This window comes from Archocentrus centrarchus, chromosome 24 (genome assembly GCF_007364275.1).
Source record: "Archocentrus centrarchus isolate MPI-CPG fArcCen1 chromosome 24, fArcCen1, whole genome shotgun sequence".
NCBI classification, from domain to species: Eukaryota; Metazoa; Chordata; class Actinopteri; order Cichliformes; family Cichlidae; genus Archocentrus; species Archocentrus centrarchus.
Genome location: NC_044369.1, coordinates 19,999,831 through 20,124,715, shown reverse-complemented (window position 1 = coordinate 20,124,715; position 124,885 = coordinate 19,999,831). Strand labels below are relative to the sequence as shown.

General features: G+C 40.5%; 2 protein-coding genes and 1 long non-coding RNA gene across 3 annotated transcripts; 2 read left to right on the top strand and 1 right to left on the bottom strand.

Annotated features, from left to right (window-relative positions):
* Positions 1–21,392: 21,392 nt before the first annotated feature.
* Positions 21,393–25,788, top strand: LOC115774248 (uncharacterized). The gene is made up of 3 exons (XR_004019178.1): positions 21,393–21,692; positions 23,552–23,733; positions 25,642–25,788. It is a non-coding gene; the product is annotated as an uncharacterized LOC115774248 (long non-coding RNA).
* Positions 25,789–27,100: 1,312 nt separating this feature from the next.
* epb41l2 (erythrocyte membrane protein band 4.1 like 2) lies at positions 27,101–80,822 on the bottom strand. The gene is given in 25 exon segments (XM_030721420.1): positions 27,101–29,456; positions 29,735–29,846; positions 32,185–32,265; positions 32,437–32,535; positions 32,805–32,933; positions 34,021–34,683; positions 35,053–35,121; positions 37,928–37,984; positions 37,987–38,097; positions 41,410–41,445; positions 41,614–41,664; positions 45,433–45,518; positions 46,331–46,503; positions 46,947–47,044; positions 47,155–47,307; positions 48,926–49,013; positions 50,278–50,402; positions 50,555–50,651; positions 51,776–51,851; positions 55,050–55,092; positions 55,234–55,338; positions 57,907–58,158; positions 59,355–59,540; positions 59,721–59,959; positions 80,589–80,822. Coding segments are annotated over 23 exon segments (3,105 nt in total). The 5' UTR covers positions 59,946–59,959; positions 80,589–80,822; the 3' UTR covers positions 27,101–29,456; positions 29,735–29,744.
* Positions 80,823–95,249: 14,427 nt separating this feature from the next.
* On the top strand, positions 95,250–124,075 carry itpkb (inositol-trisphosphate 3-kinase B). Its single transcript, XM_030722130.1, has 12 exons — positions 95,250–95,702; positions 99,646–99,838; positions 100,192–100,342; positions 100,724–101,008; positions 101,987–102,907; positions 115,689–115,788; positions 116,910–116,947; positions 117,104–117,279; positions 117,827–118,031; positions 120,250–120,351; positions 120,775–120,846; positions 121,498–124,075. Exons 2-12 carry the CDS (start codon positions 99,798–99,800, stop codon positions 121,699–121,701), a joined length of 2,295 nt encoding a protein of 764 aa, XP_030577990.1. The 5' UTR covers positions 95,250–95,702; positions 99,646–99,797; the 3' UTR covers positions 121,702–124,075.
* Positions 124,076–124,885: the final 810 nt, after the last annotated feature.

The window sequence follows — 124,885 nt, the reverse complement described above, 5'->3', positions numbered from 1 at the left end:
AAGCTGCTGCTCTCTCTCTCCCCTCTGTGTGTGTGTGTGTGTGTGTGTGTGTGTGTGTGTGTGTGTGTGTGTGTGTGTGTGTGTGTGTGTGTGTGTGTGTGTGTGTGTGTGTGTGTGTGTGAGACAGGAATAAACTGACACATACACACACAGCAGGATCAAGTCTTTGATTTTGAACACTGACGTGCAGAGTGTCAGCGTCCTATCAGCTCAGCCACTCCACGTTATGTTCTTGCAAGCACAAATCCAGGTTCAAATCACAGCATGTCTTAACATACAAAATATGACAGGGGGATAAAAATGCATGCAGGGTTTTGGCCAGGAAAAATTGCTCAAACTGGCAGATCCAAAAGCCTAAGTGTGCTATTTTCAATCAGCAAACTGTCATACCACCCTTTCTTTTAAATTTGAAAATACATTTGCACAGAGGTTTATTACAGATGTTCAAATAGAAAGCTGGATGCTAATAATACTCTGAGCTTGAAAGGAGATGCTATGTCCCCTAAGACACAGAAAATAATTGTAAAGAACAGGTCAGGTGGAGGTTAAGGACCACTCGACTTATCAGACGGAGGTAATAGACTCGACAAACATCTATAAGAGGGATAATCTATTATAAAGAAATAAGGATGAAAGTGAGGACCTGCAGCAAGCATGAAAGGGCATCAGGTTTTTGGTTGTTCAACTCATTTGCCAATGCATTAATAACTTAATATTTGTATATAGTTTTCTATTAAACCCTTTTAATGACTGTAGTCTCACTATGCCAGACATGTATTACTAGTTAAAACCTGTGCTTACACTTTTTAAGACAGCCAGGACTTTATCATTTGTGCTTACACATGTACATTTGTGCATTCATATGCACACTTAAAGCAGGACAGGACTTGCAATGTAGAAAATGAAGCTTTCAAATATGTTTAGTTTTTTTCCTAATACTAAATTAATACTTTTTGTTCCTAACCAGGGAGTGAAACCAAAAATGTGAAGTGTTTGCACAGAGAAAAATGTACATAAATCATTAGATTAAATGTCGTGACTGCTAACAGTAATTCTGTATTTTATTCATTTACTTACTTATTAATTTAAAAAAATCTAGAGTTTAGATATCTTTTAAAGCAATTTTAAAATATTTCATGAAGATATAAATGAACCCTTTCATTATTTGAAGAAAAAACAGACTGTATAATCCTCCCTTTACTTGACTATCTTATTCTGCTTCCTTTTCTGCCTCTACTGCCTTTGCAGTAAAAGTAATAACAAGAAAAATGAGTGAACATGTAATGTGCACGATCACTTGAAATGTACATAAGACAGTCATGAGCAAAACAATCTTAATAAAATTACATGTGAGTGCTTTGCACAAACAGAATGAGGTTACAGCAACACATTGATAGTAATAACCACCCTAAAGAAACAAAGTTACAGCAGCAACTTGAGGCAATGAAGACTGAAGGCAGTAAAAAAAAAAAAAACTGTAATATTCTGGACGGCACTGTGGAAGCAAGGCAATGGACAAATGACATTCCTGTTACACTTCTTTGAAATCTGCTGCTTGGGATGCTTGTACAGTTGGTGCAGTGCAACTGTGCAGAGGGACTGTCGGGACGAGTCCGCACAGTCCCAAAAATTAACAGGCATGTCCCCACAGACCCTCAGACCGCTCACTGTCTCATGACTTAGATGTCACTTGGACCCAAGTGAACACGAGCAGACCCTAGCAGACCACGGGCACAGAGAGTATAATGGCCCCTACATACAGCTGTGGTCAGAAGTTTACATACACTCATCATAGGCGTGAATGTCATTGTAATTTTGAGCTTTTAATGAATTCTTTGAACTGTTCTTTTTCCAGAGTGGAAAGATTGTACAGAGTACGTCTTTAATGACTTTAAAAAGGAAGGACCATAAAGACATGGATGAGCTTTGGTGTGGAAGAACTTGAATGGCCTGCACAGAGTCCTGACCTCAACCCAACAGAACTCCTTTGGGATGAATTAGAGCAGAGACTGTGAGCCAGCCCTTCTCGTCCAACATCAGTGTCTGACCTCACAAATCTGCTTCTGGATGAATGGTCAAAAATTCCGATAAACACACTCCTAAACCTTGTGGAAAGCCTTCCCAGAAGAGTTGAAGTTGTTACAGATGCAAAGGGTGGGCCAACATCATATTAAACCCTATGGATTGTCACTCACATTCATAAGCGTGTGAAGGCAGACGAGCAAATGCTTTTGGGCTGGTTGTTGTTGGAACAGGAAGGGGTCATCCTCAAGCTGTTCCCACAAAGTTGGGAGCATGAAATTGTCCAAAATGGTTTGGTATGCTGAAGCATTAAGAGTTCCTTTTACTGGAACTAAGCGGCCGAGCCCAACTCATGAAAAACAACTACACACCATAATCCCCTCCTCCACCAAACTTTACACTTGGCACAATGCAGTCAGACAAGTACCGTTCTCCTGGCAGCTGTCAAACCCAGACTCACGCTTTGGCCACGCTTCTCCATCAGCTTGCCAGATGGAGAAGCGTGACTCATCATTCCAGAGAACACATCTCCACTGAGTCCAGTGGCAGCGTGCTTTATACCACTGCATCTAACACTTTGCATTTTGCTTGGTGTGCTTGGAAACCCATTCAATGAAGCTCTCTACACACTGTTCTTGAGATAATCTGAAGGCCACATGAAGTTTGGAAGTCTGTAGCAATTGACCCTGCAGAAAGTGCTGACCTCTGTTTATTATGCACCTCAGCATCTGCTGACCCCACTCTGTGATTTTATGTGGCCTAACACTTCATGGCTGAGCTGCTGTCGTTCCCAATCGCTCCCACTTTGTTATAATACCACTAACAGCTGACTGTGGAATATTTAGTAGTGAGGAAACTTCACAACTGGATTTGTTGCACAGGCCTAGTAATTTGTAATACATTACTTTTTTGAGTAATTATTGGAACACTGTTTTTTGGCACGTGTAGCAAGGATGACAGGGGCAACTATAAACCAACCCCAAGCATGTACAGTACAGAGAAGGTACTGTAGCAAAATTGAATTTAACAAATCAACACATCAAAACAAAAGTAAACAATGTCCTCTGTTGGTCATTTTGTTCTCTTTTTCTCTATATTTTTACCCACAAATAGCAAAAAAGAAGGCAGTCTGTTTTTAAGTCCATTAACTGAAGGTAAATGATTTGAAGTATGAAGTATGTTCATCATTAAAATCTAATTTTGCTAACCATATGGCTCAATTGGAAAATCCAAGAGGAAGCATATGTGACTCAATAATCAGGACATTTTATATCAATCAAAAAGTAAAACAAACAAACAAAAAAAAGCATGGTTCATTTTGCTAAATAATCTTGTTGTTTCCTCAACATATCCCAATAATGCACAAAAGCCATTAATGGCCAAGCTTAAGGTTTAATCATTTCTGAAATATTTAAATGAAAGTAAATATAGAATTCATTAATTTGTTAATGTACAGACAAACGCTGTGCCAGAGGAGACATGAATGAAATACACATTTGAAAAAACATGTTTTTGAAAGTTATTGAGTCTATTCACCGGGGGGGTTTGAAGGTTTTCTGTAAGCGATTTGAAAATAAGAAGTTTGAGCCAAGTAATTTATTTTCTGAGGTTCAGATATCATCAGGTTGAATGAGTTATTCAGCATCCTTATGTAAGACTTCCTTCTCAAGAAACATACCCCAACATTTTTATTGCAGTTCAGCTAATGTTTTTAAAAGATTTATGACACAAAAAAAGCACTCTACCCAGTTAACAAGCATAACACATTTGACAGGAGTCATTAGAAGAAAAATCGAAACCTTTATTTAAGATAAATACATTTTATTGTCTCTCTGTGTTCAGATTTAGCATCTGGTGCTGCTTCTCAGGAAAACATTACAGTTGTTGATTTAAATGATTTAAATGAGCACTTTGCAGTTTCCCAACATTTTTTGTTATGGATGCTATGGATCATACCAAAATGAGCCATACTTCATGAAATCATTGCTTTTTTGATATCAGTATATTTGATATGAGTATATTGCTGAAGATAATACAGATTATGTGGGAAAGCAAATGCTCCTTTAATCAGGTAGTGACGTCTAGATAGAGTGTAATTGTTTATTCAGTATAATTACAGCTGTGGTTGATAAACACTCATTCTTGAACATCACATCTCTCTCTCTACCTTGTTAGCTATACATCGTCTTGGCCTTTCCTCCTCACAGATACACATTCAAAGAATACCTTTCTTCTCCACTTCTCAACCACTTCATCTTCCCATTCAATCTGCTTCTCTAGTCCCCGCATTCATAGTCGTCCTTCGCTCTCGCTCACATCTCTTTTATTCCTAAAAATCCTATAGCACTCCTCTGTAAATCCTCTCCCAAATTAGTAATAACTGAAACAGAGGATTAGAGACACTATGATCCTCTGTTTAATCCTCAGTTCATTCTTAAAGGGATACCTTCATTAGGGGGATATTTCCAAAGCTTGCTGTTTAAGGCTAAACTCAACAAAGTCATTTTCCCAAAAAAAAAAAAAAAGGACAGCAGTGGTGTGTGTGTTTTTAAGCTCGCACAATATGGTTTAAATTCAGAGTATTCCTTTCACTGGACGCTTTGTCATTTGTGTGTTCACTGTACAGCTGCCACATTTCATGCACTTTTCCAAAGAGAAGCCAGAGACAGCTACTTGGAAAACCACCTGGTTTCTACTGATTTAATGATACCAAAGGGATGTGAGCAATGAGGAGAGTAATAATGCGCACACACAAAAAGAGTGATTGTACACTTCCAAATAAGCTGTGATTCATTACAATAATATTTATGTATAAAGTGGCTGATATTTCACTTGTTGGCCTCCTCTCTTCATCACATCATGGACCTATGTCTCAAGATAGTATCAACAAACAGGATTTCATCCTAGTGTGATTAAAAGACATCATTACCAAAACAATAACAATATAAGTCATCTGTTTAACATCCAAATAAGGTTAAACAGGAATGCATTAACATCTGTTCATGCCCCTTACATGTGCAAAGGTTCATGATACAATACAAGACTCTCAAAACCCAGCCTTTTCTCTTTGCCAAGAGAGATTTACCCCCTTTTTCAGCTCTTTCTGTTGGGTTTTATTTAATTTATTTTTTGGTACGATATGAACATAAATTTTGCAGTGACTCAAAAATGAAATGATAAGGAGGAAGAAAGAAAAAGAAGCTGTCATAGGGAATACTGGATTTGTTGAAATAATCAACAAAGGGTTGCCATATCGCATAAAATAAATCCACATTTTCTCTCAGTGTGAATTTGATCTTTTCTGGCTGTGAGTGAGTCATTAAATCTTTCAGCAGGTTTCAGTGGGTCGGTGGAGTCTTCATGCCAGCAAAGACACAAATCAGACTAATATATACTGATTATTTGACTATTCTAGGGTGCCTGCTTTCATCCCAAATAATGCCAGGACTGGGTCTGGAATGATCTGCTTTGTTGGATTATTATTATTTCAACTTGCCCCTGAATATATGTTCAGACATTCATGTTTAGATGAGGATGCATCCTAATAATTTTAGTGATCCCTTTGCCTCTTTCTGTCAGTACAGTAAGGTGCTACCATTTCGGTTTTTGAGTAAAATGTTTTGAGAACCATTAAATATGGATGCTCCCCTGAGGATAAATCTTTACCAAATGTTGGTATGGGGATCAATTCTCATCTTGTGGCATCGGCACATCAGAGTTTATCCTACTCAAATATCTCAGAATCAACTGGATGAAATAGCAGGAAAATTTGATGGACTACACATACAGTGGTTTGTGTGGACTAGAGGAGATGGGTATAAAACTAACCTTCCAATTAGTAGATAACCCCTTTTGTAAAACAGAGGTTACATGTTCAGGAGTGAGTGAGTGGACTCCACTGTGTTGATGCCAGCATTATCCTTCTCTGCTGGTGCCAGTGAACCCTGGTTTTGCTGTACAGAACAATAAAGTCATTGGTTTAAAGCACTATCATCACTGTGATCATGTAAGCATACTGAGCTTAAAGTGGGCCATATTTTATTCTTCTTCAAGTATACTAGCTTTGAATAATTCATAGTTCAGAATAATCCATATTTATCGTCTCCTGGGTCTTGATCCGGTCCCTTTGTCGAGACATTTTAGCTCTCTTCCCCCCTCCCTTGAAGCCAACAATCTTCTGATTGGCTGCCTCTTGTAAGCAGGTTTGAACAGCAGATTGGTCGGGCTCCTGTGCTTCTTGCCATAGCTGTGTCCCTGAGACGACTAAATGAAAAATATCCTCACACCCTGATATCATACAATGCCAAGAGTAGAAAAACTGTCCAAAACCGAACATTCAGAGCAGTCTGTAGCCAGACAGGGATTAGTTGTACGTTCAGCACGTTTAAAACTTTGACCATGTTTAATATGAGCATACATCACTGCAACAGCATATACATGACAGAAAATAAGGAAAGTATTATAGCACCGCTGTAATGTTTAGCTAAAACCTTAACTGGCTATCCAACTTCTTGTCACTGCATCTACAGTGTATCTAAGCTGACACTGTATTAAAGCCACAGACATGCTGTACAAATTGCCAGTCCACCATGAGGTTTGAACCAAGAACTATCTTGCTGTGAGCTGACAGTACAGACCGCTGTACCATCGTGCCACCCCCCGGCTATTCATAAGTTACAGCCCTGCTCTCCTGTACACCTGAGTCTTGTTAAAATCATGGCAGGTGGAACTTTTACAGCTTCTATAAGAACTCATGCAGTGGGCATTACTTAAAATGAACTTCAAATGTGAACATAGTGTAAAACAGACAGGGGGTAAAAGGTCAAAGGGGACTCAAAACGTGGATAAGAAGAGATGGGAAAATAAATGAACGAGTGAAACTGAGACAGTGGAGCACTAATCCCATTTCCATTTTCCTCACCCTCTTTATCTCTGCTCTCTACCATTGTAACTTCCTCAGTTCAGTCGGGAAACTCTTCCTCCCTCTCCCATAATACCCCCTCACTCCCCCCTTTTGTCTGAGGTTCAACGACCCCACTCAGTACAAGAGCATCATCAGGGGGGATGAGATAACCTTTTAAGTCCATCCTTTTAATCTCTCTCACACATATCCTCTCTTTGTCTACATATTTCTGTTTCCATCCATCCTTCTCACTCTTCTCAGTCCCTGCTTGATTGTGTGTGCATAAATGTACAGCAGACTCAAATGTCAAAGTAACTAATACAACAGGATTCAATTACAAACCACCTCTGCTCTTTCCCTGTCTGAGGTGAATTAATGTTCGTGAATATTACATAAACCTTGTAAGTAAAAGCTTTTTCCTTCACTACCTCAATGCCACAAAGAGCCTTCTTGGCTTCTTGTCAGTCAGAGTGGCTGTGTCAGAAAAAATATCAGTTACTGGAGTCCTTATTGCAGCTTATTGTCTGCTTGTTTCTGGGAAGCAGCACAAGTCCTTTTGCTTTACACCTAAATGCTTGGTTCACCTTTCTGGTGCCTCACAAGTCTCTCCCTAGTGGACATATGTGTCTATTTATGCACCACTTTGTTCTCCTGCAATTACTCTCCACATGCTGCCACTTTATACATGAATGGAACAACACTCGACCGCTCGAAATTAAAGAAAGTTAAATGTCTGAAGCCACATCTGTGACCATGTGACCATGTGAGGATGTAATGTTCTCTAAACTTTAGAAAACAAAATTACTCGATAAACTGATGACTTCACAGTTCTTCAAGCCCTACCAGGGCCCTGTACTATGAAGCAAGTTGCAGAATACCTTTCTGGTATCTGGCATCATTTACCCACACAGTCAGGCAAAGTGGTCACAAAAAGTGGTTAAAATTTTAATAAATCAACCCAGAGTTTCCCAATCTAGCTGGAGTTGGCAGTAAATGACCAATCATAAACCTAGAGGCTGGGAGTACTGGCAGCAGAGTGGCTGATTTTACAAAGGATGATACTGTAAAAAGCATGAAGCTCAATTACTTAATGAAGGCTAAAGGCAACACAGCAGTGTGTATGTGACAGGAAAAGCTCTGTACAGTATTATAGCATTAGTAATAGTTACAGTTGCACTATGTTGCCAAAAGTATTCACTCACTCATCCAGATCATCGAATTCAGGTGTTCCAATCACTTCCATGGCCACAGGTGTATAAACCAAGCACCTAGGCATGCAGACTGCTTCTACAAACATTTGTGAAAGAATGGGTCGCTCTCAGGAGCTCAGTGAATTCCAATGTGGTACCGTGATAGGATGCCACTTGTGCACCAAGTCCAGTGGTGAAATTTCCTCACTACTAAATATTCCCCAGTCAACTGTTAGTGGTATTATACCAAAGTGGAAGCGACTGGGAATGACAGCAACTCAGCCAGGAAGTGGTAGGCCAAGTAAAATGACAGAGTGGGGTCAGCACATGCTGAGGCGCATAGTAAGCAGAGGTCACCAACTTTCTGCAGAGTCAGTCGCTACAGACCTCAAAACTTCATGTGGCCTTCAGATTATCTCAAGAACAGTGTGTAGAGAGCTTCATGGAATGGGTTTCCTTGGCCGAGCAGCTGAATCCAAGCCTTACATCACCAAGTGCAATGCAACGTGTTGGATGCAGTGGTGTAACGCACATCAACATTGGACTCTAGAGCAGTGGAAACATGTTCTCTGGAGTGATGATTCACGCTTCTCTAGCTGGCAATCTGATGGACGAGTCTGGGTTTGGCAGTTGCCAGGAGAACGGTACTTGTCTGACTGCATTGTGCCAAATATAAAGTTTGGTGGAGGGGGGATTATGGTGTGTGGTTGTTTTTCAGGACTTAGGCTCAGCTCCTTAGTTCCAGTGAAAGGAACTCTTAATGCTTCAGGATACCAAGACATTTTGGACAATTTCATGCTCCCAACTTTGTGGGAACAGTTTGAGGATGACCCCTTCCTGTTCCAATATGACTGTGCTCCAGTGCACAAAGCAGGTCCATAAAGACATGGATGAGCTCAATGTCTGACCTCACAAATGTGCTTCTGGAAGAATGGTCAAAAATTCCCATAAACACACTCCTAAGCCTCGAGAGGGCCGTTTAAGGTCCTTAACCCATCAGCAGGACCGGTATCTGCTTCTTTGTGCAAGGAGGAACAGTATGAGCACTGCCAGAGCCCTATGAAATGACCTCCAGCAGGCCACCGGTGTGAATGTCTCCAACCAAACAATCAGAAACAGATTTCATGAGGGTGCGCTGCGGGTCTGACGTCCTCTAGTGGGCCCTGTGTTCCCTGTCCAATGGAGCCCAATTGGCCTTTGTCATAGAATACCAGAATTGGCAGATCCACCACTGGCACCCTGTGGTTTTCACAGATGAGAACAGGTTCACCCTGAGCACGTGGCAGATGTGAAAGGGTCTGGAGAACCTGTTGTCAGACCCTGGGTTCCTCCTGGTGCACAATAATGCCTGAGTATGCAGGCAATTCCTGAAGGATGAAAGATTTGATACCTATGACTGGTCCCCACACTTGCTGCATCAGGTAAGCGTGGGGACCAGATCTCCTCCCAGAGCTGGTCCAGATCTAGAAGGAGATCCCCCAGGACACCATCCATTGTCTCATTAGGAGCATGCCCCAATGTTGCCAGGCACATGGGGGCCATAAAAACTACTTAGTACCATTTTGAGTTGCTGCAGTGAAATTTTGAGCCTGCCAAATCATTTTTGCATTTTGATTTTTGGGATGTCTTTGAAATCAGCCCTCTGTAGTTTGATTATTTTCATTTCCAAACAATGTGGCATCCTTTCATTCCTAACACATTACCCAGTCCATATCAGTATAAATATCCAGCATGATTTTTTTTTTCCATTAAGGTTTGATGTGTTTTCAAAGTGTTCCTTTAATTGTTTTTGAGCAGGCTTCTTCTTTTATAAATTTAGCTTGAGAAGGGACACAGAACAATGGATCAACAGCAGAATTGGACAGTTTCTCATATCAGCTCATGTTGATCCATTTAAGACACATGCATCTCCTCCACATCTCTCCCAAGGGCAATATTTCCAATGTTTCACATTTCCAGCTGGTATATTATATCTGTTTATCTCCATCACAACTGTAATTAATCACAGCGATTAGAGAGCAGCAGCTCTGTGTCTACAAAGTGAAGATTAAAGGATGAAACCGGCATTATGAAATTTTTAACTTCATCTCTGCTGTGAGGGGTTTTTGTGTGTGGTTATGAGCTGATAAGGAGCATCGTTGCATTCATGTTTGTGTATGTAAACATAATAAAGGATGCCACTAGTTACTTTTAAGCCAGTCCTGATGCTAAATTGTCAAACAGCATTGAGAATGAGCTGAAACAAAGGTTTTCTCTTTCTGCTTCTACCGTCTGTCAGCCTCTCTCGAGCCTTCCTTCTGTTTTATTACTCTCTGTCCTCACCTTTGTTCTCCCCTCACTTTTAATTCAATCTAAATGAGCTTCACTAAAATAAAAAATAAAAAAAAGCACTGAAGTACACTCTCAGCCTCTCCTCTTCCTCTTCAGTCTACTTTCCTGATTTCCAACTGCTTTCTCTCACCCCTACCTCCTCCATTTCTTATTCCCTTGGATCTCTTTCATCACATCTCTCCCGCATCCACCCACCAAGTCTCTCTAACACTCATATTCCGGGTCTTTCCTCGCTGTCTAGTCCAGCCTGTCCTCACTCCTCCTCCTGTCTCTACTCTGTCAATCACACCCTCTTCAAACAACAGCTTAATCAACAGATTAATTACTTCTAACAGTTTCAGTCTCTCTCACCACCACCCCCCCCACCCCACCAATCCCTGCATGTTTTTCTTTCAGCTTCTCTGCCTGACAAAGCAATAAATGAAATTAGCAGAAGATAAAATGCCAAATATTATCTGCATGTCTTCCATTTCATCTTCTTTCACTTCCATCATTTCTTCCTCTCCCTCTGTCTCACACTTCCACCCACCATCCCCTCTTGTTTTTTTTTTCTTTTTGCTTGCTATTAGTTTCTGCTGCAGCAGCTCTAATCTCTCTGAGCACACTTCCTCATTCCTGTTTCCCATTACCGGTCAATGCCAGATTAATATATAAGAAATCCTTTTCCAATTTTTCTTCCTTTCCCTATTTTGCATTACTCCTTCCCCCAGACCTACAGTATGTGTCCAACTGCAGGCTAATTGCTGATAAATTTACATTCATGCCACCATTACACTGAAGCATCAAAATGCAGATGTGAGTCAGGGAAACAAAAGGGCGAGCGGGCAGTAATGAACAGACCTGGACTGCAGGTGTGTGTGTGCACATTGGCAGGAATAGCTACCGTCTCTGTTATTTGTTTGAAAAACATCGCTCTCCATGACTTTGCTCTTACTATTTTTTATTTGTCTGACTGCTGCTGGCTCTCCTCAATTTTCTTTTACTCTTTTCAATTCCGAAAGCCGCTCGGCTCGCCTCTGCTCTTTTCTTCTTTTACACTCTGCAGAAAACAGGCATCAATAACCAGAGGCAAAACTAACTGTGTGTACTGTACAGAGCAAATTTTCAATAAAAACAGCAAATGTGCACTCCCCGGTGACTCCATTAAGTACATGCATACAATGCAATCAGATACAACAGTTCTGCTGCATTCCCTGCCTTTGTGAAGCTTACTGTTTGTAGGGTTTGGATGAGAGGTCTTACCAAGGTTGTAGTGAGCAGTGGTGGTGTGGTGCTGGACACGTATTAATCCTCCCCCAACATTTCAGTAAAAGCAAAGATTGCTGCTGTAAATACTGAATTAATGGCTGAGCTTGTATTTTGGATTGCATTACATTTTACCTGTTATAAATTATAAAGTACATCTTTTAAAGTGGCTGCTGAGCATCCAGGAGTCAAAGATGTAACAAGCTCTGACTACCTGCCTTCTACTCTATAGAGGTAGGAAGATGCCTGGGTGATCTGAGCGCTGTGATTCCATCTGTTTTCAGCAGTTAAAACATCAGTTGCTGGATGATCGACAAGTTCAGGATGGGAAAGATCAGTGCAAAGAAATAATAAAGCAGAGCTATGCTAGTCCAAACTGAAACAGATCAAAGAATGGCTCTGATGAACGGCTGTCTCCAAAGTGCTTGATGATGTAATGTGGGCCATTTTTCTTATCATGCAAGTTATAACAGTGGTTCTGAATGGAGCAATGCAACACACCAAAATCAGAGTACAGGTGACTGGGTTTAATGAGGTGTTTGGCCACTATGTGCCAGCTTAAATGTACCTTTGCCATCAATTCTCCAAATCTCTGGATGTCTGCTGGTGAGATGGAGCACCATTGTTCCAAAAGATATTCCCTCATTTGATGTTTAAGTGATTTTAATAGTGAGCACTAACTAATGGCGATCAGCTGGTGTCTCCAAAGGCATGATTTCATATCATGAAAGCAAAAATCCCACCCACAGCATGAGGGAGCCACCGGATCCTATTGCTAGAGGGGTCAGGGGTTCAGATTTTTCCTTTAATTTGCCTTTTTTGTGTGTGCATAAAAGTGCAGGACAGTTTTATGGTTGGCAACAAGAACACAGAACTCAGTTCATGTCCTTGCTTCACCTCTATAACACAGCATCTTTAACACACAACGCAGGAGCAATTTAATCTTCTGCAACTCCACAGGAACTCATGTTCACTGCCTCCAAACTGTGATCACAGTTTGGTGGTGATACCGAGACAACCAGCGGAGAAAAAAAAACACAAATACTGAGATTGGTCTGTGGAGGTGGCTCGTGTGCTCTCAAAAACATTAATAATGCCAGTGGAGATCCCATAAAGATATATTTAAGTTCATCTTGCACAAAATATGCAGCATGACACAGAAAAATATGCAGACAATGTGTTAAAATAACTGACAGGAAGGTCTTTTTAGCTGAGTCAGAAAGATGACAAACGGAGACACTGCATCATGTTCATGGAAAGAAATCCTGCTCATTGCAACAGTGCCCCCAACGATACAACCAAACAGAGAGCGTGGCAAAATCTCTGTGCTGGGAAGTCATTCGTGAACTCAGTAGTCTGAGGCTCAGTAATCTGCTGCTTACTTTGGCGGTGTGATTTTAAATTTAAATATTGTGGTAATATGACAGTCACCAAGTTAAATCCTGCGCCTCGCTGCGAATGAATTCCTGTGCTGGAGGTCTCCACACAAAGAGACCGCCATAACACCTTGATGCAGAAGCATAAATCCATCTTAAGCCCTTGAGGCATTTCCTGGCAGCTGCTCTGCTGTTGGTATTTGGAATCAGTGAGGTTGGCATTATTTCCTCCCTCCTTTATGTGCATCAACACCCATCAATATATTAGTGAACACTCACTCCAGAGGTAAATGTCACACATCTTACATAATGCCCGAAGCTTTGAATCTCATTAACAATGCCCCAGTAACTATGGCGATGAGCATCATCGGAGACCCCCGATGTAACTTATGCTAAAAAGGCCAAGAGGTTGCCATGACAACTGGAACAAAAACAAGGGTAAGAAAGTTGGCGCTGGTTTATTGAAACCTGGATACATTCAAATACACAAACACACACACACACACACACACACACACACACACACACACACACACACACACACACACACACACACACACACACACCAAAGGTCTTTGGGCACAACCAGAGTAACAGACACTAATATATCAATAATGTACGGAAAAAAAAACAAGGAGCCGTTAACATGTTAATCTTCTCCTTCCAGTTCCTTTTTATCATCATCACTCTGTGCTCCAGCCTCATCCCCCAGCATGTGAACACCCTCGCTCTCACACACACACAGGAGGTCTGTAATGACAGCCTGGCTGGAGCGTGTTAGAGCAAATTCACAGAAATGTTAAACAGCACTAATATTAGCACCAATATATCATATAAATGCTGTATTATATGAATATTAGATGTTTTATTCTGTTGTGAAAGAACCTGTTACTCAGTAAATGGACATTTTCAGAGTCTCTGGATCTTTATCAGTAACAACAACATTATGGCTCATGATGTTTTCTACTGCACTTAAATACAGATCCACCATAGACTGTATATGAAAGATGGGCATAGCCACTGTGAAGTCACTCATCAGTTTGAGGGCCTACACTTTGAAGCCTTGACTTCAACATCATGGCTGTTGCAGTCTTGTTTATCTGTTTGTTTTTGTTTGTTTGTTTGTTTGTTTGTTTGTTTGTTTGTTTGTTTGTTTGTTTGTTTGTTTGGGGGGGGGGTAATAATCTGACGTGACATACTTGATATGATATGGCTTACTAAATTACACCAAATGGACAAAACTACTGGGCTGCCTACACATTACACCTACAGGAACCCACCCATGAAGCTCCCAGCACACAGTTTTTGTGCTGATGTTAATGCCGAAGGAGGTTTGGAACTCTGCAGTTACTGAGGCAGCAGAGTGTTGGTGACTTATACACTCAGCGGTCCCGCTCTGTAACTTTACGTGGTTTGATACTTGTGTCTGAGTTGCTGTGGTTCCTAAACACTTCCGTTCTGCTATAATTCCATTTACAGTTGATCCGGGACTATCTCAGAGGGAAGAACTTTCACAAACTGACTGGTTGCAACCCTGTTATACTATCACAGTACCAAGCTGGAATTCAGTAAGCATTTTAGAATGACCCATTCTTTCACAAGTGCTGGTTTGAAAAGCACGTATCACCAAGCAGGTGCCCGCACTGTCGCTGCAGACTGTGAAAGAACATCTGACAAACCTTCTACCAACTGTGTGTGCTAATTAGGACATGAAGTAGTGAGAGAACTGTGTACTTTCATCTTTTAATTATAACTCCAATAGTATTATCTGTTAGAAGCAGACAAACTGTTGTAACACCTAAATGAAACCAGCTCCACTCCACAGTGGAATTGAACCTTAGTGGCTCAATTCAGATATGATGCTTCAACTGAAGAGCAAAGTGTTTGGAATTTTGCTCCCAGGAGCACATAATCCAGACAGAATAAAAATTTTCTCTTGTGAAAATACATTATATTTGGATATGTAAACTACAGTGGTGGGAGGAATTAAGTTAGAAAATGGACGGGTGGATGTAAATTACTCTAATGGGTTCATAGATAATAGAGGTCATTTAAAGTAAAATATCCTTACAATGTTGTACGTTATTAAATATTCAGCAACTTTCTCTTTCCCCTTTTTAAAAGCATTTATTTAACTGAATGGATACTTCCATGCATGATCAATGAATAATGGCCAGTAACTTATCATTAGTCATTATTACAGTCACTATTAGCCACTTCTGGGTGATGGAAGAGAGAGGACATGAGGAAGCATAAGGTAGCATAATAAAAAACATCCCTCCTGTTTTGGCTGTCCATTTATTTGCTTATGACAAGAGTTTCTTCTTTGTGTTCCTTTTATAATGTTCTTCACTTTATTTTTGATTTACTTTCACCAGATTTTAATGTACCTGCTTCCTGTGTTTTTGTGTATCCCCAGACTAAAGTAAGTTCACTTCCCGTGACCTGAATTTGGGTCCTCATTCTGTTCAATTCAAATCAAAGTAGTTGCTGATCCCTTGTATGTTGTAAAACTATTCTACTGCTGTCTCATGAAGAAATGGAGCAAAACAAAACGATTACACTATTTATGAAAACATAAGCCAGAGGTGCGAAAAAGCTGTTAAACACTTATTTGCTTTAAAGCTGAAACCTGAGCCCTGTGCCCTCTAACAGCTGGGATAGGCCCCATCCCAAATGTGTCCCTGAATTGGATGGATGGATGGATGGATGGATGGATGGATGGATGGATGGATGGATGGATGGACGGACGGACGGACGGATGGACGGACGGACGGACGGATGGAAGTAAATAGTAATTATAGGTGAATAATGTTTGGAAAATATAACATTTCTAAACAGATGGAGGAGTGGAGAGGAGTACGTGCATCTTGTCTATGAGCTGACTTGTGATGTCCCAGAGAATTCACAATATTTTTATCTGCTCCCTCTGAAACCTCCCCTCTCTTTTTGCACTTCAAGATGCACATTGTTTTGAAATTAATTAGGAACAGAGAAATTCTACCTTTATTTGTTTCCCTGTATCTTAAAAACAACTCCAAATTAGAAACACAATAATAATTCTTTTAAAAGAGCATTTTAAAGGGAGGAGGTAATGTCCTGTAGGACAGTAAACAACAGTCTATACATATTAATCAACAGATTATGTTTAGCATAGAGAATCTCAGTGGACATAGAGGATAAAAATATTTCAAATATTTCAATATTAAGCACACCAAATGCTAGTGCATGTGAACCAATACAATTCATTCCCTCAGTCAGTGTATATTTTTTGATCAACGGCAGCAGATAGCTTATGTATTAAGTTAGATTCAGCATGCACGGAGAAGCTTGGTTGGAGGTGGGTTGCAAAGCAGCTTGCAAATACACAGCAACTGTGGGCAGTACGGGGAATTTTACAGAAAGGCAAGCAGAGACAATGGCACACAGATTGTAACTGATCTCAGAGCAGTCAAAGTAGAGTCAGGGGCAGCTTGTCTAGTATGGTGGTCTCCTGCCAGTATCCTGTCAAAGACCACAGGTTTATCCACAATGCTCATGCGTAAACAAACACAGGGGGGAAAGCTGCTAACCTTTCAGCTTGCCCAGCTCAAGCCTTCATTAATAAGACACAGAAATGAAAATGACAGTAATTTATTGCATGGATGGAAAGAGGTGAGGGGAGATATTTTATGGGCAAAAAACACTCTTTGAAATGTACTAAGGAGTGAGATCACTTTCACTTCGGAAGGTTTTATGCCTACTTTTAGATTTCACTGGGCAAGTACTGCTCGCCTTGCTTTTCCTCGTGGAATCCCCTACACTGAGCCATCAGCTGATCTGCTGGGATTGTGACAGCATTTGACAACACTATTTAACAATGACAACCTGGCAATGTGGTACTTTTATGCACTTCTTTTTTAAATTAAAAAAAGAAAGAAACTTAGCTAAAATCAGCAATAAATAAGTAGCATTTTGAGCACTCAGTTCAACAAAAGAAGAACTTATTTCCCCTCATTCACTTACTGCTTTAAATCTTGCTTTAGTTTTTAACTCCAAGGGAAAACAAAAACTGTGGCCGGTATTTTTCTGCCTGAGATTGATTATGGTGATATATTGTATATGCAGGCCATCTTTATTCAGTGTGCCATGCATCTCTACTTTTTATTACAACAAAGTCTCTGACTCACCACTACACATTATCATCTAATGGGTATATTTTGTAATCTATAAATCAATACTGGATAAACTTGCAGTGTTCATCAGGAATCTTCTCTGTATCCACTTCAACAGTTACCAGCAACACTTGTCCAGACAGTTGCTTTTTAATGTGCCCAGGGTTTTGATAGATTTTCTTATAATGCACCTTAGACATGAAATATTTTGCAGAAAGATTGAACCTTTAATACACTTTTATATATTGGTGAATTTAAAAGAGTCATAAACATTTTAGGTATATTTTTATTGCATATCATGTTGTAGATCTTGCGTTTTAAGTTGAGTTTGTTGCATTTTTAATATGTTTTGAGTTTGTGTTGCTACTGCCTTGGCCAGGTTTCCCTTGAGAAAGTGACCTCTATTGGACTTCCTAGTTAAATAAAGGTAAACTAGTAAATACTGGCACTCCAGTAAGCTACAGGTCCATTAAAGAAATCTTTACACACAAGCAAGCATCTAACATAACACTCAGGTCAGTAAAATTGAGGAACAGATACCACAGATTTCAAATTGTAACAATTTTTACATCGTAATGAACTCAAAGGATTTTTTTCATGTGCTAGCAAGTGTTCTTATTGCTGTTTTCTTCCACTTGGCCTTAGCACAATGAGACACAGAGAGAGAGATCATTTGGTTTCATCTCACTGTACAATCAATGAAACACAGGATCCGTTCCCACAGTGCTGACGACACAAACACGATCCTCCGCCCACACAAACAGACACACACATCCAACTCCACTGATCAAAGAGGATGCTGCCTTATACCTACAGCAGCAATCAGACAAAGAGGTGAGGCAGAATTTCTCACTGTGAATGTTGGCAACAATAACACACTTAGCTGAAGGCTGACAACAAAGTAGGTAGGAATAAAAATCTGGGGAAACACCCCGAGTGTTGATATTAACACTGAGAACAAGATCTTCACTGCTTTAGAAACACTGCTGTCACAAAATCCCAACCCTTCGCCGACACACAAGCCTGGATCTGGCAGCTCCTGGCCGGTTTCTGTTGATCACATTTGTTAAAACAAGTTTGGTTTTGTTTCTTGCTTGCGTGCATTTTCTGTCATTTCAAAATAGGATCTATGCAGAACACAAGAGAACATAAGAGATAATGAGAAAGAAACAAGGCCGACTGAAGGGCTTGTTAGTTTGGCAGGAACAGCAGGGCTGAAAATATCCCAAAAAACAATCTTTTTCTTCTCTTCTGCTGTTTGTCTCAGACAAAAGGAAGTGGCAAAATGGCCCAAAATTCCTTGTGTGCGTCGAGGGAGGAAACGTTTAGCCGGTGTTACAGCTGCTCCGAGGAGATTTTTCAAGAGATTTTAAGCCACGCTTCCTCTTCTCACAAGAACCACTTTAATGTTTTATCTGGCATATCTAAATAATGAATGCTTCTTTTGTGTTCTTATTTTGTTTCTCTGTTTTGTTTTTTTTCTATTTGGCAAATTTAATTAAACATGGATGCACACATACACGCATAAAACATACAGAAAACTGCCAGAAAAACGTGAATGCTAAACTTGAACTTTAAAGATTCTTTTACAAGCCTGCACAAAAAGAACTTAATCTATGCAGGTGATGTGCGTGAATTTCTAAAACAATTTCACACACATACACACACTCCTCCTAAACTAAGCTCATAATCACCTGATCAACCAGAGGCAAAATAAATTAGTCAGTTATATTGATCTTGATACCAGCGTCACACATTTAAACCACGGCTGTGTTTCAATGTCTGCACAGAGGACAAAGATGCTCCTGCTTTGCTACTTTGTGAGCAAAGATATGTTGGCTTCAAATCTGAAACCACAGCATCTTTAAGTTCCTGTGGTGAAAATACAACACAGTGACTTCAAAGCAAACATGACCCACATTTGGTTAAATGCCAGCTTCTCTTGAAGTTTCTCTGTTAGGCTGGCTGAAGTTTTCCTGCTGGCCTATGGCAGCTCTTGGTAATATTTACATGCACTGGCTGCTGTTGCATTCAGAAAAGTTGCTAGTGCCTTAATTTTTTGTGGCATAAATTCAACAAAGCGCTGGAAACAGTCCCTAGAGATTTTGGTCTATGTTGCTACTGTACATCACACAGTTGCTGGAGAGTTGTCGGAGAATCCCTGATGTGAAACTCCATTCCAGTGGAGAAAAATGATCCACTTTTGGTGAGCCCGTCGGTTTCCTGTTCTTTGCTGAGGATTCAGTGTGGTCATCTGCTGCTGTAGTCCATCTGTTGCAGGATTTGATGTCTTATCCATGCTCTTCTGTATACCTTGAGTGGTTATTTAAGTTACTGTTGCTTTCCTATCAAAGCAGTCTGACCATTCTCCTCCAACATCAATAAGGCATTTTCACCCAGAGAACTGCTGCTGACTGGATATTTGCTCTTTTTCAGCCCATTCTCTGGAAACCCTGGAGATGGTTGTGTGGGGAAATGCCAGTAGATCAGAGGTTTCTGAAATACTCAGAGCAGCCCATCTGGCACCAACAACCATGCAACATTCTAAGTCACTTAAACAACATTGCTGAAAGCAGCAATAAAAGAAATTGTGTTTTGTGTGCTCAATTCAACAAAAGAAGAGTTTACCCCCCACCCAAATTCTCTTACTGCTTTAGTTTTTACTCCAAAGGAAAACAAAAACTGTGGGAGATATTTTTCTGCCTGTGACTGATTAAGGGGCTGTATTGTATGTGCATGCCATCTTTATTCATTGTGCCATAAATTTCTGCACTTTAATACAAACTCTCTGACTCAGTGCTGCACTCTTTATGGTGAGGTGTTCAGTGGTGGCTGGGCTATTAACTTGACAGCTGGTAAGGGGAGAAGTATAGGTTACTGAGAAATATATAATATGCATGAATCTGGTTGCTTATGTTTTACTAAGCCTCTGAGGATGCTGGTAAATATTTTGGAGATTCTGGCATAGTCAGAAGATTTCCATGAATGCAGATACATTTTAAAAATGGACTCTTGACAAATGTCTTGCATCGTTTGCTCTCCCCACAGACTGTTTATCTGTATCCAGCCAAAACTGGTTTATATATGACTGGTCAACAGGACTTGTACTACAAATCAGAAACGTTACAGCACCAAAAGCCATATCCCTGATAGGCAGATACCTGTTTATAGAGGACACACACACAAACATACACACATTTTTGCATACTGCAATCAAAGTTTAGTGCTGGTGGAGACTAAAACAGACCTAAAAGTGAGTGGCCATCAGCTTTTACAGTGACTGTTAGTGAGACACTTGACTCCTGAACAACTGCTGATGCTCTCTTTGACTGGTGGATGTTGAAATAAGTAGTGTTTCGTGTGTAATTTCACCATAATCATTAAAAAGTAACAACATGGCAGTGCAGTGATTACAGCTCATTTTGACTGCTGCCAGTGTAGCCCAAAAATTACAGATGTGATATAAAGTGTTGTGTTAAAATTCCAGATTTATCTCACTGCCCTGAAAAAGGTTCTCATCTGTCTTTAAAAACACATGTTCATTAAATTTTTTTCAGCAGAGAAGCTACCAGTGCAGCGTGGATTTATCTAATCACTGCTCGTGCTGCTGCAATACAGTCCAGATTGAGATCATCAGTTTTGTTTTAAACTAATCAATAATGCCATCAATCAACACTGTGTCAGTGTTTGTTGGTGCAGGCAAACAAGGCAGAGAGGGCCAAATGAGATAAGAGATGATAAAAACAAAATTTCAGCTGAAAAACTGTGTGTGTGTGTGTGTGTGTGTGTGTGTGTGTGTGTGTGCGTGTGTTTGCATGTTGAGTTTTTTTTATGACACAGTAGGCTCAAAGGTCTAAGGTTCATTTATAAAAACACTGCTGAAAGCCACAGTGCGCGCGCGCACACACACACACACACACACACACACACACACACACATACACACACACACACACACACACAAAAGCGCAGGATAATAAACAATATCTGAATCTATTTTCCCAGATTTAAATGGTTTTAGGACACCAAAGCTAACATAACGTGCACCAATCTGCCCACTAAACACACAAACACACACACACGCGTGCAATTCAGTAACACTAATCTTCTTACCAATCACACGGTTCGACTGTTGAACCAGAACAAAGTTCACATTGTAAACAGGGCTGCTGTTTCTTCCACTGAAGGTGAGCAGGGATCAGAGAAAGACGGGAGGCAGACACACTTAAAAGAAGAAACACAGAAATGGACTTCATATGATTTTTTTTTTCTTTCTAAATTTCAACAGTCCTCTGAGGGGACACGTCACGCAGGTTATGTGCCTGCCATTGTATCATTTTTCACCTCGATTTCAACTTTGGTAACTGAAGACAGTTTAATATCACAAAGTCATTAATAATATTCTGAGACCATCTGCAAGCCATTTCCACCTAAAGTCATTCAAATCTGCATTTCAGGGGGCCTAAAAACTGTAAGTAGTACTTTGATATTTTTCTATGGCATGTAAAGTGTTTGTCTGATAAGTGTGTTTTTATATTAGTAGTGAGTGCGATTCATGTCTACACTTTCATGTGGAAAAAAATGAATACATGGTTTCATCTCAAAAATGTGAAATGGTCATAAATATGCAGTCTATTTGTCCATGGACGTGGATGTGAATTGTCTGGGTTTTTTATATTTTTATCAACAAGGTTATGAAACATTGAAAAAGTACTTTAAGTTGAAGTTTTTATTGTGCTTGCATCAAGTACTTTTCAACAATCCTCTGAGCGGGGGGGACACGTCACCCAGGTAACCAAGAAAGCAGAGTTTTCAAAAAAAAAAAAGCTGAAACTGCTGTGACGTTTTTTCCTAATGCGATGTTCTTGGGAACGTTCCATTTATGTAGATGGACACAAATGAATTCATAAAAGTGCGTGTTCATGTAAATGGAGAAAAATTTGTGTCAAGGAACACGAAGAACAGATTACATTTTTGGAACAACTTGAAAGAGTTGAAAACTACGGTTCACGTCCCTGGAAGGTGGAATTCAGTTTCAGCTGAACCTGCAGGAAATGATTATCTAAAACAAATATTTTAAACATCAAAACCAGTGTTGAAACACAGCAAATATAAAGTAAAACATTGGAAGTGTCATGAGTCTTAATGGGTATCCATAATTCAGAGGCTACATAATACTAAGTATGGCAGAGATGTTGCTGCAGTCTGGAGAATATTAGAGTTTATATTTAATATAAGGTATGACCTTATATGAAAACAGCCGCAGGGTGGGGTGCTGCTGCAAAAATGGCACACGTACATGTTGGAGTACCTTATCCCAGTACCTCTGTCCAGTCAGGTTTTCAGATCAAAGATGGTGGGTGCTCTTGTGGGCATGCAGGGCTGCAGCAACAGCTCAGACATGCATGTCAGCATCCGGCACACAAATGCCCCAGCTTCAGTTCAGGGCAGGCTTGCAGTGATGACTGTGTTGTGTTGTGTTGCAGTAAAGGTGCACAAGTGAGTTTGTGTTGAACAAACAAATTACCAATCCCACCATTGACTCAAAAAGATCAGTCACCAGAACTGAAAAATACTCACAGGATATGCTGAATGTGTTTGGGTTTTCTAAAAGATCAAAATGATGTTCTGAGAAATGGTGCATATGCCATCCTTTAAGTGACTATAAAGGTCTTTACTTTTATTAAGTTTGGTGCTTCCACTGAAGGAAAATCACCCACACTGCGACCCTGAAAAGGATAAGCGGAAGATGGAGTTTAATTTACTCAAGCTAAAAAACATTTCCTGTTTATCAAATGCTAAAAATATACAGCTGTCAAATAGCTCAGCACAGACTAATTACCATAATTATGTGGGGAACAATTGTGCTTACGTGCAGTCACCCTCAATAGCCAATTTGAAGTCAGGAAAAACCCTGTTCTATATAGCTCACATTTGGGTGGCTGGGCCTCAGGAGGTAGAGCAGGTCATCTAGGATGGTGGTTCGATCCCTGGCTGCCCCAGTCTGCATGCCAAAGTATCCTTGAGGAAGAAAGCGAACCCAGAGTTGCTCCCGATGTGTTCATAGAAAGAAGTGCTTGTGTGACTGAGACATGTTGTATAAAGTGCCAGTCTATTTACACTTGTCATTGTGACATTTACCCATCACAGCAACAGTAATATCCACCCTACATGTTGTTTGTTATATATACACTTTTCCAACAAATTTTGCCCAGTCTTAACCTAAAACTTGCACATCTTTAGTCTTGCACAGCAAAAAATACTTACTGTCTCAGGTATCTTAATGCCGCAGCAGTCCTCATGTTCTCTCTTCTCTTTGTTGTTTCCCAGGACTATCATGGCTGTGCTGACTTGCCCCTGGGCTGATCTGGCTCTGTTTCTGCAGGGGAGCATCATAATGTCAAACAGTGATGCAGACAGCTTTCTTCCGGTGTTTGGACTGACGCTCTTCTCGTCTGTCTCTCTTCTGCTGTTAGCACTCATCTTGTTCCTCAGTTGGAAACTCAAAGAAGGTGGGCATTTTTTATTTGTTTGTTTCCACTTTTAAAATCTTTATGACACTATCAGTTATAGCTATGTTACAACTCATGTGACCCACAGGTAGCGACAAAACTGGCCAGAGAGCACAGACTAAACTACACCCTAAATAATGAACAGCAGCCTGTCAGGAAACACACACACACACACATATCAAAGAGTTGGCAAAGTAATCGCCAAGACAATTAATTACACTGGCCTGGTTTCTGCAGATGGATTCATGTGAGAGGGGGCTGCTGCAGGCTTTAGAGCACTCCGAGCATGAAAAACCTAGAAACACGCCTTTTCTTTTATCTATACATGTGCGCTCGGGTAACAGGTGCTGCTTTTTGCTGGGCGAACCCGACCCCTTTGTTCTTTGTGAAGACATAAAACATAGACATGCACGCAAATCCTGTTATGATCATCGCTGCACTTTCCCCATCTGCTCCTGTTCAAAGTGGGTATATAAATGAAAAGACTCATCAGGAGCTCCAGCTGCTTTGAGAGTCTTTTGTGACCTGTTTAGAACATTTTTTACATCCTTGTTGGGAATGACTGCTGGGCATGATTGGGCATCAAAGCAAGAAAGTGTGTAATTTTCAGTGATTTTACATTGTCTGCTGTTTATTCTGAGGGCAATTATAATCATTTACAGGTAATCAAACACATACTGTTTGTCAGTGGTACTCAAATTGCACAACCCTTCGGTTTATGTAGGTGAAAAACATCTATCTGGGTCTGTGCTCTACATGGAAAATGACAATAGAGAGAGATGTTCATATATGCAGACATTTTACTATTTCATGTTAGCAACAAGTCTCAAACAAGTTGGGACAGGTGCAACAAAAGGCTGGAAAAAGTAAGTGGTACTAAGCAGAAACAGCCGGAGGAACATTTTACAACTAATTACGTTAATTGCCAACAGGTTAGTAACAGGCGGCACTGAATTAAAAACAGGCACAACTCTGTCATGGAAATCACTGCATGGGCTCAGGAACACATCCAGGAATGTGAACACAGTTCAGCACGCCATCCAGAAATACAGGTCAAAGCTCTATGATGCAAAGAAGAAGCCATGATCCAGAAACATCACTGTCTTCTCTGGGCCAAAGGTCATTTAAAGTGGACTGAGGTACAGTGGAAAACTGTTCTGTGGTCAGATGAATTGGCTTGTTATCAGCATTCAAATCAAAAGCCTACATCTCTGATAGTATGGGGTGCATTAGTGTCTGTGGAACTGGCTGCTTACACGAGGCACCATCAGTGCTGAAATGTATATGCAGGTTTTAGACCAACATGTTCCCATCCGGATGATGTGTTTTTCCAGGGAAGGCCTTACAAAAAAAAAAAAAAAGAGAGAGTGAGCAGCAGTGCTCTGGGTGAAAATGCCTAGCTGATATCAGAGGAGAATGGCCAGACTGCTTCGAGCTGATCGTAAGGCAACAGTAACTCAAATACCCAGCAGTGACACAAGGTACGCAGCATAAACCTTGAAGCAGATGAGCTACAGCAGCAGAAGGCCACACGGGTCCACTCCTGTCAGCTAAGAGCAGGAAACTGAGGCTATAATTCACACGAGCTCACAAAAATTAGACAACAAAAGATTGAGGGGGGGGGGGGGTTGCCTGGTTTGATGAGTTACTTTTTGCTGTGGCATTTGGTAGGTAGGGTCAGAATTTGGCATGAACGCAAAAGTGTGGATCCATCCTGCCGTGTATGAGCAGTTCAGACTGCTGCTGGTGGTGGTGTAATGATGTGCAGCAGAGTTCTGTGCCACACTTTGGGTCCCCCACAGGTAGTTATAGCAGCGTTGAAAAGACTAGGATACACGTGGAGCTGTAAATATTCCACCCAATTTTCTTCTGTTTTACAAGTCTTGATCTCTATTCTTTCATCCACAGCTGACGCTGATCTGTTCAGGTTGGCACAGGACAGAAGCTCCATCAGCGCCCCCCACAGGCGTGTGTACAGAGGACAGCACAAAAGAAATGCTGGATCTCATTCCTGCACCTGACAGTCATGAACGGACACATTTTAACATAAATGTGGGGGGGGGGGGGGGGGGGGGCGCACTCTGCATATAATACAACACACTCTCCTGAGGGGCCATATCATGCTGGATATTGAAGAATGTAAAGAAAATCATCAGCTGATAATATGTGAACATCGTTTTCTGCTTAACCCGAGTGACATGAACCAAAAAGCATCTTTTATACATGTATTTATTTTTTACTCTCAGGTCTAATAAATATGGAAGGTAGTATTTTTCCCCTATACTGTACACATTTTCAATCATATTTCCAGTGAAATGAATGAAGAAATGGAGTATAACAATCCTTTATTTAAAACAGTGTTACACAGGGGGAGGAGTGGCTGTGTTGGGGGGGGGGGGGGGGGGGGGGGGTACAAGACATTTAAGCTGGTAGACAGAAAAAACTCTACTGGTGCTCACTGGTTAGCTGACAGAGCAACGTGGCAGCTGGTAGGTTTTCCAAAATGAGTTTCTTTCAGGTTCTCTTTGCATGTGTGAACTTTATTTTAGTAACTAAATACAAAAACTGGAGAAATGGGAAAACGGGAGAAATGGGAGATTTAGGTGAAAAAAAAAAGATGCTCCAATTTAATTTGCATGTCACCATGTGGATTTAACGTTCTCTGGTGTGGAATCACCCGTGATTTTCAACAGTCCAGCTCGACCTACACTTTTTTTTTTAAAAACTTTTACAAAGTTGGTGAGACATGAGTGATTGGAACATAACATGACACATTTAGGAAAATCTGACCTCGCAGCCCCAAAGCTCCAGTGATTGGTTAAGAAAGCCCAGAAGAACTCTGAAAAGCAGTTAAACCTGGGGCTAAAAGTACAAAAGGGAAAATGGTGGCAGAAGTTTCCACTTGTAGTGGTTTCAAAAAACACTGCAACAATATTACAAATATGCAAAGGGACAAATCCCACCTTCACACAACTAGATCACAGAAAAAAAAGACATGAAATTATGAAAAGAAAAAAGAAAAAAAAAATCTACAAATGTGGTCATTGTGATATTACCAAAAGGTGTTTGTTTTGTTTTTGGAAAAGCAAAAGCTTCCAAAGCTGCCTAGTGTTGCACTGTTTTTTTTTTTGTTTGTTTTTTTTAAATGTTTTTTCTGCTGCTTTGTCTCTTAACCAGAGGGCTCGAGGTTAAAGCTTTCCTCTCGTGGAATGTCATTTAACTGCATAGAAGAGGTCAGACCTGTTTTCAGATTAATATAAGCTTTACCTCAGTCTTATAGACATGCTTTAGCTACAAAAGTTTTAGAATAGGTCAAATTAGGCAGTGATTATTCATCAAGTTAAAAAGTTGATTAGTATTTGTTTTCTTTTTTGACTTGCGTGTCATTTTTTTTCTAAAAAAAAAATAAAAGATCATTTTTGCCTCCCATTTAAATATGTCAAAGATGGAGGTGTAGCTCAAACCAGATCAGTCTAGCTGGAATCTTTGTTATGCTAATCAGTGGCACTTATTCACTTACAGTCAGTTCAATTTCAGGAGAATATGACTTATGTCTTTTTTCGCTGCTCATGCTGAAACTCTGTCAAAGTAAACGCATTAGACCAAGCGCCTTGTCCTAACACATGTAATGCCCCTAATATTTACACAAAGCTGCATTTCAGTGGACTTTGTAAAAAGACAGAAAATGAATAAAACATAATGAGATTCCATTTAAGGGGGGGTTCAAGAGCACTTCAAACCCTCACACTTCCCTTTAAGCTGCATTTTGGCTGGTGGGTTTTAACTAAAGCCTCAGTTTGTAGTGTGGCGACAGATTCAGAGCGTTGTGTTTTGGTGCGGTAAACGAGGAAATCAGCGGAATGCAATAAAAAAAAAGAAATTCATACAGAGTCACTTTGATGCAGCAGAACGTTTGGCTGTAGTAAAACAGTTACAATGCAGCCGGAGTCGCGTCAGATCGTTTTAACTAGACACGCCGTATGAGCCGAGATGGTCCACACACTCTCAAACCAATCAACGCGGTAGCATCCCATCTAGACTCACTCAAGATACTCGTGTAGATTAAATTTTTGTGAAGACGTGCTGAATTTAATCCCATTTCGTATTATATCAGATATGGAAAGAAGCCTGGAATGAACTGAGCTTAACTATAATGGTAAACAGGCTCCTTGGTAGAGTTAGCAGACTGCATTAATTTGAGACTGAACTTGTTTCAAGCTGTTCTCATTTTGGTACCTGTGCTAGTTGGAGCACAAAGCTCATTCTGAATAATTTAAATAGCAGTATTAATTTTGCATTAAGCATTGCCTTTAGAATATTTAAAAAAAAAACTTCACTGTGTGATGCAAGAAAACATGCATTATTATTCAAAATCTTTTTGTATTCCCTGGTACTTATTGGGAACTCTCCCAATTATCCTTCACTTGACCGCTCTTCGCGCCCAATCAGAAGTCAGTTTACTTCTCCCTCACTCCCCTCAGGCCCAGCAGGAATGGTTAGTGTCGTACAGAGGACGAGCCCGGGGAGTGAAAAGCTGCTCCCATCAATAACCTTCATTTTTACTGTGCAGAGGAGTCATTTTCAGTTCAAATCCAGCTTCAGTTCAGTTTTCTTAAAGTAAGCATTTTAAAACTGTAAGATTTCTGGAATTTATTCCACCTACATCTGTGTGCTACTACTGAAGCCCACTGACCCCATTTAGATTTTAAAATCAGCATTTCTCCTTCGAGTTTAGTGAAAAATTGAATTGAACTGAAAATGGACTTTCTCAGCCACTAGTCACACACGAGGAATGGTTGATGAATAATAACTATACTTACAGGAAATGGAAAAAAAAAAATATCACAGAATCAAACACCTGGATGACTCTCCTACAAAAGTTTAAGTTACAGCTCCCGCTCTGCTCTAATGATTAGGAAGCAGAAGCGATAATGTGAGGCATAAGTTTCTACCATTCACCTATGAATATGTGGAAGTGAGTGTGTTACACTTTGTGTAAAAGGAAAAAATAGCAGACCAAGCTGTGACACCCCATTTCCTTCATGCTGTATAGAAATTATTATATTATTCTCCATTTACATCATTAGGAAGTAAGAGGGGGAGCTGTAATTTAACAAGTTACCTTTCTATAGGAATGCACCAAAGCCAGGTACAGGTGCAAAACCTAAGTATCACTTTCAGCTGATTTGCACAAAAATTGTTATGATAAAGGCTTTCTCTATCTGAGCATCTCAGCTTCCTGTTTTGCAAGAAACTGGCATCGACTTTTGCTGAACGTCATTGGTACTGATACAAAATAATCAAAAACAAGGATACAATTTAATCCAGATTATCAGTGCATCCCTCATTTTTTTCTTTGTGATACAGGACAGACACGCTATCATCTCTGTTTATAAAACAATTACCAAAAAAGCACAACTTAAAAAAAAGAAAAAAAAATAGCTACAATTGTTAAGCTAACAAAGTGGTTCTTTTTGTTCCCTCACAAACAGTGAGAGCATTTTTTTTTTTTTCCTTTTTCTTGGTTTTGCAGTGAGGGATTTAGGTCACACCACAGACAATAAGAAAGGAACAGAGTGGCAACTTCGGTCCATTTTGTCAAACACTTCTTTCCCTGTTCTTTAGCTCCTCTCCCTCTCCTCCCCTTCTTGTCAGTCAAGGTTGGTCGTCGTAGGGTGATGAAGGTCATTCAGAGAAAAATGGTCACGACGGGCCCTTCAACTCTGAGAAAAGAGGAGAAAGTAATCAGCCTGGGGCGCTGTGATGATGATGAAACGACACTGGTTTCCTAATCAAAACGCTCCCTTTGTGCTCCTTCCTAAAGCCAATACCCCTTTTCCTCCCTTCAACTGCTGCAGTATGTGTGATGGCAGCTGATTTCTTTAGCAGCAAGTGATTGAGTTTATATGCACTAATAAAACCTTTTGCCATTAAATATAATAAATAAATAACAACAACAACAACAACAATAACAAGCTACTATTATTATCATCATCATTACCTGAGTTCAGTCAATCCTCCTCCGCCAGCTCAGTTTCTTTATGAACCACCACTCTGGTAACAGACATGTCAGGATGTTGCTCTTTGGCCTCCTTAATGGCCTGGGCCAGTGCCTGCAGTACCAAGGGGCAGCCACACAGTGGCAGCACCGAGCACAGCAAGCAGTGGAGGGGGAAGGAGGGGGAAATGGTGCAGTTAAATCAAAAACAAAAGAAGCAAACAGAAAATGACAAATGTGCTGGATTTACAATCACTGTGCCATTTTACTTCTTCAGATTAAGTAAAATGTATTTAAAAGGAGAATAAAATAAATTACACATCCACCTCAGTGTTGTGTAAAGCTGTTGCTTTTGTGTAAATCCAGCTAATTAAACCAGACAGGCAACTTAAAACAAAAAGGAGTAGGAGCATGCAGACCCAGACCTGAGCATGAGACATTTATTGTCTCAGACATTTGTGGGCTACATGCAGTTTGATACAAATTTCCTGAGTTTACTGAAAGTTTGCTGCTTGGGCAAAAAGATTTACAAAGTATCCATTTTTATCTCTTTTTAAAATATCTGTTACATTCCAACAAATTCAGTTTTACAGATACATAGAACTAATTTGTACGCGGACAAGAGGTGCAACACTGGACAAAATTCAAGTTTTTACAAGAACCTTAAGTTTAAAGTCACATTTGGTGCGTTTTCAATAGAGAAATGCAATAGAGATGGTTTGAGGATTTCCTTCATTGTCAGCCAGCAATCAATTTGTCAGAGCTGAAGAGCAGAGTAAGAGCCCACCATGCTCGCCGTTCTTGTACTTGGACGGTGTCCAACAAAAGTGACATTCACTAAAACAAGCTATGAATTGTTACCGTTTTGGCCAGTCTAATTTTTGTAATCTTGTGCGTTTGCCGTTGCCAAAGGCAAGACTGCGTGAGCAAGTCCATCTGTAATGGACACAGATATGCAGGAGCACAGGGATCTCTAGATGGCACAAAACTAATGGAGGGAGATTTCTGCAACAGTGCTGGAGAAGACTGCAAATGGGCAAAAGCACCAAAATGGCAAGTACAAATGGATGTGGCTGTATGATGACGTCACGTTGGCACACAAAGTGACAAAGTGCAAGGCAGCATAAATGGGCCATATAAATAGTGACAGAACAGGCAAAGGCTACAACCACTGGGCATATGGCTGAAAAACCTGCTAGGTGTCCAAGATAAGTTTGATGTTGCAGTTAAAGTAAATTGGCATCCTGAGAAAAGTTTAGTATAAAAATGAAGGCAATGAATGTCGAGGAACATCGGTGTGCCTTTTTGGGGATAAATTGCAAAGTGCTTGAAAATGTGTTCATATTCAGTGTGAGCTCCACGTGGTGGCTGGCTGACTCACCAAACCATGACAAAAGAGTTGCAAATTCTGCCCGTACAGTCAGGCTGATTTAAACTCAAACTCATTGTCCATATTAAACAAAAATGCACAGACTGTCTGCCCAACTTAAAAAGCTCACTCTGCTAGTATGCTAAGACCCCAGTCACACAGGCTTAGAGACTGGTTGGGGACCTTCTGGCTATCACTGGTTGCAAAGGAAAAGTATACTGCAACCAGTGGTTGAGTGGCTGCAGTTGCTAGGTGAAACTGGTACCGTGCGATTGCTTTGGTCACTAGCAGGTGCTACAGGTGCAAGTAGTTTGAATGAAAACCATGACTTGCCTGCAAACACTTGCAAACTACCTGCCAGGCGGTACTGAAACTGTGGGGAGTGCTATACAAACCAGAAACAGACAGTTTGCGTTCAAAATAAAAGTTAAACCTTTGGAAGTATGATGGTTGCAGCAGCAAAGCCTTTACTCTGAAGGAGAGCTGTCTGTTTTCAGTTTGCGTCACACTTTTTCCAAGTTTCACTATCTCTCAGTAAGTGGGGAGTGTTTGCAGACAGGGCAGCATCTTCCATGCAAACTAATGGAGACTGTGGCAACCTGCTAGCAACCACTCAACAACTGGTTGGGAAATACACATTTTTCCCTGGTGATTCAGGTACTCTGAAAAGTTTTCCTCAGTGGCAATCAAAGAGAAAGACAGCATGTGAAATTAATCACGATAGGCCAAAGGGAGGGGGTGGGGTGCCAAAATTTTCTACATAAAAAGATATATTGAAGGAAACAGCAGCAGCAAATTCCAGCAATGAGTGGACTGTGTGAAACTAATGCCTTGAATGAAGTGACTTGGGAATAAGCGATTCCCAAAATAAAATTTAGCAATAAGACTGAGAGCAACATGATTGACATGTCACCAGAAATCCATTTTCCCCCTAAATTTCCTCATGGGAAATTTTCAGAACAAAAAAAGGTCCTAAATTTAAAAAATTAAATTTCACATCACCTGGGAATAAAGTGACCCCATCAGCCAAGTTGCTGGAACCCCAGGTAAAGCAGAAGGAAACACTGTGTTACTGAAAACTGACCTGATCGTGGTCAATGTCACAATCACCAGTAATGACAATGCGTTTTTCAATCCTTGTCTCCGATAGGCCACCTTTTAGCGTCTGCAACAAAAGATCACCACATTTCAAATTGGGCAGGGGTGTTTCTTAAGTTTGGAAATAACTGCTTTATGGTATTTAAATCAAGACATGGAACATTATGATTTATGTCACAATGACAAAGCCACAACAAGAACAGATGTGTGCATGTTTTAGGTGTGCATCAGTCTATACCTTGGTAATGTGTGTAGTTGTTGTAGTACACAAAGACTCAGAGGTGATTGTCTGAGCAGTCATCAACACTCCAGGCTCACCATCACCATTACCATCCAACTGAGAGAGACAGAGAGATCATTAGCTGTTGCTAGAACAAAAAAAAATAAAAAAACAAAAACAAACAAACAAACAAAAACTTCCTGCAGGAGCAGGAATGAAAGATGACGTCATGCACTGTAGCTAGAAAGGAAGCACTTTGGAACAGGAAGTAGACCGATGTAACAATGATCAATCTAAATGTTTCACACAAACACTATGAACCACGGATGCTGACACACGTGGGGAAGAAACTAAACACAAGCTCCCCGTTTTTCTTGAGTCTGCACCTGCGCGGCCTCGTATGTGATGGTCTTGGTTTCCGTATGTACGATGGGCACTTCTTTTGTGGCTATCTCGGTTTTCTGGGCTGCAAACGTGTCTGATATAGTCACCATTTCTGTCTTTACCACAGGTGGCTGAGGAGGGAGAAGAGAGAAGTGAGGGGGGAGGAAAGAGGATTAATATATTAAACCTGAGGCAGAAGGAGAAAAAAAAAAATTGTATCTATGTAATTGATTTGGGCTCAAATTTACATTCAAAGTCAGCTTTTATATAATTTAAAAAATATTTACATGTGGCAAACACTAGTACATGGACTACAGCAGCAGATGTAGATGGAACGCAACCATTTGCAGCAAAGTGCATGCATAAAAGCTAAAGCCCCAAAAGTCATGCAGGCAAAACCATGAAACACAAAAATAAGATGACATCTGCTCAGTGCAATATAATAAAAAAAGAGCTACAGCCGAAGGACAACTACAGAAATATCTTTGGTGTCCACATGCAACCTAACACTGCACAAACATGAAAAAAAAAAAAACAAGCCAATGAAACAAGCGGTACTCAAACGGCTACTGAAATGTAATCAAGATGCAAAGATGGCATTCTGATGAGTGGTTGGCAATGATGATTTCCACAACACCGTCACTGTGATGACCATGACATGACAATTCTACAGAAAGAACACCATCACTGCCAAACACATGGAGGACATGCGCATATCAAATACAGCATGCAAAGCAAAAACACACAACTAAAAGCATCATGCATTGCCCACTTAGGCCCCATTTACTTCACAACACTAAACTACAAGTAGCAACACACCACACTGCGTGGGTCATGATAATGGTGTCTGACAACAGCAGATATGTAAGAAAGTGAAATGTATGATTACAGCAAATCAAAATAAAGACTGAAATCAATTATGTATGTGATGGTAACTCAACATCAGCACCAAAACACCAAAACAATGGTGGTGAATTCTAACTTTAAAGCACTGCTCTCTTTGATTTAGAGAGTTTTAGCCATGCTGGTAAAAAGGTTTGATTTTCATAGGACAAAGATGAGTGTGAGGATGTACATGGGGCTTAAATATTCACACAAGCAGGAAGGAAACCGGCACGGTCATAAAGCAAGGAAGGAAAAAAGTGGGTGTTTCTACAGTTGGCAGGAGAGGGATCAAAGCCCAGGGAAGCTCCGCAGTCGGCCCAGTGAAGACTTTACCTCAGAGCAACAAATAACCTGTGGCCGCGGTTCCGCTTCAATCAGCGAGGCCTCTCCGTTCATTTTAGGCTCCTCCTCTTCCTCTGCAAGAGCATCCATTCCAGTCACACACTCCTCAGGCAGGGTGAGGCTGTTAGGAGCTTCATCGGGTGTCACCATTGGATCCTCAGTGCTCTCCTCTGTCTCACGCTCAACTTCTTTCTCTTCCTCAGCATTTGTCTTCTCTCCCTCTGCGTTGTCCTCTTTCCTGGACTCTTCTTCTTGACTGGTTTCCTCTGCAGGTTGGATGACTTCAGCTAGAAGAGAAGGCGCATCTGAATCCAACACTTCCTGCTCTGCCCTCTTATCATCCTCTTGCCTCTCCTGCTCTTCTTCCTCTTCCTTCTCCTCTGGTATTTGTGTATGAGAGATGGACACAGGGAGATATGGATGGTACTCTGCTTCTTCTTCACTCTCACTCTCAGATGAAATGCTCTCTTGCTTCCTCGGCTCTGCTTCCTCAACTACCCCAGCTTCCTCTTGAACTCTCACTTCCTGCTCCCTCGTTTCCTGCTCTGCAGGTGGAGCAGCGGGGGAACCGGCAGCAACTGTGACAAGTCCAGGTTTGGGAGCTCTGGAAATCTCTTGGACGACAACAGTTTCCTCGATTTCAACCTCGGTTGTCTACACACACACACACACACACACACACACACACACACACAAACACACACGCATGCACACGTGGTGCACAGACACACAAACACAATGAGGTGCAAGCACACACAACAAACGCATGGGGACAAAAAAAACAAAAGCATAATATGATCATTGAACATAAATGAAAAAAAGTTGAGATAACGTAATACCAAAGCAAAAGATGAAGAAAAACTGTCGACAAAAAGACAAGAACAGGAGGACAGATGATGAGGGGTGGAGTAGGAACAAAAAATTTAAGCTGCCAGTGGAAAATGAATGAGGGCATGAAGGAAGTGATGGATAAAAAGTGTCATGAATGGAAGGCTGGCTGAATTAAAAGAAGATCAGGACCACCTTTGCAAGTTCTTTGGTATCAGAGATCGTGTTATCAGCTGTGGCTGCTTCTGTTTGGGGCACACTGACCTGCGTGACAGAGAAGTTAGCATGACATTATTAATCACACACCATCAGTGTTAGCAGTATTAAGATGCCTGTTATCACAGCACGGGGAAGGGGCTGCCTTTGTTATTTGTGCCCAGTCTCCCTCTCTTTTATTATCTCCCATTCTGTGCCTGGTGGACTGTTTTTCATGCACCACCCATAAAGCATGAGGTTCACTGCAGCAGGGAAAAAGAGATGGGATAAAAGAACTGAAAATAAGATGTTAAAAAAAAAAAAATTGAAGATGGATTAAAGAGAATATCACATCAATAAATAAAAAAAGGTCATCTTCACTTACATAAAAAGGCAAAAGATGCATGGTATTGAAGTCAGCAGTGTCTTTGAGATAGCCACAAAAATATATCATAATGGCCTGAGGTCAAAGTCCACACTTGAAAACCTCGTTTTTTTGTGTGTAGTTTTAAAAGCTCCTGAAAAAAAAGCAGCAGCAGCCGCTAACTGAACACATAAGGTTGTCACTCCAGTTCTCTTAACATATGAAAGCTGCTGCTCAATACCTGCTGCTTTTACATATTTTTTTAAGCACAGATGATAGAATGGAGCAGATTAGTACATAACATAAAATCCACACACATTACAAGTGACCCAAAATTAAAAAATAAATAAATAAATAAATAATAAAACCCACCCCATTCACAGCTGTTAGTTGATTTAGATTAAATGCATCATGCCCATAGCGTGCCAGTTCTTTTGGGATAAATGGAGCCATCACAAACCAATTATCACTACCATTCATCCGGCATCCACAGCAGGCATTATGGGTATTTGAAACCCCTTTAGTGTGTAAACACAACTGGCAGGCAAAGTGTCAGTTTCCTCTCTTATAAAACAGAAAGACAAAGGCTACATGATTGGTTAAAGGGACAGAAAAAAATTCAAACATACAAGTTTTTCCTCTGGCCTGCACTGACATTTATACTGTAGATTGTTTTGGTGAGTTGCCCACACTAACTAATCACTGTGCAGAAGGAAGCATCCATCTATCAGTTTGGTAGAAAGAAAATAGTTCATAATTTAATAGTTCGCAACCAGGTGGGTAAATGTGGCATGACTGCAACAGAGTTCTAAGCCAAGTGCAATTTATTGCCTTATATTCAAGAGAAGGTAGACATCTTTAGAGCCATCATCACCAAAACAACCTAAACAGCACTGCAGCCTAGAAAAAACCACGTTCATTTGATTGTGGGGTCAACTGTGCCTTTTAAACAAACATCTGCCAGATCTTGTTTATGTTTTTGAATGATAGTAAACTGACTCCTAAATGTCTGGTAGTAGTAGAAGCACCTCAGTGGCACAAAGTGCGGTAGATGGGGTTTGTAGTAGTGCAGAAAAACTGCAGACAGCAGTGGAAGAAGTAGAAGTAGCAGCTGAACTTGTGGTTATAACAGCATCTAGTGTTGGTTCAGGAATAACGCAGACAGCCTTAGCAGTTGAATAAAGTCCAGTGTCAGTGTGTCTACTGAAAAGAACTGAAGCTATCTCCTCTTCGAGACTCTACAGCAACACACACAGTAAAAAAAGACAGAGAGAAGACAAACAGAAGCAGGAAAGATAAGACAATCTGAGACAAGCTAAAAGATAAGAAATCACTAAGGACGTGCAAAGAATATAGCATATATATAATATACAGGACAGCCTTATGATTGCATAGCAGGGGTTTAACAGCTCTAGAAGTCCACAAGTTCACTGTTCTTCTCTTCCAGTACCTATTATGATGCGTTTTTGGGAAATAGCTGTTGAGAAACAGCTTTGGGAAAGTGTGTCTAATTACCCAAGTGCTTATGTTTGTGCTATTCAGACTTTCAAGCAAAGAGTGAACTGGAAAAGCATCAGAACAGTAAAGTTCTTGTTAGTACAAGAGTCATGGCTGTGGCAAAGCAAATTCCCCTGTTTGTTTTTTTTCCTGTTTCACATCCATCTTCTGTAAGTTTTCTGTTATTTATGCACACTGTTATAGAAAGAGATACCATACTTCCTTTGTGATAACCAACTACATACTGCTTTATATGTTTGCACACTTCAATAAATCGCTGCACCTATTACCCATCTTCCTGTAAAACAATTAAATATAATCCTGGCATATTGTCTTTTCTATGATGAAAACAGAGGCTCATACAAGAAGTCACTAATCAAAGACCTGCACAACTGTTGACTGCTTTTACTAAGCACTGTTAAGCAGTGTTTAAAGTATGAACAAAACTGGATTTCAAGAATCGTTACACCCCCATTACACATACTAGTTTAGAGGTTAGAGACAGAAGTTAGAAAAGTGAAGACCAATAGAACCGAAATAAAAAAAATGCTGTAAAAACTCCAATCTAACATCAGTCCTGCTGAAAGGAATGAACAGTTGTTGATGTTTGGGTAACCCATAAGTGATCATCAAGTGATCAACGAGCTGTAATCAACACGCTGTGCAAACACCACCATGGCAAATGTAAAAGAGTACGATTAAAAAGAGCTTTAAAAAAGTGGCAGAAAGTTGAAACAATCCCCAAAACCCAATAAATGTCAGAGCTAAAAAGAAAGCAGTGGATTCAGTGATACAGACTGAGCCCCAAAGGAAAAAAAGAGCAAGACTTGCTGAATAAATCAGGTCAGACACAAATAATGACATTTGTCTTGCTGCAGGGGCTGCACTGTTGTGTTTTTACAGCAAAAACACACTGAAGTCCTCTGCATAACACTATCACCTGCACTATGTTATAGACTAAAATTTCTGCAATTCATGTGTCTTGCAGAGACAAAGGCATCCAGACAGACATACCACTTGTTGCTGTTGAAAACGTATCGTTGTAGCAGGAGAGGAGGTGAGACGTTTCTTCTCCACTGGTTGGGCTGAGGAGGAGAGGGAGGTGGAGCTTCCATAAAGGAGCGTTTTAGCTGGCTAATGCTAGCTTGGTGTTTCAGAACCTCTTCTTGGGTCTTATCATGGTCCTAATGGGGGATGGAGGGGGGAGGAAAGGATAAGAAACCGGGGAAGGTGGGGTAAAAGGCAGGTGGAAAGTAAATGAGATGAATGAGAGTGATAGGGATAAGAAGGTGGGGATAAAAACATGGATGTAAGAAGATGTGAGGAGGACAGGATGATAAGTTAGAAGATAGATAAGTGGGAAAGGAAAAAGAGAAAATGAAGGATGTGGGTAAAAAGAGGAAGTAAAAGCCAGAGTACAAGGGAAATTCAAAAGAGGGAGAGCAAGACCAAGACACAGAAGAATGTGATGGGAAAATTAAAGAAAAGAGGGAGGTGGAAAGTGAAGGAGAAATGGGGACGGATAAAAGGAGAAGGGGTCGGGGAGGGAAAAAATGTGATCACAGGAGCATTAGTCTGTCAATCTGAAAGGAAACAAGATAGATGCCTTGCCTCACCGGAGCCTCGTTTATAGTAAAAATCAAATCTTCCATATAGCTTATCACTAGGGATGCACCCATATATCGGCCAATAATGGCCTTGTTGACTGATAACAGACTCTCAGCAAATTGTGTTACATCAAATTTGCTTTGGCCATATGTTCTAAGAGTGTAATGAAAAGCTAAACACATTTAAAACAGTGAGTTTATCCTTTTATAACAAATGAACAACAACTAAACAAATGACATGAATTACTGGTTTAGCCATCAGCCAAAATTGCCATTTTATGGCATCATCATCACCAACCCAGAATTTGACAATTGGTGCATCCCTCCTTACTTAAGTGCATGTTTGCGCAGACTTTATTTTGATCTAAAGCAGGCTGCAGTGAAACAAGGCCCACCATCTTGGTAAGGAGTTTTCCCTTAAAACAGACCAGGAATGGCAGGGCAGGTTGCAGAGCATGGAGCTGGTAGTGATATTCTGTCTCTGTTTTAGCCTGCTTCATATGTGACTGCTTAGTTATTATTAGTTTTAGTCACTTCAACTTTAATTTATTTTTTTGGTGCCACATATAGGATACATTTCCACCATCTGTTCCTCATCCTATTCACACTCAAACATGGAGGGATTTCATTAAATTCAGATAAATTAGTTTGTCTCACTGTACTGAGAAAGCAGTGGGATCTAATCAGAAACTGACACACTTGGACACATTAAGGAGAAAAATACTTATTTTGTCCACTGTAACCTAACATTTCAGCTAACACTGGTTACTTTGTAGACGACTCCAGTGCAGTAGAGCACTATCAGCCCCATGCTGCACACAAAGTTGTTGTTGTTTTAGTATGTTATCAAACCACATATCACTTGACATTGGCAGCCAATCGCAAGAAAACAGGAAGAAAGCTCCTGATGTGTGTTAGGGAGGCTGGATTAGTCAGGTTAGACACAGTTGCCTGACAATAATCAAACTCTGACCAATCAAGAATTGAGAATACAACAAGTAAAAAAAAAATAAATAAATAAAAGTCACAAAAACAGCATTCACATGCACAAAGCATGCATTTAAGTCACCATCAGTCCTATTCACAGAGCAGCCATTGTGAACGCTCAGTCAGGGAAGTTTCTGGAAGAGTGAGTTTCTGCTGTGCTGTTGTGCAGATACAAATATTTTCACCATTGAAAGTATTTATTTGGACACAGTGCACTTGATACAACAGACTAGGGATTATATACTTTCAAGACCAACCTCCACCACCTAATTCTCCTGATTTGATTAATTCAAAACATCTGAGGACTACGAAGGACCAAATAATGCTACATGCACCAAACAGTCTCAGTAGCGCATTTAAAGCTGCATTTATGTTTTAACTCTAGAACACTAATGTCGGAGGATTTTCACCCACAGTGACCGTGATAGTGTTACAAAACTCAAAATGATTACAAAAAATAATCCGATCACTCAGTTCCCCAATTAATTGCCCATTAGAACAGATAAGCTTTACAAAAAGTGAAATGACCATGAAATTAAAGTTTTTACTTCAACTTTTAAACCTTGAAAAATACGGGGATGGACAATAGGACCTATGTGTTCTCACTTATTTATGCTGACCGGTAGAGAAATGGGCCTTTTTTTTTTACTAAAAAGCAGGACAGCACTGAGACACAACAAACTTAAGAGCCATAAAACTACACTAATGAGCTTAAGATGCCAAAATCTGAGTGGAACTGGAAGAATTAGGTGATTTGTAAGTTTGTCACATGTAGAAATGTTGATCTTTTTCTGCTTTAGGTGACTTTGTTTTTAAAAATCACAAACAGTAAAAATTTCCAAGCCGAGTTCTTTAAGTAGCTGCCGTGTGAATTAGGACAATTAGCACAGAAATGTTTTCAACTTTCCAACATCATAAGAATGACTGAAAATAGCTGGAACTGAGTACAAATTTGATTAACAAATATCCACACCTTACACACCGCGGGCATGCACTCAGAGCCTGAGAGTGCGAGAGGGCAGCAGTCTTGTACAGTATAGTAACAGTTGTAGATCTGATGGCGTCAGAATACACAGAACATGTAGATCTTATTTTCAGCCATCAGACGACGCCAGTACCAACCTCCAACATTAAATTACTGTGCCTCACATAATATTGTCCCCATGGCACTCTCAACGAACTCTGGAAGGCAGACATACAGCACAAAATGAAAAGAAAAAAAAAATTATTTAAAAAAAAGACTGGTAAAATGCAGTGCAAAATAAAAGAATCTAGTACAGTGGGAAAAAAAAATAACCCACAACAATTATATAACAAAACTGAAAATGAGATGTAGGCATTTGATGACACAAAAAATGTCCCAAACTCTGGTGAACGATGGATGATGGGTACAAGCACAAATTTCCATTTTGGTATTCCTCATGAATGTATCATTGTTGGTACTCGTACCCATGCTAAACATGCAAATCCAAAGCATTCAAACACCAACAGATGTTCACACAAACCAAACCACACTGTGCTTTCAGGAAAATTCAAAGATAATGAAAAGCAGCACAGGCGTCAACCAGAAACCAGACTGAAACTGTAAGCCACAGCAGAGCATCTGAAAGTGAAAACAGTGGGGGAAAGTGCCCAGATCTATTTTTATAGTCAGACCCAATCTGGAATCCAAATGGAGATCAGAAGGTATAATTTTACATAAATGTAATCTGAGTTAATAGCTTTTGTTTTTTAAGCTTATACAAATTCCAAATTGGATCTTCATTAAAAAAAGAAATTCCCAAACTGTCTCCATATAATCAAGTCAGGGCAACTTCACCCTGTGAAGAGAGTGAACCCAACCAGCAAACCAACCGACACAGCCCACGGACCAGTGCACAACCAAATAACCAAGATATGAACCTGAGGGGGGCCAAGTTCACTGGATCCAGGTGACTGCTGGTGAGGTAAAATCGAGAAGACAGTAAGGACAGGTCTGCTCCACTACACCATAAAACCAATATTCTAAACCATTTCACATTAGTTCTTAGCAGCACAGTATCACAAATAGTTTTTCTTTTCCTTAATATTTGCAAAGCATGCTGGGTAAAGACAGGCCTTACAGACCTGGGATGGCATGGCCTCTGCATCGCCAGGGCTCATCTCCACCTCCTTAACCTTCAGTGTTGTAGTCATGATGATGGTAGTCAGAGGACAAAATGAATGAGGTAAGGGCACGAAGAAAGAAAAGAGTGAAATGGATGATATGAAAAGCTATTTTTTTCCCCAGCAATCTTGAGTGCTAGGGAGTACTGCTGGTCATGTGACCTTCGCACCAAACCCACTGGAACAGTAACAGGAAAAGATGCTGAGGTGGTCAAGAAATGGAGACAGAAGGTGCTACTAGCTGCTTAGAGTTAGCATGAAAGTATATTTCAATCATGTGATTTCATTATATTTCCCTAAACAGCTTTATTTTACAGCATCTTGTTAGCTGCGTGATGAACTCAACGTCAAAAACCAGTCAAACTCAGTGCCCAGGACAGTTCGAGGTCCTGGACACTTAGTCTAAAATGACTCAAACGGTGCAGAGAGGTAGAGGACAGAATGCTGAACACTGGGGATCAGGCTGGTGTAACACTGTTTACTCTTAACGTTATTAGGTATTATACACAAATGCAATAAGCTGTTTGGTGCTATAGCATCTGGAGGCTACCGTATATACAATTCTAACATATATTCAGTGTCACTCTATGCAAAATAGAGCAAATGAAAATTAAAAAATAAATAAATAATCAACACTGCCTTAAAAGTGCATATGCAATTTAAATAATTACGCCACCCTCATCTGATTAGTGGCATTAATCTGCTGAATACTACACAGAGCAACTGTAACAGAGCTTTATGCTTAATAACTTCTATCACAAGCTACTCTCAAAATGTGTTCTACACATCAAATTATTATTGGTGCCTTTTTATCTCTCCACTGCCCTCAATTTCTGTACATTAATACTCTTAATAAAGCTGCCTTTGCCTCTATACTGGCATTCTATATATCTTCATTCAGCATATATATTTTAATACCTTTCACCATTCTAATACTTTATTAATCTTTCTACTTTTTTTTTTTTTTAAACAATACAGTGGGGTGGGCCAGGTGGAGAAATAAGAGGTAAATAAAGAAATTATCAGGTAGAGGAAGTGCTGGTGGAGGGAATGAACAAAAGGAGTTTATATATATTCACACAGATGTCAAACAGAGAGTGAGGGAGTGAATTGGGGTAGGAAGAGATGTGTATGTGTTTACTTCTATGCAGCTGGATCACACAGCTCTTGCATCCAGGTAGCACCTGTATGAGCGTGGTGCCTGATGCGAGGAGGCGTGTGTGTTGGTGTGAGAGGAGAAGCTTGCCTGTTGAAAACAGAGCTCAACTGATTTTCAGATTGATCATCTGGCTTGCCATTGAGAAACACTGGCAAAGTGGTTTTTCTTTGACTGGATACCACCTTCTCCAAATAACACAGGGTCAGACCGAGGGGTGTGGCTAAAATCAGAGCTAAGACTACAGACTGGCTTGCTGTCAACATCACTGCCAGGAGGAAGACCACTAACAGGCAAGGCAGGAACAGAGGGGAAGGATTCAGGAGGTAGCGATGTACAGATGCAATTAAGTTAGAACAAGAGAAGGCAGGGGGAGAGAAGCAAGATGGGAAAGAAAAAGGGCAAGAGGGGAGAAAGGAGACAGAAGCAATGGTTGAGACTAATGGACGAAGAGGCGATACAGTGGGCAAACTCAGTTGTGTAGGACGAGAAAATAAAGCAGCAACCACATTACTGATCTTTGGAGGAAGATGTTGGGTAAGAAATCCTACCAAATGAGTCCATTTAAATGTCAAAATGTTAAGAATCTGATGCATTTTGGATGTAATCATCTCAGAAATTGTATATTTCCAGGCAGTGATGGTACACATATTAAGTTTTGGAACCCACTTGGACATTAACGTGAGCAAATTAGGAGAAAAAAATGTTCATTTTTTTATTAATCCTGAAAAGGTGCCTGTGGACAGACACACGTCTCCATTCCCTGAAATGGAGAGAAAGCGAAAGATAAAAGAAACATATTTAACCACACCCTTCAGAGAGAGCCAGCTTCGCCAATTTAGTAGTCCAGCTGTTGTTCTGGTTTCAGCCTGGCAGCCCTCCTCAGACTTCAAAAGCTCTGATGTGCAAGTTGGAGAGGATGTGGGGTTTTGTGCAAGCTGTTCAAGATCAGCTAACTGCTGATTGGTGAAGAGGGAGAGGGTGTTTGAGGGGAGGGTCCACAGCGCGTGTGCAGTATCCACGTCGTCGATATGATCTTCATCTTCGGAGATATCTGAAAGGATGTGGTCAAGCTCGGAGATAGAGTCGAGGGAAGGTGGGATGGATGACAGTGAGGATGATGAGGAGAAGGAGAGGGGAAACATGAAGATCGACTAATGGGGGAGAATTGAAGGAATGTACAAGAGGAGAAGAAGAAAAAGCAGCGAATGAAGGAGGGTACAATATGACAGAGAGCCAGAGAGTGGGTAGATGGGTGGGTAGAAAGATCAAACACCGGCGAATACACATACCCACAAAGTGAAGGAGCAAGCCATGAAGACATGAAGTTAAATCAAAGTGATTATGTGCATAAAACAAAATTTCAATTTTATAAAATGGTAGCAACAAGTGGGAGCATGCAAGAGAGGTGTGAGAAAGACAAAATAAATAAATAAAAATTAAAAAAGGGAGTGTGTGAAGGAAAAAAAGAGAGGGAAAGAGACAAAACATTAGTCAGTGAACAACACACCACAATTGCTTACAAGTGAACACAGCAGGGTAGAGCATAGAGCAGAAAACAGTAGGCACAGGTGCTGGCAGCAATAGTGTCAAACAGGGTGTCACCACTGAAAGGGGCTGAGACAGGTGCCAAGTTCAGAGTGCTGGGATGTGAGCGAGGGTTAGCAGAAGAAGGGGGGAAGTGAGGGAAGGAAGGTGGAACAGGAGGCATGCACAGCATACAGCAATACTCTGTGTACACTCCTGTAATGTGGGGAGACTGGCTTGGTTTAGTACTGGGAACTAAACATTAGAGGGAAATGGCTCCTCAGTAGAGGATAGCAGTCAGGCCAACAGAGTGAATGCTGGACTACCTGACATAGTTGCTCTGTAAAGACTAGTTGCAGTTGATAAGAAAACCATTAAAATGATCAGACTGAAGATATGAAGCTTTTTTGTTTTGTTCGTTTATGTACCTCTCCCGTGCTTTTGCAGATTAAATTTTTAGGGGTAAGAGAGTAGCTGTCTTCTGGCCCTAGATAAGATCAATATCTCAGCATCCTGTCTGAATAGGAGTGATATCTTTAAGTCTCTGTTGAATTTGTGGTTGTTGATTGCAGTGGAAGATGGTGAAAAAGCTTCAACTCTCAGCTTTAACATCTCTTGTTCAAGTCCACTAGCCTGTGAACCAGGGATAGGTAGAGTAGAAATAACAGACTTTGTTCGCCTGTCATGGTTAAGCAGTCGTCATCAGATACACAGACTGGATGAGACTTGCCACAAATTATCAACAGTGATCCATAAATGGGTATGTTTACACATGATTAACTTCTAGTGTCACAGTTCAGCAAAACATTAAAACAAAAAACCAACACATTCATTGTTTCACAAAATAAATAAATAAAAATTAGGCAAGGAAACACTCCTACTGTGTATTAAAATAAACAGAAGAAACCGTCTCTTGGGTTCTAGCTTTCAGTACATACGGTCTTTCTATTTGGCACACCACAAACAGTTTCCATGGGACAACATTGACACAGAGTAGTGTTATAATTACAAAAACTAATTAACATACATTCTATTGTTATCGCCTCCTACCTTTCTTGTACACGCAAATGCTACATCTGATTCATGAACGTACACACCTTTGAGTCTGAGTGGAGCTCCAGGTGAGGCTCACGTCCATTCTCAGCTGACTCCCTGCCAGCTTCAGTTATGCTGATCATTGGTGCTAAGGAATGAGAAACAAAGAGCAAAACAGTCTGCTTCTTCCACTGACAGCTAAAAAAAAAAAAAAAAAAAATTATATATATATATATATATATATATATATATATATATATATATATATATATATATATATTAATAGCACCAAAATAAACTGAAATATAAGACAAAACATTTTAACAACGTCAGGTTGCAGTAAAATAATATAGCCAGCAGGGGGCAATATAAACACAATAACTTGACGTGTTAAACAGAGGCCTACAGCTGTATGAACCGAGATCTGGAAACGGCTAATAAAAAAAAAATTAAAAAATTAAAAAGTGTAGGCAACAAGAGGTTTTTGGTGAAATTAGCAACACTGATCTATAAGAGGTAGAGAACATGCTAGTTTTATTACAGTTCTACATGAGATCGTCACACATGTATTTATAAATCTGACGCCAACGACGACTTGTGCTGCCCATTTCAAAATTTTAAGAATCTGTGTTTTCTTCTTCACTATGCTGTGCTGTATCTACACGATGTAGGTTTTATGTGTTTGGAGCAACAGAAAATTCATTCTCTTCATCTTTCTTTCTCCCTCTCTGTCTCTCACTGTGCGACAGGAAACATATGCTGCAGCCATTTCCTGTATCTGGTCAGGCATTGAGCATTTGACATCAATACAAACACAGATATGCACACAAACCCTTTGCAATGCCTGAAATCCATGACCCTACTTCCATTCACCCTTCACTCCTTCCATCTGTCCATTCATTAGATAGGGCTCAGAATGAAGAACTGCATGAGTTGCATACATGCATGCCTGTGTATTACCTCCATCCAAACTGCGGCTGATGCGCTTTGATGATGTGCGTTCAAAGCTGGGTGCCGGTCGGTCTATGAGGGAACTGGCCAGGCGGGTCTGGGCCTGAGTTCGCCCGCTGTAACGAAACTTTGAGCCCAGAGTCAAAAAGCGGGACTTAGTAGAAGGCTCTGGTGCATTTAACCTAGCGATGAAAAGACAGAGACATGGAGTGGAGTTTAAAACTTTGCAATGAAACATTTATAGTCACATTTATATTTCCATGGGTAAGGGAAGCAAAATGCTTCCAGGCAAATCCTCCTTGAACAGGATATGAAAGGAATACTCAAGCTTCTCTACAAACACAAACATAAAAATGTGCAAACACTCAAGGCAAACACGAGCATTAGAAGAGAAGCTTCGTCGCTGTATCTGATCTCTAAGGCAACAAATACACACTAGGAGATATGCTTTCTTCACACATTTCCTGGGAAGAGACACAGCTTTTTGTTGAGCAAAAATAACAAGTGTCTCCACAGACTTAACTATACCTGTACCCTGAAGTCCAGACTCTAAATCTCTGAAATTAATGTCCAGGTGCAGCATACTTGTGCTTTACTGTGAAGGAATCAGTGTGTACATATCTACCTGAAGAAACTGTGATTCTCCACACAGACTTTCCACAGCCTTTTGGCAGCTCTGTGATTCTGGAGTTTGAATCCCACTGTACTCTCAAACTGCTCCGTCTATCAAAGAAACGCAGAGCCAGCAACAATACGAAGATGTTTTCTTATTAGCACAAAAGGTACACTAGAAAAATAATTGACAGGTAAAACTAGTGTGTGTGCATACTTACCTCTCCAGGTCTGATCTTAATGTAAAAGTTGTTCCTCTTGTATGAAATCTTGAGTATTTTGGGCCAAGCAAAGCGATTTATCCGAAGTCTGTCTTTGTAGACCAAGAGTCCATTGGCACACACGCCAAGCATGATGTCCACACCCTCTGAATCCTGTGACAGATACAAATGTACATTACATGTGTTAATTTGATTAACTATTTGTTGTAAACACCATCTATTTATCTAAGCCAGATCATACTGTGCATGAATTGATTTTTAAAGTAGACCGTTTAAGGTCACCAGAAACTCAATTACCACACACACAAACAGTGCCACGCAGTGCAACTGTAACACATTTCGCTGGCAGAATAACACACTGTCAAAGCTTTTAAGGCTCCCAGACCATCTGCTAATGGTATTGATTACAGTAGTGAAGTAACAGAGGAAAAATCTGTTGCACTAATGGAAAATCCAATATGTTGATAATGGACACTATTAGGACACACACACAAACAACCCACAGCCTTGCCATGGCATTAGCTGCTCATTGATCTCTGACCTTGCACTGCAGCTACATTCAAATATTCTGGCTGGTTACAGTGAATGTTACAACAAACAATTTTCACAGCTTTTTCTGTGAATAAGCAATGAAATAACTGCAACAAGAAGCTCACATACTGTTTGATGTTTTTACGATTATAAATTAGATTACAAAGTTACGCAAAAAAAGAAATTATGGAGATCATCAGGAAACCAAACCGCTGAATGGTTGGGGACCATGCCCCATGGCCAAAAATGCCCTGAGCACCAAGTCCCAGCTTCGGTTTCTGGCTCACACAATCTGCCCACAGTTCATTACCTTGTATTTTTTTCCCCCCTCCCTATTCTGTTTGTCTGCAAAATGGTTCTCTAATGGAGGCAAATAAATTTCTTAATATATTTTTATTTAATTTTCAGAGCATCTAATGCTGTCACAGACACAGGACACTTGAATTAACAGTTTCATTCGCTCAAATGCATCTCTCTTTTGTGACCATCTTTGTGTCTTCACTGGTAAAGCAATGAATTTTCCCTTTTTTTTTTTTTTTTTTAAACATTTGTGCTTTTAAATTGTTCTGACATTGCAGGCCTTGGGGATTTTGAGACTTGTGCAGCAAATTAATGGCACAGGACAAAAATAGACTGACTCCTTGAATTCCCACAACTTTGGTATGCCATTTAAGAAGAAGAAAAAAAATTCAGCTTTTTAAAGGCTCTCCCTGATGCTCTCATCTTTCCCCCAGTTCTGTCTGTGTTGCAAACAAGTGGAGCATGCCCTTAAAGGGGACTCGCCTCTTGCAAGTATCTGTCCCCATCTTACTCTAACCTTATTTCTATCCTCCATTTATTTCCCCTTCTCAAGCTCTCAGCCTTCCTTTCTATTTTTAAGACTCCCTTTCTCTCATGCTTATTTCGCCTCATTTTTCGGCCCATTGTGCACAAAGACACACAAACATACTGGGACAAACATGAAAACATGCAGGCAGTACACACTGATGACCTGCTATCCCAGTGAGAGACTGGCTGTTCCCATGGCAATGGCCGCCCTGAGTGTTTGTACAGCTGACACACACACACACACACACACACACACACACACACACACACACACACACACACACACACAGTGACACACACACAGTGACACAAACATGCAAGCCCACCAGCACCCTCTCCCCACATCAAAGAAACTGTGCTGAGCCACAGATGTTAACAATGAAGGAGAGAGGATTCATTCATGTATTCATACCTTAGCGTGGTGCAGGTCCACGCCGTACATTGACAGCTTCTTGGCATTTTCAAGAAACTGTGTGTCGGCCTGCGCCGGTGTCATTCCCCTTAAAAGCAAAGAAAAGGCTCGATTAATTTAAAAATGCTCAGATTTCCATACAGTGACATATTCTGTCTGATAGTGTAGTCAGGCCTTTTGTTTCTGTCAGCCTTTTATTTCCATTTTAAATTTACTGTTAAAGATCTGATTGAAGATTTTGTCTATGAAAATAATCCCTTAAAATAGCTATAATGTAACTGTAAAGCTTAGCCTTCATTATTAAGTGTTATATGAATGTGAAAATCCACTGCTAAGTCTTATCTTCACCACCCATCCACTGTTGCAGCTCAGACTCACTGAGCTTAAATTCTACTCAAAACACTGTCAAAAAAAAAAAGAAAAAAAAAAAAAGAAAAGAAAAAACTGCTCTACACTGCAGAATAGAAGTTGTAATGTTTTAGTAATTCCATTTGAACAGGAAAATGGTTCTAAAGAAAATGGAATTGTTTCCAGGCTGCCTACAAATCAGTGAATTGTAACAGTAAAGTGTTTTTGTATTGATCTCTGTTGTATAAAAAAATGTAATAATGATAGATAACACCAGCCTGCAACTTGACTACGTTATCAAACAGCTACGGCTGCTTTAGATAGGATTGGATAACCCTTGTTCCCAATCAGCTGTTCTGAAATGTTAGGCCCACCTTGCAAATTGATGGGAATGGTTCCTTAGTCGTCTGAACCTTTGTGGAACTGCAGTGCATCGATGTTTATCTCTAATATAATGTTCAACCAAAGGCTTGGAGCTCTGTTACTCCAACAAGTCTTTTAAGCATATATTATTGCACTGTCGTTTTAACAAAGTGGATTATTATTTTATCATAGCTTTTCTACCCAACAGAAGTGTATGTGAGAATCTCTGTGCAATCAGTATAAGAGCTTTTTTTGATTCTTCTCAAAACCCTGTAAAACTGTTGTATACTACACAATGGAAGCTCCCTCATACAAATCTGTGATCACCAGTTGTGCACATATAATACAGGAGCTAAAAGTCCAGCAACCTCACAGACAGCAAGTGACTGTCCTGTGGCCTGTTTCCTGCCCACTCTACTCAGGCAGCACCCTCACTGAAACTGTAGTGAGAGTAGCGAGAATGCGGCTATAGAGAACCTGCTGTGTGCTACCTGTAAGAAAGGACAACTTGGGACAATGTCCTGGAATGACTGCACCAACATTTTCTGGAGTTTGTGTGAAAACAGCTACAGAGAGTCTATTATGACAGGTCAGAAGATCTCCCCAATGATCTTTGATAGCATGACTCTGTATCCTCTGACCTGTGGGACTTGTAGAGCTCAAGAATCTTCTCCTCCATTTCTTTGTTCTGATTAGGTGCAAAGGTGAGCTGACTAATGAAGTCCAGAGGGCGAGGCTGGTCAGGTTCATAGTCACCAATTTCTGCCTGTTTTTTAAAATAAAATTAAAAAAAAGAAAAAAACCCAATTCATAAATACAAATAGAAACACAGTTACTTATCCACCTGCTACACATCACATACATGTACACACAAATATAAATGCAAAGCATTTGAGTATATAAGCACACATCCTGTACCTGCAGTGTGTATGAGCCCAGCAGAGCATGAGTTACAAATGAGCAAGGGAGTCGTCCAGAAGCCACATCTTCACGGAGCTGCAGACACAAAAGGTACCTATAAAAGAAGGACCGGGGGAGGGGGAAAAAAAAGGACGGATTATAAACTGAAATCAAGTCAAAGAAAAACAAGAAACAACTTGTTCAAAGCTCTGGCTTTGCTTTGAAATGGAAGCACCTCTGCTATTCATGATAATGAAAACATCCGTGTAGCCAAATTGCTTCTGCTCCTCTGGCGTAGCTTGAATTTGTTTGATGTTTATACAACTGATGTTATACTTGTCTATCATAATGCTTAGATCTGCAGTCACTAAAATTGTCTAGCAGCCATGTGGATTTCCAACAGTGTAGCTGTCTCCTCCAGTAACCCTTTAGTCATGAATCCATTATCTAATGAAATGTCACTCATTCAAACCCCTCCAAGTACAGGTATTATTCTGGCAACCGAAAATCTCTCTCAAAGTCACTTTCGCAGAATGCCACTTCCTGACAGGGAGGCTTAAACCCCAGTCATCAAGTTACACAGCTCCCTGTTAACTAGGCCAAAATAATGCCCCAGGAAAATACTGCATTTTACTATTTTAATATGGCTAATTAGATAGAGAATGGAAAATAAGTATTGAACACAGTCTGTTAATCGGTGCAGTCCCCTAACGGTTTTCCACAGGATTTACCACAATCTGGCTATTAAAACTTAACAAAACTTAGCAGTGCCGTATAGTCTCAAACTCTCTTAAAGCTCATGGTTTTAGTAGTAGGGCCTAAATTTTTAATGTTTTTTTTTCACTTTTGAATTTCCATCTTTTGTTTTTCGTAAGTGGCCAGAGAGATGCTATAAAGCCAGACCTTTTTTTTTTTTTAATTTATGTTGTGTCATTTTAGCTACATGCGAGAGCGTGCTGCATTTTTGGTTGCCTAAAGTTGCGCTAGTTTCTCTCCTCTGCTCTCCATTTCACTTCAAGTGTTCAAGCCCATCAAGTGCAATAGAAATGTCCCAAAAGGAGTTAATCTGTCTAGAACCAAAGACAGACATAAGTCAACCCCTAAATGTCTGAACTCACACCAAAAGATCAGTGGGGTTTTTGTGTTTGTTTTTTGAATACACGCACCCACTCTAAAGCCAGTAGCAAACCTGCTCTGCTGCTGCGTTTTTACTTGATGTTCAGACTGACTGATGTGTACCTTGTAATGTCTTCAATGAGGAGGGATGGGTCAGGAGGGTAGAACTTGACGTTGAATGCAAACTGCCAGTTGTTACCTGTAGAAAGATAAATGTAGCAAAAGCAGAAAGTAAGAATTTTGTGCCCACACAAAAAAATAACCAGCATTACAAAACCTCTTTTCTCAGCTTTACCAAATACCATACTGAAATGCTGATTCACTGATCAGAAACAAAGATCTAATCATGGCCGGCAGTATCACCACTCACAGGTCCATCATTTTGTCATAATGTGGTTTTCTGTTGGAGCGCACTAATTTCATTTCAGTTCTAATTTGTCTCTGGTCATTTATTTTTATTCCCACAAAAGAGCGCACCATCTGGAAAAGGCCAGACGTCACAGTTAAACCATTTCCTCCTCCAAGGTCACACCATGACAACAAATCCTTACATGTGAGTATCCGTCCACATAAGAGAATCCTCCATGAGTGAGACTGCTTTGTATGTCCTATTGGCTGAGTGCTAAACACCAAGTGCTTTGGAGGTCTTCTGTGACCATTTCATCTTTCTAAATAACTGCATGCCAACCAACTGTCCTCCTTACAGTCTTAAGATCTATGCATGTTATATTCTAATCAACACCTTGTCCTCACATTCTTTTGCAAACTATTCCTTTAAGGTATTATTTTACAAAAGATTAGGGGGGGGCATGATTTTAAAATTTTCACATGCTTAAAATCCACTGATGCTTGTGCAGGAGTAACCAGAGAACCACAACATGGATTTGAACTTTCTTAGAGCTTCCTGAGGCCACCTAAATACAATCTACATTCACTGGCCACTTTGTTAGGTACACCTCAGAATCTAATTACACTGACTGAACTAGCTCCAAATGTACTAAAATGGCAAACAGGATCAACAGAGCGAGGCATCCAAAACATTATATTGGATTTTGGACAAAATACGAATGCTGCCAAATAACAGCTACACAACTGGGACCGGTCTACTGACTGGATTTAATCCAGAGTAGTGTTCGCTGCTTGACGTCCTGTGACACTGAGGTCAAAACTGAGAAAAAAAATAAAATAAATTTTTTTTTTTTTTTTACTGCTGAATTTCTATTTGTGGTATTCTGTTGCAATGGAAATCTTTTTACTTCAGACATCTGATTCTAGGCATATTAATTTTTATGGGGAGGATGAAGCTGTACTTTTACTGGCTAAGACAGATTAATACCCATGATGCTTAGTAAAATTCATTTCCGTGTTTTTCCCTGTTGAGCACCTTTTTCTTAGGTCCATCTGTACTTTAAAAAAAAAAAAAAAAAAGCATTTTCTATGATATGCATTGCATCATCTTCTATTTCACTCTAGTAACCATGTAATAGCTCGTTCTTCCTCTACAATTTTATCACACCACTAAACCAGGCTTCCAGAGACCCTTAAAGCAGGCACATCCACAAAACTAAAGTAACCTGTACTGTACAAAGAACCCTGTTTGGATGTTGAGTGTAACAGAGCTTTGTATTTACAGTTGCTGATTCTTATTAAGAGCTGTTCCTTACAAATGTTTAAGGAACAGCTCTTATTAAGAGCTGTTCCTTAAACATTTGTAAGAATGTGTTTTAACTTGTCAAAGAGACTTGAAGCACAGCAGAGAGTGCATCTTTTGAAAATATTTCAAGAACCAATTTAGAAAAAGAAAAAAAAAAAAAAAAAAAAGAAAGAATAAAGGGGGGGTTTGGTTACAATGTTTAGATCCCACCCCAGCACGCAGCAAAACAGACTCACAGCAAATGTAAACTGAAGGATGTTTAGAGCAGAGTGGTGCCAACCCTGTCATTTGCGTCGTGTTGTGTACACACATGCACACACAGGCAATATGAGTAACTCAAACTAACATCAGCCCACATGTACAGTCTCTCTCGCGCCATAAACATTCACAGACAAAGAGGGAAACTCTGAACACACAGCCAGATGCACAACACTCGTCCAGGCAGACACGCGCACACACTTTGAACACACCCACACATAACTACCTAGCATACACTAATTAAAAAAGCTTTTTATGAGCCTAAATTATATGTTTTCTCACTCTTAAAAGTGCAAATTGAAGTTTAAGACAGTGTGTTAAAGCTTGTTTTGGTTATAGTGTAAAAAAGGAGAAGCAAGAAATGAACAGCAAGAAAAAAATAACTCGAGCTTTTCAAACTTTTGTGACTGTCAGACAGCGTTACGGTGCCTGGGTCGCACTTTTTGAATCCGTCCACTTGGCTGTGTTGACTGGTCCAACTGGCATGATGATCTGAAACAGACGTTTCTGGGTCCAATAAACTGTTGCAGGAGGAATGAGTATTACCTAATCAGTACTATGATTAAGTATTACCCAATCATGTCAAGCTCTGCGCCTCAAAAGGGATATTTTATATGGTCAATGCTCAGTTGTTTTCGTCACCCCCAAGAAATGATTACTGAATGACAAATGGAGGGAAAAAAAAAAAAGGCTGAACTGACATTTCTTAGTTCTGTTCCACTCCAGCAAAACCAGTTACACATTAATGTCCAACTTTAAATAATGTTAGATGTAGGTGGATGTTTTCTATAGTGATTGGTCAGGGAATAATCAAATCAGAGTGGGTGTGATGAACAGACAGTTCTGTGGTAATGGGCAAAGAGTTGTGATATTCTTAGAAAAGAAAAAAGAAAAAAACAAAACAAAAACAAAACAAAACAAACAAAAAAACACAAGGAAACACCAACTTTTAACTGAAAAAAAAAAAAAATGCCATGACAAACTGTAGCAGCAGTAACTTAATGAGCTGATCTCCTGTTTGTCATTAATCCACAGATGCTGTTGCAAATTGAGGGCACTTTGTCACAGACATGCTGTATGCATGCAGATATTTAACAAAGCTTTATAGACCTGGCAGCTCTGTACCACGCCCTTAATTGCTGTCAGTTAACAAAAGATGAGACACAACACCTCATCTCCCATTTACAAATGAACAATAGTCAATAAAGAGCTCAATAAATAATGAAGTAGAGCGATCACACCCTGGTAATCTCTGCCACGCTGCCAGACTGCTGTTGTTTGGTTTCAAATGTCTCTGGTGATATAGTTTGTTTTTCCCTTAGATATGAGGATACTTGCTCCATTTTATTAGATCAATATTTTATTCATTGCCTTTTGGCTGACAACAACATTGCACATTGCACAGTGAAAGAGACAGACAAGGATGGACTGATAGACTTGCACATCTTTATGTCAGCATCCAGAAATAGAAAGAGTGGAACTTACTGCGTATCTGCCTTTTAATTTCCTTAGTGGGGTCCAACCAACACTAGAATGAGAACGAAAAAAAGAAGACTGTTACCCTCTGTCACATATTCCACGCTGAAAGCATGCATGTCTGCAGTTTCTACATGTGGACTTTACTGACTTATTTGTTACATCCTCTGTACGTGTGTTTGTGGATACAAACCTTCTGGTCATGGTTGTCCTTGTATGTCAGGCCAAAGTAGTCTTTTTCCAGCAGATTAAGATGCTCACACACCTTAAAGAATAAGTACTGACCCTTAGCACGTTTCTGCAAAGAAACAAAACATTTATTTTAAATTTGCTCTTAAGACAATGTTACAAACCAGTCTAATATGTCCAGTGGCTTCCCACAAAATGCTTCAAGCTTAAGAAATATTCCTGGAACCACATGCGGGGGGGGCATGTGGTTCCAGGAATATTGTGGGGTGAGGGGGGGGCTCACATAAGTTAAAAAAAAGAAGAAAAAAAAAAACAAACAAACACACACTTTTTTCAGTAAAATGAGACACTTATTAAGTTCCTGTCAGCAGCTCTATCAGTGCCTCTCTGTTCCCTGCGTTTCATTTTCTTCTGTTTCATTATTTTTTTTAAATTTTTTTTTTATGCTCTCAGTCTCTCCATCTGGGCCACACATTCCTTCAACTCCAATAAACGTTTTAGCCATAAAATCCTCCAGACTCAGCTATGACAATGACATTTAGCACACATCCGTGCTTGCTTGCACGAGCATGTGCGCAGACACAGCAGCAACTTTTAGGCAGACAAAAGGTCAGAGAGGGCGGACAGCTGGGGGGAAAAAAAAAAAATGATGGGAAAGAATTAAATAATCAAATAACGCTCATTTCTTTTCAGTTAGTCAGCCTCAGTGCAACACTGGTGCACAGACAGTGTGACATTAGGCAGACAGACATGCAGACTGGGCAGGGAGTGTGGTGAAAGTGGAAGGAAGAGGATGAAAGGGTGCATTTTTCTTCTTGTCCTGGGACAGCTGAAAACATCTGCGGTATTTTCCTAAACTTGGTCAAACACATGTGCAACGTTCACACAAAGAATGTGAGAGTGTGGCCTTTTATGCCAGAGTGCCTTCAAGCAAGGCACTGACTGTGGTCAACTATCTAATATCCACAAGCAGTTGCACAGATTATAGACTATAAATGGGATTCGAGCAACATAATTTAAAAGATGATAAATTCCCTGTTTGCATCTTCCTAAGAAAACATATTTCTAACCCACTGTGTTAAAAGCTGAAGTATCTGTACCTAATGAAATGCTATCAAACACCACTTTAAAACCACGTGATGCTAAAATCCTGCTAAAACCAATATTAAGTAAAATTCTTAGAAACAGCATTAAGCCCATGTGACACTAAGACCCTCTTTTGAAGCCCACAACAGAGTCAGAAAATGTCTGCTCAAAGTTTTTCTTCAGAGTCTACAACTAATAAAATATGTATTAAGTTATTACTCTGGAATAAATTTGATGCCATGGGTTAATAAATAGGACAGATGGATGATGGAAGAATGGACGGGGAGTTAAGAGTATGAAGTGTGCGTGTGAGGTATTGTGAGTGTGTGGTATTTTCTGTGTGTGGGGTATTGTGTGTGTGTGTGTGTGTGTTGGAGGCCTGCTGGGCAAACCAGAAAATTTAATCTCTGGAATGCATTGTGCATCTCTCCCTCTCATGGTCCTAACTATGCCAGCATGTGGAGAGAGGGACGGACGGATGGATGGATGTGTGAGTGTGTGTGCGCGTGTATTATAGGACAATAGCAGTTAGTTGCCATATCAGCACTATCTCTTGTGAAACAAAGCAGCTACTGTTTAAACGAGCGCACTCTCTCACTGGCACGCTGCTGGGCGTTGTCATACTGTAGATTAGGATGCAGGTTTGCCACACGGAGGCTATCGGCAAAAGCCCTCAAAGCCAAATGTGAAAATGTTGGCAGGGGAAAATGGTCAGCGTTCTGTTCAGGGGTCGTTGAACCAGATTTAAGCGTTAACAGCTCCAGTGGTTCTGCAGAGTGGCTATTCTGAGCGGCTTCTCGCTGAATGGGAGTGAGTGTGGGAATGTGAGCAGCAAGAAAATGTGCATGGCTTTGGGTAAACATGTTTTTAACCATCATTTTACTATTAAAAACGTCTAACAAACTCCATTTATCAAAGAAAATAAAACCAAAAAACTCCACTTACCCAACAGAAACTACAGATACACTAAACGTGAAACACGTGTGATGTATCTGTAATGTTCAAGTGTGCGTGTAGGGGGTCTAGGGCACGTGCTTGTTAGGGAGGAACAGATGCTGAAAACTAATCTGGTGAGACCCCATAATCTTCTGGGAGTGTGCGCATACGTGCCTGTGTGTTTTAGTCTCCAGACAAGCCCCTGCAGTGCGCTGTGCTGTGCTTTGCAATGCATTTATCCCTCTGAACTACGCCCCGAACAATGCGAGCGGGTGCTTCTGCCATTACTGCACTTTGAGTCAGGAAGTTAAATACTCACACGCACACAGACGTGCACACACTAGAGCTGATCCTATTAGCAATTACATCATTGACACACTGGCACTCACATGATGAGCATAAGAACATGAGATGGACAATGTGTCCATCCACTCTGTCAACAAATGGAGGAAACTCCTTACATCAGAGAAACAGATGAGTTTTTGAAGGACACTGGAGTTCTCCAGTAAAAAAGTGCTGATAGGTATTGAAATGTTTCATCTTGGACCAACATTAAAGTGGAAAGCTATAAAGAGGGTACATGTTTTAGTCTACAGCCATAACATAGTTACATGTTTTACACTGCGCTGGTCTCTGAATTTTAAATCAGTCTTACCTCCACCTCACAGGAGAAGTCAGTCCCATCCAGGAGGGTCACATGACACACAACCAGCTTCATCTTGTTCTTTCTCACCAGACGAAGAGGAGACTGGAAAATAGAGGTCTGGCCTTCTCCTGCCTCCCCTTCAGCCTCCACCGCTCCCTCCTGCTCTTTCGTCTCCTCCTCTGCTCCTTCTCCCTCTGTTGTCTCCTTGGTCTCTTCCGGACTTTTCTCTGCACTCTCTTCCACCTTCTCCTCCTTGGCAGGCTATTGGGGTTTGCAAGAAATAATAACTTTCATCTATCTTCTTAAAAATATAAAAATGTCTTCATTACTCTTTGAGACCAAACAGTTTCTGCGTGTGTAATTCCCCTCCAGTCTGAATTTGCTCAGAAAAGGCACAGGCGTTTCTTTTGGCTTGATCACTGAAATGTTGATGTCACTGGGTGGGCCTGGGTGGCTTAATGTGATCACTGGATGGAAGAGTTCATGTGTGTGCATGAGGGAGAAAGACTCGAGCGCGCACAGAAAGCCTTTCTTTGTTCTTTTCTTGATTTAACAGCATTTTTAAGCAGTCTGCTGTAAACTGTCGATACACGTCAACATTATCTGAACATTGTGGGAAAAAATGGCACGTCTCATCCTTGGGTTTCTTGCAGTCTGTCTATCACGATGTGTGGCAAACTACTGTTGGGGAACTTTAATCTCTCTGACCACTAATTAACATGTTACAGGGCACAATAATACTACTACTACTACTACTACTAATAATAATAATATTGTAGGGTCTTTACCTTTACAATACAAAGCACCTTGAGGCGACTGTTTGTTGTGATTTGGCGCTATATAAATAAAACTGAATTGAATAATACCAACACTGGCCTTGCAGTTTCATCTAGTGTTTCCATCAGGGTTTGATGTAAATGTATGAATACAGATAAGGCTGATGTTACATGCATGTTACTTAATCTTCATTTCCACCGACACTATGCTGATGCTGGTACCTTTGGTGCCAGCAGAAGTTTGGGGTAATTTCAGTGTGAAGAAAATCATGTCAGGCAGAATGTGTGCATCTTCACCTATAGCCAGTGATTTTAGTGGTTCCAACTTTGGGCCCAGCAATTTTATAACAGAGTGCTGATGTCAGATTTTTTAAACACAGGAATCCAGTGTTTTTTGGTGGAAATTTTTGGGAACTTGTATTGGCACAGTAGAAGTGGGCTATTAAGCTTTCTGCAACCACTTCTAAATATGACTATGTTCCTCTGGACAGAATCAAAGATTTGTTTCCAGTTTGCATACTACATTGATACATAAGTGAGTGGTACTAATCTTCTCATCGGTCAATAGTAAAAAAGGGATCTCCTTTGTTTTGTGACTCTCAGGATCTAAAAGAAAACCTCCTGTCCACTGCTCTTTAAGGCATGTGCTGTGGAGTGGTGCAGTGAACATGTGAGCAGTACCTCAGTTTCTGCGCTTGCGTTGGAATGAGATTCTGCTTCTTTTTCCTTCACTTGCTCTGACTTGACTTCCTCCTTCTCTTCCACTTCCTCTGTGTGACCGTTCGCTTCTGGGGCAGGCCCCTCCTCTTCCTGCGTCACCTTGCTAACAGGTTCCTCTGTGGGGGGGACCTCCTTTTTCGGGGAGGTCTTGATGGGTCAGGAAAAAAAAAAAAAAAAAAAAAAAAACACACACACTTTTAAAACGAACCTAGAAGTTCATTAATTTTCTAGCAGTTACAGTGAGCCTGAAAAACTATTGCTGCTCAGTAATTTAAGTAAGATTTCCTACAGAGCTATGACAATATAACAACAGTGAACTGGCTTTACCTGGGTTTGAGACTTCTGCTTCTTAAGCCATGTTGGCAGGTATCGAGATATTCCTTTGCCTTCCTTCCCCTCTTTTTCCTTCACCTTTGCCTTTTCTTTCTCCTCTATCTCAGCGTTTGCTTCTTCCTGGGACTCTTCCGTGGCCTTCTCCGATTGGTCAGGCTGAGCAGCTGACTCCTCTGCTTTCTCCTTCACCTCTGTCTCAGAGCCTGCTTCCGTTGTCATGGTGACAAGTCAACCTGCAGCGAAGAACGAACAGCGATGGAAAAGCGTTTGATTTGTTTTTTGTTTTTTTTATTTAACCTAACAGATACGTACATGATAAACATCTTGTTTAGGGTTTAGTCAATCATCTTGGCTAAAGGGAGCTACATAACTTGAACAACAATACATTTTTGTTCATAACAGAGATTTCAAAGAACCTGACTGATTTGAACCCCTTATTTTGACAAGAATATAAATTTTTCATGGCATGCAACATCATCTTCATCATTTATAAATGAGCCACATTGTCCTGTTTATTTTTTTTCTTTGAGGTGGATCAGCGGTTCTCCTACACTGGAGGTAAAACAGAATATAAAAAACAAAAAAGAAAGCGCTTATGTCCTTTAAACATGTCATAGAAAAGGTTTATATAAGTTAGCTGATTCTGACTCACAGCTGCTAATAGATGAGCTCAACTGTTTGAAACACTGGCTCTTGGATTGCTCTCTTTTTACACAAGAAAAGAAAAACAAATGTTGGGGATGTCATTATGCAACCCAATAAGTTTCATCTGGGTCAACAGCTGGTTACAAACATTTGCTCAAGCACACACACAGACACACACACACACACACATAAAAGAGAAAGAGGGTGAATTACTCAATTCCTGGTAATGTGAATCACTGGTTTTACCCTGCAGCTGTGGTCAGCATACACACTCTTCAACCCAAATATCTTTGGCAGCACTGTCCACACACACCCCACCACAAAACAGACACTTTCATTTGGGGTGACACAAATTTTGTACATAAAGATGACACTGATAATGAAGACAAGTCCACCCACACAGGATGCCTACCTGGCTGAATCCACAGATCACTTTATTCTTTTTTATACACATGTAGCTCCACCCTGAGGGCTAACCATGAATCATACGCTACAAAGTCATTGTCATTCACTGCGCTTTCAATTGTTCTGAATCTCTGACTATTTTCTCCATCACCCAGACTAGGCCTTTCTGGCCTCATTCCTCTGATTCTATTATTCATCACATCGTCTGCATTTTATTTTCTGACCATCTTACCAGCTTTCCGGCTTTTTTTTCTGCCCTGCCACCTTCAATAAGGGAGGACGTGCACACACCCGCCCACAGAGCAGCAGTGGTGTGCAGGGAGGGGGCTGGAGTAAAAATAGAACAGGTCTCCTTACGCATGATCGGCTAATGAGGTAAAGTGGGGAAGAGGAGGTGTGTATGTAGGATGCAAAAGAGGCTATATACACTATGTACCTGTACAGATAAAGTTTTGTTTTTTTTCACTTTAAGTGGTGGCATTATTTTTATGTTGAGCAACATTTGTAAATATGTGGCACTCACCTCCAAACCCACTGGTTCCTACTGAAATTTTATGCATGTCTGTGTCGAGCTTCTAGGGATGGGCCTTTCAATCTGCCTTTAAGTCTAACACTCAAGTAATGACTGAAATATGTCATGAACTATTGAATGAATTTGGGGCACCCAGAGGATGAAGCTTACTGATCATGGTGACCATGTGCTTTACTTCTCCAATGGAAGAGAAGTACATTCATGATGGATTTTACACAAAATGATATACAGATATTTGATATTCAAAGAGAAGTAAACCTAATAAGCAAGTTCTGGTGCTCCCACAATGCTTATTAGTTTGTTTTTAGTGAGATATCTTAATCTCTTTTGGTCATGCTCAGGACTATTTGTATTGTTAAAAAATCTGAATAATTCCAACAGGTAAAAGGTTAAAGTAGTTAATAAGAGCAGAAACCGAGGCATTACAAGTAGAGACAGGTGCTTCAACAATACTAAAGCCAAAGTTTTCCCACCCCTGACCCCAGTTAACCAATCTGCATCAAATTCTTCAAACCAGAAAACATTCACCAATAGTGTTGCATGGATGCAAGCCCACAGCTAAGGTTAATGACAGTTTCAATTCTGTGGTGGCAGACATCTCTACAGGTTATTGTAGGAAAGTGTTCTTTGGTTTTTCTTGGCTTTCCATTTCATGAATTAGCATAGCATTTGTTGTAGTGCTCAACTTGAGGATTGATTGGTGGTCCTACACGCAGCTACTCTGTTGAACTGCTGATAAACACAGATATCTAATCAGCTAATCACATGGCAGTGACTCAGAACATAGGCATATACAGTAGACATGATCAAGATGACCTGCTTAAGTTCAATGTGAACATCATAATGGAAAATAAATGTGATTTAAGTGGCTTTGATGGTTGCTGATACCAGACAGGTTGGTGTGAGTATTTCAGAAACTGCTGATTTATTGAGATCTGAATGTGCCAAAAAAGGGGAAATATCCAGTGAGCAGCAGTTCTCTAGGTGAAAATGGCTTGTTGATACCAGAGATCAGAAAATGCTAGAGAATTGCCAGACTGTGTCAGAAGACCACACCAAGAACAGGAAACTAAAGCTACAATTCACATGGGCTCACTAAAATAGGAACAGAAAATTGGTAAAATGCTGCCTGGTCTGATGAGTCTCAATTTTTGCTGTGACATTCGGATGGTAGGGTCAGAATTTGGTGTAAACATGAAAGCATGGATACATCCCACCATGGGTTTTTCAATGGTTCAGGCTGCTGTTGGTGGTGTAATGGTGTGGGGGGGGGATTTTCTTGGCACACTTTGAGCTCCTTAGTACCAATTGAGCATTGTTTAAATGCCACAGCATACCTGAGTATTGTTGCCGCCCATGTCCATCCCTTTATGACCACAGAGTACCCATCTTCTGATGTCTGCTTCCAGCAGGGTTACACACATCTCAAAACTCAAATAATCTCAAACTGGTTTCTTGAACATTGCAACAAACTGACTGTACTCAAATGGCTTCCACAGTCATCGTATCTCAATCCAATGGGATGCGGTGGAACGGGAGATTCACAACTGTGCAAATGTGTGATGCTATTGTTGAATATATCCAAGGAGGAATGCTGTTCTGAAGGCTAAAGGGGGTCCAACCCCGTACTAGCAAGGTGTACCTAATAAAGTGTCTGGTTAGTATAAACAAACAGTGTTTATATCCTGGTGACAAATAGCACAAATTCATTTCTCCCCATTCATTTAGAAAAAGAATCAGTCTTGGCAACTTGAAATACCTGCCTGGACTTTTTGCCAAAATGGCTGTCAAGTGGCAAGACTTGGATTGTAGGACTAGGATTGGTAGAAGTTGTATTATTAGTAGTATTTATTTGGATGCTGTTTTAGATGCAATGAGTAGCATCATCGATGTAAATTTAGTTAAACTGAACACACCAAATAGTTAATCATTTTAGTTACAACACAGGGGGAAAGCTATTTTAGAGATGGTTCTCATTTAAAACAACATGGACATTCTCACTAGACTAAACTATGATAGTAGGAAAAAAAATGGCCATAGTCCAATCCCCCACAATCTTGTTATTGGCAATGATCTTCACCATTATTTCAGTCATCATAACAAGTCTGTTACTACCTACTAACTGCAGTTCATACTTCTTTGAAACACCGTTTCTCAATGGACCAGCTCTTAGTGTGCGTTTGTGTGAGCTGGCATCAGAGTGGAGCTTCGTCACGGCCATTTAGGCCTGCTTTAAACTTGCCCTCCTTCTCCCCAACTGTTTAACACCAGGAACCTTGTTCTACCTCTCTCACAACTATCTAGCTCACCCTCTTCTCCAGGGTGCCTCTTTCTCTTTTTCACTAAATCTCTGCACTCATCTCTCTCCTCTCTTCCTGGGGCCCCTTTCAATCCCCACCCCCAATCACCCACTGGTATTATCCCTCTAAACTCCTCCTCTCTCTCTGTGCTCTTCCCACAGTCCATATAAAAACACCAATGACATTATTACAATCTCACATCATAAACACACACACACACACACACACACACAAAAGACAGTTTATGGCAGGAAACTGTGACAGAAGTTTCTTATAAATGGGGTCAAATGTGGGCTGAACATGCCAATTCATAAACCCCTGTATAAGCAATCAGAAGATGTTCCAAAGTTTTTTTGCTCCATCAGGGATGTTTTTATGCACAATTTGTCTAGAGGCATGTACTGAAATACTCAGGTGTTGTGGTACATTTCATCCTATTTCACAGCCAATTAGTAGCGTTCAAGTAACCCAGATGTCTAAAAAGACACAAAAATACCCTGCAGATTCACTGTAAATAAACTCAGACATAGCTAGTACTGCCAGCTGAATAAGACAAGTTATTTTTTCTGTTTTTGTGCACTCTTAGGAGAATTGTTTCTGATTTTATTCAGTCTCATCCCTTTAATGTGATTTTCATTTCATGAATTGTTTTTGCATAAGACCATCACAGCAGTAGAGATCTGTCAACAAGAAAAATGTACCTTTGTATATTGCTGTACAGAATGTTACTGCAGTAACATTTTCTGCTCTCCACAGCACAGTGAATCCTTACTCAGCCTGTTACACCTTTTATTTTACAGATGAACTGTTAACTAAATGGCAAAATTAACTGATGAACTAATGACCTTACCTGCTGTTGCCTTCTTTCCCCTGCAACCCTTTTCCTTCTTCTGACCTCCGGTTTCCCCCTCTATTTTTCTCACTTTCTGCCTCTATTCCGTTTTCCTTTCCCTTCACTTTCGCTATCCACCTCTTAGCAAATGCCTGCCCTACAAAGTGTCATTGCCATTTTCCTCCTCCATCCTCTCCTCAGAGTGCTGCTTCCTCTCAGGACGATTGCTCAGAGAAACGAGGGCAGAACATGAGAGAGCATGGGAAGGTTGGGGGTGGAGATAGTTAAGAAAAGTGTGTGAGGGAAGAGCAGCAACGAAGAGAGCCTGAAGAAGGATGCAAGAAGGAAAGCGGGAAATCAGGAGAGCGAGAGATCTCTCCAGCATGAGAGAAAACTGCTGTCTTTCTGTTTGTTCCTTGTTCACATTTATGCATGAAAATCACTCAGTCAAAATCGTCTTTCCAATCAATACACTTTCACTTCCTGTGCAATGTTTATTGCTTAAAGGAAAGGAGGCATCTTGCTCTTATATTACCTGCAGTCACATGAGCCAAACACACACCCGCCATCTTCTCCACTTACAACTTTATTGCTGTCTGACTCGGTTTTAGGGTTGCCATCATAGCAACGACAACTTCCTGGCCTGGACTGTGGCCAAGAGATAAAAATTTACAACAGGCAGACACAGGAATGGGTGATAAACTGAGTGTCAACCTAGTGCCTGCTCATTTGTTCATTTTCATCTGCTAAAGCAGATATGACAGCTCTCAACTATACAAACACGTACATACCTGCTTTCCTGATCCTGTGGGGCATAAGTGCAAGAATAAAGGGGAGTAACTGGTTTCCATGGCAATGGCATTCATGGGCTACAACAATAAATCCTCGTGGAGACAAGAGATTACCACAGCAAAAATACAGATTAGTGGACGAGAGCTTCTGTGACAATAGAGATTATGACCGTGTCTAAACCCACTTCAAACCACATCAGACTTACAGCAGATACATGCTGGACCTACAACTGCAACAGCTACTTTTCTCCCTCTACTCCTACCCTAAATGAACCAATAACAACCAAAAGTCATACCGATACTGCCACTGAAACACACAACTCAGATTCAGCAGTTCTAAAAGATGAGCGAGACTGAAAATTTCAGTTTGAAACTGACTTCAGTAACAGCTACCCTGACAGACTCACTTAAGATTCTGTTCTTCATGCGATTGCAATCGGCCTATAGAGTCGGGTGATATTACAGAATTATGCTGGGCTAAGGTTATATATTTTGTGCATGGTATCAAAACACCAGACAGCAGTCTCTACTGATGGAATATACAGCTGAGCTCAGTGATCTATGAAAGATGGCAAGTAGCGCAGAAAAGTATAACAAGTAAAATGGTTGCAGGGATTTCAGGTTTAGTCAGCCAACACGAGCAAAGTTTTGCGCACGATGCTCTACAAAGCTGCGAGTAAAGAGGGTAAGCATTCACACTGGATCTCTATTCAGCCTACTGATGTGCCAGTCACTGCTGTGGTAGCAAATGTGATTGGGTCCTGTTACTGGTAATGATTTATGGAAAAACATAGGGATGTCCCTGGCTACTTCATCTAGAAGTAATTTAAATTTGTTCTTATACAGGTATATTGCCATGTACCTGTATACATACACACACACACACACACACACACACACACACACACACACACACACACACACACACACACACACACACACACACACACACACACTTCAGTGAAAGTCAGTAAGTTACGAAGGCATGTGAAAAATAAGACACCACTCATACCTATTAAACCTTTTTTGGATTACACTCATAGCGCGATCTTAAACATCCTGGCTGAGTATTCTGAATGACCGACCCCAGAGGTACTGTTTACTCAAGGTATTAAACTTTATTAAAACAACAACAGTTTAGTTTCAAAGTTCTGAGAACTGAAAAGCATCTTAGCGACAAAGTTGTGAAAAAAAAAAAATACAAAGTATAAAGTTTAAAAGAAGAAGTGCCCAGGCAGATTTAGGTTTTGCATCTGAACTCTTCATGTTCCTATAATAATTAAAAAAAAAAAAAAAAAAAAAAAGCCTTGTGAAAAGTAGATTGTACATAGATAAACTTGTTGCTCTGATTTAACATTTTGTTTCCCGTGCTCTTATCTATAGAGACAACTGCACAAAGTTGTGGTGTCTCCATAAAAACTGCCAACGTAACTGAGAACATGTAAGAGCAAGACCTGCACATCACATCATTAAAAATAGTATAAATTCAAAAGGAAAATTGATATATCAAATGATAATACATTACTTAGGATACAACATTAAAAATTTATTTTACTTTACGAGAGCATCTGGCCGTCACACTGTCTGCCGAGAAAAATTCCAGCCCTTGGAGAAATGTAGTTGATGACCCCTGCTCTTGTGGATATGTCTTTGTTTGGCCTGTGTTTCAAAGGAGGAGACAGCGAAATAGCTGCCAGCGTGATGACCAATCCCTGAACAGTTTGAAAACGTTTTTCCGCTGCAGATACCCTACCTCCTAAGCTTTGGTCCCTAGAGGTAGAAGAGGGGATGCAGCATTATAAGGCAGTGCAGAGCCTCCCAGTGGACTCAAATCCACATACAAAGTGTAAGGACAGTAAGAGCCAGATTCCCTATTTAGCCAAGCTAGCTAAATACTACCTTGGAGTCTGCAGCATCTGTGTACAGTGAGGGTTTTTTGTTGTTTTTTTTTTTTTTGTTGTTGTTTGTTTTTTCCCTTTCTACAGTAAAGGGTTTTGTCACAGCACAGAGGGCAAGCTGCTTCATCTCCTCCAGCTTTCCCCTTATCAGCTGCTGCAGTTCTGGGTGAACAAAGGGCCCATTTTATTTTTTATTTTTTTAATTTGTTCTCACACTGAAATCTTGAATACTACAAGAATGTCCATTTCATGTGTACCAGCTGAATAATGGTCACAGCTGCTGTGAGAAAAAGGCAAACACATTTTTTACTGTGACATGTCTATTTCAGAGAAATACTGTGAATTATACCAAGGAAGAGCTGTTATAAGAGCAACGTGTATTAAAGTTTACTGAATGTATCGTCTATGTTTTGATCTTCTTTAATATCTTTCTGAGAAGTTTAGGTGTCAAGTTTAGGTTTACTTTATTGTTAGAAAGGGGTGACTTGTCCAGAGGTGGGGTACACTCTAGACAGGTCACTTGCCTATCACAGGGAGTACCTAAAGAGAACCCATGCAGACACAGGGAGAACATACAACCACCAGAGAGAAGAGACCCAGGTAGCCAGCAGATTTGACAGTAACATTCCTCAGAGATTTTGGTCCATATTGAGATGATAGGTTCACACAGTTGCTGCAGATTTGTCAGCTGCAAATCCATGATCCTAAACTCTTGTTTCACCACATCCCAAAGGTGCTCTATTGGAATGAGATGTGGTGACTGTGGAGGCCATTTAAGTACAGTGAACTCATTGCCATGTTCAATAAAGCAGTTTGAGATTGTTTGAGCTTTGTGACACGGCACATTATCCTGCTGGAAGCATCCATTTATAAGATGGGCACACTGTGGTCATAAAAGGGTGGACATGGTCGGCAATAATACTCAGGTGGGCTGTGATGTTTAAATGATGCTCAGTTGGTACTGAGGCACCAGAAGTGTGCCAAGAAAATATCCCCCACACCATTACACCACCAGGAGCAGCAGAAACAGACTCAGAGCAGACAACATTTTTCCAATCTTCTGTTGTCCTATTTTCATGACCTTGTGTGAATTGTAGCCTCAGTTTCCTGTTCTTGGCTGACAGGCACTGCACCTGGTGTTGTCTTCTGCTGCTGTAGCCCATCACCTTCAAGGTTCAAAATTGCTTTTCTGCATACCTTGGTTGTAACAAGGTTATTTGAGTTTCTGTTGCATTCCTGTCACCTGAAAGCATCTGGCTATTCTCCTCGGATCTCTGACGTTAACAGAGCCTTTTCAGCCAGTACTTGCTGGGTATTTTCTTTTTCAGACCATTCTCCGTGAACCCTAGAGATGCCTGTGTGGGAAAATCCCAGCAGGTCAGCAATTTTTAAAATACTCAAACCAGCCTGTCTGGCATCAACAACTGTCAGCCTTCATCCTCATTCTGATGGTCATTTCAAACTTCAGCAGGCTGTGTGGACCATGGCCACATGCCTAAATGGATTAAGTTGTTCCCATGTGATTGGCTGATTAGATATTTGTGATAACAACCAGCTGAACACATGTACCTAACGTAGTGGCCCCTGGGGTGTATATTTTTCCACACTGATATTATCATGAAATTTCTTATTATGCCACCACCTGTACAGAGTGCAACAGTTTTTCTAATCCATACAACCTTCTGGGCAACAGTTTCACATTTCAGCAAAAAAAAAAATAAATTATTCCTCTTCCAGTATACTCACCTGATCGGCATGACTCCCCAGACCCGCATGTGCCAGCTAGCCACCTGAAGCTACAACAGCTTCAGGTGGCTAGCATAATCAGCGGTAGCACATGGCAAAACATTCACATGTTAAAGCAAATTTATACACAGTGTTTACTTTGCACAACAGAAAATGTGTTCTTTATAAAACAAAATGATCTTTGTATTTCACCACAGAATGCACAGGATGAAGCCATGAAGTATTTTCTGGCAATAACCTAGCTGCCTCACAAGGTAATTAAGTAGAGATAATTTACTGAATCATTTATAATTTTGGCCTGTTGGTGGTTTTAAAAGAAAAGTTACGGATCACCAAAGTCAGTAGGATGCATTACCCAGGCACCATGAATGTCTACAATATATCAGAGCAATCATTCAAAGCTGAGTGGTGGGCTGACCAACAAACCAGCATAGCTATGCTTAGCCACACCAGTAGTGTTGTTTAAAGTACAAAGATATTACAATTTTCTGTTTTTCTTACAACGCGGCTCCAGAAATCTCAAACCTAAAAATTTTGAACTAGCAACAACTCTTCAGAGGCGTTATCTACATGTAAAACCTTACTATTTACACAGATGCAAGATGACTACCTTCGCATCAAAGCTGTATTGGGTCATTGTTTGTGCCAGTGAGTGGTTCTTTTTCTAACTTCGTTCGGTGTTTCACTATGGGAATCGCCTTGGCGTGACCAACTACGGAAGCTCCAATGACACCACGTCTGTCTGCGACAGACCTGTCAAGCCGTGCTCAGGGCCCCGCCCCTCCTACTATCACGGCTGACCAGCTCCTCCCTACTCATTCTCGCTTTCTTCCCGTGAGAAACTACATCGGGCTCCCTCAGCGCGTCCAGGCTGGCTTGGTTAGCTGTTTAACAGTTCTTAGGCATCCCGTAGAGGAGTACGTCGCCGAACGCAGTTCTCCAGTTTTCAGTCTGGATTGTGCTGAGTAAGTCCTTCGAAAGAAGTGTACTGGTAGTTATACACCCTGGACAGCGACCGCGTCGTGGCGAGCTGTCTTCAGCGGTCACCTGGTTTTAATTAGCAGGGTAGCCGTTGTGTGTGTGTGTAACTTGGGCTAACGCGTCACGGCGAGCTTTTCGGTGTCCGGCTAGCATTAGCTTGTTAGCGGGTCAGTACCGTGTTAGGTCTGGCTAGCATTAATTTGCTAACCGACCCTAAACAGTGTTAGGTTTCAGTTAGCATTAATTTGTTAGCTGGATCAACTGGTAGAGCTCAGCTAACGTGTCACGACGAGCTGACTCTCACGGCGACTAGCTCGGACTTAACCCCGTTGCTAGCGCTAGCTACAAACAGGCTGACGTGTCACGACGAGCCTTGTATAGCTCAGTCTCACCATCTTTCCGACCACGATGGCTACGGCTCCTACCCCCGCCAAAGGGTCAGAACCGAAGGCCAAAGAGGCTGCATCCCGCCCATGCCCCGCATCATGCGGTGCTTCCATTTCGGGCAGGGACTCTCATCCGATGTGCATAGCTTGCATGGGTGCTAAGCATGCTCAAACTTCTCTGGCGGACCCGCAAGGTTGCTCTCACTGCGCCTTGATGCCAGAGAAAATCCTGGAAAGGAGGTTGAGAGTAGCAGTGGCTAACAGCCAGGACCCCTGTCTGTCAGCCAACAATGCTACGATTGATATCCATCAGCCGACAGCCACAACGAGCTGGGCGGACATAATGGAGGAAGTGTCCCCGGTTATGCCCCAGTTGTTCGAGGGGCTCCTCGACCCAACTGAGGGTGAGCCGGCGGATGAGGATGTGGATGGCGATGCCAACTCCGACCTCCTCGACCTCAACTGGCCTTCATGTAGCTGAGCCTAATGAATTAAAAACCCAAAGTTGTGGATCACCCGGGGCCATCCGAACAAGCTGAAAGCTTTCTAAACTATTCCACAGCCGAACAGCTGATAGTCCCGACTTTGAAATAACCAAACAGATCCTAATCTGTGCTGTTCTGTTGTATGATTTGTCCATCTGTCACGCAGTGGCACATACATACACATACAAAAAAGGTTTCCACGCATATGTAAAAACATACTCAGTGTCACTGATAAACACACCAGCTTTGAGTGTGTGATCACAGCCACACCCTGACACATCCTCGCACAGATGTACACACATACTGCTGGTGTGAAAAATTCAGAACATGCCTGTCTCTTTACACTGCACTCTGACCCTTAAACTGGGGATTACACAAAGGATAATCCCTGTGTATGCTTGTGTGTCTGTCAGTCTGCCTGCCTGTCCATCCATCCATTCATCCACACTCTCTCCATCTACACCTGACATCAACTTCACTGCCCTGAAATCAACACAGGCAACAACAACTGCTCCCTTTGCTTTTGGTTTGAGCTTAACAAATGAAAGTTCACCTCCTGGGTGATTCTTAAGTGACCAATACTGTGTCATTACTTTAGTCACTATATTATTACTGTTGAGTCTCATACCACTGTCTGCTTCTAAGCTCTACTCTTCAACTGCTAGTTCTCAGTCCTTTGCCTTAGTGTACGGATGCTGTGTTATACAACCTTGTAAATAATTGCTTTAAGGTTACATTTACACACAAATTATATTATTCTTTATGAAGAAGATTGCTAGAAATACCAGGAAAATGCAGTTTTAAGACTATTCAGAGACCAAGCAGATTGGAGCAGCATGTCCAAAGCAATTTAGAAACTGCAACCTGTGAATATCATGGTTGTGTCCTTTTATTTTTGGCATTTATTAAACTACTAAATAATGAAATTATTGTCTTAAATGCTGCTTTATAATTACAATGATGCAATAATACCATAACACACACACACACACACACACACAAGTTATGCAAAAAATTAATCATACTGTATGGTATTTTTCATGCATCTACTCATCCGGTGTTGAACCTGTCTTTCTGTACGGGGGTGAGAATAATGGGTCAAGCTCATAACTGCTTTTGTGAACTGCTAAACTCCCCTATTCAGCGATTAAAGCAGTCAGGCGCAAGTGCCCAGTCTGTGTGAATGAGAGACAAAGAGAGAAAGTATGGGTGGGTCACACAAGTGCACATGAGAGGAGATGCAATTTATTGTGCGTGTATGTGTGTGGGCAGAGATGAAGAAAACAGGCATTAGCTGGAAGGTGATAAAGAATGAGTGAAAGATGAAGACATCGAAACCCATGGTGAAACTGCAGCTCAACAAACAGTGGGTGTGGTGTTGCTATGGCAATGTATATCCCCTAGAGGGTGGTGACAACAGGTGCTTTGGCAAAACAAATGACTTCATGGTCATCAAGGCTCTTTGTTACTGTCGCCTTGTGTGGCAACCCAATTCAGATGGAGTGAAACACATCCGATTCCTCTGCCACAGAGCTTAAAGAGGAAGCATGGCTCATCAAGTATTGATTAGAAAAAAAAAAAACTAAAAGCCTTGCAGTCTGTCAGAGAGACACGCCATGTTTTGACAGTTTTCTATCATTTGGTCTATTTTGCTCACTCTGGTTGGAAATATGCTCTCACACACAACATACAATGAAAAGAAATGGTTTGTGTTTTTTCATCTTCACACAGTAATAAGAGCAAAGTTTAAGTGCACTGGTCAGACAAAATAAGTATTAAAGGTCCTGGAGGACTGATGAGAAATTCTTTATTTTCTGATCACTTAGAGACTAAAAAGACTATTCAGTTCATTAAGGAAATTATCTACATAATGACAACTAAAGTAATCAGCAGTCCTCATCAGGAATAATCAGCCTGTTCTCTATTCATGCAACAGTGAGCATTCAGACCACTGCAACATGAGCGCACATCAGCAACATCTCAGCTCGCTGCCATTCATTTCGCAACTACTAACCTTAACCCTGAAGTCTAAAATTAGACATCCCTTTTGTGAACACTGCAAGATGCCCTCAATTTCAGAACAGTGTTCCATTTTCTGAATTACTGCAAGGACATGTTGCCTTTTAAGTCACAACATTGTGACCAGCTCTTATCGTGCAAGCAAATGACATAACCACACAGAATATTTAGCCATGTTCTATCAGCTAAATCCCAGACCAGTGACCTCTGACTTCTAACCAGGAAACAGGAATTAACCCTCCTCCTGTTTCCCCTCTAACTGATCCTCCATCCCTCCATCTTTATCTTCTATTTCCATTTTTAGCAACGGGTCTCCCTAAGTACCTGCCTTCCGCAAGCCCCTTTCATCAGAAATCCATTACAAATAAAAAACAGGAAGTGACAGAGCAAAACATCCGTACATTCATGGTATTCTGTGTATCTGAGTTGTGTCCCACAAACCTCTTGTTTCCTTCAAAGCAATACTTTGGCAGGGTGCGCTAATACAGCATGAGACCAGCGTTACATCTCAAAGACGACCTCCGGTGGAACAACCACTACTCTAAACACTAAACTTGCGTTTGCACCGTTGTTGGTCCTTTATCTTATCTCCATCGACTGTACAGAAGACCGACAATCTGGCTTCACTTCCTCCCACTATACAATAGCGAAGCAACTTGATTGTGGAGCATGCTGCCTAACATCTAGGGTGTGGGGATTTACAACCAGAAGCAGTCAAGATGTTTTGGGTCACTTTTGGTGACCTATGAGATCAGTGTTTTTTTTTAGTCATTGCTTAGCCCCTGCCACAGAGAATACAGAAGTCACAATACTCAATGAACTTCTTTGTCATGAAGTAAATCAAATGCTAAAAACAATGAAAACTGTCCACAGCAGCCACTGTCTGTGCTTCTCATGCCACTTTTTTCCCCCCTTCCTCTGTGTTGTGAACTCTGCTGTCACTCTGTCCTGTCCTGTTCAAACAAACTTTTCAACCTATCAGCATTCCACCACACATGGCTGGGTACCCATAGTCCTTCAGTTTGCATAGCCAAAGATTTACACAAGGGTTAACCAACATGGGACCATAAATCCTACATTAAAAACATCTGAATGTGTCAGGTTCACGTATAAACCCATGTCCCTGGTCAGCTTTTGAAGAAGTCTCTACTGCAGTCTTACTAGACAGGGCCCAGTATCATTTCACTTTTAAACACACAGGGTGGGGCAACTAGAATCAAGGCTGACAAGTAAAAAGACTTTTGCATAAATGGCAAAATCACATATGTACTGTGGCTCTCTGTTTTGCTGATGTCTGAATTACATCAATATCCCTCATGACAAAGTGTCATATGTCCTACTTCATTTCTTCAGCAGCTTTTTGATATAGTGATGCCACAGCACTGAAAACCATATGGATGACAGGTACTGGCTGATGAAGTTGTACAAAGAAACCTCACTGCAGGCAGACAGCTAGTAGAAAAGGCAGGTGCTGAAAACTATCTTGCCATACAGTCCTCAGCACTGGGTAATATGTCTGACTTTTCTCCATTGCCAGTTTTAGAGATCCACACTACCTCTTCCTCTCAAATACCTCTGGCTAATAAGAAGGGTTACTCACCCTACTTTCTGTTAGTCTCCCCCTGTCACAAATACACATTCATTGGGTTCATTACACTCTTTCCAAAATGTTTTACAAACTCCAGAGCATCTCTCTGACCGCTAATGGGAACAAGTTAGCAGGTCTGCACTCCCACTCAGCTTTCTTGGAAGAAATAAACAAAAGAACCACCAACAACTGATTTAATTAACATTACTCTTTAATTCATGTTCTTATTAATTACCCAACCCTAGATTATCATGGATTTTGCTACTTTGCTTACCTTTTATACATTTTCAAAGATTTTTAGAGCACCTAACTACAGATGCTATCCCTGAGAAAATTACATTTTCTGATCAAATGCACAGAAACAAGCTTTGCCAAGTTTCTCATTTGTCTTGACTGTCCAAATTTTAGAGCGCAATGCTGAGGATATGCCGCAAGATATGATATCAGTATCAGGAGCATAATATTTTCAGTCTTTCAAACTGATACTCTCAGTGCCAAGACTTTCTTGTGTGGCGCCCTAAGTTGTGGCTTTCCAAAGATGAAGGCACTGCCTCTGGTCTGTTCTCTCTGTGAGAATGTGACCCTCTGCTGATTAATCTCTTTTTAACTATGTCTGGCCCCAGGCCAAATCTACAGGCCCACACTCTCCTTCTGTTTTTATTCTGTCATTTCTTTCAGAGCCTGACATTTGCCAGGGGAAGGCAGCCTGCCCTTTCTTTTTCTCTGATGTAAAATGCTGCCCTTCAACACAAGGACGTCCTATTCTACTACAAGAGACATATTGGAGAAAAAAAAATTATATATATGTGCCTTGAAGCGATTGTTTGTTGTGATTTGCCGCTATATAAAGAAAACTGAATTGAATATGTGTGTAACTTTACTATTCTCTACAATCCAAACACTGTGAAACTCAACCACACATTTACTTTTTTTGTCATTCACGAGGATGAACCTCTTACCCAGAGAAACTAATCCACCTCCCCTCTTCCATGTTGTCCTATCCTTCAAACACACCCTTTATATCTCTATCCCTCTTTCACTCTCCCCACCCTGCTCCACTCACCATCTCTGTAGGGGTAATAAGCTGAACATTGCATTACAGTTTCCATTCATCCATGCCTCTCTGATCTTCTCTGTGTGAATTGGAGTCCTGTGGTGCCCGCTGGCCGTGAAAGCTACAGAGGCTAATACGTGCCTGTTGAGGCTGACTGCAGCAATGTACAATATGTTCACCTTAACAACTGCCCCAGTGTCACTACACTCATGAAGGAGATGAAAGCCTGAAAGACTGTGCTTTGTGGTTAAAGTAGTAACTGCTTTCATTCACTAGAACTGGGCAAGAAAATTGCAGTACCTGGATTTTTGACCCCCCCATATACACTACTTTATAAAAACACCACAGTGTTATTCATTCAAACTGATGCGGGACAGTAGGATTATCTGTGTGTGCCTGAGTTGATGTGACGAGTTCTGCTCCTGTTGAACCCACAGGGTCAGGATGAAAACACACATACGGGCACAAACACACATGCAGGGATGTTCCCATAGCCCTTCCGAATGGTTAAGCAATATCTTTCACTCTCTCTGGCACTCTCACTCAGTCTCTCTTCTCATGTCTGACTCTTACTTCCTCACTACGTGTCTGTTTTCCTTCATTTCTCCTTTCAACCTGCCGTCCTACACAGTAGTGCACTCTAGTTTATTGTAGTGACTATACAGCGATTATTTCCCCTCAGTCTAGTGCACACCCATCCCGAGTGATGAGTAGGGTTGTTCATTAGAGAAAGGTGCTAGCAAGCTAGTGGTAGGGGATGAATAATCTGCATATTTATGGCTAGTTGTGAATGATGTAAACATGGATCAGTTTTTAAAAGCTTAAGAGCTAAATTCACATAGATATTAGTGGTGTAAACTGAGAAAAAAAAAAAATCCACAACACATACATTCACAGGTTCGCAACATCGTTTGGTCTTTGGGAACGCTGCTAAAAAGGAAGGTGAGGAAAAAAAAAAAAAAGCTATCAAAAAAATAAATAAAAATTGCAACATCCATAGGAAATGCAAAGTTTCTACGCTCTGCAATCCAGCAAGGTCACAGTTAAGTTCCAGCTAGATCTAATGAGCAGATTCTCCCACCAGAACAACCAATTAAGGCGTCTCATTAGTGGGTTTGACAGAGCCGCCACTGTTCTGCACATCCTGAGAGTCTGACAATGAACATAGCACTGATGATTATAGATAAACTATACACACAGTGAGGAGCCTGACAGGAAAAAACACAACCCAGAAACAGACACACTTGCTCCTAGCTTCCCCTTATAGCTTACCAAACAAAAATCAGCTTCCTGCTTGCACCAATACTGATACTGAATGTGGACTAAAACATGTTCACTTCCCACTGTAATTTGGCTTTGTGGCTGCTAATCATGAAAGCTTTAAATACTGAAGTTGTTTGTTGTGCTTGACTAAGTGTGCAACATGTGCTTCTACGCCAAAATAACCTAAACACCTGCAAAGCAAAATGCATATTACCCAAAATGATAATATTTAGGTCCTCAGCTGTTTTTCTGCTGTACTGGGTTGGCTTATATTGTACAGGTGCCCATTTTTAAATTGATGACAGAAGCTCAGAAGCTGTATTTTTGTCTGAACTCTTAAGCTGATAACTGGGGACACTTTTTTAATTCTAATAAAATAGAAACCTTCTAAAAATGATTGGCTGATAAGTAACTCTAAAACAGCTCATGTTAATGTACAGTTGTGTAGATGAGGACTGACTAAACTCTGTTACAAATACAGACACATTAGCAGGGGAAACAGCATTAGAGAAAATGACATGAAAAAAATCCACACTGCCCATCATATCAGAATAAATACCTATGCCAAGTCAAATAAGGTGTGGCATCATCAGAAGGCACATACAGGGGTTATATTTAATTAAAGAAACTACACACATGCTGGTTGCTCTGCACGTAACTCACAGATATGTATCATTATGTTGAAGTGTAATCAGTTTACCCTTGAGTCCAAATAAACATTTGTGTTCAATTTTAAAGAAATCCCTCAATTTATGAGAGATGTGAGAGATACTGCATTCACGAGAACAGGACATCAATACAAATGCATGCAATAACCATTCTTGGAACAATAGGTTAGGGGTTCAAATCCCAGCCAGAGCATAGGGGTGTGCGATATATATCATCTATGATAAGATCTTAATTGCCGTGTTAACAATGTGCGAGATGACGTTAACGAGTATGCTACTGGCTGGAAAAAAAAAAAAAAAAAAAAATACAAAAAACAATCAAAACACCTTGACTCCACATGTTCACTACTTCATGCTTTAGTAAAGGCTGCTGCACGTGCACATTAGAGTACTCATACTGTGTGCTAGCATAGCTGCCTAATCAACACACCTAAAGCTGGAAATGAGCGAACACACTGCGCCAGGGTTAGAAATTCAAACATCGCCAGCCTCACAGTCTACCGCCTAAGATTTAATTCCTAGGCGAGGATCATCTTCACTTGCGTTGATGTGGTTTGAATTTGAAAAGACTGACATTGACTTTGTAAGAAACCGGTTGCTGTTAAAGATAGCTCTATAACTAACCTGTTCCATCATCTCTGAACAAACCACCGCACAGAGTATGAGGAATATGAAAAGCTTTGGGAGCCCGCTGTCCAAGACAAACCTAAATCAGCTGAGGTGTCTGGCAAAACACACACTCAGCAAACTTTAGGGGAGTCATTTGCTAAAAAAAAAAAGCCTTACGGCAAATTGCCCCATGACGCTGGGATTGGCTCCACCCCCCAACTAGCAGGATAAAGCGGAAGATAAAGGATATTAACATCCATCCATTAAGTCTTAAAAGTCTGTATATTTTATTAGCTTGCAGAACTGCAAGCTTATTATTGTTATCGACAAAATTACAGAAAATATCGAGATATAATTTTTTGTCAATGTCACACAACTCTGCCAGAGCATGCAGCAAGTAAGGGTCCCCAGGTTAGGCCCCCATGCTACCCAAGACTATGGAATATGGCCGAGAGACATAATTTAAGACATACCAACTCAGACATCTCCTGGTTTAACAAGGTCCGCATCAGGTGTTGAGGAACCAGAAATCAAAACGAGAAAGCGCTTTACCATGCATGGAGGATTTCACTCCAAGTCCAGCACCCTGAGACTATACACTACAAGGAAGGAAGGTGGCAGAGGACTAGTGAGTGTCAGAACCACTTACCTGCATGAAACAACAAAAATCCATGAGTACACAGGGTTCTAGCCAGAAAAAAACAATTCAGCCCAGTCCTCAAAGTCTCCTTTAACCTAAAACATTATCTTTCCACTAAATGCAAAAGACTTTTAATCAAAACAAAGATGGCACCCCACCAGCTACCTGGAAGGACACTGTTGTAGCCTGGGAAATGAATAGATTAACTTTTAAAAAAAACAATGGTTAGTTCTTTGATCCCAACGTACACATTAGGGGCACAGCCTGGGGCTGTTTACTGTCCATGACTTTATCTCTGTCCTGATGTCCTTCATTACTATCTAACCTACCTTCATTTCACACAGAGCACAATCAGAGTTGAGCTGATTAAGCCCATGGGTACTTAGCACATACTATGACATATGATTAGATTCAAGAGTGACTGTTAGGAATATAAGTACATGGCTAGATGCCCTAATATTAGTCTGTGTGTACTGGTCTCAGTTGTGGTACTTCTAAACATCAAAGACTGATAATCATTGATATATTAGGTATTTTTTTATGATCAACAGGAGACATTTAAAGACTAACAATGGCATAATACACACAGATATGTTTGCCAGAAACTTTTTACAAGTCTGGACAATCTTGGCTCTGTCCAGTCTGCCTGCATCTGTCTGAACTAGTTGTGTCCTTGCCATCTGAAAAATTACAGCTTCTATGGTACTGTGTAGGAAACAAATAAACACATGCAAGTATTGCATGTAGACAGACCTAGGCTAGCAGACATGTAATAAAATGATGAGAAAATAAAAGTAAATATCACACCACATCCGTTTTCTCTGTTTGCTAAGGGCAGATACTACTACACTGTGTGTAGTAGTAAATATCCTTGTCACCATAGTCACAATAGTCATAGTTATCACCCCAGCAACTTTTCTGTCATTTAAATGGTTATCTATTACTTAATTACTGTGAAGTTTTATAACTGGCTGCAGAGGAGGTCTTTATCAGTAAGAAAAGCTGTAAAATTTATGAAAAAAAAAAAAAAAAATACAGTTTAAAGTTCAAAATTCATACCCACCTTCACATTTTCCAAAGCCGTCTACTGGGCCAGCTTGGACTCTCTGCCAGGCCGATTCTGGCCCCCAGGCCTTATGTTTAACACCCCTGGTCTAAACCTATGTTTGAAATCCGGCAAACAAGCAAAGTGGACTGCATTTCCCAGACAGCTTTGAGAACCACTCACGAATATGAAACCATATGAAATAAATGTCACTCATTTTGGAAACGGGTTTTTATAAAAAATAAATAAATAAATAAAAAATTTTAAAAGACAGAAAGAGGGAGAGAGAAAGAAAGAAAAAAAAAACACGTAAGGACAGCCGACTGACCGAAAAACAAAAAAACACCATGGAAATTAAATGTAGACTCGTTCTGAACAACGTGGTGCTACAGCAGAATCACCGTGTACTACTTGTTAACTCAGCGCAGGAAGGAGCTGCACGCATTGTCCCGCAGAAAGACTCAGCCGGATGTTTGAATAGTCAAAGATACTGTGGCGTGTTTAAAACCCGCCGTTACACAACGGTAGCATTCACCTATCTAACTAAACCCCAGACGGGTAAAGGGACTCGGTCTATTCATTTAGAAAGTGACTTTTTCCCCGTGTAAGCCACACAGGTTTTTACCTGCTTCACTAAACCTTTGATGTTGACTACCTAAAACACATCCGCGCGAGAGGACCGCGGGGCATGGAGGTAGCTAAGGTGATAATAGGGATAGATAATATGGAAGGAGATAGGCGCCATGAAGCGCCTCACATCGAAGGTATGACTAGAACTCTAAATAACGACTTTCAATCACAAACGTAGTGTTTTCTTTGCCTCTTTACATCAACTAACTCCGGTTACAGTGCACATCAGCGCAGGTTAGGTACGTTACGATATTCTACGTGCAGAATACCCGAAAAAGCGATGAACCAGCTGCAGTCGCTGATGTAGAAATCACGTGACTCAAAGGAGGTTAAATTAAACGTTACCTGTTGTTAATTTCCAACGATGCGTGTGGGGAGACTTTTCCAAACGTGGACTCGCGCTCTGTTCTCCTCCAAAAAATAACGTACGCCCCACTACCTCAGCCTCCAAAAATCTCAACTACAGTCCACACCGAAGATTTGGCCAGAGCTCAAAGCAAACGTGTCCATCATCCCCGAAGGCCCGCCCTTATACAGTGAAAAACATCTTTGCGCTGACTCCCATTGGCTCAGAGAGAGTACTGTATTAGATCTCGATATGTGATTGGTCGCACGTGTTGTCCTTCAGCGTTGGAGGGACGTTCAACGTAGACATGGTAGCGCTAATGTAGCGGAGCAGCTCCCTCTAGAGGATGCACATGTTATGATGTTTTTTGCAGTTTCTTGTGGTTGGGGGGGGGGGGGGGGGGGGGGGGGGGGCTGGTTTCTTTTTTTATGTTGGACTTGAAATAGGAGTGTTGGCGAATTTTAATTTAATATGTATAAATAAATAAACACGTTTTAAGAATTGAATAAAATGTAAATAGATATTTAGGCTTTAATTTGGAAAGCAATTTTTTTTAGTGTGGTTTAATTTACTCTAGCTGAAAATATATTTTTACCAAATGGCCAAAAATAACTGGAAAATGCACAGACTTCTGTAAAGTCAGGTAACATGGACTCTGATTGAACTACATGTGGACCACAAATGAGTGCACGGGGAAAACCTGCATATGCAAGGGGTAGCGAAGGTAGAGTAGTTTAAATACCTAGGGGCCAACCACTCAAAGCAACAGACAGGGCACAGGAGAGGTAAAGAAGAAAGCGCAGGCAAGAGTCACGGACGTAGAGAAGGAGGATATGCAGAGGGCTGGTGCGACAGATGAGGATGATAGGGTGAGATGGAGTCAGGTGAGCCGCTCTGGCGACCCCTACAGGGAGGGCCGAAAAAAGAAGAAGATGCAGTACAGGTTCAATATTGCTTCTAAAATCCTGCAGGTGAGTTGGTCAAGACATTTTTTTCTGCCATTAACTAAATATACAGGCTATGTTTTTCATTCATAAATTACTTGCATTTATTGTTAATAGACCTACTTTCATTGTCTGTGTAGATTCTCAGTCATCCAGGTCATAGTAGTCTCTGGAGCTTGAAAAAAGGCGACTGGACTTCTTTTTGTTTCTTGAAGACATTTCACCTCTCATCCGAAAGGTAAGGTAGAGGTAAACACACCTTGGCACATGTGTTTACGCACATGAATAATAGAGGGTCATAACCACCTCCAAGGGACTATGCCCACAGGGGTTTAAATACCTGGGTCTCTCCACCATTTGGTTGAGAACTGAAGAAGCCTTTCGGATGAGAGGTGAAATGTCTTCAAGAAACAAAAAGAAGTCCAGTCGCCTTTTTTTCAAGCTCCAGAGACCTACTTTCATGTTTTGTTTTATATTTTTTTTCACAGAATTTCCTAATTATAGTTCCTCAGAAATTCAAACCCATCCTACAGAAGTGACATCAAGCACATTAGTTTTTAGCTCCCATTTCACTTTCATAAGCAGTTTATTCCCAAATCAGGATCTGTGAGGGACAAAAAGTGGTCATTGCATAACATGGAGCACGGCTGCTGCCACACACACACACACACACACTCACAGATGTACACTAACACCCACACCCAGATTAACAGAGCTTGAGTAATTGGCTTATAGAGTAAGGCAGCATGCAGATTTGACAGCTACAAAAAGATGGGTAAACAACCACACAAGGACAACAGTCATTTATAGCAGATTGGCCTGAACAACTAGAAGATGAAGCTAAATGATTGAAATATTACTAACTAATGAAAACAGTGAAACAAAAACTCAACAGGAAACAATGGCTGGATTTCCCAGTTAAGTAACTAAGAGGCGGGTGGAGTGAATGCTTCAGTGAACTCACCATTAGCAAAGCAGCATTGATCCAGCAGCAAAGCAGTCCAGAGGAGTGCGCACAATGAGACAGAGAGAGTTCACTGCATCAGAAATTGATTTAAAGGCTAGGCATTATTTCACATTGCATCCACATGTTTATTGTATGAGCTACATCTGCTACAGCCGCACTTGTAATGAATGTAATAGGCTCATGCCTTTACATGCCTAACAGATTTTTACGGCTGTTGTGACAGTTTCATGCATTTTGACAAGAATGGCTACAACAATCCAGTTTCATTGAGTCTGCTCATCAGTGAAGGTGGCATAGCTGATTCCTCTGCACTCATGACTCATCCAGACCAGCCGTGGGGGAAAAAGACAATACACAGCCCATCCCCTAACAGCACTGAGATCGCAACTATTACACTCCGTTAAAGTCATCCTCAACTGCACCTGAAGTCTTCAACCTTTTTGGGCTCACTGGCCCTGTAACAGGTTTAATAACAGGTTGGTTTCTGGGGTCTAGGTGAACTGATCTCTGGAGTTTTTGTTATTATGAGACGACCTGGAAGTTTTTCTTGCTTTTAAGACATTTCATTTTGCCTGGCTCACCTTTAACATTAAGATCACAATAAGAAAAACTGCAATAAATAGCAATGAGCTTTTCTAGAGCCCTAAAGGCATAAAAGAGCTAGAAAAGTATACCTGATTGTCAAAGGTCCCATGCTGCAGAAATAGTTCCCACATTGAGATTAAGACAATCTTATGATTTGAATCTGCACCTAATCAGCCTGACTCAATCTATGGTGCCTGTATCCCTCTCTCCTTGCGCTCTGTCTTCTCTTGATTATCGCAGCGCTTCCTGCTTTGTCCTATAGAAACCTCTCAGTGCGTGGTGAGCAGCCCACAGGGTTGGATAGATGTATCCTCCCAGTAAACCTACAACTTGTGCTACAATGTCCACACACTACCAGTCTTCATGATCAGAATTTCAGTGCTTTACCAGCCAGAGAGCTACAGTACGCTAGCTGTTTGGTTTCACATGCAGACATGAGATCAACCCGGTACAGATTCTCTAAGGGATTAGTGGCGAGCACTTCTAAGGAGAATTACTGTGACACAGCCATCTGGCTAGCAAAACATTGCCCACTAGATCAGCTATTGCCCGGGCAAGTCTGTACCCTCATCTGAGGATGAGTCAGCTATGATCCTGTCATCCTGAAACCCTGAACTGAAAAACATTTATCTCTTTAACCTTTTGAAAATATGACACAGGCATCCCTATATCCTGACTTTGTGCAAACATACATGTCATAACTATATAAGGCAAAAATAGAGTTTGTACTCTAAAGAGCTTGAAAGTTAATGTTTGATATGACCACCTTTATTCTTCAACACAGCCTGAACTCCCTGAGGCAGCTTTCTGGTATTTCTTTAAGCAGTCTTCAGGAACGGTTCTCCAGACCTCTTGAAGGACATTCAAAGCTCTTCTTTGAATGGTGGCTGCATTTTGCTCTGTTGTCTGTCAAGATGCTTCAATAATGTTGAGGTCCATGAGCCATGATGGATAGTGTTCCACTGTGCGTTTTTTTTTTTGTTTTTTTTTACTGTGTTTGGGATCATTGTCGTGCTGAAAAATGAAGCTGTTGCCAATTAGTCAATTTCTAGATGGTATTGCATGGTGGATCAAAATGTGATGGTACATGTCTACACTCATAATTAGATCAATTTTGACAGGATCTCCAACACCACTGGCTGAAATGCAGCCCCACACCATGACAGAGCCTCCACCATGTTTTACAGATGGTTGTAGATACTCTGTTGTACTTCTATCCTGACCTTCTCTCTACATATCAAAAGTTTAAACTAAAACTTTCAGATTTGGATTCATCACTCCATGAGACCTGTTGCAACTAATTTTCAGTCCCCCTCCTCTGTTTAGCAATGGTTGTTCACAGTGGACATAGATGGCTTCTTTTACTCCTCTTTCAAACATCTGTCTTCCCGGTCCAAAATGTGAACGTTGGCATCCTCAAACGAGTGCCCTTTCTCCTTCAGATGCAGATGTACAGCTGAGTCTTGTCCTGTCGAGGTGGCTCTTCTATGTTGTGCCATTCGTTTGTGAAGAGGCTGTTTGGTTTCTCCAATCTAGAAGTCTGAGCACTCTTCACTGCACTGGACAGCAGTGAACAGAGAAGGTGGATTACGTCACCATCTTTCCCATGTTTACAGTCCAATCCTGAGCTCCCTCCCCAGGCGCCTCAACCCCCATCCACACCTTTGTTCAGGTGACCTCAATAGGTCACTTGATACAATGGGGTGAAGTCCCAAAATTGGTTTTACCCAAAACCGCTGATTGTAATGGCCCACGCCTTCATTCACACCTTGGCGCATGTGATTATGTACATGAACAATAGTGGGTCACAACCACCTCCAAGGGACTATGCCCACTGGGGTTTAAATACCTGGGTCCCTCCACCTTTTGGTTTGAGAACTGAAGAAGTCTTTCGGATGAGAGGTGAAAGGTCTTTAAGAAACAAAAAGAAGTCCAGTTGCCCCTTTTTTCAAGCTCCAGAGACTACTATGACCTGGATGACTGAGAACCTACACAGACATATTCCTTAAGAATGGCTTTTTGACAGCCACCCTTACATTTCTGATGCAGCATCAACAAGCAGTAGATTGAGCAACTGAAACAGCAGATCCACTTCAAGTTTTTCCTGTTTTCTAAGGACATGACTCTCAGATACTATTCATACCCAGCAGATAGTTTTTTAGGCCTGCCGCGTCTTCTTTTGCCCTATTTGTCACAGTTTTCTCAAAATGTTTTCTCAAAATTTTTGAGGACACACTGCACAACCTGCTGAGATATGCCAAGTTTTTGGCAAATGGCTCTTTGGAAACCACGTTGTTGGTGCAAAAATACAATTTTATATCTGTCAAACTGTGTTATCTTTGGCATTTTTGATAGATTAAAAAGAAATGGGAACAAATGATGTGCTTTTGTGACGAACTGCTAGTAACAAAGTGCTTAAAGATACAATTTAAAATTGGTTCTTTGCTGAGTTGTCTGTTATGTTACAACACTGGTTCATCCCTTAAGTCAGAAGGTTTTTTTTTTTTAACGCTTAAATGATTCATAGGCCAGAGTTAAGTGGCTTAACAACCAAATAATAAGAAGAAATATAATTTAATAAACTTTGAAATACCTTCAGAAAGCCTGGAAAACTATTGCTCAAGACCACTTTAAAAATATTCCAAGTCTGACTCCTTGGAAGAAAAATATAAAGAAATGAGGGGTGGCTCGAGACAGTTGCACAGTACCGTCGCTGAAGGCGATGCCATCTGCAGTATTTTACCCATTATTAAAATCCTTCTGAATCATCACTTAAAGAGTTAGAACAACATTCAGCCTATGATACTATCATTATATCCATAAGTGTTTATCTGCATTTTAATAGCTTCTAAGTCTTGTTCTTGCAAATTAGAATTGAAAAAGAGTTGATGCCCTAAAAAGAAGACCCAATATTAAATGGTTATATGTAAATATTATTAAAGTTGTCTTGTGCTCTGTAATGTCTATGTCTCTTTGCATGTATTTTAAAGCGACAACGCCGTAAATCAATATTAAAGGGCAATCTCTCAGACATGATTTTAAAAAGTCAAAAGGTTTCATGCAATATATTACCTATATTATTCCTGAAGATCACCACATATGCTGGGAAAAAACACAGTCACATATAACAGAAATACACTAAATCTCTTCCCCATAATACCCCTGATTCAGTACAAACCATCTCTCATTTCTGTAGGTGAAGCTTAGATTCTTAGTTAGATGATATGCAGTCTATGGACACCACGGTTGCTTACAGACTACATAAAATCTCATCCAGGCTGAAGAAATGTACAATTTCTGTGTTAAACACATGCTAACACAGCGCAGCACACACGAATTAGTGGCACACACTAAGATGCACTTTACCTGACAAACAGCTGATAAGCAATAGCCGTCTGAGTGGACTGCGTACTTCCCTGAATAACTCTGCTTCTCTTGCTCTAGCTTCAACAAATACAAGGACACTGAACAAATGCTTCTTTATCCATTCCCACCTGTTTGTTTCATGTAAAGTCAGCCATTAGCTCTCTCACTCACTCACCCTGCTGTGTGTGTGTGTGTGTGTGTGTGTGTGTGTGTGTGTGTGTGTGTGTGTGTGTGTGTGTGGTAACTTTAAACTCCAGGATCAGGTGTCAGTCAAGGAAGGAAGAGCGAGAAAGAACATAGAAAAGACAAACAACTTAATGTGCAGATCGATATAGAGGGGGAAGTCGTAACCTGAAATGTATGCTGTACATATTATGTACAGTATATTGACAAGAAGTAGTGCGGGAATGCAAGAAACATATGGAGAGAGCTCTCAGAGAGCTGTCTGCAGGGTTGCCCGTCATTACTTTATCAGTGGAAATAAAACACAAGTTTATTTAGAAACTTGTTCTTCTAGTGTCACCAAGCTGCAGTCTGTGGTTTCAGTGCTGTGTTTGCACTTGTCTTTTTCACATAGAGGAAACTCACCTAACATTTGGGCACAGATGTGTCACAGAACACCACCACAACCAAAATATCTATTTTTGTACTTTGTACTCTACGATATTTATTTTAAAGCTATAGCAACTCTTTTTAACCCTACTCTAATTTCCTTGAGAACATTTGCCTTTTGTCAAGTCACTGTTGTAAATAACAGCAGCGTGTTCTTAATGACTTAAAGGCACAGTGAGTAATTTTTTGAAGTTATTTAATAGATAAAAAGAAGGTTTTACTCATAAACATACACTGATTAGAGTGTAATTATGTCTTCCAATAAACTGATGCTTTCTCATAAACTCTGAATTAATCCATTAAAAATACACAGGAGCAGGTTCCGGTTTGTGGAGCCACCATCTTGAGTGCAGGGGCTGAGATGGGCATCGCCGTTCTGCAATGTCCATCGTATGTGGCCAAAGACCAGCCACATACGCAATATGCCTTATAAGTTGTTTTAATTTCAAGATCACAAATAGCTCTGTCAGACTATATATGACCATTTAACATTTATACATGTATATTTTCATCATCTCGTTGTCATTATGTCTTTCTCCTCCTCCACCACTGCTCTCTTTCCTCCCTCATCCTCTTCCTTCTTACCTCAGCTGACATTAGGGGTCTAACCAATGTTGAGTGTACCATGTTCCAAAGTAACTGGTTACTGTAGTCACATTGTATTTTTCAGTAATGCAGTCATGTGACACTTTACTTACATTAAAGTTACATTTATGTTGTTACTCACAATACAAAGGTTCTTCAGGTATCTGCATGCTGGGACGATAGAAAAGGGAATAAATCCAACAAACATACCTGTTTCTTTCTGCGCACTTGTGCTACAGTCGGCTGAATTCAGATTGTGTGCAGGAGGAGGACAGTGGTGGTCTACAAGTTTTGAGGAGTGGAGATATAGACATTACTTTTATTTTTATTGCACAAAAGGACAAGAGCACAATGGTGCAATGCAAACTGCTTCCAGGACAGAAACAACTGCATTATACTGCTAACAAAACTTCATGCTAACACAAACCTAGCAAAAAACCCCAAGTGATATTAAAGCTGAGTGTATGCCGACCCCAGCCCAGCAGCCAGAGCCTGAACTTCAACAGGTAACAAAGGCAGTGATGCCCTGAAACTGGCTCTAATACAAGTAAATGTGCATAAACATGCTTATTTATTCCGGATATTGTTGCAATTACATATTGCCATCATATTAGACATGTGACCCATCCATCTCCAGATAGCTGACAACAAGCCAGCTAAACAACAACAGCTGGTTATAAGCTAACGGTATGCCAGCTAATGTTGGGCTCAGGTGTCCTAAAAATCATACTTTCCCTCTGGCAAATTTTGATTACATTCTCACATTGTATGAGAGTTTATTCATCAAATGTCCAACAATGTTAGATCCACCAGCTAACAGCAGCTAGCAGTGGCCAAAGAAGGGTGCTTGCCAACAGAAAAGTTCAGGGTATCCTCAACAATTCACTTCAATGTCACTGTTAGACAGAAATGAGCTTCACTGACTTAAGTTGTACTGGACCACTTTCACAAACTTTTACAGCCTCCTCCAAAGTAAATAAACATGGACACATTTTGACAGCTGCACAATGCACTTGCATTGGGAGGGCTAAGAAAAACAGAAATCAATTGACTGCAATCTGCAATCTACTGATATCTAGTGGTGAGATTTTACACACTGTACCTTTAATAAAGGTTACACTGACTCACTACATAATCTTGTGGTACAAAGTGGTATTACACAAAAGTACAGCAGCTCTAGTTCAGCTATCTTTTCAACAAAATCTAGACCTTTTGAACATAACACCATTAATAGTTGTTTTGAATGCTTTAGTTGATTTTTTTAAATTACTTAAAATTTTGTAAATGCAGGAATTTACAATAAGACTGTTTAAGTGAAGAATTACACAAAACAATTGTCAGACTCTTATGCAATGCCATGCTTCCCATGGGTCCAAATTCCAGTTCATATCACCTGCATTTCGGCAATTTTAAATATTTTATTTACAACCCAAATTCCAAAAAAGCAGATACATTGTGTAAAATGTAAATATAAACAGAATGCCATGATTTACAAATCTCATAAACCCATATTTTATTCACAGAAACTCTCCACCTCAGGAAGTGGTACTAAAAAGAAACAGCTGGAGTAACATTTTCCAGCTAATTAGGTTAACAGGTCAATAACATGATTGGGTATTAAAAGAACATTTTAGAGAGGCAAAGGTTCTTAGAAGTAAAGATGGGCAGAGGTTCACCAATCTGCAAAAAACTGCATCTACAAATGGTGGAACAATTTCAGAATAATGTTCCTCAACATAAAATTAAAAAGACTTTGAATATCTCATCATGTACAGTACAGAATATCATCAAGATGCAGAGAATCTGGAGAAATCTCTGTGCGCAAGAGCCAAGGCTGAAAGTTAATATCGGATGTGATCTTTGAGCCCTCAGGCAGCACTGCATTAACAACAGGCAAGACAACAGACAATCACTGCATGGGCTCAGGAACACTGCCAGAGATCATTGTGAACACAGTTCACCGTGCCATCCACAAATCCAGTTTAAAGCTCCATCATATTAAGAAGAAGCCACATGTGAGCATGCTCCAGAAACGCCATCATCTTCTCAGGACCAAAGCTGATTTAAAATGGACTGAGGCAAAGTTGAAAACTGTTCTGTGGTCAGATTAATTGAAATTCTTTTTGGAAAACATGGACACTGGATGTTCCAAACTAAAGAGGAGAGGTACCATCCTGTTTGTTATCAGTGCTCAGTTCAAAAGTCTGCATCTCTAATGGTATGGTTGTGCATTAGTACCTATGGAATTGACATTTTTCACATCTGGAAAGACACCGTCAGTAACAAAAGGTATATGCAAGTTTTAGACCAACATATGCTCCCATCTAGATAATGTCTTTTTCAGGAAAGAAACGTTTCAGCAAGACAATACTGCAACTATTACAGCAGCATGGCTTCGTAGCAGAAGAGTCTTTGTGCTGAGCTGGCCTACCTTCACCAATTGAAAGCATTTGGAGCATCATTAAACAAAAAATGTGACGAAGAATACCCAGGACTTTTGAGCAGCTAGAATCCTATATCAGACAAGAACGGGACAGGTTTGCATTATGATTCTTTAGCTTCACTGAAAGTTGTCTTTCATCAAATGAAGTGAAAAGATTTTGCCTTATGTACGCATATGAACTTGAGTGACATCCCATTCTTAATCCATGTATGCAGCTATAACAGCTTCAACTCTTCTGGGAAGGTATTCCACAAGGTTTAGGAGTGTGTTTATGGGAATTTTTGACCTCTGCCTCCTATTCTATTCTTAAGTACGTATCCTAGAAATCACAAGTAAGCCAACTGTCTGAGAGCGAAGTGCTCTACTTTAGTGATACAATACTATGAGGTCTTTAAGTTAAGATGGGCCTGATTATTTAAGATCTTATATGAAAGGAGAAGGATTTCAAATTCTAGTTTGGATTTAACAGGAAGCCAATGAAGAGAAGTTGGGAGAAATCTGCCTTCTCTTTCTAGTCCCTGTCAGGACTCTAGCTGCAGCATTTTGGATCAGCTGAAGGCTTTTCAGGGAGCTTTTAGGACTGCCTAATTGTAATGAATTTCAATAGTCCAACCTAGAAGTAATAAATGCATGAATTAGCTTTTCAGCATCACTCTGAGAAAGGATGTTTCTAATTTTAGAAATATTGCGCAAATGCAAAAAAGCGGTCCTACATATTTGTTTAATATGTGCACTGAAGAACTCTCCTGGTCAAAAATGACTCAAAGATTTCTCACAGTGTTACTGTGGTTTGACACCATGTTTCTAAGATTTGTGGGGCCGAGTACAAGAACTTCAGTTTTATCTGAATTTAGAAGCAGGAAATTAAAGGTCATCCAGCCCTTTATGTCTTGAAGACATTCCTGCAGTTTAACTAACATCATCTGAGTTCATGGATAGATAAAGCTGGGCATTATCTGCATAACAACGAAAATGTATGCAATGCTTTCTAATTATACTGCCTAAGGGAAGCATGTATAATGTAAACTAGCACAGAACCCTGTGGAACTCCATCATTAACCTTAGTGTGTGAAGAAGACTCCCCATTTACATGAATAAATTGCAGTCCATTAGATTAATATGAATTAAACCACTGCAGTGCAGTACCTTTAATACCTATGGCATGCTATAATCTCTGTAATAAAATGTTATGGTCAACAGTATCAAAAGCTGCACTGAGGTCCAACAGGACAAGAACAGAGATGAGTCCACTGTCAGAGGCTCTAAGATCATTTGTAACCTTCACTAATGCTGTTTCTGTACTGTGATGAATTCTGAAACCTGACTGAAACTCTTCAAATAAACTGTTCCTCTGCAGATGATCAGTTAGCTGTTTTACAACTACTCTTTCAAGAATCTTTGAGAGAAAAGGAAGGTTGGAGATTGGCCTATAATTAGCTAAGACAGCTGGGTCAAGTGATGGCTTTTTAAGTAGCGGTTTAATTATTGCCACTTTAAAAGCCTGTGGTAAATAGCCAACTAATAAAGACAGATTGATCATATTTAAGATTGACGCATTAATTAATGGTAGGACTTCTGTGAGCAGTCTTGTAGAAATGGGGTCTAATAGACACCTAGCACCTAGTGTGCATGCCTGTGTGCTTGGTTTTATACACCTGTGTCTATGGAAGTGATTGGAACACCTGGATTCAATGATTTGGATGGGTGAGTGAATGCTTTTGGCTATGTAGTGTGTATAAACAGTATTTACTCTTTACAGTGAGTGTTTACTCCCAGCTTGAAGATTACTTACACACCACTAGAGGGCAGCAACCCCTATTTCATCACCAGTGTCACCTCTGACTGTAAGATGAAGCAAGCTTTTAGATGGTGTTTCACTATTCCTGGCCAAGTGGGAAAACAAAACAGACTCCAAAAGCTTTGGAAAGATGAGTTTTGTCCTTCACTAAATAAACTTTAAATATGTTTATTTAAGATGACACATTGTTTCCTCAAATGGAAACACATTGGACTTGTTTGGTTTTTTCATTCTTCTGCACTCTCACAGTTAAGCCTTCCTGGAAAAATGTGAAGAATTTTGTGTATTTCATACCAGGACAGTGGATAAGAAACCCATATAACCACAGTTCAATACTGTAGCCAATTATCTCCATGTGACCCAGACCAATGACATTCACTGCCCTGGTTATGGACTTAAAACTGGATCAAATTAAATTGCCAAATATTTTGGAAAGCTGTTCCCATTACTGCAGGATTTACTCGCTGTAGCTACTGATTCTTTTTATTAGTACATTATTATTGTCTAAACCCCATGAAAAGAAAAATATGTTTAAAATTCTCTGACCTGACATCTGTTAAATTTCAGTATTTACACGCAGGTTTTGAACCCATGTGTTTTATGATCGTATTGATTGAAATCTTCGTGTTGATGAACAGATTATGGCGCTAATCTGGAGCATAACTGTAGCAGATTTCCAGTAGTCGATTTGTTCACGCTTGGTTCAAGGTTACATTATCACAAAGAAGATGAACACAGAGCAGCATTTTTCCACCTGTTGCTCAGGTTTTCTATCTCAACTGGAAATACTGGCACCAAACTAATCAATACCGACAGTGCACAGTTTTGTAGAGGTGTGTCAGTTCTTGGGTAAAAGAATGCTTCAGCGTCCTCAGGTATTCTCCTGACATACCTTCTATAGCACAGCAACGTCTGCCAACAAGAAGCTTCTTGGATTTCTTCACGTCAGACACAGAATGGGTTTAACTGGAGCAGCAGTCAGAATATTCATATTCATGGGTATCAAACATATTCAAGTATTTCTTGATTAATTGATGTTTTATGTTTAGGGCAAGTTTTGATCAACTAAACACTCCTGCTCTCTCACTCCCAGCGCTGCTATGTTGCTCTCTGTGGTCGAAGAATTCATTTTACTATTCTTGCATCACTGAGCACATTTAAATCAACAATTTCCAGCGTGTCGCTTTATGGTCGCATGCAAACAATGAGTAAACAGATTCTCGAACACACTGAAACAACTGCGTACATCCAAGCAACTTTGCCCCATTTTTGCAGCTTCTTAAAATGTAGCTCGTGAGCACATCAACGGCAACATCAATTAGGTTTTTCTTCTCATGGTGCTCAATTGACAGCTCCCTGCCGCTCCGGTTTTTCACCTGTTTGTGTTGGCTTTCCAAGCCGCAGGCAATTTCAGATGACTAAGGATTTAATTATCAAGAACAGCTGAGAACACCTGTGTGAATGTGCAGGGCCTTTTGTTTCAAAATTGTATTAATAACTTTCAAAGAGGCAGCAGAATGGAAACATGCCCTGCGCAGTTTCCACTTCCACCCATTTTGCACCACCTTTGATTATACTTGTAATGTAATTGTGCTGTTTGGCAGCTTTAATTGTTTGCTGTACAGCCTGTGGGGTAATGTACAAACAATTTGCTGTCTTACTTGAATTCTTACAGTTATGAAAACCATTTTGACCTAGGTATTATTTTGAAACAAGTCTGATTTATCTGAGGAAGAAGTACATGTATGACATATGAGATTAGCATTGCCATTGCTGATTATATACATATGCAGTCACTGGGCACTTTGTTAGGTACACCTGTTTAACTGCTTGTTAACATAACTATCTAACCAGCCAATGACACAGGAGTAAATCAAAGCATTTATCACGTGGACATGATCAAGACGACCTGCTGAACTTCAAACTGAGCATAAGAATGAGGAAGAAAGGTGATTTAAGTGACTTTGTTGGTTCCAGATGGGCTGGTTTGAGCATTTCAGAAACTGCTGATCCATCTGTGGGGTTTACAAAGAATCAGTCACAAAAAAAAGAAAATGTCCAGCGAGTTCTCTGTGTGAAAATGCCTTAGTGATGCCAGAGGTCAGAGGAGAATGGCCCAGCTGCTTCAAGCTGATAGGAAGGAAACGGTAACTTGATAACCACTCGTTACAATCAAGGTGTGCAGAAGAGCACAACATGCTGTACCTTGAAGCAGATGGGCTACAGCAGAAGACCACATCAGGTGCCAGTCTTGTCAGGTAAGAACAGGAAACTAAGGATACAATTCACACTGGTTCACAACAACAAGAGATCAGAAAATCGTTGCCTGGTCTGATGAGTCTTTATCTCTGCTGTCCAATGTTTGGATGGTAGGGTCAGAATTTGGTGTAAACAGCATGAAAACATGGATCCATGCTACCATCTATCAGTGGTTCAGGCTGGTGGTGTAATGCTGTAGGGGACATTTTCTTGGCACACTTTGGGCTCCTTAGTACCAACTGAGCATTGTTTAAATTACCTGAGTATTGTTGCCGACCAAATCCATCCCTTTATGACCACGGCGTGCTCATCTTCTGATGCCTGGTGTCACAAAGCTCAAATCCTCTCAAACTGCTTTCTTAAAGAAGACAATGAGTTCTCTGTACTCAAATGGCCTCCACAGTCACCAGATCTCAATCCAATAGAGCACCTCTGGGATGTGGTGGGAGCAGCAGCTGTGTGATCCCATCATGTCAATATGGACCAAAGGCTCTGAGGAATGTTCTGAAGGCAACTAATAAAGTGTCCAGCTTTAAAGTACCATTACCATCGCTGATTACATACATAAACATAGAAAAAAGAGAGTAAGACTAAAGGCCATATAGTAATACACTTTGATAAGAGTAATTCTGTCTGCAAATTTTAACTAATATTATATCCCTTTCAACGTTTCGCTAACAATACTACATGTTTTAATAAATACAAAACCCTGGATTCCTAAATACTGCAGGCGTCTCGCTTTGTTTGCGCAGTCATGCTCGTCCTTAATCACTGTCAAACAAAATAAAGTTAATTTGAATTAGACGGAAAAACCTGCACGATAAGGACGACGGCTGCAGTGTCAGCAGCATGTCACGTTTAACTCAAACCCACCGCTGCTACTTTTAATTAAGTTTCAGCACCCGCACTTTTGCGCGTTTACGCGAGGGTTTCCCCGCAGTGCACGTGCGTCCACAACGCGAGAGAAGCTTCTCGCGCTCAGCTTTTCAGTTTTTATCCCCGCAGTGAACAGAGAGAGAGAGAGAGAGAGAGAGAGAGAGAGAGAGAGAGAGAGACAGAGAGAGAGAGACAGAGGGAGGGGGAGATACTCTCTGGTCGCTTCCGGCTTCAAGCACTCAAACAGCGCTTTACTACGAGCGCAGAGGTATCGAGCAACACATGACAACAGGATCCTCCTCAGAAACTGCTTATCCTGACAGCAAACTGCTGCACCGGCTCTGAAACGCTGTAAAGTTTTCTTCAGCAACAACCAGGTGGTCAGTGAAGAAAAGGGCATTTGGAAATCTTTTTTTTTTTTTTCTGTGGAAGGGGCTTTTTCTTTTTTCTTTTTGGTGAAAGGTGAAAAAAAGCTGCGTCGAAATTCGTTCATGGAAGAAAAGCCAAACCGCACGAGAGAGGAGTAGAGACTAAGTTGCCTTTGTGCGTTTGATGTTCCGACTGTCACGCTCAGAGACGGCGAAGACTCGTCCTCGAGATATTGCTGTTAGTATCTGACGATAATATTGCAGACTGATAAAAGTGTCCCGGAGCAGCTCTGGAGAGGACAGGGCTGAGGTAAGATAACACCGGCATGACCTCCATCACCACAGTACCTTCACTGGATGTAGTTTATTACACTTTAATACCTCGGTATGGAGCAGTGGCATCCTCTTTGGTGGGCCAGAGCGAGCCAAAGTGGGGAAACTTTCTTTCTTTCTTTCTTTCAACAGTAATTACCTAAAACAAAATTTGCCCTTATTTTCTGTTTTGTGTAGCATCACGCAGGCTAAAGTTGTGCTTTCAGTTCTGGATTTTGAGAGCATTTTATGGCAGCTGTATCCAGAAATGAATGCACTTCTCAAAGCTGAATCATTGCAAATACCTGTTCTAAGGTATTCTGCAGGAGGTAACCATTCATGGAAAACTGAAACACAGCCAGTGACTTTAAAAGTGCTTAAAGTCAAGTTTTATTTAACAGACAAATTAGTATAAATTTGCCTTTCCTAGGCCTACCTTGATTTTGTGTGTGTGTGTGTGTGTGTGTGTGTGTGTGTGTGTGTGTGTGTGTGTGTGTGTGTGTGTGTGTGTGTGTGTGTGTGTGTGTGTGTGTGTGTGTGCATCAACTTTTGCTCCTAGAAATAAATCTAGAGCAGACTTTAGTTTAACTTGGGGAATAATTTTACCAACTTGCATGCAGGTCCATAATAGGAGCAGCTATATAACAAGTAGCTTGCATAATAATAGTGCTCACATTAGATTAGACAGCTATTTTCATTATTGACTGAAAATAATGTCCACCTTCTCTCGAATATTTGCTTAGTGTATAAAATGTCTTTTTTTATACATCAACATACAACAATTAACAAATATATTATTTTAGAATAATTGTTGATTATTGCAGCTTTGTTTATTTGTAGTTTTGTTAGGGTCCGACCCAACCCTTTGAAAGTGAGACACTGAGTTTTGTGTGTTCCATCTGTTAGGGGTTTGTGGTATGGACCTGATCTTCTGTTGTCACACATGCAATTTTATTTAGCAAACTCATATATTTAGTCTTGCATAATCCAGTTATCTACTGAGAAGTTGCTTAACTTGTTTATACAAATCATATCACCTGCTTATAGAAGTGTAACATTGCCCAGAATATCCTGATACACAAAGAAGGATCTAAACACTGAAAAGCACACACAGAAACAGATGTCACTGTAATATGTCATCGAATTACCTCATTCAGCCTTCTCCTTATAATATCTTCTTGTAAATTCCAAGGAGCATTCATCATCATCATCATTCCACACTTTTTTTTTCTATCAGCTGCCTTTTTATTAGTGTATTGCATGTAGGTTTATTGCCCACTTGTGTAGGCAAGCGGACACTTTGAATGCTCACACAGTCCCACTCAGTGTGTGTGACATTAGGCTGTGCTAAAGCACTGACAACACTCTGAAGTGGTTTAAGTGCGGCAATGCGACTGTATTGACAACAGTGTTTGTTTAAATCCCTGTTTAAAGAAACACAGTATCTGTTAATGCAGCTTTTCAAATTAATTTCTCTTCTGTTGAATTTTTCCTTTCAGGAAATGTATTTCTTGAAATTTAGACCATCGGGGCGCGAAAGATGTGCTTTGTTTTATGCACGATTTGATCGATCTTGTGTGAATCATCTTGAACCGTTTTATGGAGCAGTCAGACCAATGTTTAAACAGTTTTGATCCGTTTCTTTCTTGGTAAAAATCTAAATTTTGATGGTCCAAGTGAAGAAATGAACCCCTTAAAGCTAAAAATTCAAAAGCATTTTGAGCTGTCCTAAGATGGAAAAAATTTGCAGTGTGAAAATGGTTCTTGGTGCCCAGTGCCACTTCATTACTCACTCCAAGCTGTTTCACAGAAAGTAAATCCACTACTTCTGCATGAAAGATTCAGAATAGACAACCAAAATAGCCTGTAAACACCTCTCTTTCCTTCCTTTCTCTCCCTTCTTTCATCCATGTCCTGCACTGTCTCCATTTCACTCTATTTCCTCTCTCAAACTTCTCTCATCCTCTGTAGGCCTTTGTATTACTTTCACTGAAACGTAAAGCACAGAGAAGTGATTAAACAGTGTGAAAAAGTAGTGGTTTGTAAGATACTCGACAGGCAAGCCGTTCATTTGTTTTCTGCCTCTGTCTAGCTGCGTCACAACCTAATGAGGAAATCCCATGTTTACCCTGTGGTTCCCAACCTGCTGTCTAACATATCTAAAATTAAAACTCAGCCAAGGTAGTTTTTGGCAGCTGACAGGAATCCTGTTATGCTTGAGAGGCCAGCTTGTCTGAAAAGAGTTTAAAAACTCTTGGTTATTAGACATACAGGCTTAAGATGGGTTTGTTTTTGTTTTTTTTAGCTACAAACTAGTTGTTTGGTGTGAAAATATATACAGTGCATTTCTGACTCTGTTAAGCCATGTTATCAGGGGCACACACATTCCAGTTTAGTGCTGGGTGACTAAAATATCTTGCTAAACTAGAAAAGGAGACAACTCAGTATCTACACTCATTCCTTATCAGTCTCTCTTTAAGCTGATCATTGACCACTCTAAATCAAATACTCCTGCTGCAAGGTGCCGCTTATTTGCATGGCTTTTTTCACGGCAGGACATGGTACTACAAGCTATTGAAGTTAACCACTTATTGAAGTGTATTGTGAATGGAGTAGTAGATTACTAGCTATAAATAGAAAGCCTATTCTGACATGATTGTTTTTTTTTTTAATTCAAACTTCAAGTCAGTAGATTTAGGTGGCTTTGTTAGATGATTTATTACATTAAAACAGCATAAAGAATTTGGATATGAACCCTCTATTTATTTTTTTCAGCAACAAATAAATAAATAAATAACAAAGAATATCCACAGTTTCTGCAGCATAATATTGTTTTTTTTTTTTTTTTTGAATTGTCCAATCAGAGTGCAGGACTAAAAAACATCTGACAGTGGGCGTGTAGTCTGCAAAAAGAGAAGTACTAATCAGTGACTGTACATTTTTATCTGTCATCTCATGATGATGAGCAGATTTAAATTAGCTGATCAGAATCAGCAGTAGAATAGAGTGTTGTATTATTCGGATCAACATATTTCTAACAGTTAGTTAAAAGTGAAATAATTATTTATATACATTTTAAAAAGAAGAGGACCTAGAATCAAACCCTGTGGAACACCTTTAGTTATTGAAAGAGTAGTTTACTGACAGGTAATAAGGGAACTATGTGCAAGTGTTTGTATTGTAACATTGTCTCCTTTTCCCTCTGTTCTCAGTTTTCTTCCTGAGTCTTTAAGCGTGTTTAATCCTGATGCCTCTTTTTACCCGCGTTTCTCTCTCTCTACCTCAGTTTCTCACTTTCCTTTCTGCCCTTCTAACCCTTTTTCACTCTGACTCTCTCTGTGTTTTTATACATCTCCTGAATTCAGCAATTTTTCCGTAGGTCTCGCTCATTCTCTCCCTGAAAGAATGCCATGTTATGTTCAGACTGCAGCTCATTTCAAACGAACAGTGTGGTACTGCAGCATCGAGGGGAGCAAAAAGACAGAGAGAGATTAATTGGGCTGAATTTTGGCAGTTGTGTTGCTGCTCCTTTTATAACAAAGTTTTATACAGTAGCGCGTAAACCTGATGATTGGCACTGAAGGATGAGCTCTGGTGTCTGCAATAAACTGACTTTTTTTATTCTAATGAGCACCATAAAAATCTCTTCATTTATGGAACATTGACAGGAAAATATGCAAATTTTATCCAGTGACTGAAACTGTTTACATTGCAGTATTTATCCTTCATGTCTGTGTTTTACTTTCTCTCTGTTACTTTTGTATTTATTTATTTTCAGTGATATCTTAGTTTTTGGTTTAACATGAGTAATCCTTTTTGTCCACTGATGGGAAATTGGGCTTTTATGTACAAAGGTTTACTTAAAGATTTTTTTGTTTTTTTATTTTTAGCGCTAACAGGGCTTTGATACGCTAAAATAAACTTCCTTTGACTTTTTTTAGTGGTGAATGCAGATTTTCTTGCAGCGTGAAGCTGCTGCTGCTGACTGTATGCAGAGGAACGACTGAAAGCTGATCTCCAGACCTCCCTGCAGCTTCAGGGGAGATTGTCAGATGTGTACCCAGCACTCAAAGCCCCTGGCTTGGCCGCGGGGATGGCAGCCTCTGCCCTGAACCTGAACGGAGTCATGAATAGGTATGGGATTTCTTACACGTCTCATTTGCCTTTAATTGTTTAGATACTACACAGTTTTCCCGTAGAGCTTTCTCATGAGAAATACATACATTAACCATGTTTGGCCACTGCTGTAGCTGTTTAACCAGACTGACAAGACTACTTTTTATTAGTAATGCATTAGAGAGCACATACTTTATGGATTTGCTGTTTACAAATAGGCCCTTTATTTCTTATTTAAAATCTAGGCTTCACTGTTTTCTACATCAACCAAATTCAGTGCTAAAGGTTTTTTTATCACTTCATACTACAGGGCAAATTATGTAGCTATTACTTTAATTACAACTTATTGAAGCATAATCCTGTCTCAACAGTGGTAATCAGTTTCACACCCAGCCAGGCTCCTCTAGTACCAGCTCTCGAGGCCGAATCACACCAGTTGCCCGACCTGTGCTGCCAGTTCCAGATCGGAGCACCTACTGCCAGCTACTGGGAGGAGGTCTCTGTAGCCCAACAAGTCCCAAGGTAGCCCAATCACCAAATCCACCAAAGTCTGAAGAGCCTATTCATGTATTTTCCAATTTTTTCTAGTAGATTATTATCTACACTAAATCACCAGAGCAATAGAAAAACACTTTGAAAGCTAATGTCAGCAAGATAGGCAATATTGGTGTTTGCTGACAATACACTCGCTTATCCCTTGATAATGCACTTTCCACTTGTTGTTGTAGTATTCAGAGTTTAGTAAAACTCTCATTTTAAAGGAATACAAAAAAAGACAAAAAGCGACAGAGTGAAACGTTACTGCTTATAGTCTTTAATTTGCATATATGATACTTACATCTCCTGATATGTATGAATGACTTGTTGTTTTTTTTTGTTTGTTTGTTTGTTTTTTTCCTTTAGACGAGCCCCCGTGGCTTGGGTCAAGCCTTCATCTTTCCTTCTCCACCCTTGCGTTCGCCTAGCCCCACACCTCGCGCTCGCTCCCCATCACCACGAAGCCCGGAGCTACTAGGAGTCAATGTGGGCCAGCGAGTCCGACGCCTGAGTTCATCTGCTGGTGAAGAGAGAGGGGAAGGAGACGGCCAGGAGGAGAGGGGAGGGGAGACAGGAGGAGGAGAGAGGCGAGAGGAGAGGAGACGCCAAGCACAGCTGCTGCAGATCCACAGAGAGCTGCAGAACGTTGAGGTGATCTTACATGTGCTTTTTAGTTGGGTCTATTCTCAATGTCTTTTTATTATCATTTTTAAACTTGATACAAAACAAAAAAAAATGCAGTTATGCAAAGGAGCAATGGATTAAAACGCTGAAGGATTTAATTTGATTTGTTGGGGCAGTCATATGCCAGTGCCAGCAAGAACTGCTCTTGCACAGCTGCAGATGATGATGCTGCTCAAAAGTTAAAGGTAAACCACGTGTGTTTTCAGCTGTTTCTTTGTTGTGTTTTTATGATAAAAAGTAAAACAGTTTGAGGATTATTATCAGTTATAACAGTCTTCCTGAAAAAAGAGGTTTCTGAAACTTAGTGGAATTTACTAATATAAATACAGCTTTTAATGTAATGTAATCCACTTCCATTTAAGACTTATATTATTGTTCATCATGCATAAACTCTGATTATAATCTCTCCAGTAATGAAGGTTGTGCGTCAACTTGACTTGGCTTGTTTAGAGTTGTATTTGTTTCTAAATTTGATTTCAATACAGATTCAAGAAAAGTACTTCTGTTGGTTTAAATTCAGCCTGACGTTTATGCTCTCTTACCCACTTTCTTGTTATTCTTATTGAGGGGAATGCCAGTATACTTCATCTCTGACTGTGAAACTGCACACAGTCACACACCGAAGTTGTAGTGTGCCAACAGCCCATTTTTCAAATTCTCTGTCTAATGCCAGTTGATGGAAAAATTTGGAGCCATGGGTCATTCCTTCTTCGTTTTCCTAATATTGGTGGTATATTATGATAGAGTTTTTTTTTTTTGCCTTTTTATTTTTTCTCTGTTTAATCTTTACTACATCAGCTATGGCTCTGCTGATGCCACTACCTGTGAAATCCTAAACTTTTTAAAGCAAATATTGAAAACAAAAATATGCATCAAAGTGTCCTTCTCTGCAGTCACACCAAGAAAACCAAACTGTAGCTGCAATATTCTTTCTGTGTCTCATAGGTAAGGGGAAAAGTTGGCATTTTCGAGGCCCACATTTCCGGGATCCGTGCCCAGGTACTTAATAGTGAGCTCCAGCGCAGCCCTCGGTCTCCCAGACGAGTGACTCACCAAACCCCCTCTCATCCCAGCAAAGGAAACACAGCTCAGGAACATCCAATGACCCACCCACAAGAAATTAAAGTCCCCTCTGTTGTCCAAAATGGGAGAGAAAGGGATGAAGAAACAAAGGAAGGAGAAAGAAGAGAAGGAGGAAAGAGCGACAGCGAGAGGGACGGCAGCACCACTAAAACAAATACAGAGAACAAGACACTGATTGAACAAAATGACTGCCATTCAGAAGCAACGAAGCGAACACCCTGTTTAGACGAACCGCTCAGTCAAGGTTTCCTTAAGACGTCTGACAAAGAGAGAACGACAGACACTGAGAAAAAAGACGGAGAAGTATTGAGAGACATGGAGGTAGAAGGCAAGCAAATGCTGAGAGATGAAAGAGAACGGATGGATGAGAAAGAGGACTCGTTGTGTGCTAAAATGCTGCTCGAGTCAGAAAGACACATGTTGGAGGTTAACCCGGAAATGTCTTGGGCACAAAGCAGTGAGAGCACCCCTTGTTTGCTTGACATGCCTGAGTTCTCCTCCAATAACTCTTCCATCCCTGCTGTCATAGTAACTGAACACGGTTTGGAAAGCCAGACTCAAACTTCTGAAGGCTCAGACCAGGGACGAAGCTGCTCCCCAAGTCCCAGTTCCAGCCCTGTTCCAAACTCCTCCACTCGCTCTCTCAGGAAGCTGTCATCCTCCTCTGCCTCCTCAGCTGGTTTCTCCTCTTCATGGGAGGAGTCGGAGGAGGATATTTCCAGTGATACGGAGAAAGGAGAGCAGCTTCTCAACCCTGCATTCCTCAGTTCTCAGCAGAAAGCAGTAAGTAGAATAAAAAATTGAGAGTTGAGCTTGCTTGCCTCTGTATCTACAGCCTGCTGGTGATTCAGTGAACCTGATTTTAAATGGAAACTTTCACTAAGAATGCCACATGAAATCTATACAGGAAATGTCAGGGATGGGTTCTATGTGAAAGCTAGGGCACACACAGGCATGTTCGTCCTCTTAAAGAACCATTTCAATGGTTTTGCAATTAGGCCAGTAAATCCTTTACAGCTTATTTTACTAACAGTCATTTCACAATTAGTAGAAGTGGCGCCATCATTTTAATGACTTTTTCCAACCATCCAGGGGCTCGCTGGTTTTGGTTATTTTAAGTAAGCTACCAAAATCAATTCAAAGAGACTTGAGTTTGCCCATCCTAATGCATCATAATGAAAGAAATGTCTGAGTGTTTAAATTGCAGCGTGATCGTTGAGGCCTTCCTGGTGATGACCAAAGAGATTGTTCATTCATGTAGCACTGCATTATGCAAGCTTTGATGTAAGAAGATGTTTGTTGTAAGACCGTGTTGTAAGCATAAGTTATTTTGCTGACCTCACAGTGGAGTATAATCTTAACTAGCACATAACCGCAGCTTTCTCTCTTGTCAGTGTCTCATAGACATTCCTTTTGGATGATGAAATCTGGAAAGTCTGCACTTTACTCAGTAAACAAACAGCTATATATAGCTATATCAGGCAGTGATGATGACAGAAAAACCAAAAAGTGTATTAATGAAGAGAGGATGCCGTAGGATGTCTAACTGTGGACTGCCAAACAGTAGCTGGTGGTGTAGTTGTAGCACGGCAAACTATGAAGCCTACAAAAATAAGGCTTTTTTTTGACTGAATTTAGCAAAATTTAGCATTTCCCCTACGTTTCTTACTTTTTTTGAGGAGTAAATGGTTCGCGATGGTGCCCGCCCCGCACCCCTTGTAGTGACTCGTTTCCCTGACTCCTTTTTAAAAAAAGAAATGTGCACAAATAATCTTTGAACGTTGCTTTTGAAAGGTTGAAAGTTAGAGTTGAAGCGTCCTATGTGGTCGGCTTCACTCCTATCAGGCTTACGGACGTTTGGGGTCAGTGCAGCTTTGGCTTTAGACAAATTAAAACTTGTTGAGCAACATTTTTGTGGAAAGTTGACTAACAAATTCTGATTAGCTCGAGTTGTGCTTTCTTCGCTTCACCCTGTTTTGCCTCTGCTACTAAGCACCACAAGTGGCTCCATGCCTCCCCCCTCACACAGACACACACACACGCACGCTCGCACACACGGTGACTGCAAAGGAGGAGAAACTTCCAGAGAAACTAGCACAGCAGTAAAGACTCATGCACTGTGCACAGAAATTAGGTAAATAAAGGAAATAATAATTTTGTTTCCCCCCCCTTTGACTTTCTTGTGGGGTGGCAGAAGGCTTTATTTATTTATATATTTTTGGTTTAATTTAAGGTTAAGCACTGAATTTTAAGGTGCATGAATAACTTGGACATTTCACTGTAAAAAATTAGAGAATATTGGAAAAGCTAAAATTTTGGATAAATGACTGGCACTAATGAAACATGCACTGATACAGTAGTTCCATGCTGGGGTGACCTTGTAGCAATGTTGCTGTTTGGCCCGGCCTATCTACAGGTCCATCACGTTAGTTGCTGTGAAATTTTCCCAGAGTAAAATTGTTGATGACTCTGGTAGTACCCTTTCACAGGGTTGCCAACAGACATTTATGTTTGCCTCATAATAATTTATGTTGTTCTTTTATTATGTTTTAAATGCAGTGAAGAAAGACAGGAAACATGGGAATGATCTAGCAGATGTGTGGTTAAGGTCAGATGTTAAACTCGCATTTGTGGCCCTATCACTGAGGTTTGTCTTCAGGCCTCAACTAAGAACAAATACAAGCAAGCAAAATATTAAAATAAATATTCTTATGTTTAATATGGATGAGCAAACATGTGGATGCTAATGTGCCAAAGTAAACATTGTCAGCATGCTATTTGCTTAATATTAGCATGTAAGCATCTTCAGCTGATCGGCTCTGTAGTTTTTTTTTCCTTTTTCTTTTACTGGAAGTACAACAGGTTACGCAACACAAAACCTAGCTTTTGAAGTGATGTTGTAACTTATCTTTTCCTGGAAAGAGTTTGTGTCAACGAGAGTCTCTGTTACCAATTGTCCTGAAAAATGATGGCTTATCAGTGCGCTTTTACCCAAATCTTTATACAAGGCCTGTAGTAAACAATCACAGCATACAGCGCTCACCATCGGTTCCCACCGAATGATACAATCACTATGTTCACAATACAGTAACAAACAAACAAAAAAAAAAAAAAAAAACGGTATGTTGGATCAGGGTTGGTCATCAAAAGAAGAATACATCGCTATTGCTGATTGTGCATTTGGCCTCACACAAATAGAACGTCATCACTTAGGTATTGTAGTGCAATTAAAGCATGCATATAGGAAAGCAGAGGGACCCATGTGTGCTACCTTAAACTAGAAACCTCTCATTGTATACGTGGTTTTGTGCGCTTCAATGTGCCTGTGCATGATGCTCTGCACTCCTGTGTCAAATTGGCCAAAGCTCTCTGCCTGAGTAATTTTTCACATTCAACAAGGCTACTTCTGCGCCCCAACCTGTGTGTGTGGAGGTGTTTTTTTTGTTGTTGTTTTTTTTGGGGGGTGGGGGCGGGGTGGGGGGGTACAATTGTGTTTGCATGAGTGAGAAGAAGAGAGAGACAGTGGAAGAGATAGACCAAGGGAAAGCTGGAGAATTTGCCAGTCACACACACTTAGGCTTTTCCTGCACTTGGATGCAGTTCAGAGAGGAGGCTGAGGCCTGTGTGGGTATGTAGTGTGTGTGTGTGTAGGTGGGTAGGCGGATGTGTTTTTATTTGTAGCCAGCAAAGGTTCACGAGGCCATCTCACTTCTGCTTTGAAACACGACTTAACGAAGGATTGTGTAACTGATTTTAATGTTTCTTACACGGTGTGCCAGTCCCAGAGCTGGCTCTTTTTTAGCACTTAACGAGTGCTATAATATTTGTTTCTGGCTTTCAGAAAGTAGTGCTCATATTAATGAAGAAACAGCTACAGAAAAACTGCTGAAATTTTCATTGAATGGCCGTATAACAGCATGAAATTGGTGAGATGAGAGATTGACCAAAGATTTTCACTTGCAAATAGGTTCATTTTTCTTGCATATTAAATGAATGACCCAACCCTAAACCAGTATCCTAGCTCTCCCGGCTGACTCTCATTCCAAACTATTTGTTTAAGTGAATTTGGCTGATGGATTTGAATAGTGTTTGTATTGCTCTTTGCATATTTCCGGTCATTGTTTTTGGTTTTATCCACACAGGGAAATAGACAGAAGCTTTTGCACGCTCTTTATGGCACAGATAAACATGTGGGTTCTTCATGTTCTTGTCTGTAGCTTGTCAGAGTTCCTGATCCGTATAGTTTTAAGGAAACCTGGTGTGCATATGTGCAAGAGGCAAACATGCAGAAACACATAAAGCATGCTTGCTTGTGTGGGAGGTATGTAGGAGAGATGAGAGGGAGAGAGAAGAGGAGTGATACTGTGAGAATAAGAAAGAAAGAAAAACAAAGTGAGCTCGACAGTAAAACTGGCAGAGAGACAGACAAGGAAAAAGGGCACGAGAGGAAAAGTTGTACAATGTGTACTGCATATTAGCCATGTTGTCTTCAGCTGACTTTAAGTGAAACGTAGTTCTTCTTCTTCTTCTTCTTCTCATGGCAGTTTGGTGCAGGAATACACATCTGACATTTTCCAGGGGCAATAACACTGCATGGATATTGTTTTGGGACATTATTAATACCATAAAAAAATTTGAAGACCTATCATATCATATCATACACAAGGAGATTTTTTAAAATGTGCATGATAAAGGAAAATTTTATGTGCGCATTGTGAGTAAGACAAGTGCTTTCCTTGAATAGAATAACCCCAGATAAAGTTTGTGCTCTGCATTCAAATATAGCTGCATTTATTTTCTTTACTGAGTGAATTCACCTTTGTTTTAGTTAATACTGGTTAATAATGGTTCTGCTTAGTTGTGGCTTTTAGCTTTAGGATTATATGAAGTCATTTTTAGGAGAGTTCACGCTTTAGGGGTTGTAATCTGAACAGAGCCATATATAGACACTGTTTGGCTGATCTTTTGACTGGTGGGCATCATTCCCAGGTTAGAAGACACACACTGTATGCGCTGCCAGCATTGTCATAGCTTTACTTAACTTCTAACAAAAGGACACCTGCCACAGATTGGCATCAGCACCTTTTTCTTTGTGCAAGATTTCAGTTGAGTTCTGTGGAATAAAAAATTTATGCCAGCAGTGCCTTACTTCAGGTGACAGTCAGTTGTTTGGTTCTCTTTAAAAATACCTTCCACATTAGAGTAGGTTAAAGCTGAACAGATACGGATGGATCTTGAGAGACTTGCATGTAAATGCAAACTAAAAACATCAGCTTGGTTAAATAGCATCAAAGGGAAATCGTGTGTGTCAATAAGAATCACGGCATAGATTCAGACCCCGGTTCAAACCATTATATTACTCAACTTTATGAAAACATCAACTTGCTATTGTAGTTCAGCCACCTTTTTTTTTTAACAGTTACATTTACAGAAAAGTAATACTGTGCTGTTTTTGGTAATAGTTAAAGTCTTACATTCTTTGTCAATCATTAACCTTTTGAATGTTCCTCTCTTTAATATCACAATAAAATTGGACCAATAATATTAATAACAAAAATAACACTTTGGAGGGTAATTTTATGGACCTTTGTATACTCTTGATTGTCTTTTTTTATTTAAATGGAAAGCATATTCATTGTTAGTTGCAGCAGTAAAAAACATTAACACTGAGAGTATGATGGCAGATAAACTCTGCAGCATGTTGCCATGTTTAGTATTAAAAGTTTGGGCTTGTTTTGGTTATTCACAACTACATTTAAAAGTTGCATTTTGCACAATTACCTCTGAACATAGGAAAATGCTGGTCTGTGGTATTTGCTGAGACACATGCTTGTCCAAAAATAATACTTAAATGAGTTTCATTTTTTCTTTTTTTTAAGCTGTAGAGAACACTCAGGCTTCAGCGTCTTTAAAGCCTGATGTAAGAAACTAAAGTTAAGTGGAGCAGCACCTACAGTGGAACGGAAGTGGGGCAGGACTTATGAAAGTCGCACTTTAAATGATGCAGACAGCGTGCTGTCACTCATGATGCATGTTGACTCTATGTAAAGCTCTGGATGGATCATATTTCTAGCCCAAATCTTACACAAGCTGAAAAAGTGTACCCATTAAATAAACAGATCAGTTATGTAAATAGAGCTGTCTATTGGAATGAAGACTACACCCATACTGCTCTCTCTAAACTCTTAACACACACATACGCACACAGATGATATAATTGACACACCCTCTGTACACACCACTCTACAAATTTTGCTGGTTGATACTAGTTGAACGCACTTTTCATGCAACACGGCGCACTCTTTTTTTTTTTTCCACAAGCCTACTTTAACTTCATACTTTGAAATGCTGTCACACACTGACCCAAACATTAATCATCACCATTCCAGGTTTATCGCAAGTTAATCCAACCATGAATATAACCTCACTCCCAATAGCAGTAAAAAAAATATTCAACCCAAAACATTTTTACGTGGTGGACTGCACTGAAAGAAAATTCATTTCTGTGTCCACAACTGTAACTCAGTTTGATCGGCACACACGCATGCTGAGCCACACGCACACACACACACACACACACACACACACACACACACACACACACACACACACACACACACACACACACACACAGTGTTTGTACTGCAATGGAAAATCTTCACTACCACGGCGGCAAGTTTCCTAGCAACCATGTGACGTCAAACCGAGTTTCCCTCTCACAGCTGTACAGTGTGTGTGTGTGTGTGTGTGTGTGTGTGTGCGCGCACACGCGTGTGTGCGTGCGTGCGTGCGTGTGTGCACGTTTGACAGAGTGTAAGTTTAGTGTGTGCTGCAGAATGCCTGCTTGGTTAACTCTGAGAGGGGAAACACCAGTCAATTCTTTATTTGGAACTTTTTGTGTGAGTGAAAGAGCATGCATGTGCAGACTTGATTTGCTCAAGGCATGGAGGAGAGGTCAGAGTGCTGTTGCCTACGCTGACATTTGGGCTCAAAGAGTATTGTCAGTTTTGGATCCAGCACACTGGGGAACCCCTGCTGGTTGCGACGCATGATTAGAAAAGGGGATGTAGAGTACACCTCGTACAGGAGTATTTGTAGATTTGACACTTGTATACTAACCATGTTTTCATAAGCGAACTGAGAAACTTCGCCCCCTAAAAAACAAACATTTTGAGGTGTTTCAGAGTGAAGCCTAGATCTGAAGTCAGATATACTCTTTAATGTTCCATATTGACCTCAATTTGGAAATAAGTCTCCTTATCTGACTGTAGCATTCAGTTACAACACAGCTGAACAACATCAACCCTTTTTTTTCCTTTTAGGTGTCCCTTTTTCTCGCCTTTGTCTTGCTGTCACTTTTGCAAAGCTGTTGTTCCACTGGCCAGCCTCAGTTGCTAAGATATTTATCATGCACTCTCCAAGCATGTTGTCTTGCCTGCATCACACTCCTTGCAGTTTAATTTTGTGAGTGTGATTGTGGTGTATGTGTGTGTGTGTTTGTGTGCCTCTAAAGTTTGCAGACTCAGACAGCTACAATGTTTGTATCTGCAAGGGGACCTTGTGGTGAGCGATATCAGGCTTGTTATTTCCTCAGTGCCTCTCCGTTGAAAACATCAGCGTGCATCAGTGTTTCCCCTGCTTCTTCACATTACACATTTGTAACCCATAGTCACCCTTTGCCCCCAAGGTCTTTTTTTAACCATTCTACACCCTTCTTTCTGTACTCCCTGCATGCAAATGAGTGATATCTGATTGCCTTATGTAACCTTAGTTCTCCTGGTCAACAAGAAAATACCAGATTTCCACACATCTGTGTGTATAGTTTGTGACAACAGTCATTTTAATAATGTGTGTAATCATTTTCCAGTAGTACCATGTATAACAGCGACTTTGCACGAGCACATATCTGCATATTTGCGTTGAGAAACATGATGCACAGTTTTTAGGCATGATAATCAAGAGGCCAGTAAAATGTCCGTGCTTTTTGTTGTTTACAGAGGGCAAGGCCATTTTTTTCGGTCTCTTTTTGTTTGTAGTCAGCGGCGGATGTGGAAAATACTGTCGCTGAGGCAAGCGGCAACCCCCCCACTTCCTGTCTGCAAGAAGTTCCTTTGCTTACCATTTCCCCTCTCTCTCTCTCTCTCTCTCTCGCACTCTCTTTCTGTCTCTCTCAATGGAAACTTCACTAGTTCTCCCTCTCTCGCCTTGTCATCCAGCTGGTCTGGGGGATAGGAGATATGAGAGATGGTGAGAACGAGCCAGAAGAAGATGAGAAAAAGGCAGAAGATGACTCTGGGGGAAGTTTTGGGCAGGGAGGGTAGCATTTGGCAAGCTAGATGCATCTTCATTTTCCTTATTTTTTTAAAATGCAAACTTTAACAAATTAAATGCAAACATAAGTACTTTTTCAAACAACCAGAGGCAAGCACGGGAACACACGGTAACAACCAACCTATAAATGTTCAGTAACACAGATGTAGCAATTTGCACAGTTTGTTTCGGTTAATTGCACTTGAGTAGTGCATATCAAAATTTAACAGCTATAGCTAACTAAAGAAATCATTTAACATCAACTAATTGCTTATAAAACGAGTAATTCAACTCATGATGTGGGTTGAATGTAGTGGGATTTTGAGGATACAATTAAACTGTTCTTATCAGCTAAAGTTTCCCCTTAGAGCTCCTTTTATTAATCTGTTTTTGGTGGGAACTGTGCCTTTATGATGGTGCATGTCCACAGAATCCTTCATTTCCAGACTTGCTATCACCAAGTAGGTTGTGGAGTCCAGCCGCACAACGCATTCTGGTAACGCAAGCATACAGTCTCTGTAGTCCTCATTCCCATAACTTTAAGATCTCTGGAAACTCCCAAGCAGCATTTAAAATGAAAAAGACACACACAGCAGCTGTTTTTATAAATACATTTTGTTTGACAGCTCATGCAAAGCATTCGTCCAGTCAGGCTGTAGGAGACAGAAAGCACCTGATAATCATCAAGCAGACAGTGCTGGAAATGGGGTGATCCCTCTCATACTCTAAAAGCACATCTCTGTGGATGCTTATCTTTAGATAAGCTTATCTTTAGACAGACCTGAAATGTAGGGCGAGAGCATACAGGGGAGCAACATGTAGTAACACGTCGCACGGAGGTGGTCATTAACACATCTACTGCCAGAACTTTCAAGGCCCTTCCACTGGTTACATCAAACCAACAGTATTAATCTAACATGCTAACATGGCATTACTGAATATATCGTGTCAGACACAGGTTGCAATTTAAAAATTGGGTAGTGCAGGTAGAATTTACCAACTTTGCTATATTCATATATTTAGGAAAAATGTGAATGATGTGCATGTGTTTTTAACAAACTACAAAACCTGTTTTTTTTACAGAAGCTAGACATTTACTTTGAAAAGCATGTTTTAAGAAACATGCTTTTCCTGGAGGATTTATGCGTTTCTTGTTTGCATAAATGTGCAAACAATGTATCGAAAAACACAGACACACTACAAAAACAAACAAACAACAACAGCAACACTGACAGTACCAAATGAATGCTCCATGTGTAGATCATATCCAGTTGTCATAGGAGTTTCCAAGTCGTCATAGTGTATGAAAAAATGAAGCTGTAAAGTAGGTAGGACAGTTTGCAGACACACCCGGGTTTGCTGTAAAGGGAAGATAATTAAAGTACGTGCTGAAACAATTAGTCATCGGCAATGAAGATAATCAAGCATGTAAATCATCCATCCTGAACAAAAAAAGCCAAACAGTTGTGTGGAGAATCTGTTATGTTTTAACTGATTGTAAATTTTATATTGTTTTTACGGTCAGTCAGACAGTTGGACTATATCTGGAAGTTTTCAGGCATTTTATAAACTAAACAGTTAACCGATTAATTAAAAATAGAATATTTTGGTAAAATAGATCTTTCTTAATGGCTTAAAAAAGGTGATATTCATCTGCCTGCTGTTAAATTTTTTTGTTTCAGTAGCTAATCGTACACAGAGAGTGTCCAGATTTATTTACATGCTCATGGTTTGTTTTTACTAGCCATGAAAAATTCAAATGTGACACTCTGCTGCACCCAATAGTGCTGAGTTACAGGATGAAGGTGCATTGCAGTAGCTTCAGCAGCTCAGCACAGAGTGTGTGGGAGCTGCTGTTTAGGATGTTTCCTTTAGTTTATTTTAGCCCTAGTTGCACCTTCTGTCACAGTCTTTCTTTCCTTCATCCTCAAGGCAAACACATAGGTTTACGCAATGACGCTTTCACACATATGTAACAAATAAAAGTAGACAAACACCAGCGTGCAGGTTTTGTTTTGCATTTTTGTGAAACCTCTCCATGTTTTCAGTACTTTGCCTCCAGACTTGCCTCCAATCACGCACACTCTGTCTGTTTGCACCCTATGTGGATATTTGCATGTCCAGATTATGGTTGTCCTCTGTTTTGCCAAACAAATGAGCTACAAGTGTTTATCCCCACACACACTCAGACACACACGTGCACATCTTGTGGGGGCACGGGTAGAACGAGGAGTCCGCAAGCCTGAGGTGCTCGGTTTTTCAGCACAGAGACACCGTCTTTTGGCGTGTTGCGGGAGAACCGGACGGATAATCTGTCTCGTCGGTTTTTCCAGCTGACTGACACACGATTGGTCATGATGTGGTCTACATGGCTGTATCCAGTGTGGAGCGTTATTGTTTCAGTTGGAGCCATCTTTATTATTGCCATCATCCACCGTCGCACCAACAAGCCACAGGTACTCTCACCTGTACAGCCACTTTCATTTTAGGCAAGACTTGCTGGAGAACTCTCTTAAAGCTAGATTTAGTTCATGTTTAGTGATGCTTGACAGCTTTACTCCTTTTAGACTTTATTGAGCAATAATATTCCTGCAGTATCACTGTGATATCTGAAGACTTTTTTAGTTATACAAACCTCACTTCTCCCGCTCCTCTCGTCTGATGACATTTAAATGTCTGTAGCTCGTAAATCGGCACACGGTTACCATGTCTGCTATTACTCACGCTCGAGCTGGTCCAGACTTTCTCCTTCTCGCTCACTCTCTCTTACCTTCTACAGCTTACGCATACCAGCTGTCAGTGGGCAACGTGGTAGAAAGATGTCAGGAAAAGTGCAGACCCTTGCTACTTACCAAGCTGGAGCCCGATACTGCTGCTCTCTCGTTAACTGGCTGAACATGGTGGGGAAAAAAAAGGAGAAAGGGAATATCATTCTTTTTCTGGTGGTCTACAGAGTGCAACCACTGTTGGGTCTAAGTTTTTGTTCCTAATTATTAATGTTTAGCCATTTTCCTAGAGAAATTTGACAGTCATACCCAGATATACTGACACATGGAGATTTCTGTTCAGTGTCACCTTTAGGCTGCCATCATCTTGCTTTGAATCGCACTGTGGCTTTCTATCTATGAGTCATAAATCACTTATTTCTACTCAGTAAACTAGTTCAGTTTGCTTCTAAAACGGTTAAACCTTGTGACCAAACTTTCTCTTTCAAAAAGTTGCGTGGTCCTGATGGTGACTGAAGCGCTGCTGCCCTCGGAGATCCATTTCAGCTGACCTGCACACATGTGAATGTGTGAGTGTTTTACTTTTAGTGGGAGTGAGGTTATTTCTTTTTCTCGATCCTCCACTGGTGCAGAGAAAAACCCCTCATGTGACTCGTCACTGCTTCGGGCAGTAAGATGGGGAGAGAGGGAGAAAGTGTGTGTGCCTAAAGCTGTGTGTGTCCGCATGTCTAACCATAGATAGTCATGCAATCAGCTGATGAATTTTCATCGGGTCCAGATTATGTGACATGGGGTTATATATCTCCTTCTATGGTCCTCTTCTCTCTTATCTTATCCTTCCCCTTACTTTTCCTCTTGCCTCTCTTCTTCTCCTCTCAAGTTATTTGTTGACACAAGATTACTTCCCCTCGTGTTCGCAGGCTCGCTAGAATTCTCTCGTGTGAGAGAGCACATCTTTAATGTTGAAATATTTTCTCATTTTTTGTGTTAATGCTTAAAACAAAGCATCTTATCAGAGAGGTTTATTGATTTGAGAATAGGCTGTTTCTTCTGTGTTTGAAAAGATGCCATAAAAAACCTTTGGATGTTTCTTATCTTCTCTGTTGCTGTGTCTGCTCGTTACTCTCTCAGTGTGGTACAGCCAAGCATTGTTCGAACCCACAGAACAAGACATGGAATTTTTCCATCTGATGTAATGCTGCAAGCATAAAAGATTGTACTCAGTGAGAGTTTGACTTGCTGCCGTTTCAGTGAAGTGCAACATGCATCACATTTAGCACATCCATTTGACTGTAACAGGACAATTATAGGGCGTATGCTTAAATGTATTCAAAGGATTTAGCTAATAAAGTGGTTCATTTATTCTGTTTTCTTGAAGCATTTTTTGTAATTTGCCCTTTTTGGCCTCAGCACTGTTCTTGAAAGGAAGACTTTTTTATTATAAAGGACAAGAGCGAAAGAAAGGGAGACATGGATATGAATCAGAGAAACAAATTTTTGTTGAAAAAGCTCTGTGTGTGTGTGTGTGTGTGTGTGTGTGTGTGTGTGTGTGTGTGTGTGTGTGTGTGTGTGTGTGTGTGTGTGTGTGTGTGTGTGTGTCAGAGACAGAATGCCTCAATTTGTGAATGAGTGTCCGTGTGTCTGTGTGTGTGTGGCAGGAGTCCCGGAGTTCAATGTGTCCCTGCCAGGGACAGGGAGAGCCTTTGGAGAAACACTGTGTATTTGTGTGTGTGTTACTAGGGGAAACCCCAGCTCAATCCTCCAGAGTTTAGATAAAATGTTCTAAAACAGTCCAGTTAAAAAAAAAAAGAGAAAATGATAGTGAGTGTGGGAGAACCAGGCAGCTCCCCCAGGGTCAGGGATACCCGTGTGTGTGTGTGTGTGTGTGTGTGTGTGTGTGTGTGTGCGCGTGCGTGCGTGCGTGTGTGTGTGTGTGTGTGTGTGCGCGTGCGTGCGTGCGTGCGTGTGTGTGTGTGTGTGTGTGTGTGTGTGTGTGTGCGCGTGCGTGCGTGTGTGTGTGAGTTTGTGAGACTTGTTTTTCTCAGTGTCATTAAACACTGCATCGCTGAAAGGTTCAGAGGAGAACTTCAGGCCTTCTGCTTCCTGAGAGTTGATCAGACATTTTAGAGACTGAAGTTGAAGTTTCACAAACGCTCCATAAGCAGAAGAACAAATATTAATATTACTCTCACTCACTTTACAAACAGTGGAGTTCAATTTGAAGGCCCCAGGCTAGTGACCATGAATACCTTAACTTAAGTAAAGACCTTAGGCAGGCAGCTTTACAGTAGATGAGTAGTTTGTGGCAGAGCTTGTGGCTCAATTCCTCATTTGTCAGCACGCACTTTCAAGGAAGCAGCAATGTGAATAATAACCAGCAATGTTGGGTTTTCTCTGTATTATTGTAGGGTCTTTACCCACAATACAAAGCGCCTTGAGGCGACTGTTTGTTGTGATTTGGCGCTATATAAATAAAATTGAATTGAATTGAATTGAATTGAATTTAATGTACATGTTTGTGTTTGCAGCACAAGTCTTGGAAAAAGATTAAAAACATGGTCCACTGGTCGCCGATTGTCATGTCCTTCAAGAAGAAATATCCGTGGATTCAACTGGCAGGGCACGCAGGTAGGTGGGACACACACCTACATCTATTACATGCTTCAACGGAATAAGACTTCACACTGCAGAGGCTTCTCTGGATAAAAGCATAGAGCTAAGGGAGCACAGCAAACAGGGAGCTCGTCTGGGGCTTGTCAATTGGAGCACATGACATCAGCATTGTGGCCACTTCTAGAGTACAACTTATATCAGTCATACTGTTTGTTTGTATTCAGTGTGACAGGACCAATCAGAGTATTGCAGAAAAAGAAAAAAAACCTTTGGCTTCATTTAGTTTTTATTTCTGGGACTGTCTTTGACACAGTATTATATTTACAGGCTTGTTGGTGGTCAGCTGGCCAAAGGTTTTTTTTTTTTTGTCTTAGTGGTGGGCTCGTATGCAGTTTTACTTAGAAAATATGTCGACCGGCAAGTCTGTCTTTGTTAGAGCCAGCTCTTTGCGGTCGGGGCCCTCAGGGGAAGTCTGTGGGAATAGAGATCGAGCGCAACGTGTCATTCCTAAAAGTACGGTCAGTGAAGGGGAAAACATTTGGCCAGACAGTAAACATCTGAAGGCTAAAAATTGTAACAAAATACATGTAGCTGGCTACATTTGTGCTGCTAATTGTGTCAGCCTAAAACTGACGTTTGGGCAAAATCATCGCTGCACTGGTAGGCAGCAGGATTCTCGTTCTCAGGCTTTCCCATTTTCATTTCCTTTATCTCATTAAAGGTTAAAGGTTTTTGTTTGATGATTTATAAAAATTTCAGGGTTCACTGGGTTCCCTATTGGCCTTGCATCCCTCTACACTGCAGCTTTTAGGGATCTTTCTACTTTTTTGCTACCAGAAAGAAGTGACAGAGAGGCAACTTCACAAAGCCACTAATTGTTTTCCCCTCCAGTGTGAGTGGGACTTAATTGCGCTCTGTCACTATTGGAAACATCTGTAGACATCTTCTTTAAACTGGTGTGTTGGGTGTTGGTGTTTTGGCGGAATAAAAATTAAAGCGTGCAGATCTTCATCTCGTTGCCTATTCACTTGTGAAAAGGTCACAGCTTCTACTCTCACTCACTCCAGATAACCTAAAGCAAGTCATGCAGAAGTCTTCCTGCAGATGCTTCACAGTCAATTTCTGTCTTTTCACAGGGAGTTTCAAGGCGGGAGCAAACGGTCGCATATTAAAAGTAAGAAACCTTTTAGCACCTCCTGAGCACTTCCCAGCACTGCCCAGAAATCTGCTTAAAATCCACTCTGGCTTTAAAAGGCTTCCACATTTGTCTCAGACTGAATGAGCTGCAGCAGAGAGCATAAAATAATGATTTCTTAATGATATCTTTTAGAAACACTGTGAATGTGAGCAGCGCTGTTTGTCCCTCCTGATGAAGGACGTGCTTCGCCCCTACGTCCCTGGTTACCATGGAGATGTAGAAAAAGACGGCCAGAAATACAACCAGATGGAGGATCTGCTGGCTGAGTTTGACTACCCATGTGTGATGGACTGTAAGATGGGAGTAAGGTGAGAGAACGCATTAATGCACGGTGCCGCAGAAATCCTAACACAAGACGGCCACTCAGGGAATAAAATGATTAATTATATGTCATGTACTTAGGTAACTGTGATTGCTTTAACTTTTTGGCCTTACAAAGGGTTGTTTGAACATTGCAGCACTTGAATGGTACCATTATAAATACCTAATGCTATAATGGGTTATTGTAACATTTATATTTAGAAAATAATATAATACTCTTGTTTTTTAAGTCAAACAGGCTAACCTGTCAATGATTCTGGCACATTTCTACTGCTTATAACTCTTGGGAAGTCTAATTACAGATAAGGCTGATATGAAAAAATAAGACATAAGCTTTAAAGGTAAAGGTTTTTGCAGGAAATATCTCTCAATAAAAATCTTTCCAAACAGCTGTGTTGTGCTATTTGGAAAGAGACTATCGCCTTTTCTTGGTTCTGCTGCCTACCTCTCACGTTTCTCACCCACCTTTTCTCCTCCTCTCCTTCTTCACCACTCATCACCTGTTCTTTCTTTTTTTTTTCCCTCATGCTTCAGGACCTACCTTGAGGAAGAGCTGACCAAGGCTCGTAAGAAGCCATCTCCAAGACCTGACATGTATCAGAAAATGATTGAGGTTGATCCTGATGCACCTACAACTGAGGAAAATGACCAGAAGGCAGTGACCAAACCCAGATACATGCAGTGGAGAGAGACCATTAGCTCAACAGCTACCCTGGGATTTAGGATAGAGGGAGTCAAGGTAAGACTGTGTGTGTGTGTGTGTGTGTGTGTGTGTGTGTGTGTGTGTGTGTGTGTGTGTGTGTGTGTGTGTGTGTGTTGGTGGGGGCTTCCTTCCCTCTTTTCTTCCAGTTTTCTTTGCAATTCTATTTTAGAGGTTTCTGTGCCTCCCAGGGTCATGATCTAACTTCCTGTTTGACCAGGAACTTCCTCTGAAGTATATGTTTGTGCATGAATGCCTTTGTTGTACATACAGGCTGTGTGTGACAGCTGTATAGACCTCGGCATCTGGCAGTGACATCGTATGAACTCATACACACACTCACACACTCCACACAAATCTTTGTCTCCTTGAGGGTCGTGGCTATATAAGGACATTCACAGCCTCCTGGTGATCTGTTGCCATGACACTGAGGGTTATCCCCAGAAAGAGAAATGTGGATGAGGTGTGTGTGTGTGTGTGTGTGTGTGTGTGTGTGTGTGTGTGTGTGTGTGTGTGTGTGTGTGTGTGTGTGTGTGTGTGTTACATGTGGATGTGCAGTTAATGTGCTTCACTTGCACTTCAGTCTCAGTTTGCAAATGTAAATGGATCTGTGTCAACTACTCTCTGTTAAATATGTGAAAATGGGATGATTAAGTATGGTGTGTGTGTGTGTGTGTGTGTGTGTGTGTGTGTCAGTAATGAGACAGAGTTCTGTACTCAGACTTGAACCATAAAGGGAAAAGTACTTTTGTCTCTAAATAGTACCTTGTTGCCTGGCAGCAAGCAGAGTAAGAAAAGCTAATTTATTCCCATCTTAACCAACTGGTTGATCTTCTTCTGCAGACTCAACTACTCTTGCTGCAATAGCTGTACTGCTGCTACTACTCCTACAACTCAATTACATCTACTATCACTGCCAAACATGGCACTTATTGTACTTGTGCTATTACACCTACGACTGCGTCCACATTACTCTTATTAGAGTAAATTCGCTTCTTTGAGTATTTTATTTTAACCACCATAACCACTGCTTACTCCTAACTTTAAACAGGTGGCCATTTACATTTATATTTTATTTAGCCTGTAAGCACAATAGTGGACTGCTGCACATTTAATTCATCCACAGTTCTTATCTCACTGTGATCCAGTAGTGCAGAATGAGACCAAGACTATAAACAAATACAAAAAGCACAAATACCAACATAAACCACCATCTTCTGAACAAACATTTACCAAAAATGTTTGATGTGTGCTTTTTTTCTTTGTGGCTCTCAGTTCATGCGCTGAATTCTTGAATTGGCAGTCAGAGCTGCATGTTGTATGTGACTGCACACAGGGTAAAGGTTGTAAGAGCTGATACATTGACTTAATAGGTTGATGAACATAAAATTAGTGTGTGTTTTGATTGTTTTTTTTTTAAATGTCATTTTTTTAGGTTGCAATAAACCACATCCCCACTTACACCCCCACCCAGCGCTGCTGCCGCAAAAAGACCATTTTTAAATAAAAGTTTGTGTTCTAGGCTAAGAAGTAATGATCGTTTTTATTTTGGATATTATTTAGAGTTTTTCAAAAACCTACGAATGACAGCAAAAAGCAACTTAAACTGAAAGAGCTCAAATTGTGTAAGTAGTTGGTTTACCCTCTGATTTCATATGCATTGGCAGAAAAGTGCATGCTGAAAGTAAAGCTTATGGAGAACCAATCTAGACACCGGTGTTGTCACTCTATGGCCAAACTCAGTAATATAAATGTGTTACACGTGAATGACTGGGACCGGTTATTTTTCACGTGTTAATGAGCATGTAAGGATTTAATGATTAATCGGTTAAACAAGAATTGCTAAATTACTTAAAACAGTTATTTGTTCCTGGATTATTCCTCAAATGGCTGCAGAAATGATACTTTTGCAGAGTCAAAAGAGGGTTTTTCTCCAAAGAGTCAAAGACCCTTTGCTACTTTAAGGCTAAACCTCTATAAATATCTTGCTGCTTCCTTTCCTCCACACATTGTTTGTTCTGCTCTTCTTGCCCATCCTTTCCTCTGTTCCCCCTCGTTCACGGCTTACCTTCCTCTGCTAAACTCCATTCTTAACGTCAGTGTAGCAGTTTAATCGTGGATTGAAAAGTCAGTATAAACAGTTTATACCATATTTTCCCAGACACTGTCATATGCTATCAATACAAATAAACCTTACATGGAATTCTCTCATAAAACCAGTTTTCGTGTTAATCCTCTCCCCTCTTCTCCTCTGCAGAAGGAGGACGGGACCGTGAACAGAGATTTTAAGAAGACAAAGACGAGAGAACAAGTTACTGCAGCCTTCCATGAGTTTGTAAAAGGAAATAAGGATATACTGGTGAGTGTTTTTCTAGTATACTGAGTGAGTTTTTGCGTGCGTATGTGCATCAGAAACCTTGACTGTTTAATTAACTCATGGGTATTAATGAAAACACTCACGCGTCACTGCAGAGGACAAAACATTGACTTACGTTCAGTTCCTGGAAACTTACCATAACCATAACCACAATGTAAACCTAACCTTAAACCAAAATGTAAAACACATAACCAGCCCAAACACATTATTTCAAAATATTTGCAAGCATTTTATTTTTTAATTCAAGATCAGAGGTTACATATAAATTTAAATAAAAATTAAGCTAAATTCAGATATGCACAGCTTATCCTGCCAGCAGCAGCTCAGGTCTACAGATAACAAAATAATGGTTAATGGGAACGTGACATAAAAGCTTGTTTGTTTGTTCTTTGTTCTGTTTTTCAGAATAGTTATCTGTCCCGGCTGAAGGAAATAAGAGCCACGCTGGAGCTCTCGCCATTCTTCAAAACTCATGAGGTAAGGACACACTGGTTTAGAAATTTATATACATGCTCACAAATAACTGTCATTTACATATTTACATAATTTTTCTTACCTATTTTTATTATGCATAAACATATGTGTGTTCTGAATGTATATAAAGATATTTCTGTGGTTTGCACACAGTATTTGCCATGTTTTAGAATTTATTTTTTTTAATCAAATGGTATGAAATTAATAACAAAATGCATTAAGAGCATATTAATACATATTAGTTGGAATTATAAAGCCTGTAAATTGGTTGGGTGTGTCATAGTCAGTTCAGTCTATGTATAAAAGTCCATGTTCAGACACCATGTAGCACATAGTTTCACTTTGGATAATTCAGTCCTGATTAACGTGTATTTGATTTCACTTTCTAGCTTGGATTTAGTAACTAAGGAAACATACCTTCTCTCACACACACACACGCACGCACGCACGCGCAGTAACATGCAAACTCACACATACACGTCCAAATTCAAACATAAATACTAGCTGACATTAAAGACGCTGATGTCACGAAACAGGAAGTGAGATTTTTTAAAAGATGTAAACAAACATGTAGTGTAAAGAAAAGAAGAAACATGTCTACATCTTTATTTCCTGCTTTCCCATTCATTGCTGTGCCTTTCTGTGCGTTTGCAGGTGATCGGCAGCTCCTTGTTATTCGTTCATGACCGTACCGGACAGGCCAAAGTCTGGATGATCGACTTCGGGAAAACCACACCTCTCTCTGAGGGGAAGGAACTGACCCACCGAGCTTCCTGGGTGGAGGGGAACAGAGAAGACGGCTACCTTTTTGGACTTGATAGTTTGGTGGATATTATTTCAACCATGGTGGACTCATAAAGTTTGGCAGTTTTCTTTTAGTCAAGTTCAGACACACAACCTCTTCCACTCATTCGTCAGTCCTCTGGGGAACACTTAGGACCTCCTCAAGAACTCTTTCACAGACGCTTGTCCTCACGTTGGAAACACATTATCCAAAACCAAAACATGGCCGGATCTATTCACATCCTGTGGAAAGTCTAAAGCTAGTCACAACCCAGTAACAGTCTTCTATTTTGTTGCCCATAACTTCTTGAGAGGTTTCAGTAGTCCATTTGACAAGAAAAGCACAACTGGAACTCATGACATCAACGACGACTCAGTTCCTCATAAACCAGAAAGCACAGTATCATTAATGTTCTTTGTTACACTTGAGGTTTTCACCGCTGTGTAAAAGGTTGAATTTTACATCCATAATGGCCCTAATGCAATTTTTTGCTGAAGGAATTCTCAATTTAAAAAAATAAGCCTGGATTGTGTAATCCAGGTGTTTTTTTATTTTTTTTTTAAACAGGTGATTTTCCATATCTTCGTGCTCTGAACAAATCCCCCTCAAAGACCAACACCAGTAACGTGCTACTTTCTCTTTCAGTACTTCCAATCTTCTCAGAGCGCAGAGAAAATTCTTACAGCCAAATGCTGTACTGGCTTTGGTCCTTTAATTGTGATTATTACTACTACAATTTATATAAAAATATTTTAAAGAGGGTTATGTATTTAGGCAGGTGTAAGAGGAATTTGAAAATGTCTGACATTGGCGCCCCCTGGTGAAGGTTTCCATTCCTTGTTTTTTAACTGTAGTGGCTTTAAAAACGCCCGTATTTCACCTTAAATGCCTTGATTTGGCTGTAGTCAGAGTTAAATTGCTTTTCTTCTTAATACAATTTAGGTGAGTTTCAAAGGATTTATTTTTTTGCCTGTTTGACCACAACTTCATCACATTGGCATTCCTTTTCCAAATGTGCACTTGATGTCACTTTCAGTGGTAGAAATTGCACTGTTAAGAGTGTTTTTACTCAAAGAATAAAAGTAGTACCTTTAGCTCTTCAGATTAACCCAGCACACACACAAAGCCTTAGACAGGATTTGGATCATGTAGGCTGGCTGTGGAGGTTCTCAGCGTCAGCCTTGCCAGTTATTGCCGGATTATCACGGATAATCCGGCAATAACTGGCAATCAGGCGGCGCTAAACAATACATCTCACAGTAGAGACAGTAATGTTATGGAGGACATTGTTTCATATGTAACATAACTGTAGCCAAAATGGCGTTCATTTTACTTAAGTGGCCAAACACTTTAGCACCCTTTTCACTCTGTACAGTAAGATTTATTTTGTTTGTAGTTTTTTTTTTTAACTGTAACATTATTTTAGTTGAATCCTGTTGAACACTTACAGCCATGAACAATCTTATTTAAGCTATACAGTGCCTTAACATTACAAATCCAAGTCAGACAAGTGAAACTCTGTTCTTTCTTTTAAAGCGTCTTTTTAAGCTCTTAGTCTGAAGTGTGGGCTTCTGTGCTTAGTCTTACACGGGCGCATGTTTATTACCCCTTTGAATGGTTTGTTCTTAAGTTGTAGCTTGTTCTGTTACTATTTAAACCTGACTAAGTTTTGTTTTAAATCACTGAATACTGTGACATTTTGATTTTTCTTTTTCCTGGTTTTGGGTTTTCGTCCTCAAGTGTGTGTTACATTATGAGTGAAAGTCAAACTGCAGGGCAGATTGCTGGCATTGCAGACATCCCATATTTGAACCTCAGGATGTTTTAGAGAAAAGGCCAATAACGGATGAGGAAGCAAGAGAAAATAAAGTTTCATAATGTAACACATTCATGATGGAAAAATAAAACTTTAGCAGCCTTTAGGTTTTTGCAGTACCATGAATTTAAAATGCCATGGTTTTCAGTTAAAGTTTGCAGTGAAAGTAGATGGGGAAAGAGACTACAATCCTAATGCAGTGCCTTCTTAAAGAAATAGTTGGGCATTTTGGGAAATGCCGGTATGTCGTTCAGGTAGAGGTGGACACAACTCTTGTGTCTGTGTGCTAAATGTGAAAATATCTACCAGCAGTTGGCTAGTGTAGCTTAGCATAACGACTGGAAATAGGGGAAAATGTTTCCTGGTTAAACAAACAAGATCAAGATCTAATTTGTGTGTTTGTGACCTTTAGATGTTGTTATTTTTGCACAGGGACGAGACTAGCTGTTCTTTTTCCTTTTGCTAAGCTAAGCTGACTAACTAGCTGTCAAAAAGGGCCAGCAACTATTTCTTTAAGACTGTCCGACCTATTTCTTATGCTCCTGTATGTGCACCTACAGTCATTGTAAGTAGGCATCCTGTTGTTCTGGCTTTTCTGGCTTCTGTATTTATTTGGATTGTTTCTTTAAAAAAATGCGTATTTGGTGAAACAAACTTGTGTCCATGTGTGATTTCTGTGAATCTGTGTAAGTCTGTCTTTATATCTATCTCTGGTCAGCATGCAGTACCCTGAGATGGCAATAAATGGGGAAAGCTGTCCCACAAGGATAGCTTTTCCCTGTGGCCCTGACTTAAGGAAGCCCGCAGTGACCCCATGCTGCTGCTTCTCCTTGCCTGTATTAAGTGTTGTGTTTGCATGAGGGTCATTTGCCATTCAAATCACACCTGTCCACAATAGCAGCAGCAGCATCCGGAGCTGGTGGGAAAGAAAGGCAATGATTCATAAGAGGTTCTAAGTAGAGAGAGATTGATGTGATTTATTTATTTTTTTCCCTTTCTTCCCGTTTGGTTAGGGTTTGGGGGTGGTGGTGGTGGATGAACTTCTTTCTGCAGTACTGCCTGGCACATGTAATGACTCGAATTCTTTCCTTGCATTTGCTGGGTATCTGTGTCACAGAATCTGGCTTCAGTCTCACAGGAGGCTTAATTTCCCATATTCCTCACTGGAATGCAAGCTGGAAAATTTAATTTGTCCAAAGCCTGGTCTCATATATTTGGAAGCTTGTTTCCACCACTGTTTTTTGTTTTGTTTTTTATCCATAACTCGAAATTTTGACTCATTAACTTGAAATTTTGAGTTATGGATGGCATTTTTTAGTGGCGGAAACAAGCTTCCATACATACAACAGATGTTCACTACAGAGGACGAGTGAATTTATTTAGTCTAGGAGTGAAGTTAGAACTTGTTTACATAATGGGACAAGAGCTGCGCGGCTCTGTGG

Bases quoted from the DNA above. Each gene is read 5' to 3' on its own strand.
- itpkb (XM_030722130.1), top strand. From the start codon at position 99,798: ATGGCAGCCTCTGCCCTGAACCTGAACGGAGTCATGAATAG. The intron at 102,908-115,688 runs GTAAGTAGAATA...TTGTGTTTGCAG, and splicing joins TCAGTTCTCAGCAGAAAGCA to CACAAGTCTTGGAAAAAGAT. The intron at 117,280-117,826 runs GTGAGAGAACGC...CTCATGCTTCAG, and splicing joins GACTGTAAGATGGGAGTAAG to GACCTACCTTGAGGAAGAGC.